Genomic DNA, 121896 nt, shown 5'->3' on the forward strand with positions numbered 1-121896 from the left:
CCAATATGAAAAATAACTACTAACACAAAGCTGCACCAATGGGAAAGAGGTAGCACATCTGTCCTAGTAAAGATGAACTTCCAGAAGGAGATTAGTTCACTGGGAAAAACAAGGGTCAACATAGTAAAATGATTTATCTTTGTTATCACGTTTATTAGGGTGAGCAGGAAAGAGGGATTGCACTTTAAGAGCACAATGAGAAAGTAAACATTTGGAAAGGTTTCTTCTTAAAGTGAATGTTTTCAGAAAAGTCCTTTAAAATGTGTTTCAGTTTCTTTTCTCTTAGTTTATCTGGAAAAGAGTGATGTGTGACTATTTAAATAATCTTAAATTAGCCTTGAGATAATTTATACGTATTACTTGTTTTTGTGCTGTTACTTATACTCCTAGGCAGGACTGGGGCACCATTGTATATATACATCATATAATACAGATAAATTATGTCCTCTGCTCCAAGGATCACACAGACTAAGGTTTCTGTCCTGGAAATTGCTGACTGAGGCAAATACTCTTACATATGTTGGTAATGATTTCAAGGGGGTCCTCCAGAGCCAAGGCTCAAGAGACCTTCCAGAAGAACAGGTCTTGGACAATTAGTATTGTAAACATTGGTCTTATTTTTTCTGCATAAATGGATTGAGCATCATTGACTTAATTGATACTACTCAGATGTGCAGTGGTGTGCAGCTCTTTGCTTCTGAGCTTTCTAACTTTCTTTTCCATTAAAAATAAATAAATGATGCCCTGAAACACCAAACAAGAGTCCATTCCCATTAGTCTAGCTGACTGCAGCTTAGATTTTTCCCTTCTGTGTTATAATTTGATATTTCTTAAATATTTTTTTTTTTAGGGGGCTGGGAACATATATACATATATACATAACATGTTAAACAGCTTTAAGGATGCTTCATTCTACTATTTCATCCTGAACCAGTCATGTTGTGACTCTTCTTCTGATCTGATTGGCAAGTGAATCAATAGGAAGTTTTCTATTAAGATCATTTGGCTTCAGATCAGATGCTGCCACTGAAAGCCATCATATAGGCAGCCTGGTCTTTGTGATATCTACCATAATGGCACAGTGTGGTCCCAGTCCTGCAGTCTTACTCTGGGAAAATCCCTGTTGACTTCAATGAGAGCTCTCCTTAACTAAAGATTTCACAATCAGGTAATGAGAAGCAATGAGCATACGCTGCCCTCTCTATTAAATCCTGTAGTCAGACTACTTCTGATAGGCTTCTATAAAGTGATTTTTCTATGGCAATCTGTGCTTGCAACAGCACCTGTTCTGTTAGTCTCTCAAGTCTTCACTTAACAAAACAGCTTGACACCGCGGGTGAAGGATTCTGAAATGTTTTAATTAACTAGCTTGAGCACCATTTGATTTATATCTCCCTGGATGTTTCAGAAATTCTAAACTGCTTGGTTCCATGACTGCCATCAAACAAGATTTGGATGTATGAAATAGGCTTCTACGAGAGGAAAAGATGCTGAATTTACAGTAGCCTGATAGAAACCTTCCAATATAAACAGTGTGTTTACACATCTCATTATCATGGAGAGATGTGACTGTCAATATTTCTCAGGTTGCAAGAATAGTTCTAGAAATCATGGGCCAAATCTTATTGCTCTGATTTAGTCAAAACTCCTATTGATTTCAGGACTTTTGGTTCGGGGCTCATCTTGACTTTTAGAGAATGAAATAAGAGATCAATGGGAAGAGCAAAAAACCCCACTTGGTGGGTTTTCATCTGTTCATTTTTCAGGTTATACAAGAATATGCATTTCAGCGGGCTGACATTGTACAGAGGCAATCAGAGCTCTCAATCATAAAAGAACCTCTCGGCCGTACAATGAAATAATTACTGAAATGTTCTGGCTGTGTTAGCATAGCTCAGTAGGTCAATGCTCTACACCTACTGCTGCACAAACAAGGATCAAAGAACGGCAATAAACACAGCACCAAGAATCCTCCCGAGACAGCCCACGCCACGGGCTGCCGCACCCTGCCCGGCTGGGCCCTGCAGAACGGCAGAGCTGGAGATAAGGGCTCATGGTCTGAAGGCAAAGAAATAGGTTCCTCTCCAAGGGCTCAAAATGAACCTGGGTTTAGCAGGAGTGTAATCTAGCAGGGGTAGGTATTAACTTGGAGAAGACTGGTTTATTTGCATGCGTTAGTCTCAGAGGCTTATAGGATCTGACACCAGGCTTCTGAAAAAATGCGAAAAGTAGACGTGCAAGGAGGAAGATCCATCAGATGTCTGTCACAGCCAGTGGGAACTTTTTTTTACTCCTGCCAAACAGTGAAAATATACTTTCAGTAAAAACATAAAGGCTAAAATTCCCCTGTAGTAACTTGGCCCCACAATCTGAAATATCACAATACTATAAATGGATGAAGTTTAACAATCTTACTGTTACAATAGCAAAGCCATGGTATACATTTGTGGAATCCAGGACCCAGTCATGATGTAGTCTATATGGAATGAGTTGTACATGCTCTACACAGAGTAAGGAATAGCAGTTAGCTATAAATCTTTAATAATCAGTAAAGTACTCCTGGAGGGGGAAGTTGGTTGGGTTTTTTTCTTTTTTAATCTGGGCTTACAGTCCAGGTATCTTTGCAGGATTATGTATATTACTGTTCTGAAGTCTTCATTTGTAGGGTTTTTTCCCCCCTCACATTAAGCACAGTAAGCTAAATTAAGTGTTCTGTGCCCCATTGTGTCTTTTCATAGTTTCTGAACAGAAGCCAATTTAAATAGTTAAAATCCATTTACGGGTAGTGTTCCTCACAAACACTGCACCACTGAGACTATTTGTCTTTCTGAACTTGTGCTAGTGCTCACTGCATTAGCAGTTTAATCAGATTTGTTAATGAATAATGTTTCGCTTGCAAAGTATATCTTACTTGTGCTAAGCTCTTAATTGCGGAGTTGCCACAAGCCCTGGATAAAAAGGCAGCACGCACTGAAGAAGCCGAGGAATCCGGATCACAGCTGTGTTCCTGCTCCCCCTCACTCCTTGGTGTAATTCCCACTGGCTGGGTACCAAACCCGCTGTGGCCGTCAGGCTTAGCTGAGCTTTGCTGGGTGCTCTGAGTAGGGGAGGCCCATTGCTGGTCCTTGGTGGGGCTGGGGGTGCCAGGGGCAAAAAAGGTCATTTTTCTGGTGTGGGGTTTTTCTGTGGTGGTAGTGGTGGTGTTTGTTGTTTTGGTTTGTTTTTTAGTGACTTGAAACAGGAGGAAGTACAGGGATGTTATCTCCTGAAAAGAACAACTCAGGCCAGTAGAGTAGTTCCTATATAGCTGACTACTGATTGTTTTTTTCCCTACTGGTACCTTTGCTCTAGCCTTGGAGTTTTATTTTTCTCTTTAGTCTAGCATTATTTAAAAAATTAACCAAAAAATTGAAGTTCATTGTAGGTCTTCAGTTAATGTATTCAGTCTTGAGCCATTTTAGCCAGCTATTTCTTAATGCCTGGTCCGTATTTTCATCTTGAAGTTCCCTTCATGTCTTTTTCTTGAGTGGATTTAATTTATTAGTCAAATACCTTTAGAATTTGGTATCACAGTTCTACAAACTGGGCAGTCGTTTCTACTAAAGTACAAGGTAACTTGTACATTCTGACTAACGATAAATCACAGTACTGTGTTTGAAACTAGTCACTTAATTGCAACATAGAACAGTGGGACAGAAGTAGGAAGTGAAGTTTCATTTCTCTTTGAAGCTGAACACTCCATTTCTTGTTTTCTTATGTTTTCATTTTCATGTTCCTTTGAAATACAGTGATTATATTAAAACACTGGTTTGAACTATGTCATAGAAAACTCTGTGCCAAATTTTTTTAAGGCCTGGAAGTACATATAAACATAAGTTTGTTCACATCATATCTGGTTTTGTGAGGTTTTTGGAATACAAACTAGAATACTGAATCAGAGTTAGGCACTTCTTTAACGACATAATGAAATCTAGAATCTATCAAACAGGAAATCAGTCCTGGATCCAAGCATTAGAAATCCGTTCCTTCCTCAATCTGGTTGGCAAAACGCTTCTTTGATGTTTTTAATATATCCATTTTCCTCCACCGTGTTTTGGTTGTTTGTTTTGTTTGTTTTCTTTTTTTTCTTTTTTGTCTTTCTTTTTTTTCCCCAGGGAAGACCAGTATGCTCTCAGGTTGAATTGCCTGAAAGTGCCTTCCTTAAGCCATCTTTTTCAATACTGTGAAACCTAGCTTTTGTTGAGTCATTTTGAAATCTGTCTGACTTCAAAGAAACAGGAGAGACCTGCCTCACTGGGGTGGTTTCACAGGCTGTGTCTGCTCTGTGCCTTTGCTCCTGGGCTTTGACCCAGCAACCCGTGGGCTGTGCTCACACCCAGGCATGGCTGGGAACTGCCAAAAGCAGCCGTGGCCAGCAAGCTGAGCTTGGCATTCACTGTCCCTTCCCTCAGGTGACACCTCAAGAGGCTCAGCTGTACACAGAGGTGAAGCAGTGTGTATGTGGGGCACCACTCACTAAGCCACCATGGGTCTCTGTCACCAGGGCCTTTCCCTCTCAGCCCCTTCCCTCTCCCTGTTGCTCTGTTCTCCCCCAGCAGCGGAGCTGGTGGCTCCCGGCCACTGAGCACATTGTGGAAGGCAGCAGCTGATGGTCCTCTGCTTCCCAAATGTGACTGGAAACTGCCTGCACACATCTTCATGGAATTCTGCACAATTCTTCACAGAAAGGGTTGTGAAGAACAGAAACAGGCTGTCCAGGGCAGTGGTAGAGTCCCCATCCCTGGAGGTCATTAAAAGGTGCATAGATGAGGTTCTTAGGGACGTGGTTTAGTGTTAGATTATGGTTGGACTCTATGATCTTGAGGGTCTCTTGCAACTGGAATAATTCTATTTTTCCTCCAGCTGGCTCGGCAGGCAGTGGTCTCAGGTGAAGGGGGTGCTGACAGCTGGGACTCCTGGCGGTAGTACAGGGTTCTCGTCCGGCCTGGCTCTGTATTGCATCTTCCCCTCCGCCTGCATTCACTCACTTGCTCCTGCCCTTTCCCAGCTGATACTGGGAATTGCCCAGCTTAAGTGGTGCTAATTCAGGAGTACAGTGCTGGCATGCTAGCCTGGGCCTGTGAAACTCTCCTGAGATTTTTCCTCTCTAAAATAAATAAATAAATAAATAAATAAATAAATAAAATAAAGTACTTTAGGGTCTCCTACAATGGGTCTGAATTAGTGGCACAGCAGCAATGTGGCACTGTGGTGACATGGCTGCTCTTCACAGGCAGGGCTGGAGCTCAGGGCCCTCCTCCCACGAGGCTCCACCACCAAGCCCCATGTCCACTGGCAGGGGCCACCGCTGGCATGTCCCCACGGCAGAGGTGACGAGCAGCACTTGATTGTGCAATCGGGCTCTGGCCACAGCGGGCAGCTTGGGCTGACACTTTAACAATGTGCTCAGTGAGTGAGGCCGGGCACGGGGCCAGCTCGGAGCAGGGTCAAATGCATGCTAAGGACGTCACCGTTACTGACTGCTCCTCTACTAGCCCTCAGTTCCTTCCTGGTTTTATTTATTCCTTGTGGTGAGCACCAGCTGAATGCTCTGTTTTATCCCCAGCAGGACAGGGCACACCCAGTGAGGAGAAGCAGAAAGTTCATCGTGGCTCCAGCCAAGCTGGGAGTCTCTGTGGGGTTACTGCCAGCAGTAGCTAGTGGGGCGCATTTGACGGGGAAATATGACGAGTAAAACTTATATAAGGAGGCAGTGCCAAACCTGTAAGCTCTATCCAAAGCAGAGCTAGGTAAAACTGCTGTTTATTGGATTACATAAGCCGCTATGGCCCCTTTTTCCTAGTGCGAAGGCACAAAGAAACCAGATTGTGACTGGAAAACAGATCTTGTACATTTGTTGCTCCAGTCCTGTATTTCAGTGGTCAAAAGGATGGAAACTGTTGAAATTAATGTACCTGTGAGTGTGATTACTTTTGTTGTTTGTGCTTCTCTGATGCTGTGTATGGGTGGCACACTCCAGCATCTCCCATTGATTTTGAAGTGAACTTCCTTCTGCTCTGAGATTCCTATGGAAGTTTATCTGGCCACTCTTTCTAATCGCTGTAAGGCTTTTATTTAGCACCCATCGCTGTGTCAAATTCTTTTTATCTTCTCCCTTCCAAATACACTTTATCCTTGGGAGGCTGTTGAGCACGCCCACCCCAAGAAGTGTGGCAACTTGTCCTTCAGGTGATTCCTCTGCAGCCCCCGTGGCAGAGAAAAATATTTCAAAATGTTGATAGAATGGCATCATTTTTCTGCAAGCTTCCCACATAAATCCACTAGACTTGGAGGAAGTAATTGTTCTATCTTTGGCTCAAGATAACTTCTGACAACATGTTATGTTTTATAAATACTCAAGAGGCAGGTTTTTCAGGAGAGAAGGCACACTACCTGTTATTAAGCACATAAGCAGTCAGCTTTATGTAATTTTACGATGGTGTTTAGAAACTTCCGAAGTTTTACTTCGCTAGAACCAGGATTTTATCTTTTTGCTAGACAGGGAACACTCTCAGCAGGTCAGTATGATTATCAGCATAGTCACATCCACACACCAAAATTACATTATTTGATTTCTTAGTCATGTTCCTGCTTGCAATTAGAGATCTCATCCCTAATATTCCTTGGATAGCTCCAGTCTCTTTTTATGTACAGTCCTATTTCTTTTCTGGACAGGGTACTGAAATATGACAAGGTACTAAACCATAGTGCCAGGGTCTAAAGTACATATGAACAGCAGAGTAGCTCATCAGCACAGCAACTAGTACTACAGCCAAGAGTCTGTGTACAGATTACATTTTTGTGTGGACTGAACTATGCTATAAACAAGAGAGGAAAAAAATCCCCAGTCAATGAGAATACTGTTACATAAATAAAGTAATATTTATTTCTTTGTCCTATGAAAATATTGTGACTAAAACATCGAGGGAGATCAAAGAGGCAAAAAGCTTTAAATAAAACAGTAATAATTGGTGAGTCCAGCTTCTCTCTTATAAACTGGTCAAATGGGACAGAGCAAAACAAGTTCTTAAGCCCTTCAGTAATCACAATTGAAATAACCAGCTGCAGAGCACATGAGGGGAGGCTATTCTTAGCCATGTCCTAACTAACATAGACAAGTTGGCTAAAGATGTAGATATAGCTGAACGCATGGAAATATCTGAGGAAAAACTGATTTTTAGAATACTTTAGGAAATGCGCAAATTAGAGCTGACAGAACAGTAATATGTAAAATAACAAATGTAAGACAAAAGGTGCATAAGGGAATTCTCAATTTTAATCATAACAAAGCCAAAATCCATGCAAAGTATTGAAAGATGTTTTTCTTTCAAGCTATGGATTTTTCCCTTCCTTTTTCTGGCATGTTGTTCCCAGTCAGAAGAATGGGAGCCTCTTCTTCATCTACCTGCAATGCTGGGTATTGCTTGCACGAGACTTTACTGATGACTAAAGTTGTTCAAACTTCATGCTCACAAACATAACGTATTTTTTTTTTCAACCCACGTGTAACGGGTAGAACAAGATATTGAGACCTTACTAGTACTCAAGAAAAGACAATTAAATGCTCAGAAACAGGTCATGAGCTTATCTATGGTGATATTAACTAGGATAAAAATCTTAAGAGATTTAAATGCTTATGATTCACAGTGTATGCAAGTACTGACTGATGAGACTGAAGGAAATATTTCCCTTCAGGGCAAAACCAGATTATTTTTCTATAATCAGCCATTACAGACACACTTTCTCTGGTCCACGATAGCAGACAACAGGGACAGTGAGTGTGATCCAGGACTGCAGTTTCCACCTTCCTGCAAGGTGAAGTCTGTGGCCAACAATCCCTGTTCTCTCAGAGACATGCCTAGTGCTGATGTAGAGTCTATTTCTGGGTTTCATCAGGCAACATGGGGTTTTCCACTGATTTATTTTTCCACATTTTAAACTCCTATCCAGGTAACATTGTTGGAAACTTCCAGATTTACCAAGTAGATGGATTGTTGATCTGATGTTATGCCCAATTAGCCAGTGTCTGGTGTGAACAAGGAGTGTTTGCAAACACGTGTTGCTATTATGCAGAATGTAAGTCCTCAGTTAACCTGAAAAGAGAAAAATATATTGGTTGTATTGAGAAATTACTTGGTGTGATCTACTTAGGGCAGTCTTGCTTCTGTAATCATCACCTGCCTTACTTCAAGCCCAGCAGAAGCTGCAGGTGGTATTGGCAGGAAAGCAGGTGTGACATTTGAACAAATGGTCCTGTAGATCAGCAATGAAACCTGTCGTCTCCTGCCACAAAAGAGAGGGGTCCTGTCAGGCTTCTGCTTCTGTGCCATGAAACTAATGTATGGACACATTTGTAAGAAAATGTAGGGTTGTCTGCTATAAGCAAGTGGCAGAGGATCAGCAGCTGGGGTGGGTGCTCACATCTTGCACAGCCAAGGAGCAGCTTCCTGTGCTGATTGAAACAGCTCAACATCCATAGCAGTGACATGAGCTGTAACAAGTCTCCTGTACCATGAAGGCATTAAAAGTTGAAATCAACTCCCTTTTCTGTTGACAGATCTTTATGATCCTCTCACTGGAAACACTGAAGTCTGTAGTTAAACCAGAAATATGTTTAAGAAGTACACTTTTGTCTGTATTTTCCTTGGCTAGAGGCTGAAGTGAGTACAGTGTACAAATGTGGTGCAATAAAAGAGCCTTCAAGAAAGAAAAGAGCATGAGATGTGTACGTTATAGATGTAAATATCACTAGCAGAGCTGTGCTGCAGAATAAATTGAAAGGTTTATAATGGGTTTCTGTCAAGAGGTTGCATAATGGTTAAAAAGGCGATACATGGTTCAAATTCACAGTTCAAGTCTAGAAATGGCAGCAGATGGAAAAGTATTGACTTATACTAGTGACTGTAGTAAAATAAAGGAAATAATTGAGCTACTACAGCTAGTTTCATGCTGAAAACAGTTTTCACGTTCCAGTTGCTTGCTGCTACTGGGTGTCAGAATGACTGACAATCAAGGAGATATGCCTGTGTTTCAACCACTGATTTGCATCTCTGAGCTTTGAGGGCCAAATAATTTAATTTTAATAGCTATCAACACTGAGCTTTAATGACATTACTCTGTATTCAGATAGTGCTACTGGAATCAGGATTTTGTCTAAATAGGAAACAAAACAAACAAATATGTATTTCTACCAGATTCTCTCTAGTAGCACAGTTCTACTCAGCACTGGAGAATAAGGAAGATGTCAAAGACATAACTACAACCTTCTTTATGCTGATTAGTCTGTACCAACTGACCCTGGCGGACAAAAAAATGATCATGAGGTCACTCCAGTCTACACTACTGGAATGGAGTTTACACGAAATGGAGAATCACTAGAGCAAAGCATCCCAAATAGCCCTTTTTTCCTGGCTGGCATGTCCTGCCATTTTCCACCAGCCCATCTGCCCCAGTAACTGACAATGCAAAGCAACAAAGATGACTGGGATTTCTGGGGGGACCTAGGCTTCTTCCTAAAGGAGTACTAGTATTGGCTGCTGCAAGAGCAGATGGGACTTGTAGGAACCCCAAGCTCCATCTGTTCTCTATTGACTTGATGAGCCCAAGATCCAGGGCACAGCTGAATGCCAGGTCCAGCCCAGCACTGTCAGCTGGAGGTGAAGAACAAGTGGGTCAGAGCAGCAAGATCAGAAAACAGAAAGCAAAATCTTTCTCTAGAAAATGGCAGAAAACACTTTTCACCACTGTTGAAATATACCTGTAGTAGAACCAAAAGTCTAACAAGGCCACCTTCTAAATATGACTGTCCTTTGAGCAGCCTTATTTTACCTTCTAAGTTGCCTACGGTTGTGGCTGCACTGAACAAATCAGCCGACTGCAGCGTACAACCTTTTACTTAGTGGGTGGAGCTGGCACAGCAGCATTTGTAACCTCAGAAGCTTGAATAACCCAGTTTCTAAAATCATCGTACTCGCCAGCCAATGCAGAGAACATATAATTAGAGCAGCCTTGACTATTTCTGTTGAAACAGCTCTTGCAGCTTCTTGTTCATTTTGATAGCAGGAATGTTGCTGCTTCTGCACTAATTGCCCTAACAATCTTCCAAGGGCTCAATCCTGCAGTTAGTACATACAGTTCCTGCTGAGCATGCTGCTCTTAAAACTAAGGGACTGTCAGCCCTGGCAAGAATAGGGAGCAGTGCTGGCTGCTGTTCTGCAAGTTTTTCTTGCATAAGAGGTAGAAATGGCATTATCGCTTGTTACTGATACACTTCTTTGCTGCAATCTGCTCAGATAAACGTGTTTGCTTCCATCAGGATCTTCACAGCTAAATTCTATCAATGTTCAGCTGTGACTTTCAGAAGCAATCTTTCTCTACTGCAAAAAAAATAAGCCCCATTGGGTAAATGACAACATCTAAGATGACATCCCTTTGCTGATTAACCCACTACTTCATATGGGTAGAAGATACTACAGCTACCTTAACTGTCCCATTACTTTTGATATGTCTGCCATTCTCCAGGATGGGAAAGTTTATGCCTTATTTTGGCTGTGAGGCTCAGTTACCACCTGATATTTCCACTTCTGGAGCACCAGGGTACGGTTTGCCTCTCCAAGGCTTAAATTCCTAGAACTGCTCAGCCTCAGATGAGGACACATTTACCAGTGACCTTGTTTTCTCAGCTGTGTCATCTTGCCATGGTAATCTCAAACTATAGCTGTGCATGCACAGAAGACAAAATCAGCTGTGTATCCTGAAATGCCCAGAGTCATCCGAACTTCCCACACCAAAGGCAACACTTCCCTTTGGAGCCTCAGCTGATATTGCTGGGGTCAGGCTAATGCATTAGCAAGCCAGGATCTTTCCCACCTGACATAGGTTAGAGTGGTGTATCTGAAATACTTTAACACAAATTTATCAGTCACTGCATCTGGGGAATTTGCCTGATATGTTGCAATCATCTGGATATGTTAACAGAGTTTCAATAGACTTGCGTCAAAACCATTTTGCCATCATCTTGACATAGTAATGTAGTCTCCGGTGACTGCAGTGACATTATTTTGCCATCATCTTGATATCATCTATTACAGCATTGTGGTCCCCATGCTCTGGCATTGCTGAATGCTTTGCCTCATTATATTATTTTCATAAGCTCGCTCCGAAATAAGTGCAAAATATCTGTGGTTTTAATAGCAAGTTATGTGCATAGGGGGAGTTTCCCAAAATCAGAAAAGATATTTCAGGTATACTGATCTGCTATTTTAAGAACACTCCAGATTTTTAACATTTTTCCTTTAAATGACCAAAATGTTTAATTCATACAAAACTGCCAGAAAAACGTTCACTTAGGAGGTAAATGATGTTTTACTCAGAGTTTGGCAGGAGTACTGAAAACTGGTTCCAAATTATGCTTTGTTCAATTCTCCATCATTAAAAGCAACATAAGCTTACTTAATCTTTTGGGGGTGTATACACTGGAGGAAGCACTACTTATTGCAGCTTAAAATAGGCACAGTATTCTTATGTTTGTGATCTAATGACTCCTATGTTTGGGGTCCAGCTGATTTTGAATAAGCTCAGTCCTTGACTATATCATTTTAAGTCTTGATTGCAAACTTATCCTAGATATCTTCACAGGCACAGATAATTCCAGAAGTGGATAGTCTTGTTGACTTGTCTTGGATAGGGAAAAGCTAGTGTGTGCTTAGCCTGGCCAGGTTTAAAGCCATCTTAAACTCCGCCATTTTTTATGGTTCAGACAAACAGCTTCTTCAATGATGTTATTCATGTGAGTATGAAGTATGCACATGAGTACTTGGAGAATCCTAGAGAGCAAGGGACAGATGTAAAGATTCCCACTGACTTTAATGGCTTTAAAATGGCTTCAGTTGCTTTACATCAGGCCCTCAGAGAGCTTCTCCTTGTTAGTATTTGTAGAAAAAGTAAGAAATGTTAAGCTTGGTGCATCAGTCAGTGCACAACTGTAAGCCTCTGGTGATCTTGTCAGTACTGGAGTTTGAAACTTAAGTATGGAAAATGTTGTCTGTGGTATTTCAGCTCTCCATAAACACCAGAAATGAGGAGGTACAACACTGGCATAACTGACACAGGACCTGATGCTAAATAGCAGTTCGTATTTTGCAGCCTTTATGTAAATTGCTGTAGGGTCCCTGTTTTTTAACACCCCGCCTTGGTGTTCTCATGTCTCTATTCCACTGGTCTCTTCTTCACCATTTTATTTAACCACATTTTCTAAAGAAAGCAGCAGTTAAAAATAGATTTCCAGTGAAGGCATTAATCCTTTTCTTCATGCCTTAATAGGAGGCCATCAGATTATAAACATGGAGTTGGAAGAAAAAAAAAAATCATTTGGTTGTTTCTTAATCAGGGAGAAAAATAGCTGGGCTTTCTTATTTTTGCTATTGATGTTACCTTTTCCAAACAGAGCAGGAGTCGTAAACTTTCAGCTTCTGAAGTATGTTGTCTCACATCCCAGTACTGATCTTTGCAGTATTGTCTCTTGGTTGGCTGCCCTTTCATTTCTCTTCAATTACAGCTCCCTCAAAAGCTGTATACAAAAACATGCAAAAGAATAACACAGGCCATTATTCTAGGCTTTCAGTGGTGATAGACTCCACTATAGCAGACATTCAAATAATGACTGAACTATCACTTCCCTCAGAAGCTGTTCTAACTAAAAACCACCAGCAAAATTCCTGGAGTTAGTTAATGTTTAATTGCGACAACTTATAGGACGATATGGAATCACTTTTTGTCCAAAACCAGAATTACCTCATGGTTCTGTTAGCTATATTACGTTTTCATTAGTCCAGAAATGAGACTGAAATCAGGCCATTCATACACTGACATCTGCTGAGCTTGCAGATGAATAAAACTTTGTGCTTCTCCCGTACATTCAGTGGGTTGGCAAACAATTATTTTCTGTTCCTATTTTGTTCATACAAAGCCACCAAATCTTGGTGCAAATACATGCAATAGTAAATCTCCCATTGTCTCTAACCAGAGCCACGTCTGGGTCCATCTATATGCGAGTTGTGTAAGTCTGTCCTGGAAAAAGCTGCCCAGTAACACTGTTAGTATGCCAGCAGTCATAAATGTGGTCTATTTTGTGGGGCATGCTGGAAAACTACTTGTGCTAGGGAAAAAGTTACTGACAGAAGCAGCCGTGATCCCCAGGATGAGAAAGTGGGCATGTCCAATACCAATTCCTTTGTCCGTAGAATGAGCAGCTGATCTTCATAATGCAGCCAAGGGAAGTCTGAATCACTATCAGGCGAGCAGGCGAGTAGCTGCTGCTATAAGTTGAGTGGGAAGTAAAAGAGAATGGGGAGCAGGTCACTGGGACTCTGCTCTTCTATAGGGAACAAGAGGGGAGTCAGATAAAATGAAAATAGGGTCAGTGTCAAAATGAGGAAGCTTAATGAAGAGGCAGCAGCACTGGAGTGAGCAGGGGCAGGAGAAAGGGGGACAGAAGATCACAAGAGATAATGGAATTGTGGGGGAAAGTAACAAAGTCAAAAAGGTCAAGTGTTGTCTTCTAATTCTCTGGGTTTTTTTGGCACAGAGAAATTACTTCTGGACAAGAATCTGTGCAATACTTTGGCAGTTGTGCTGGTAGGAGGTGAGAGGGTTTCACTGATCCTCAGTGAGATGGGGGGACCCAGGGGAAAGGGACACGGCTGTTGGAGGGGAGAGAGGCTTTGTGTGAGGGGCACTTCTTACATTTCAGTGTAGGTGAATAACAGTAAAGTTCCATGGTGGGAACAGGCAGATAGAGTCCCTTTCCCCCAGAGGCAGGGAATGGTTTTTGTGAGCCCATGTGCTGAAGCTGGTGAGATGAGATGTGTGAGGAACAGCTCAGCATGAAGGAAAAAGGGGCTTTTGCTTTGAGCCCCCAAGCTGACGCACAGTGCAGAGGGGTTAAAATACTTCTGCCAGGGTCTGCTTGCATCCTTCATTTCAAAACAATGAATATAGTTATTCCTAATTTATTGTAGGATTCTCAGAACTGGCAGATCACCAGCGTTGTTTTCTCTCTCCTTGGATTAACCCAGCCAGCTCTCTCTCTGTTTCCCTGAGCTGCTGCTGCCAGTGTTGTTGTTTTGAATCCTGCAGCACCAGCTAAGTCAATCAATCACCACAATCAGTGCTGGCATTCAGACACAAAATAACACGAAAAAAACCCCACTCTGTAAACCAGCGAAGGGCTGGGTGGCACTGTGAAAGCAAGAGCCCACACATCCCACCAGTGGCTGCATCAGCTCCTGGTTCCCTGCTGTGGGTATGTGTGTGCATGCATGTGTTGCATCTTTTCTCTTTCCCGTTACAAGTTTGTGAAACTTGGCCTGATATGCTAGAAAAATCATCTACTGAAACAACAAAATATTTAATGTATCCTCTTTATGCCTTAAATCCAGTTCAGGCTAGAGCAGAATCACGGAAGGATTTGTGATTAAATAATTAGTTTAACATAACATTTTTTATTAGCATGTAACTAAGTGTCATGAATTGAATGAAAAGCATTGTGTAACCGAACACACCTCCTTCACAACTGCCACCCTAAGAAATATATCAGTGCTTGTACAGGGGGGGAATGTAAGAATTCTTGTACACTTTTCATTTGCCAACAGACAAGCTCTGCCTTCTTCCAATCCCCCCCAATTTTTTTATTATTGTTACAGCAATATCAGCTCATGCTGTGTAAGCGATACATTAACTTTCTCATTATTTTTTGTACTGTGGCTTCAATGGGCAGAGATAGAGTAAGGCTTATCTGAGACTTCTGTGGGTGGTAGGAATATAAAGATTTTTGTGACTGAAAAGATGCTCAAGGTTCTAGAGACAATTTTAATGGAAAGATATTCAATGACTGTATTGTTCATCATGTTCTACATGTTGGCTAGGTTGAGGTTTAAATGCATTTATCACAGGGATAAATTGTTGGCTAGTGGCCAATGATGCAATGTCTTCACTTTGCCTGAGAGTTACCTACAGATCATGCAGATGTTCCCAAGCAGGGCAGGAGGTGTCACGGGTACAACACGATCTGCTACGTGAGACTGTAACTTGGGCTTCAGCATTTCTGGGTTCTAACAACAGTGATACCTTCTGTTTCTCTCTGAAGTTAATTCTTAGCTAGAACATGGCATGCAGGTTACATTTTCTCCAAGCAGTTAGGTGATCTCTGGAAATGTGGAGCAGAACTGTGCATTGAGTAAAGCCCTTCTAGCTTTTAGAAGCATGTCCAGGCTGAGCTCACTGCCATGGGCCCAAGCAGTAGGAGCTAAAAACTTGGACAAGCCGTGCTGCAACTGAGCAGGGAAAAGGCTGCCAGTGTAGCCCCCAGTTCAATAAAGCATTGAGATGTCTGTTCAAGTACAGAAGTGCCTGCAGGAGGGATTGCCTCTCTGCTTGGGGCGAGGGACCTGCCCAGCTGAGGCTGCGACACTGCGAGAGGGCTGGGACAGGATTGCTGTGGCATTGTGCCACACCAGCATCCAGGCGAGGCTTCCATTTCACCAGAGTGAATTATCCTTTCAAATTGAGGGGAAAAAAAATAGACTTAGTAAAGTGAAGTGGATTTTGAGAGGTCATCCAAGTCCACCTGCAACTTCAAAAGCACCATTTCTGATAAGTGTAAGTCTTGCACACTTCTGCAAACTCCCAAGCAGGTGGGCTCTGGAGCCTCCCCAGGAGATCTTTTCCAGTGCTTAACTAGCTATATTATTACCAAGTGTTTCCTAATGTTTGATCTAAATTTCCTGTTCTCCTGTTTAACCCAATACTCCTTTCGACAGCGGATAAGGAAGACTACTTACTCCTTTCCTCTTCATGTGCACATATATTTCATAGTAGTCCTTCTCAGCCTTTTCTGCAGGCTGTGAGCACATTCTTTCCAGTCCTCCTTGTTTCCTAGACCTCTGGCTGCACTCAGTGCTCTCTGCTAGATCTTCTCTGTTTTGTATCTTTTATATTTTTGAAGCTGAAATGTGTTGCCCCAAACTGGATACGCTGCTCCAGCTGTCAAAATCATGCTGTATTCTAAGCAAACATCCTCAGACTAGCCTGCAATCTCCTGTGCGGCCCTTCTCAGTTTTACCACATGCAGAAAGTAAGTCACTCTGTTCTAACAAACAAGACTGCAGTGCAAGTATTTCACATAAGCAAATCCAGGGCAGATGCCTGTAGAAATGTACTTAACAACATCCTTCCAGTTTGACAGAGAATTTTGTAGGTGGAGGGAGACCATATTTTTCCTAGCTCACTTAAGAGCTTGAGGAGGCTGATACTGGAAAGCTTTAATAAAGTTGAGATTTATCTACTGCTTCTCCCCTGTTCCCACTGAAGGAAATTAAATTGGTTTAACAAATCTGTGTTTTTCACAAAGCCATGCTAGCTGTTACTCATCTCCTTGTTATTTCCTGAGTGGTTACAAATAATTTGATTGTTTCCGTATTTTTCCAAAAACTGACCTTCACTCACTGCTCTTTAACTCCCCGTTACAATCTTTTCCCTCACTGTAAGGAAACACACTATGTGCCATTTTTTCTGTCTTCTGGATATTCACCCATTTTACATAAACTCTCACAGATTAATCACTAATGGCTCTGAGATTGCTTCGGACAGTCCAGTAGGATACCTTAGGATGAATTGTATCTGACCCAGCCAACTTGAAAGATCTAATTTATCTATGTAATGTTCAGTCTGTTCTTTCCTTGTTTTCACTTGTGTTTCTACCCCTTTGTCACTCGTGCTGTTTCTTGCGTGATCTCATTTGACCTTTTTAGTGAAGATTGCAGCTCAAAAGCTTTAAGCACTCAAGCTCTTCAGCATCACCTGTCAATAACTTTTCTGTCTTGTTCAATAGCAGGCCAACACTTCTTTTTTCCATTTTTCTCTTAATATGAAATACGTTTGCAGCATATTTTCTTGTTATCCTTTCTGCACCAATGTGTTCCCTGTTATTACTTTACCTTCCTGATTCGGGCCCTGCGTTCCTTCTCTTTCATCCTGGTCTTCAGCAATCTGACCTAGGTTCAACTTCCAGTGTTTCAAGTCAGCAAGGACTTCATTATTTAGTTCAGGTAGTTTCTTACAACACCTCTAATGGTTTTGCTGCTTTGGGATAATTTGCAGTCATGCCCTTAATGGAATTATTTTAAGGAACTGTCAACTACTCTGAGCTTGTTCCCCATGAGACATTACTTGTCAGTTTTCTGAGTTTATTTAAGCTGGCTTTCTTCAAGTCTGTTTTTTGTAATTTGCTGTTCCCTTCCAGGAGCAGTGAGTTTTCTCATTCCATGATAACTACTGCCCAAACTGCCTCCTAGTTTCATATTTCTAAACCTGTTTCTCCTGACTCTTAGAACCAAGAGTTGGGAGCCTTCTCCAGCCTTGGTAGCAAGACACTGGCAGCATGGACTTTGTGTCCTGTGAGACCCTATTTCCCAGCAGTCATCTCTGTTAGCTCTCTGACATCGGCCTCCATCATCCTCAAGCGCAGTGCACTGGATGTATGATTCACCTTGTCCTCCAAAAGAAGCAGCTGCATCTGTCTGTTTTTCGTGGCTTTACTCTAGACACCACACACAACCCCAACGTGACAGAATCTGCATTGATTCACCCTGTTATGATCTAGGGATTTTCAAATGGTTTATCTCTTTCTACATTTTACAGTGTGGAGTGAGTGTATCTATGGATGGCACTTCATCCCTCTTCTCCCTGAACAAACTGTACTGTTTATATTAATATTCTAGTCATGTGAATTATCCCAACAAGTTTCTCGTGCCAATTAATTCATAATTTTGAGCACGTATTAAAACTTCCAAGTCCTCCTGTTTATTCCCTGTATTTCTTGCATAGGTTCTTGTGATTACTTTTGGTGATCACACCCAGCATATAGCAGGAATAACTCTGTGAAGTCAGCAGGTCATGTTTCGCTGTCGTTTACGTGACTTCCAATACAAGTTATTCTAATGGTTGACAAAGTTATTTCAGATTTACTTACATTATAGTGAAGGAAGAATTTGGCCCATTGAAATGAATTCTGTGTTGAATAGGCCCAGGCCAAGAGGATTAAGCCTGTTTCTCTAATTGCTAGATGTGTTATACTGTATGTAATCAGTGTAGTGGCAATAAAATACGATTGCCACACCCAGACTCTTTCATCACCAAGCTTTTTGGATGCTATAATTGTCCTTCTCTTGTTACTGTGCTTGCATTAATAAGGTGCAGGGTTTTACATAATTGGGAAAATTTTTTAAATAGACCTCTAGCTGAGGTCTGCATGCAAGCAGACTGTACCATGTAGTTTGTGCTGCAGCAGAACATGAGGTAGAAGAAGTCAGCTTTTGAGGTTTTATTACTTTTTGCTTTGTGATGACTGGCTTCGAGCCCACACATTTCTTGAATACACAATAGGGAGTTGGGCAAGACTGCAGAAATAAATTTTATTAACACACAATCACTGCAGCACCAGACAGAATAATCTCCTTTAGTCTCCTCTAGCTGGCAGAGTCCTCTTTGTACCAGGTCAAGTCAATTAGCAGTATAATGTACAACAGGTTTTATTCAAAAAGGGTTTAATTAAAGTTTTGTTACAAATCTCATACAAACTAACAATCTGTCTTTTAGGGATATGTATTATCTAGAAATTGATTTTAACTTAAATACTAATTTATAGACTGTCCCCTTTAATAAGTATAATTCCTTGGAAGATATTAAGGTCTTCCTGCCCCAAATAAAGTCAGGTCCTGATTCAGCAAAACACGTAATTACTAAGGACTTCGCTGGGGCTCCTCATGCACTAAAAGCTGGAGGTGTGCATCAGCACTTTGCTGAGTTTGGGCCTTACAGTATAACCGTGGCCCTGATACACACACTGTTCAATTCAGCCATGTCTCTACTGAGAAGGATGTTTAAAAGAATTAGTTATGTCTTTCAAAGGTCTCATATAGGCCGGTAAAGATGGCAACATACCCTTCTCCCAGATACAGATGATTTTTCACTAGTCCTGGCATCTTCTCAGTTCTTACATCTAAATACAATTATTTACCTATGTATATATTTTTTTTAAAAAATATTGACCCCACTAATCCCTTTTTTTTCTCTCTGCAAGAAAGCAAAGGCAGCCTCCCCATCTTCTGATCATAACCACATTAACTTAAATGGAGCTATGTCAATTCATGCCAACTGAGCATTGCACCCCAAAAGTTTAAGTAGACTTTCTTAATGAAAACAAGCTATGTTATTCTACTGATTGCTAACTACAAACTTTCACTTTATACTAAGTCCTGTAGAATAATAATCCCCACAAAATCTGAAGAATATATCACGTTTCAGAATAACTCATAATTCATCTTTGCATGCAACCCTTTTTTTATTCACAAGCTATATAAGGTAGACTAAGAAATGGGTGGATAGAAAGGATTTCTGTGTAGAAATATCCCAGATGTTTTTCTGGCTCTTTCCTGGGCAGTGTGGTTGTATTACATCAAAACCTCTGGCTAATTAATTTGCTTAATGGCTGGGGAGGCAGGCAAACTGGGTTCTGCAACCAGCCTTGGAGATATCACAGAACCTGCTGCATGTTTCTAGCAAGTGGAGGAGCCAGGACCGATGGACCCTGCTGGGGCAGCCCCAATGGGCAGCGCTGGGACAGACCCAGCAGCAACAGCTGGAGACACTGAGAAGTCTTAGAAGGCATCTGTCTTCTCTTCACAGCATATCTGGGAAAGTTATGCCTTTTGTTGAGATGTTTATTACCAAAGCAAAGCCCCCTCATTTTTTACTTTTTAAATCTTTGAGACACGTGGAACAGCGGGCCAGAATTTGCTTTGATTAATCTCCAACCTGGTTTTACTGTGTTCTCCCCTGTGGTATAAATCTAGACTGCAGCTGGTAGGGGGTTGTATGCTTAAAAAAAAAAAGTCTCAGCACCAAAACATTAAAAGTAGCAAGCTTGTGTTGCCTATTTCTAAGTCTGAATGGTCTGAAAATGAAAATACAATTCAAATACTACTTTTTCTGCCACCTTCTGCCTGAGCCCAGCAGAGATGAGGCAGGGAAGGCAGGTATGTATCTGAATTGTGTGACAAAAGAATAAAATGGGGGGCAAGCAGAGGGAGAAGAAACAGGTGAATTCAGAACACCTGTAGAAAGGAATAGAGAAAAACATTAATAGAGAAGTAAACTCTGACAACTACTGTCACAGATCCCCTGATTTCAATGAGGCCTCTGACGCTGTGAGCTGCTCAGGCTATTTCGGCTTGGTGGCCTTACTTGTTTCAGCGTAGCTGTTGGGTGGGGATGCCTGGCCCTAATATACATCATAGGCTGCCTGCTAGCTAGAAGAACAGGCTTGCTCATTTAAAATTGAATCAGGCTTTGAGCTTATGTTTGCAACAGAGAAACATAAGAAATTAAATAGTTTGTAAAAAAAAAAAAAAAAATCTTTAGTAATCTGATCAATTCTCAAACCAAACTCTTCAGGATTTGTCCAGGATTAATGTCCAGTCTTCTTGCAAGTTAAATGCATGCTAGCCATAGCGTATTTTATAAAACCCACAAGTGCCTACGGTTTGTTCTGCGAGCCCTGGCACACAACAGGGTGTAGTTCTGCTGGAATAACCATCAGACTCAGGTGTGCTGGAAGGAACAAGGCACAGCCTGTGCTCCTAACACAGCTTATGAAGCTGAGGGAGGCCTGACCCGCGCAATTAAACAGAAATATTTTCACTGATTGGATGTCTCGTTGGCCAGTCAAGAAGCATGGGGTATTTTTACTTGCCATTTTACAAGTATAAGTCTTGTGTGTGACCATGTTGTTCACCATATAGGGGATTAAGGGAGAGACGAGTATTTCAAGACTTGAGTACTATTTCCCTGGGTCTGTGCATACGCACGCAGAGGTGTGCACTAGGTGTGGTGAAATGGCTGTGGTGGAGTGTGTGCAAACAAGTGGGAGCCCTGAGGAAAGGTCGAGGCTGGTGGGCTGGGGCAGCGAGAGGCCGGGTATCAGGGCTGAGCTGCTGCTGGAGCTGCCCTCTGATGCTGCAAGATGCTGAACGCCAGCCAGTGCCAGGTGACTAAGCTTTCAGGTTCACGATTCACTTTTAAGGTCCCTCAGTCTTCACAAAGACACTTGCAGGTTTGAAGGTGCATTTTTAAAAGTGCAGTTGGGTTTGGGGCCAAACTGGTCAGTATTTTAAGAGTTCAAGCCCTGAACTGTAAAGCAGACTAAACCCAGGCTTCCACGTGCAAGATCCTAACATGTTAGGCCACTCTTTCATCCACCCTTTCCTTCCCTTCCCTCCAGAAACAGTCTCACCCAATTTACAGTACTGTAATGGAAAATAGGAACCAGAACACACTTGGGCCTCCTTTACCAATTTTTTTCATATCCAAATAGGTTCCACAGAGCTTCTCAGCAAGTGATTTTGCTTCTCTCAAAGTACCCATGTGAGGTAAAATAAAAACAGCATTAATCCTAAAAGACAAAGTACAGGAGAAGAAAGAATTTCAGTGAGAATTAAAATATCTGCAAATGAATTTAGCTAGCATCCACCATCCTTTTAACATTTGGAGTGATCTTCCTCTGGAAAAAAATAAATTAAGGTCAACACACAAACTTCCTCTGCTTCCTGGAATTCTTACATATTTTCACTATGATAACATGATTTGTGTGTGTGTAAATGCAAGGGGAGAGGCAGCCGAAAGCTGGCGGAGAGCCCCCTCCCCCTCCGGTCCTGGGAGAATGCCTGAAGCATGAGCTCAGCTGTTCAGGCTCCATGCATGGTGTCATACACTTCCACAAGCAAATTCACAGTGACATTAAGAAAAGAAGATCTGAGGCCCTGGTCTCGAAAGTGTTCACAGTGTCCACAAGTCAGCTCCTACATAAAGGGCTGTTTATTTGTTGAATTATCAAATTGTTACTCATGGAGGGGGTTGAAAATATCTGAGCGGTCTCAGGGTTTTCTTTGATACGTTCACAAAATGTGTTTTCTTCTATGCTAGTGTTCTCTGACAAAACCCGAGGTCTTTGCATTTCTGTTTCTCCCCATCCTCCCTCATGTATAAATACCCTTGAAAAAAAAGGTAGCTCACAATTAACCATTAATTAAGTCCTTTATAGGTTTAAAATAAATAGTTGATGAAAGCTTAAGAAGAGGAGCTCAGCACAAAACGTGTCTGTACAACATGGTGTGCTTCTGAGAAACAGAATTTAAATGATTTGCATATGGCCACCTAAATATTTAATGGTTTTGCAGTTTAGGAAAGCAGGCTTAAAACTATGCTGTGCAGTCTATGATCTTATCTGGCTCTGCTAGCTATGTTGGGTCAAACGTGTTGTTATTTTTAGGGCCTGATCCTGGAATTTCAGAAGGCGTCCGAGCACTCGGCACTGTTTTAAACTGAGGCTCGTCTTTGGTGTTTTATCTTTGCGCAGCTGAGGCTGGTACTGGTCATGTTTCTAAAGCTGCTAGACTGTTTGAGGCTCGTTAAGCCAAAACCTGACAATGTCATTCCCTTCACAAAGAAGTTTCACATTAACGTCCTATCCGTTCTCAGGCTGTCTTACAGCCCCTTCTTTCTTTCCCCCGTCCCCATCCCCCAGCCGTGGCCCACTATGTGCGTGCTCCCAAACTCAGCTAAGCATTTCGTGAGTGTGCAGGGCTGAATGCACATTCACAGGAAACAAAACCGTGAGATACTTTCAAAAATGCAGACACACAAAACACTTCTAGACAGCTACAGGCAGGTGCAGGGTTTACACTTCAGATGACTGTCCAGTTTAAAAGCGCGGGACGGAGGCATTCTGATCAGACTGCTCTTGAAGGCCACAGTAAAATATTAACTGAACTGAAAAGTTAAATAAAAAGAAGCAGCTCTTCCCAGTGGAATTGTAGCATTCTCTCCTCTTCACATTCTTTTGAGCTCATTCATTCCTTTGAGCTGCAATAACAAGTCAGCTATTTGTATATGGTGAGACTTGTAATGGAGAAGAGAGAAAAATTTGCTCACAAGCAAAACCCTGTCTTGTTGCACTTTTTGCAGTGATCGCTACATTTCTTGCTCAGCCACAGACTTTTTCCCAATTCCAATTCTAGGCAGACTTTTTGGCACCTTAACTTTTTTGGCACAGACACCTGGTCCCTGTGATTTAGCGATCAGGTCTCCCATCACAAACACGCATCCAAATAACCAGCATTTTTAGACACCTCACTCCAAGTACTCCTTCAACTAAATGCTGAGGCCAAGGAGGCCAATAGCCCTCAGGAATTTTAATATCATGCAGAGTCAGGTTTTACTGGCCCAAAATTTTCCCAGTTACTCAAAATTCCTGTTGACACCAAAGGGAGCTGCAGGTGCTTGAAAACCTCTCAGATATATGGGTCACTTCATTCATCATACAGCTGCAGCCTTGTCTGGACAGGAAGACAGTAATCTTTAAAGAGCAACACTTCACAACCATTAAGCAACTAATATTTTATGCGTTTGTATCAGTTTGCTCTGAAGCCAACCTTGGCAAGTGTCTGGGGGTTTCTCTTGAGACTCATTTTATCAGTTTATACTGCTGCTCTGTTTAAGGTGTTTAAGGGTTGTTTCCCTGATCCTTCTTCATTAGAGGTAATTGAATAGGTTAGAAGCCAAATCATTGTTTGGCTGAGTCTTCCAGTCAACAACCTTCTGATTGACTAATCACTCACAAGATACAGATGCACAGAAAGATAAGTTTATCACAATTTTCTAGCACTCAGAACACCTTCAAAGTGCTTGGCAGGCCACTAATTATGTTTTTATAAACAGCTGTGGATTCAGATCTTGCCAAAATGCAATAAGATTCCTGTAGCCCATAATTTCAATTTCTCTACAACTTCACTAGTGATTTGGGCAACAACATTCTTTTCACAGGCTCCTCCATTGGGGAAAAAAATTCCCTCTGGTTGCTTTGCAAGGAGATTCTGTGCAACCCCAGGTGCCAGCCCCTTCCTGCAGGCTTCTAAGCAGCTCCGTGTTCTTTCTGTGCTAAGAAATTTCCTTTCACCACCCCCAGTGAGACAGTTTACCTTCTGCCTGAGGCAGAGCTGCAGCTCAGCCATGCCAATTATAAAAGATGCCTCCCAAACGTGTATTCCTGGTTTCCAGAGTGACTCTGAGGTGCTACCACGCCTATCTTTAGAGTGACTTAAAGTTACCAAGAGGCAATGTGGTCACAGCGAATCACATACCATGGTGATGAGCATAACATGCATTGCTAACTAGATGGTCAGGGACACTCGAATTCTCAACCCAGAACTAAAAGGAAATATCTCTTTTTTTTTTTTTTCTGTATACTAAAACTATGTGAGTGAATTGCTGTTCGGCTCTCCTTGCATGGCACACCTTGCTTCCCTCATATGCATTACACCCAAAGTTGTGCTTACCTGTTTGCCCCACTCGTCAGACTGCATGGGCAGTCCTGGCTTGGGGCGGAGGTACCCAGAGGATCAGTTGACCAAGCTGGATGGTCAGGTTCAAACAGCTGTCAAACAGGCATCATCAACACTGAAGATGTGAACTATCATATTCAAAGACAGAAAAACTTTCTGGAGAGCAATGAGGTAACTGAAAATTGTACCCACTGTGTTTCTGTCACAGCTTAGCTGGCATCACCTCTGTAGCAGAGGTGACCCCAACTGAGAAGACTGCTCTTAGCTCCATGCTGCTCCATTTCTTTGTCATCGACTTCAATTCTGCTGTCTTGAAAATGCTTTCTTATAGCCCCTACAGAAACTATGATACATATTCATACTAACATCTTACTAAAAGCCTTCAAAACAGAGTGAACCCTGGTGAATTTTTAATGTGTGATCACATTCATTCTAGGACTGTCGACTCTCCAAAAGCCTCAGAATCATTGCACCAGAAATTGTATCAAGATAAGTGTTCAGAGGGCAAGGCAGCTAGAGCAGAGGGGCATGACAGCTGCAGACAGGGAAGGGAATACAATAATTTGGCTAGCAGGCTAGGGTTAGGGTCACCTGTGCTATAGGTATTTCAGATCCATCCAATTAACAATGTTAATTAGCAGTGGTTCTTTTTTTCCTGGAATAATCATAGCCGTTCTTCCCTGTCTAATAATGGAAGAATGGCCACCAGCTTCAAATGTGATTTTTAAGGACTGATTAAGGAATATTTGTTCAACTTGGAGAACAATTAAATCCTACATATATGTTAATACATCCTCAGTAAAACAGAATAGCTTTTTGTTGTTCTCTTCTGTCTGGAACGTGAGCAATTTATATTCCGCTGCTGCATCTAATTAGTGGATCTGATCCTTAAATTGAAGCAGTAGAGACTTGTGATTTTTAAGTCCAACATTTCCAGTCTCTATCATTGATAAAAAGTCTTCATCAAAGACTCAAGACGTGGAGTATTATGATATTTAAATGCCAAAGTCAGACACAGCCAGAAAATAAAGGTGCGATCTTAAGCAGTTGCATGGCTGTCTGCTGGTTCAGATTCACAACATGGAGCGAAGGTAAACTGCATTCAACATAGATATGTGGGAAGAACTTGGCCTTGTATAGCTCCCTCCTTGGTACTAGCCAAGATAAAAATACATCAGTATTACCAGCATCTAGGAAACTAGCATATGGTGCTACTGCAGAATGTAATACTAATATGTTTTAGAAAACCATTAGTTTTTTCTTTTTGTGCAGTTTCTCATTAATCTAGATGCCATTCATTCTCTGCCTGCATTTTTCCCACATTTTTCTCATGAAAAGAGAGGATATGTTTGAATTAATTTAATTGCCAAATGTTTTGTTCAAATAGCTGTGGCAGAAATAACTTTTGGTAGTCAGGTTAAATAGCCCCCTTCACTGCAGCAGTTAACACTCATTGTTGCTGTCAGCCCCTCTGCATTGATTCAGGATCCCGCTGCTGTGAGTACTGAAGTGGCTTGGGAAGTTGCAGCACTTCCTTTTCTCCCTCTTTCTCTCTACTTTCTTTTTTTTCCTGCAAGAGCAAGAAGATCTCACCGTAATCTGGGGATAAATTGCTTTCAAAGACTTTAGGAAGAGCTAGAGTGCTCAAAAGGAATTTGGAGGTTAATTTGCAAACCAGCTGAAAATTGTCTTTGACTGAGCAGGCCTGATTCTTCACTGATGTAAATCACATGCTTCCACGGGGCTATGTTGTCTATGTGAGGTAGACATCAGTCAGGTGACATCCCCTACAACTGGAAGACATCTGGTCACTTTTTCCGTCCTCCCGTGCCAACATGCGCCTTCCCCCCATTTAACAGGTAACCTGCAGCTGATGCTGCTCCAAACAGCAGCGGGTACCCAGGAGCTGTGGAGCAGAGTGGGGTAATGCCTGTCACATTTCTGGCAGGGGAAAGGCCTCCCTTGTCCCAGCCATGGCAGCCACTGCAGAAGACAGGGAGGAAAGCAGGTTCACGTACCTCTCACAGTCCTTACCTGCAAAGGTTAGACTGGCTGGTCATTTGAGGGCCGTGCCCTTTTCTACCGTTCCTGAAATAGTCTGTTCTGCACTGTACAAAACAAGTGAGGGTGAAGTGACAAGACAAAAGAAAATGCAATGCTGTTGATTCTGTCATTTCTGCCACTGCTGTCAGCCCTGAAGGTTTTGTATTTTAGTAAACAGAGAACTCATAATGACGTGCAAGTGACTTGAGAAAAGTGATGGTAAAACAGAGATTTATTTTTTGGAGAAAAACATGGAAACAAAAACATGCTCTGAACACTGAGATGGGTACACACCAAAGTGAGCATGCTGCAGAATTGTCAGCATCTTTCACCAAATCCCACAAATGTTGTTGAACTTTCATAGGCAGCTCATGGCTGAACCATAAAGGTCCAAGACCGCGTGGACTCTTCTGTTGGTCTGTAAAGTCCACTGTCAGTGGGCGGCAGCCTGGTGCTGAGCCCACGGTACGGTGCAGCATGTCCCAGCAGCAGCAGTGTTCAGCAAACAGGTCAGGGCAGACCTGTCCCCACTCAGGAGCGTGTCACTTGGGGAAGGGAAGGCAGCAGAGTGAGTAGCTGGGGTTAGAGGTGTTAGCACAGCAGAAGGACCAAGAGAATGCCTTGAGGAGTGGTAGGACCAAACAAAAAGAACATTGTGCAGGAATGTGTTGGGTGACCAGAAGCAGAAGATGGGCAGGAGAACAGCAGGACCTAGGGGGACAGGCTGAGAAGACACACATGCCCGAACTCCCAAGAGCTCACAGGGTTATTCTCCTTTGTTTCTAGTCTATACAAGTGCTGGCAATTCAACTCCCTTGGCCCTAATGAACAAAGAGTTACTATCCCCACCATCCTTTTGCACTTGCATGTTGTGTAACTTGCTTGTGACAGATCTGTACCTAAAAGCAGTGAAATTTGAACTGTTTCTTGAGCTGTATGAGGTCTAAGGCTGTACCTGTCTTGTAATTTAAAGATGTTCTGTGAAATCTTTCGAGTAGTTTCCTTTTGGGGAGGAGAGAGGGTGGTGCAATTCCTAGGATAGTGGCTTCTTCTTAGTTTTAGTAACAAAATGTAAGATTTTGAATGGATGTCATAGTTGTGCAAGTCATGCTGATATTGTATTGAACATAGAAATGTATCTTAGTCGCTGGTATTTGTTCCTGCACTGAAGGGAAGCAGAGCTTTATTTTTTGGCTCAAGAAATCTGACACTACTTGAGACAGCACACATTTTTATACAAGACTGCAGCTGCTAGCAAATGGATGCATTTTTATATGACAGGATATGCTCAGTAGCCCTGGGAAACCAAGATCTGAAATCAATAATTTCTAGTAAATCACAAACTGACATTGGCAACATCCTAGTCTGGCTGAATATCTGTATCATCACAGACACTCTAATAAACAGAACATACGATGTTTCATGCATTGGTTTTGCATTTTCTTGACAACTACATAAGAGTATAATTTCTATGCTTGATCTAAAGGATTTCTGACAAAGAGAAGAGGGTAACATTTGTTTCTGTGGGCTTTACGGTTTTAAATCTCAGGGCCAATTCTGCCATCAGGTAGTTTATGAATATTCATGTAAATTGTTTTGATTTGAAGAATATGTAACTTTGCCATGTATCTGGCATGGAAAGTGTAGTTTGACAGTCATGAAATGGAGAATGCTTTGAAAAATTGTGTCAGCACTAGCAAAGAGAGGACAACTCTAAGAACGAAGGGGAAAATAAAGGAAGAAAGGTATGTGTTTCCTGAGGGAAGTAAAATTATGTGATCCTGTCTTAAAAACAACGAATATAGAACCATTTTTGCAGGGTTAGATATGTAAAGCAATTTGGAATCTTCTGTATCAGGTATGGGCCAGAATCTGCCTTTCTGTTGACTTCTAGAGCAGTTGGGGCAGGTTCGTATGTTCCTGATCATTGCATGTATGTATGACCTGTATGATCCAGCAACAAGAAAACAGCAAAACTGCAATTACTACTAAGCCTTTTTTGCATTATTATGTATTCTGAGTGGTGACTTACTTGCAGTCAGGTACAGGAGCCAAATAAGAGTGGTATTGCCCAGGCCTGTTGTTAAACTGGAAATTGGGCAAGTGATACCTGTCACTCTTTGCTCCTGATCTGATACCCTTTCCATGGGCTGGAAGCTGCTTTTCTGGCCACTTGGCTGCTGGAGCTCTGCAGTGACTGACAAATGTGAGAATGCAACATTTGGAGAAAAGGCATCTCCTGGGTAGTGACAGGCATTGCAAAGACAGGCACACTTAACTGTCACCTGTGTGTTTGCACATGCACTTTGGGCTGAGCGTATGATGCTTTTGTGCTTGGATGTAACCAAAGGTGTAGATGACGGTGCAGCAGCACCAACCCTGCCACCCCACACCTTGGCAGGACAGGCCAGCAGCAGAGTCAATCAAGAGGGAAGACGCATTATGCACAAGCCAGAACTGGAGAAATGCCACTGATTAGCAAACCTTTTCAGTGTAGTTTTGCTAACAATACAGCTATTAAATGTGATATTATGTTCACTTGTATCCTCTTTTATATTTTAATAGAAAAATCTTATTAGTTGCAAGACAATCAGAATTGATATAACTGTAGGTCCTGTACAAAGGCAGTTAAACATGTTGGTCATAATTCAGCCTTTCTATAAAATGTTTTGGCCTTGATGAAGGTGCATCAGGTATTTTATATTCTTCTAGCACTGCTATCTTGCCTCAGTCATGGTGGATATCTGCCCTCAGAGCACTTTGCAACTGTGCATGGCCCGATTGCCAGTAGAAATAAATAGAGGTAAAATATTACAAGGCTAAATCCTGCGGGCTAGATTTCACTCAAATCAAAATGAAAAGCCTGGATGAGATCAACAGACTTTTGTTCACATGAAAAGATTTCAAGTGGTGGTTTTGAGTTTGGGAGGTCAGTAGGGTTGGGATTTTGCCTCACGCAAGCCAGACCTGGCCACACCAGTGCCGATGGGGCAGGTGTGTATGTGCTGACCTAAGCACTCGAGTAATCCCTTCAATTTCTGAGAGTCATACATAATGTTAAGCATGTGCTTAAGTGTATTTCTGACCTATGCAAATAATTGATTTCTGTATTTAAAATAGAAGTTCAAAGTAGATCAATTTGGAATGAGCATTTGGCAACCAAGCAGATATTAATCACATTATTTTAACCTATACTTTGGTAGAAGATACACACTTTATGCTATGTATCTTTCTATGAAAATCTGAAGAAATTACTAGCAGTGTTGTCATCTCTTAGCTCCTAAACACAGACATTCACGTTAGAGCTGCGTCTGTTTTTCTGTACAAAAGACAAAATCAGCATTCACTTTGATTTATAGGATATTCTAAACTAGTTCACATACTCACTGAAATGTTAGCATGTCAGTCTGTCCTTTGATAATTTTACCTATACACTCTTCCATGGACACTCATGTAACTAATGAGCTACTGAAGGAAAAGTTGGTCAGCTGTGTTCTTCTTTCCCATCCAAATCAATGAAGGCCAGGCTGAAACCCTTTAGTTAGCTGCTCACAAACAAAAGGTTTTTTCCTTGAAGCTTCCTATTTTCCTGAAAATAATGTTTCTTTAAAAGCTTAGAATTGATACATTAAGAATCATACATATTTTTCTACATGACTAATTTCTTAATGTAGCAAGTATTGCTGAGGAAATTAAAATTGTTTATTGATGTAATTTGTCTGTTTTCAGGTATTTCCCATATACTTTTTACTAGGGAAAAAAAAAAAGACATCAATTAAATACATTCAGAAATTACCTGAGATGCTGTTTAAATCAACATATGATGTTACTGGTATAATGGGTTTCAGAAATGAATTTAAATTTTTCATGCATTAGAAATCTCAGCCTCAATGTATTGTAGTGCACTATGGGACAAGTACACAAAGGACACGAGTCCTCCCAGTTCTGAGCCAGTTACAAATGATCTGTCCTGAGGAAGAAACTTGCTGAGAAACTTGCACTGCCACATGTGATTTGTTCTGCAATTCTTCAGTTAACGCTTCTTTTCTGTCTTCTGAAGCATCAGCTATTGCCCATGGTCAGAGACAAAACACCAGATTAGCTAGATCACTGATCTAACCTAGTTTAAGAAATGCAATACTGACCAGTCAAACCTGAGGTTCATCAGGCCAAATATCTATGCCTTGAAATGTCTGCTACTAGACCCTTAGGAAAGAACCTGCTTTGTACTCAAGGCATGGACAGAGAGTCCTTCCTCCTCTCACCTCACCTGCCAGGTTCCAGCATTTAGTGGTTCAGAACCAGAGGTCACATGCAGACCTTTGTGTTAAATAACCGCTGATGAATTTTCCCTCCATAAGTACTTCTGATCCCTTTTGAACCCATTTATTCTAAAATGTCCATCCATGGTAACGATCTCTACAGTTAATTAAGTACTCTGTGAAAATGGATGTCAGTGATATCCAGAAGAAAAACACGGGTTAGGTGCACCTTTGATCTGATGGGAATTCTTGTGTTCTTATTCATATTACACTGACTTGTGATTATGCCACAGTTGTTTTCATTCCTTGAAAGCAAACACAGTTGGATTTGCGTGGGTTTTCTGTAATTTTCTGTCAGAGGAATAATTTGATATTTTTTATATTCTTCCTTATCACCCTGCTTCTGTTCAGCCTAATAATTATCATCACTGTGGGGTGGAGTTACCCACATCCCAGTTTACACATCGTTCCTCTGAATATTGCACCTCATTCTCACATGCTGAGGGTTTGTGTTTGGGGTAGAATTGGAACAAACTCTTCTTTTAGCTTATGAAGACTTGTGTATATGTGTTGCAGTTTGTGTGATTCTACTCCCCAGGAACTTAACTTTGCATTTTAGTTTCCAATAAACATACACTCAAATTGTATTTCAGCCAAAACCATTGATTTTACCTGATTTCAGGTCAAAAACATGCAAGTAACAAGCATCACCTGATTTCCATCCATCTGATTCTGGGTCACTGGCAAATTTATTAATCTTTCAGTGAATTTGTGGTGAATCCTTGCACTGCTCAGTTGCTCCTTCCCTTCAGTGTACAAGACGTGCTGTGGACCAGCCCTTGTGTGCTCGGACTTATCTTGTCCTTACTGATGTCAGGAACACTCAGAGGCCAGATGGGAGTCAGGCACGGTTCTTCTGGGAGAACAGAGTCCTCTGGCATTAAAGTTACCTGAATGCTCCGTTTTTAGCATGTTTATTTCACATCAACTGGAAAGATGCAAATCTTTTCTCTAGCTCTTGGCCATCTCATATTGGCAGTGCCTGTTGCTCACACAACTCCTCAAGATCAGCTCCAGGTGCATGATCCTTTCACTTGGTGAACATAACATTGATCAGCTATTTAGCACATTGCAGCTTTCCAACTAACAGCTCTACTGCTTTTTTGAAAACTGGGGAGTACAGGACAAGCATTGGTCCTCTCTGTTGGTTTTTCTTGCTGTTTGGTTGTTCGTTTATTTGTTGTCTTTCAGAAAATATACTGTTCAGTTCACTTCTTTTATTAGTTTGTAATTATTTAGATATAAATTCTCAGCTCTCAGGCTCTGGCTTTTGAATAAGACGTCTCTATTTGAGGTACTAGGATACACTCTGGTAAGCTTTTGCCTGTGTCCATAACAAGAGCCTTGATGGCTATCAAATTTCCTCTTTTCTGAAGAAGCTCACAGCTCACCTTTTCAAAATTAGACAGGAACACAATAATAAGATAGTTTGCAATTTGTTTAGGGTAGGCCTAACCTGGGAAGAAAAAATGCTGCCCTAAAGAAGCCAGTGAAAGTTTTGTCATTGATTTTGGCAGCCACGGATCCCACCAGGTCAGCTGTAGTAAATATGCCTAAACAAAGGGCTCATAATTTAATCACCAAAGACCAGAACTGCATCCTGAAATCCCCTGTTTAGCCGCTGCCTATTGCTGAAAATGAGTGATTGCTGTAAGGCTGTTAACTTTTTGTTAAATGCTCACACTGCTTCGAATTAGGCTTCTGTGTACACCCAAACCTGTCCTTGTTGTGACACTGTTGAGCATGCCAGCACTTACCTTACAGCACCGCCTGACCAGTCCAGAGCACCACACTTGGCACTGGGCTGCCAGGGTGGAAACCAGACCTTCACACCTTCTGCAGTGTCTCAGTTGTCTCAATTTGCTTTCCATCTGAGCGTATCCCACCTTACAGAAGAGAACACAAACCACCATCTGGAAAGTAGATCTGCTTAACAACTCAAGACAACAGCATCATTCCTGCCGCAGGTGCAGGCAGGACTCATGTACACCCTACTCACATAATTTTCCTTCTGGGGAAGCACTTTGGTGCAGTTTTATGAAGTACACATAGCAAATTACGGTCCTTACAACTTTTGCCACTTGTCAGGAACTTCAGATGTCTGGAAGAGTCATGAATGACAGGATTTGTCCAAAACTTCTGGACAAATGACTAGTGTGCACTGTAGGGGCTGCATAGAAAAACTCTGATGGACCTGTCATGCATCCATCTTCTGATTGTGGTGATGTCAGTAGGTTCAGTATATCTACAGAATGCAGGAATCCCTGTGTGTCCCACACATTTCATACATGCATATTTTAGTCAAAAAAACTCCAGGCAGATAGACGGGAGCCCTTACACACCCGCCGATACCTTCAGGGGAAGGTTCCAGACATTGCATACTGGGCAGACAGCAGCACCTCCTTGCAGGTGGAGCTTAATTCATGCATGATGAACGTGTGTCTCCACTGAGCTTGCTCATTTTAGGTGACTCCTCCTCAGCATGTTGGCTTTTTTAAATGCCATGCTGGTGCCCTGATGCTGTGTTTGAGCCCTGGCACCCCAGGCAGGGTTAAAGATTTGATCTGGGCAGCTTAACAAATGCAAACATTGGGTGTTGATATACCTCCTTTTAGACGCAGAAAATTTGAGATCCAGCCCTTGAAGTCTGTAGAATTCAGGGTGCTTACACCCAGACAAGTGTATTATTTTTGTGCTTCTATTTCAGTAGACAAAATACATTGATGTAATTTCAAATAATATAGAAGGCAAAATCACCAGAAAAGCAAATCAATAAACTTCCAAACAATCCAAAAAGAAGTTATACAAATGCTGCTCAGAGGAGTGGGCCTGTAGTTACAGCAGTCACAGGAAAGCTAGAGGCTTCAGGAAAGGTGAAAACAAACTTTTCTTTGTTGATGAACTGATATTTCTGATATTTATTAACTTGGGGTACAAAGATGGGTTTGGTCTATAAGTTGTGAGTTGAAGACGATTGCTGTATGGAAAACTTGCAAGAAAGTGAGGCCAGATTCTGGGTCCACTTGTATGTATTTGGCTACAGTAATTGAGTTGTATTCAAATAACTTTCTTCCTAATTTTATAGAGCATAATTTACTAATATTACTATTACTTTTTAAAGTTAGACATTTTACTAGAAATCATACTAAATCTTCCACATCTCATCCATTGAGTCAGTGTACCGGGACAGGGCTTCTAGTATCTCCAGCCTATCAGGACAGGAGTGACAATCATACCGATTTAGCAATGAAATGAAATTATACCGGCAATTATTTTGGAACAAATGTGCTCTCCTGGCTGCCTGCAACTTGTTCTTCTCAGTCCTTTCTGCACGAGGTCTGAACAGGTTCTCAGCTTTCAGCTGATGGTCTGTCAAAATTAATATTCAGAGATTGCAGCTTGTAACAAGCACGTTTATATTAATATGAGAAGTGTGTGGTTTTATGGGAGCTCTCTATTCAGAATTGTATCTGTCTGCAAAAATACATGTGCATAGCACAAAGGGGGAAAACGAAACACCACCACTGTTTCCTTCTTGGTAACCTGGGTTCACCTGTGTGAGAGGAATTTAACCCTTTCATAAGTGTTTTTTATCACTGCTGAATATCCTAATGGCATAAAGAGAGAGGAGACTACCCTTTTTAAGAATAACTCAAACCTTTACAATTCATGCCTCGGGCTGTCTTTTCAGTGATTTGTACACTTTGATTTGGAAGAAAAAATATCCATTATTGCTTGTATATTTCTGAGCTATGCTACTTCTATACTTAATGAACTTGAAGCTCTACGAAGAAGGTGGTAAACATGCTAAGGAGCTTTTTGCGTAGGCTGTCAGTAGGCTGCATGATTTTCACCTTCATGCACAAGGGGAAAAAAGAGGAAGAAAATAAAAAAAAACATCCTTAGATCTGTGAGGTTTCCAGTTTCTAAAGAGAAGAAAGCGTTACTTCGCCTTTAAGCCTGGAGCCGTGAGTGTGTGTGTGAGTGTGTGTGTGTCTCCTCCTCTTTGAGTGACACAGCACTTAGATATGCCTATCAGTAACTTAAACCCCACAAACTCCACCTTCTAAGTGAGGAAGCTGTGGGTTGATGGAAATGTAGTGAGCAGATTGAGACAGACAGTGAATCATTAGCAAACTGCAACGCCAGGATGAACTTGTCTGGAACCTAAAAGGAGAAAACAGCCTCAGAGTCCTTGGCGGTGCTGGGTTTTGCTAAATACAGCCAAAGTGGATCTAAAAGCCGGCTGATCCCCAGGCCAAGATGCTGCTGGTTTCCCAGCGGGTAGAAGCACCACGCATGGAGCCACATATTCCAGTAAGTAGTATTTGAAATCGATATGAACTGGGAAAGTAGCAGTTGATTTTAAAGGACTTTAAACACCCTCGGAATAGTCGCTCTCCCAGACTCGGCGCGGCTGCAGCCGGAGCCGCTCTCAGCCGGGGTTGTAAAGTTTGCAGACGCGGTTCAGGAAAGTGCCCACCTTGTGCTGGCTTTACCCGGCTGGTTTGTGTTCGTGGGGGCTGCGCCGGGGCTGTGAAAGAGAAGGAACCAGAAACTTGGGGTAAAGACTTCGCCCTCCTTTTTGGTGAGAGCTGATGGCTCCGGGGAGCAGAGGGAGGCTGTCGCTTGCGGCGGGAGGGAGGGAAGGGGGTCCGCGGGCTTGAAAACGCTAGCGAACAAGGTGCTCCCCTGGGCGGCAGCGGGGTGGCCGGTGCGTGGCGGCGGAGGGGCGGGCTGAGCGGGGCGCCGCGTCCCGGGATAGCCGCGGGCGGGCGGGGGCAGCCACACCGGCGAGCCCCGGCCGCGGCAGGGGACGCTCTGTAGGCTTTCATGTCATTTCGTGTGTGCCGACGCGCTGGGGTGCCAGGAGAGGAGAGGGGATGCTGCCGGTCTCGGCCGGGGTGAAACGCCGGCGGCCAGGGGAGAGCGGGCTTGGGGAAGTGCCGGTGCGCCCAGCTCTGCAAGCTCGCAGTATCCGTGCGTAAACACAGCCGGGCTCGCCCACCCTAGCGCTGGGGAATTTTCATTTAAACTTAGATCAAACAGGCAGGGAAGGATAAACCCATCATCGCAGGGGAACTCCTCCGGGAAAGGTGTCACACGTAGATAGGCTAGTGTTGGTCTGTATTATTCTTTTAATAACTCCTGGCATTTGTGTTGGCAGCGGCGTGCCTGGTTATTTTGGGACTCCAAAGCGCACGTTATATAGGAAGGATTTTGAACAAAAGGCTCCGCCGAGCCCAGAAAAAGCCCTCGGTTATTCCTGAAAAGAGTGTGAAGCCCAACACGCAGCCTCCTTTTTGGCGAGGTTGCGTGTGCGTGTGTGCGCGTTTCTCGAAACGGGAATAGCCCAAAAGTGAGGGAGATGGCGCAAACGCGGCGTGTTTGCCGCTCTCTCCGAGACTATACATGTATTTGAAATAAAATGCATGCTGACTCACGATTTAAACTGTTTTGGTTTCTCATCCTGTGATTAAGATCGGGGTTTAGAGCAATTGCGGGGTAAACAAGGCGCTCGCTGACTCGGTCCCACTTCTCCTTCTAAGGCAGGGGCTGCCCCTCTCCCCCAGTCAATAGGCGATCCCTCCTCCCGGTCCCTCCTCCGCCGCCTTCCCCGGCCTGTTGCTCGGCCCTGGGGAGCGCCGGGACGGAGGGCACCGCGGCTTTTGTTCGGGTCTGGCTGGAGGGGGGTTGTCACCAGGGTGACTCGGAGGGTTCCTGGGGAGAACGGCCGTTTCTTGGAAGAAAACGGGCTTTGGTTTCATTTCACACCGCTCCCCCCTCCCACCCCAGAAACAATAAATTTAAAGCCTGCTTTTGTTTTCCCCGGTGCTCCCGGCAGGGCGGCGGGGGGAGGCGGCGGAGCCCGGAGCGGGGGCCGGGAGGCGCCGCGGAGCCGCGGCCGCTGTCCGACGCGACCAGCTGGGCAGTGTCCCCGGTGCGGCGTGCGGACGCGTGATGGCCTCGCCTCTTCCCGTCGGAAGGGGACGAGCCTTCTGCCGCGGGCGCCGCACGAAGAGCCTGCCTGCTCCTCCGCCACCGGGGGGGACCCCGCAGTTCCTCCCCCGACCCGCCAGCGGGGAGATTAACTGCGTCTGGCCCCTTCCCGAACCGGGGGCGGAGGCGCCGGGCTCCCCCCCTCCCGCCGCCACTCCGGCCACCTCCCGCTGCCGTGCGGCCGCCCCGGCTTTGGGAGCGGGGGGGTGGAAGCGCCAGGAGAGGTGAAATACTCCCCCTGTTATATAACGTGAGTGTTTCCCTGGCTAGCGCTGTAATCCCCGGGTAATGCCTAATGCCCGTGCCCTGGGGGTTGGGGGGGCAGAGGGGGGCTGCCCCTCCCGGTGTTCCCCCTCTGGGCCGAGCTGATGGGGAAATAAAGCTGCTGATGCGCGAGATGGCCCATATGGTGCCTCCAGGAGAGAAGGAGCCGGAACGGCCTTGAACCTGCCGGACCTGGCAGCTGGTTGCTGCCCCCGCTCCGGGCTCGCCCCCCCCGGCTTGGCGGGCGCACGGGCATCCCCCGGATAAGCGGGGGCCCCGCCCCGTGCGGTGGTGGCGGCTTTTCCCCGCCACCCCCATACCCGGCTACCCACCGGGACGTGTTTCTGTGTGTTACTGTGCGAGCAGCTGACTGCCAGAATAACACCGAGGGTGGGAGGCACTAATGGTGCGGGGGGGTTGGAGGAGGGGCAGGGGTTCGGGGGACACACGCTCCGGGGGGAGCACCTCCCGCGCTCGGGCTCTGCCTGCCTGCGGCCGCGCTCGCCGGGTTCCGGCAGGAGGGAGCAGTTGGAGGGAGTTAACACGCGAGCACCTAAAAAAGCAGCAATCTAGTTCTGGCACTGACCATTTTCAGTTCTCTCTCCCTGCCATATGTTTGGAAGGGGAAAAAAAAGGCAATTTGGGAAAGATGCTCTCAGCTAAAGGGAGGAGGTGGGCTGAGGGAGCGAGATAGGAGGAAATTCCATGTTAGGAAAGCATTAGCAAGGGGTAACTTCTAATGTTTTCCTGCCACTGACGTTGACAGTGACACACATGTGTGGGTTGAAATTGGAACGTCACTGAGTTTTTAAACTCAACCAGGAAATAGTCTGTTGCTCAGGGATAAAAAACAAATACTATATATTGTGAGGCAGGTAACATGCAGTTAACAGCTCCTTTCAAGGCAGTCGAAAGCTGTTTAATGTTTAGAATTGAGCTACTCAAATTTAATTTAGCTTTTTATTTTCAGAGGGTTGGTGTGGTGATTTGTTTGTTTGGTTTTTGTTTGTTTGTTTTGTTTTTTTTTTAAGTTGAGGTTTTTCATCTCTATTTTTAATCCTTTTAACTAATACTTCAGAATCAGAAAAGCAAATATTGACAGGGCTTCACTTTTAGTCTCTTGTAACTAAGTAGTTCAAACTTGCAAAGTCTTGGACTTTTTAAAGCTAAGGTAGTTGTTAAAGGGTTTTGAGGGGCACTAGTTATTGCCAGAGGCAGTTATATTTTAAAAAATTCTTTTGTATGGCTTCCTGTTACACAGGTAGAATTGTTCTATAAATACAATGTGTTTGGTTTTGGTTTTTTTACTGATCTTGTTACAAACGTTACAATGTGGTAGCATTCAGAGATTTAAAATGGGATTAGGGATCTATTGTGCTAGATGCTTTCTGAACATACAGGAAATTTACCGCCAGAGTTTGTGATCCAAGGTGTCAGTCTGACACTCTTGCCATTGCTTAAATGGTTACTAACCTGCCTGGATGCAGTGGTAGGACAGGGATCGACTTAGCAACTGGCTTCATGGGAGAAACGAAAGTTAGGAAGGCAGAAGGTAACACAAGGGCAAGAATAACAGCAAGTAAAATCCCCGAGTCGTCCTGTAGGTTAAGTACAGTGCAACTCACTGGTTCCCAGTCATTTAATCAATAAATGTTCTATGTTACTTGCTACTCTGATGAAAGTCGCCTTAAAATAACTTTTATGAGCATGTAACCATTGGAAAGTGAAGTAAATCTTGCAGAAGCTGTGACACATGGATTTATCCAAACTGGGGGACGGAGTAGTAGAAGGTTGTCTGAGCTCCTTAAACAGGGAGAAAGGCAAAATCCCCAGGTTTTCATTGTTCCCTCATTCTGTCTCTTTCTCAGTGTCAGCATTTTTCAACATTTAGGTGAAGGTGACTGTAAGTTACAATTCATTAGTAATTGGTATGGTCTCCAAATAAAGATAGCTATATCAGTTTAAATGATGCTGGCACCTCTCCAAGGATCCCTCTATATCTGACACATTTGCCACTCACTTCTTCAAGGAACAATTCGTATTCTACATTGTTATTTTTTTCTCTATGGGAAGAGCAGTAGTGTAACTCCTTACGAAGGCTATCTACCTCATGTTGAAGTTTGACTTGCTGTCTTCAAACAAACAAACAAAAAACTGAGAGAGAGAATTTTGAACTGAAGGAAGCAGAAGACACACCAAGGCTTTGCATTGAACTGTTTTATATCAATATTGATTTTTAAAGGGGGTTTGTGTTATATAGAGGGAGCTTTTATCCCCCTGAGCTCTTTGGCAATTATCTTTCTGCCATAAATGTTGATACGCACATAATGGATGTAACTAAAAAATCTCCTTATCCCAGCAGAAAAGGCTGACTGTTTGTTGGAGCAGAGAGAATGCTGAGAGTGTGAATAGACAAACCCATATGTCGCTGGTGAGAGAGATAAATGATGGACGAACAGGAGCTGGTTACTATGGATCAGCACAATAAACCAATTCCCATCATACACCTCTCTTAATAATATACCAGTTTCAATGCCATTGACGGGTAACCTAGGTAGCACCAGTCAACTGTAAGTTTTTCAACTGTTCTTTTATACATCTCAAAGAACAGTTGGGACTGTTCTAATTTTTTCAGATGTTGAGTGCTAAAATTATGCAGAACTTCCTTCCTTGCCAGTAATTTTGAAGGGGAACTTCAGAGCATTGCTGTGAAATGCCAAATGTGCACAATACTGTTGTGTGCTTATAGTAAGTTTTGTTTTGTTTTGGTTAACCTGTAAAAGGGATACACTCAAAAAGCAAATGCTTAACAAATATGTGAAGAAACCTTTAGGCGTTTAGTGCTACTCTCATTAGTGTTGTTTCAGATGGGACCAGATATTGGAAGATACCGGAGTATTGTTTTAAGTGAAAATAACAAAATAACAACGCTGTGTTTAAAAGAAAAAACAGCCCTGCAGAATAGGCAGTGATCAATAACACAGTTTTGACTTTCTGTAACCCATTTTAGGGCTTCCAGCAGCTGAAGGAAAACTTTGCAAAGCAGTCTGTACTTGCACCACCATCTCCTTCCAGTGTTCTTTATTATTACTGCTAGTGTTTTGTGCAGAAAACTGAAGTCTTTGTCAGTTAAAGGTTTCACTTTATGTCCTTCTCTTCTGCTGGATATTTTTCATTGCAGTTGCTATGAACCAGCCTGTTAGCTCTGTGCAAAATGAAAGTATATCTCAGGTTGACAGCGTAAGCAGGGTTCATGGTTCCTGGGATATGATTCCATCATTTTCGAAGTCACCAGTTGCTCTACCAGAAAGTGATGCAACCAGAGAGGGATAACTAGCAAATGCAAATGAGCTATGAAGAGTCTTTATTCCTCTAAGGAAGCTTCCTCACTAATAATAATTTTCTTTTTCTAAATGGAAGAAAGTGTAAGTCATTACTTTCCTTCAGGAGAAAAATATTTATTTTGTACAGCACCTACTTGCAAAGTTATAGTAGCTCTTTTTAGAGCTGTTTACTTTGGTGTGTGTCTCAGATGAGCTTAAGGGTGTTTGTAGGCCAGGCTGCAGGACAGCACAGCAGTCTTTCTCCTTTCAGGGGCCAAATCTAGCAGTCCTTTTTCATTTTATAGGGGATGAGACTCAGATTTGATAGGGAAAGGGGGTGGTTATGTGGTCCCAAACTGCTCCCTTTCACCTCTTGGAGGAAATTAAATGGAAATGTAGCTGAGTGAAGGATTTTGTCTCCACTGGCTGGATTTTAGCAGCCCCTTTGCTCCTGTGCAGGAAGAGTTGTGCCCAAAGGCTCGAGCAGGGAGAAGAACCCTGGGTTTCCTTCCTCCCCTCCCTCCCAGCTGGCTGGACTGGCCGGGGGACGCAGGCTGTGCCCATGGGGCCAGTGAAGGGCCAGGGGGGCCACGTGTGGAGATGCAGTGGGTGCAGGATTTTGTATGGCCCTTTACTCCGAGTGCTGCCTCATCGCAGCAATGAACCCTTGGTAAGTGCTGACCCAAGGAAAGGGCTGCTGCTCTTGGGCTGATGCCACACTGACCAAAATTGCTCTTTGGCAATTGGTGACCAGGCTGAGGAGAGGGAAAAGTAGAATTCATCATTGTACAAAGAGAGACATCGTATTGTGACTTGTTGAAATCTGCTCTGCTTTCCCCTGCAAGGGACTTGGCAGTTTTATTGATAACGAAGTGTTACATAAGTACCCCATCAGGCATGTCCTAATTTGTTAATAATTGATGATCTGGGTAGCACAGAAATACCAGTGGTGTTAATGCACTCCCACACTAATCTGCAATCTCTGCAAGCCCCATGTTTTGCTTTGAATTTAATTGGAATATAAGCATTCTTTCTTTTATTTTCCTTTTGACTTTACCTGGTGATTCAACCACAGCTGCCTGTTGTGCTTCCCTGTTCAGGCAGGGACAGCTGGGGGCTCAGCCTGGCGCAGACATGATATAGATTACCTCTGCAGGGGAGGGTGTTAACTACGTTATTGTTTCACCCCATGTCAGGCGATCTACTGAGTGGCATCAGTTTGAGCCCAGGGGGAAGCCAGTTTTTTGCACCTTCCACCTTTGGAGGTGAAGTGTAAGTCCCATGGGATGGATGCGCTGGTGCCTCTGCAATTCCTGCACCAGGATTTGTCAGTACAGAGAAGCCAGGGTGCTTTTTGCACAGCACAGAGCAAGCACCCTTCCATTTCTTCCCTTCTCATAACAGGCTGTATTTGCAGCTACTGGCTACTTTTGTCGTGCCACAGCTAGAGTGATCGGAAAAAATATTTACGTCTGTTGACACGCACAAAAAAGAAATACTTGATATCATCACCGTGATCTGCCTCTTTTGTCTTGCATTGTTTTTCTTTTGCATTTCTGTGGAAGTTTCTTTTTCTCTAGAATTTAGTACCTCAGGATTCCGAGCAGGTTCAGGAGTTATATCTACCTGAGACATACCTATTTATTGTTTTCAGAATAACACAGCACATTTACTCTGTTGTGGGCACTGAAACCCATTACCTGCATTAAAATCAGAAGCAGCAAGGTAACTTTCTAGTTATGTTGTGAAATATAATGCCATTGTTTGCTTTTATTAACGTCTCGAGGTTGATTATACGGTGGTAAGAAGCCTGTTCTGCTGTGCAAAAGCCTGTCTTTAATTTCAAGTGGTTGATCCTGATCAGGCAGTTAGAGCGGCTGCAGCAACAATTGCTTGGAGCTCGAAATCACATTTGTCACAAGATCTGCCCGGTAGTACTGGCTGCTTGAAGTCTTACTCCGACTTTTCAGAGTTACCCTTTGGTTGGATTGCAGTGGTGGGGGACTTGCCAATCTTTCCTGTTCTTTGTGCCTGATTCTGAAAGACTGGCAAGCTTTATGCTGTGTTTTCTGAAGAGGGCCCAGCTTTACGAAGCTGCCTGTCTGTCAGGGATTAATTTAACCTCTAATTACTACATTTTCTTCACAGTTTGCTGCACATGAGCGTGTTATAACAAAAGCACAAAGAAGAATGTCATTTTATTTAGCCACTACTCTGAAATTAATTTAGGGGGTATAGAGTCAGATCTGACACACTTGGTGTTAAAATAATTGTACTGGCATTAGAATTAAAGTACATAATCTTGTTGTTTCTAATGATACAACAGTACTAGTGTAAATAGTGTTGTTAGCTCGTTAGTCATTGCCACAGTAATAGGAATGATACCTAGAAATATTCAAATAAGAATGGCAGCAAAAGTTTCCCCAAAATAATTAATGGTTTCCCCAAAAGAGTGCATGGTTTCTGCTTGATTGCCAACCACCATTTGGTTTTAAGATTACATGTCTAAGAGTTGTTTGTTGTTTTTTCTAAAAGGGTCTTCCAAATTGCAATAAACAAACATTTTCGATGGCTTGGGTTCCTTCCAGCCCGGATAATGATTTTTTTTTGTTTTTTTTTTTTAAACATGCAGCATCTTGGGAACAGTACAAAAGGCCATATGTCCTCTTCTGCCTGCCCACACTGACATCAGTGATGCAGCAGTTCATTGAGAGTAGCGGGTAGACTTGAAGGAAGGGAGTGAGGGAGTGAGTCTGTTTCTGTTATGAGACATAGGGTCGCTTTCTTCTTTTACATTTCTGTGCTCTGTAATATTTACAACAAAGGTGTGTTTTGTTTTGTTTTTTTCCTCTGGGAAGTTTTGGATTGGGAAATGCAGCCTATCTCCAGTTTAAGTAAATGCAGTTAAAAGCACTACTGTTGTTACATGATAAATTCACAGTAGCTGCCTCTGCGTCCTGCCCCGCGTCCGTCACCTCTGAGCAGGCTTGTTGAAATGACTTTGAAAGGGTAATTTCTCACATAGAGTTTGGTCTGCAGAATTATTGGTTATGATACTAACGATTTATTTCTAGTGGAAACAGAAGGTTGATTGCATATTTTTGCGTCATGCCTTCAAGTTATAAAGCATGGGCCAAGCTCAGTAATTCTCCTTCAGTAGAAACTGTAACTGCATTTGATGGGAAACTTTCCCCAAAGATTCCCCAAGGTCAGATAGGACACAGTTACAGAGTCAAATCTGGTAGCCTCTTTCGCAAAAGGAGAATTAATGTAGCATCGTTATCCAGGCTTGTGACAACAGTGACACAGGATTGCCAAAATGACTAATGGAAGGAGATGGATGATTGATTCTCTTTGTAGTAGTGGATCAGGTTACTCCTCTGAATTCTTTCTCCATTTCTCTCAATTCCCAAACTGCAACCAGTTATTGTGATTATTTACTCTAATAACTTCCAATCTACAAGTAAATTGAACATAAATTAAGATCAACTGATGTAAGGGATGGGATGGTTCACTGAGCTGACAATAAGGTATGGAGACACTTCTGCTGATCAGTCGTTACATGGGATGGCTGTTTTCTGTCTGTGTGGAGGGGGCTGGAGGCCCCTGCTCTTTTTTTTGTGGATATGAGTTTTCACATAACAAATTGGAGATTTCCTAAGGTAGAATCCAACCCCAAATAATGCCTGCTTGCCTGCTCCAGTTTTAAAACTGTCAGACTTTTTTGTTTTTTCCAGAGGGTTTGAATACCCGTACCCCACAGGCCTCCAGACATGGAGGCAATTTTTGGAGTAAAAAGTTCCCAGATTCTTACTTGTCCATTGTAAAATGGGAATAGTAGTGCTTTACTTTAAGGGATGTTTAGTGTGAAAGTTAACTAGTTAAATATTTTGGAAATCATAAGTGCTTGTTACTACCTGATGTCTTTAGGGACTTTTCACATAGTTGGAAATTACATTAAAAATAAAGTCAGGTGCATCTTACTGTAACAGCATCTCAGTGTGAATGCTAGTTGATTTCTTTGCTCTGGCTATAATGCCAATGCAAGTGGATATTTTTCCCCCCGACATCACATCATAGTATCTTACTTTTGCTGGAACTTCAGAATTTGATATAGGGGAAAAGAAAATATTTAAAGAAAATAAAATGGCATCTACTCTCAGGCATGTATTTTAATGTTTCATTCTCAGCCACAGATGTTCACAGGTTAAGTTCTGGGCAAGGGCAAACAAATGGATATTTTACAAAGACATTTGTCACACACAGTTCCACTCACACACGGGAAGCTTTTCCCCCATACATTAGCATGTAGCGTTTAGTATGTAAACATTTTCATTAGTTTAAGGATAATTATGCAACACTCATTTCTTGTGGTTATTGGAATGGATACTGGTTTAATTTCATTTTGTTTTGACTAGTTACTTTAAATCTTACTAGAATTCTCACAGTTCTAAATCTATATACAGAAATAATTTCTGAATTCATCCAGTATCTCAGTAACCCAGTAGATAATGCTGATGGGCAGGTACTTCTAAGGACTTCACTTTTCCTGTTCCTTTAACTTATTTTCTTAATTAACTGTGTTGATTTAAAGTCACACAAACTGAAAAAAAACCCCAAGTATATACAATCCTGCAGTCAGAAGTACAGGCAAAAGGTTTTGATCTCTGACTGTCAAATGGTGACTCATTAAAAAGAAATTTTCGTTCCTCCCTTTTCAAAGAGTTACTTACTACCATGCAGTAAAATATCTAGTTTTGATGCTACTGCATTGAAATGCCTGACATTGTTGGTATATTAACTCCAAACTCTATAAGATCATTTGATTACAGGCTCCATGAGGTTTTGTTTTGTTGTTTTTCTCTATAAAACAAACAAACAAACAAGTTGGGTGATTTTCTTCAAGCTTTACCCTGCCTGTTTGAGTATAGTCTAAAATGAAACATGTTTGGATTTTAATAACAGAGGACCCTTTCCATACTTTAAGCAGTGGATCATTCAATATACTTTTAAGTACACAGTAGCATGCAAGCACTAATTTGTTTATAATTGTGCATTGGTAACATTAGACAAGGAGATTGGAATTTGTCTAAATAAAAATTCTCTTTGTCTTCCACATCAAGGGTTGTGTGTAAGCATTTTCTAATATGGTATTGCATAAAGCTGAAAATTGTACTGAAGAGACACAGTCAAGATCCAACCAAAGGCATGCCCCTTTTCTCAATTTCCATATTAATCTTGACTCTTTGAGCCATCTCCTTTGTTTTCCTGTTCTTACCTATTCTACACATTTGATGAAGGGCACAAAGGTGTGTTTGAATCCTCCATCTCATCTCCTCTCCCTGTTTATGGATTGGTTGGTTTGAACTTTACATAGTGTTGAAAGGATGTTTTCTTGTTTGCAGCAGCACTTGTATTTGACTTGAAGCAGAAGGAAAGTGTGTTCGGGCTTTTCACTCTTTATGAGAAGTGAATCTTGGTCCCTGATCCCAGAAGGTAGATCAGCCTTAATTTCAAGTGAAAGTGCTGCATCTTCAAATAACTTCCCATGTCAGTTAGAGTTCAATATTCTTGAATTCCAGAAATACAGATGAATTAAATCTAAAGTTTAGGGCAAGTGTGAAGGATGTAAGAGAAAATGTAGATGTTTCTTCTGATGCCTCCTTCCCCTTCAGGGCTCTTACAGCCTGTCAGCTGTAATCGAGTGATTTGATTGCTTTGTAGTGTTACGCTAAAAGAATAAATCTCAGTGTCTTGGGAATGGGGAACCAATGCAACAATCAAAACCAAACAAGTTAATAAATGTGAAGCATTTCTGCATGGTGCTGCTCCAGAAGTGCTACTTCCAGAAATGCTTGGGGGCATCTGTGGACCAGTCAATTAGTGTAAGTATGTTCACTGTACACACCACTACTAATTGGATGCTGGGGGGGCACTCTGTGTTTTGAAGAAGTGTGTGTCTTCTGTTGGTTCTAAATTATGGAAGTCTTGAGTGTCGCAGGATGAACTGTTTGTTGCTCACCTCCTTGCTTCCTGGTCACTCTAACATACCTGGAAAAAGCTTGACTTGGGCAGACATGATTGTCCTTTCTTTAAAATCAATCTGGCTCTACACATCTCCTACAAATTCTTTTTTTTCCTCTTGACAGCTCTTCTCTCCCCTCACCCAAGCCCCCAAAAATCTGGCCAGATATAGATCATTTGAATGACTGCCCACTGAGACAGTTTGAAATCCAAATTAGACACTTGGACTGTTTTCTGATGCCCATGTACGTACAGTCTGGAGTCATTTGTAAGGACAACACACATAGAAGTGGTGCAAGATAGAGCAGCAGTGTGGTATTCTGTTGTGTAAGAAAACCCCTTCTACTTGCCTGCATGGAACTGATTTTGGATGTTGGTGCTCATGCAGACAAGGCGTGAGTTAATTACTTGAAGTCTTATGCCAGCCTCTAGCTTGAATTTTATCATATCTAAGAACAGCAGCAATGGTGAACTACCAGACAAATGACTGATTCTCACTCTCCATGAGTCCTCCCTTTGGAGCATCTATAGTGGTATCTACATGTCTTATTTCAGGAGTTAGAATGGTGACCCACTTTGCAGCCTTCAGCTAGTCCAGCAAACATCCCTTCTTTGGCATTTGCACCGTGAGCAGAATAGGCCTTCGTAAAGGGCTGTGGAAAACTTATCATCGAATGGTTTGCCATCTACTACCCAAAACATAGTGAAGCAAACTGTTACACTTTGTGTGGAGCTTAGGGCTTGATTAACTTAAATTATCCTCCTGTTGTACATGTTTGTGATGCCGAGGGAATTAGGCAGCATATATTTTCAAGAAATACACGTTCATTATTAAGAAGGTTAAGCAATAACATCCAGTGGTCATTTCCTTTTGGAGCATAGCTCTGTCTCTGTAGTGTAATTTGTTTGTTTATGCATACCGCTAAATCCTGGAGAGGAGGTGGACCAGCTCTGCCGGCGTGAGCTGAGCTGCTCTGCGGCACTGGCTGGCCTGGCTGCACTGGCTGGTGCTGCCCGAGCCACTGATGGAGAGACAGAGACCTCGGGTGTAGAGATGAAGCGGTCCAAAGTACGAGGAGGCAATGGTAGGGGAGAGAGAGTGGGATGGGCTGGGACCGAAGGGAGGGCAAAGCCAAGGAGACAGAGGGAGAGCTGAGGAGGTCAGGCAGGTATCTGGGAGGAGGGTGGAGGCACAGCAGGTCCAGGTCCACCTCGGCAGGGCTGAGATCCCTCACGCGCCTGGTCCACCAGGTCCGGAATCTCCTGTTGCTTCCACTCAAGCAGTGTTTCCTCTGTGCAGACTCAGTCTGTGTTCCTTCAACACTAACTCACAGACAGTGCTTTTCTTTATCTCTGTTGTCTTTTTTAAGTTTGCATCTCTTGGGGTTTCTTTTCCTTGTACTCCTGCTTTCATAGTTCTGTTGTGATGGCTCTGCTGGAGGAATTGGACTCGCTTAGCGGCAGTGAAGAGATGCTCCAGGGACCCAACCTGGTGTCACCTCTGGAGGCATGCAGAGCTGTGGCAGGGAGCAGGCACAGTGCTGGGGCTGCACACCTTTCCTTGTCCTGTGATCACAGGCACATGTTGGTTTGGTCTATGTTGTTTGTTTGAAGCACTTTCCTTTGGGTGAGTGCAGTGCTTGGGCAGTCCAGCTGCGGAACAGCTGACCAAGCTTAAAACTGCTGTTTGATGTGTGACTGCAGGACCTGCCGGTTGGCTTTGAACCGGTGCTGAGACTGGGACAGAAGTGAAGGCATGTCTGCACCACTGTTCTTGTTGTGTAAATGCACTGGTTCGGGCAGAAATAGTGAAGACTACTTTCACCCAGCTAGCCTGCTGGTTACTGTCAGCAGGACAGCTGTGGTTGCATGAGCTAAGTTTGAGCTGCAGCAGGTACTTTAGACATTAAGTGAATAACCTGGCACTTGACCCACACGGAACAGCAGCAGTGCCCGGAGCATTATCTCTCTCCTTCCCCGGGCCAGCCCTGCGGGCACGTCTATGTGAGGTCAGTGTGCCTCACCATGCCCGGGAAGCTGGTGCAGAAAATCAGCTAAGCTGCTAAAGAGCCATCTTCCCAAATCCCCTTTAACAGAAATTTGGGATCTTAGGGTGGCCTTGGATTCTGTAAACCTCAGATGGTAATGTTCTCTTTTACAGCTGTCTGGGAAGCATTGTAGCTTCTCAAAAGTAAGGAGATATAATTCAGTGTTTATAAAGGCAGATGAGAAAGTAAAAGATTCTTTCATTCTCTCTGAGAGCTTCTTCACGCATAGAAAGAATGAGTCACTCAGCATTTTGTTATTGAATAGGAGCTGATTTACAAGTGTGTATGCCCTGAGATGGATGTTGGTGGGTGAACTCCTGTAGCTCCCTCCATGACCATGCTGTAAATGGCTGCAGCCAGTTTGATGTAATTCATTCTGTGGCACTGTGCTGTCTTTTGAAATGGAAGCATCGTCCTTCTTAAGATCTTCTGAAGTCTAGAAGGCCAATTAACATAGGAATTCTTGATTAGCTTTAATTCACCCCTACTACTCCACAAAGGCATCATTCTTGAATTGCACGAAGAAAGACTCTTCAAACACAGATCCAAATCAGCATACTGGAGATCCTATTGGTAGGTGTGGTGACTACGATTAATACTTACTTGATGTCTTTCATCTTTCAAGTACTTTACACAGAACAAGTATTTCATCTTCACAAAAGATGTATGAGTTAGGTCAAATAAGTTTTACTGTCTCTGCTTTGTTAATAAAGGCAGGGAAACTGAAGCAAAGAGATTAAAGTAATTTGCTCATGGTTACAAAGAAGGCCAGCACTGAAATGGTATAATTTCTGGTTTCTGTTTCTGTGTCCAGACTAATGTCTCTTCTTTGTAAGAAGAAGCAGTAAGACAAAATTGCGAGTAAGAACATCAGCAGATGTTGCAGCTACACCTGTGGCACTCATGCTGATGACCTGCAGAGCGATGCACTGTTCTCCCTCAGCACTGCAGTCTCTCATCCACCCTTATGGAGGCATCACCACAGATGGCTGCTTGAGTTGCAAAGCATCCATGGGTCTTTTCTTAGGCTGATAGAATGGCTCAGTTTAGTCACTGGTCTGCTGGACCATTGGAGACATGAGTATGTGTAGAGATTTCTGGAGTTAAAGGAGTTTCTGCTGGAATGAATGTGACGAGGTGCATACATGATCTTATTCAACTCAGTGATTCTTGACATGTTCCCTTGGAGATGCCCTAGAAAGTGCTTAAATTATATTGTTGAATTTTGAGCATTCAAGTGGTCTCATTAATATGGAAAAATTGTTTGTTTACCTTTGGCTTGCATAGGGCAACTCACAGAGCTTGATTTAAGTGTATGCTCCAGTGCATTGCTGTGTCGGGGCCCCACTGAACAGCAAAGGCTGTGTTGCCCTGAACTGCAGACTGGCAGACAAGTTGTTGAGGGCCCAAAGGTAGGTTTTGGTTTAAAGAGCTTCCTATCAAGATGAGTCAGTGGACAAAGCTTAACATCTGAGAAAGTTCTTATCTGAGAAGGCATCTGACATTTTGAAAGAGAAACCTCCTTTGTGGGTGCGTGTGAGTTTTGTGCACCCTCTATCAGATGGTACAGCTGGTTGACTGTAATGGAAATCCTCACCTGGGGTGGCATAACAATCGTGTTTTAGTTCCTCCAGTCCCACCGTATTGGAGGAGGAGGAGATGCTTTTGCCTGAAACTGACGGCAGCTGTAGAAGACACTTCATTTTGTCTAGATTTGACTGTAAATTCAGTCTCCTGTTTCATGTGGAGTAACGATTTTTATGCTGCAGTGAAGAATCACTCAGCCAGAGAAGGGAGACAGGAGAGCAGAGCAATGCAGCCCTGCTCTCCTTGTAAGGCCACAGTTCAAAATGTTTAATTAGTTGTTTCGAAACGGTGGCTCTTCTCCTTTGAGGAAGGAATGATGTATCAGCAAAAGCTGACCAAATTGATGTAGCAAATCAATTCTATGGTAATCCGTTTATTTAAACTTTGGTACTTAATTTTATAAGCTCTTCTCAAGTGTTCCTGTGCTCCTGTTCATTAGCCAGTATTCTTTTATGCTATCGCTTGGAGGTTTGTGCTGCAGATAGCAAAATGGCCAGGACATGCCACTCGAAACTGCCTCTAAATGTAATTCAAGCAGGTCTGCAATAATACTGCTAAAATAAGAGCTATTTAGCAGCATTATTAATGGGCAAAGAGTTCAGGCAGGATTATGAAAAAGTAAATTTTTATTAAGAGTGGAGGAGCTAGAAGAATGGACTGATTGCCCTGAGTCCTCTGGGCCCTCGAGCAATCAATTTCCCTTTCTAGTATTCAGTTACTTGCTAATTGTATTGATTTTTATCAAATATGTGTACAAATCAATTTTATATTTTAGTGCTGTTAAAAGCTTCCGTCCTTCCTCACAGGCAGTGCTGCTCTGATCATTCTCATTGTCTTCCTTTATTTTAATGCTTTTATCCTAATGTATATTTTTGTTAAGACATGCATGTTTTTCTTTACGACATTTAAGCGGGTGGGGATTTTACCTGGATGCTCAGGGTTGGAGTAAACAGGCGTCACTCGAACAAAACCTCTGAGAGCACTGTGGAACTGTCTGCTTAAAGTAAAAATTGCAGGAAAGGGATGTGTTGTGTCATAAAATGGGTGGGTGCGAGTGGCCATGTAGTGTGGCCCCCTGAAGAGCAGGAAGCACTGCTAGCGCAGGAGACAGATTGTGTTGCAGAAAGATTGTAACTAGAAACAAAGAAAGGGACAAGTGCTGAACATGACAGACTCATTGAATAAACATGAAAATGAAGTTGGGGTGGCAAAAATTAAACTCCTGAAATAATGCAAGCTGTTTAATCGGTGCAGGCTCCATCGTTTCTAAAAAACGTGTCACTCAGGTGCTTCAAGTAAAGTGGATGCTGGAGACATCACTACTAAACAAAGTGAATGTATTGAGCTCTGAACAAAATAAAACAACATTCTCTATTTGTGTTTGTTTATGCCCATGGCGGTTTAAATTGTTCCTGTCAAACTTCCCTATTTTCTGAGATAGCGCACTCTCACGCTCGCTTTTTAATGTACGCTGCGCAGTTTGGAGTTGAGGAAAATCTTTCTTGCTGTGTGTGTAAGCCTGAGAAATTGGTTCTTGTAACTGAAATGTTTGGGGTATGTACAGCACTGCCAGAGATGGTGGGAGACACTTTGAACTTTTCATGGTGTGAGCAGTAGTCAAGAGAACAAGGAGGGTTAGGGCTCTGCTTTTCCACTTGCCTCTGACTTAGTATTACACTACAGAGTTTATGACACTGTGTTTTCTGCTCTCTTTGCCAAGGCGCTTAAAAAATAATAATTAAAAAAAAAAGAAAAATATACTCTTATCCTTTTCTTAGGGAGGGAAAAGTTGCCTTAGCAAGTGTCCAGGTATATCCACATATCCAGTAAAAAATACACTTTTCATTAAAAAACTTGTACAGTGGTAGAAACATAAAGCACCTTATATTTTACATCAATCTCTTTGGTCTTTTTGTTTTTGTTCTCCTCCCTGCTTCTGCTAATGTTTCTTCATTACACAGCAATCCCAGCTGGGAAAGCCAGCAGAAACCACAGATTTTTCAGCCTCTTTTGTCTGCCAGCCGCTGCTCCCAAAGGCAGAGGTGCTATGGCATGGGCAGACGTACCCCAGCCCTCCCGTCAGTTCAAGTGGCACATAGGGACCTGGGGAGCAGCACATCGGGAGCCCCCAGCCAACAGCGCAGTCAGAAGTGGGTGTCTTTGTGCCCCGTAACGCGGTTTGCTGGGCTCCTTAGCTGCCACCGTGGCTTTTCTTGCTACAGGGTACCTGATATTTTCAGATCCAGGTAGGCACCTCGACTGTAATCATCAGTGTAATGTTTTAGAAGCTGGTTAGGAGAAACCAGTCGTATTCCCGTTTGTGCACAGTGAGGTTCCTCGCTGCATTCCCAGCTGGAGCAAAGGGGGACATATCCTGTTCCCGAGAGTAGCTGCCCCATGAAGCTCCAGGTTCCGCACCCCCCGGAGCCCCTGTCCCTGGGGAAGAGCCTCTGCCGGCCCTGCCTCTGGCGCGGCCTCATCTTGCAAACCCCGAGCGCATTTTTTTGTCGTTAGGTTTATACAACACCTCTTGTACGCGAAATCACCAACTGGATAAGCTGTATGAGAGGTCATTATAACACAGAGAAGATAAATGTACCGGTTCTGCTGGAGGCTGTCCTCAGGCTGTTTGTTATGTGTCTCTAACACTGTCACTACATCACACACTTCCTCGATCTCTGTATTACCCTACAAGCCTGTCTAATGGGATCCTCTGTTGCTGATTCCAGCTTACCCTGACCTACTTCTTTCTTGTGTCCCAGCAAGCTGTCAGGAGCTATCAGAGCACTGGGAGCTGAAATAAACACTCACTGAGGGGAAAAGCAAGGCTGTCTCTAGTGAATTTAATTAGCTTTGTTTAACTGGCTTGTTTGCTTTGTAAATCACATCATTTTTAGTCAAATTTAAGGGATAAAAAAAAAATCTGTAATTAAAATCAAATGATGCACAACCTTATTAGAAGTCAAGGGGTTTAGAAGTTCAGTACAAGAAGTCATTTAGTTTGTAACACATTTGCTGTGCTCTGAATATTTTAGAGGATTGAAGGATGAATTTGAGATGCTTTTTGGTTTTGGAGTCTTTCTTCAGATGGGGGGAGGGACTTATTGAGTCAATATCTTTACTTCTCCTTGAATTTGAGAAAAAAAATATATATTTTTTTAAATTAAGACTTGAGTCTTTTCATCAGTATTGCAAGCTTGCTGGATAAAATTTTTGAATCCCAATAAAGATTCTTACTGTTTCTTTCTGCCCTGTGGCCTAAGCATCAATATATTATCCATAGTTTGAATCTCTGCTATTGTGTGAGGCCATGGTTTAAATCATGGCTTCCCTTTGCACTTCTGTTGTATTTTTGAGCATTAGAAGAGAAGTTGTAATTTTGGATCTGCCAGACAAATGAAGCACTGACACTACAAGTCATCACTGGGTTGAATTTGAAAGTGCTTATAGTGTTTTTATCAGACAGTACGTTATGTCTTTCAGGTGCTTTACTGTATTTCAGTGTGGTGCATATTTCTTTTAACAATTGATGTGCTTGCTCTTGTCAGCATAGGGTCTAATCCTCTTGCTGTTGAAAATGATAAAAGCCCTATGAATTCCTAATACGTCTTATCAAAATCTGGCTAAAATATAAAACATCTGACCCCAGCTTCTGATTCTTCAACAGAAATATGTTTCTTCCTTGCACCATTCATGCATATTGACAGAGCCTTCTGAGTACATGGCTTATAGATATATACTTGTCCTTATGCTGAGCTGCAGCATGAATCGAAAAGGCTTAAAGGACCACTGAGAAAGAAAAGGGTATGGATGAACTTGCAGTGTGCAAAAGGTAAAATTCAAGATAAAATGACTACCTGAGAGTATAAGAGGAATTCAAAATCTGTTTCATGAGGCTGCAGTACTTCTTCCAGTCCTTTGAAAACGATGTAAAATTGGCCAACCTGTAGTACTGCGCTAAAAGTTACTCATGGTAATAATTTCATTGAGGAGTATAATGAGTGGCCTGATTGCTCAATGACTTCTAAGCAACTCACTAACTTACTGATCACTGTGAGATTTCAAAGACGGAAAAGAGAAATATACTTCTCTTAGTAGTAATTTTGGAGGTGTTGGAGGGCGTGAGGCAGGAAGCTCTGTGGCGTGCCAGGGGTGGAAGACATATGGAAGTCTTACCAAAAGAAACACGTTGGGAGACTTCAGTGGTTTGGCAAAATTGAACCAAAACAAGAATTGCCAGGTGAGTGGGGTAAACAAGCACTAAGCTGTTGAAGCCAAGTAAACTAGGTTTGCTGAGTTACAGCGGTGGGGAGTGAGGCAAGGAAAGCTGAGACATCTCAGTTGAAGAATTTACGTATCTTCAATGACTCCACTGAATGGAGATCAGAAAAATGGAAGTATTATAACTTCGGAAATTAGGCTTGCATTCTGCTGCTTTACTGGATCCTGTCTCTCCTTTGTGGATTGAGGTTTTCAGCATTTTTGGTGTCTGCAGCTGAGATGTGTAGGGTGGGAGGAATACAAGTGCTTCTCCTGGGTCATGGCTCCAGAAAAAGTGGGTGAGACGGATACTGTGGAGCTTTTATCATAGGCATGGAAGCTGACGTGTTTTATAATCTGATCCAGCATGAATAACAAGAAAAATGTTATGGTCTTAATACCCTAGCAGGAAGGTGAGTGGGGGAGCAGTGAGGTATTGGGGAGGCTAAAGCCAGATGCTCATTTGCCCCCGTTAGCTGCTGAGTGCAGCTCGCTGCAGCTGGGGACGGGCTGTGAGGACAAGGAGACTTTGGCGCTGTGGGTAAGTGGGAATTTAGTGTGTTTAGCAACAAACATGTGATTAATAGATGTGTGCCTGTCATCTCTGCGATTGCACCACAGTCCCTCCATTCATCTCCCCGGCTGCTGGGGGAGGGGAGCAGGACAGCAGCTCCGTGCTGGGAGGGCACATGTGCTCTGGGTGCAAAGCAAGGATCAGTCCCGGCGCCTCCCTGTGCGTTCCCAAAAGTGCCTGGCGTGTTTTGGGCACCGCTGTAATCTGAATAATAAACACTTAATTCCGAGCTCCTCGTATTTGGCTGAGGTTGTTCTGTTAAATGATGCTTTGCTTAGAGGACACAGAAAGGGGCAAATGTTCGGTAAGACTTGAGTCGTTTAACTTAAATCAACCTCCTCCTACCCACTATTGACATATCAAGAGAACCAATGAGGCATGTTTAATTACACATGCACAGAGTTTACAATTAGTCTGCGCACAGATTTTTTTTTCCTTCTGACACAGCAAGGAAAGATTTGATCCTGCAAGAGCTCTTATTAGCTGTAATATGAGCAGAGCTGGTGTTTGGGTTTTGAGTCTTTTGTTTTGTTTTGTTGTCGATTTTTTTTCCCCTTTTTAAATGTAAGTGGAATGTTTTTTCTTCTAGGTCAAATGATTTAATCTGATGCTCTAATGTTACATGGTTTAGCAATCCTTCTGCTCTCCTTCTGCTCATAATAAGTGACAAAAGTACGGCTTCTTGCTTGATAAATGGGTTAACAGTATTCACAAGGCAGGTAATAGAAATCCATATTAATAGGTGGAAATTGGCTCTTGATGCCAGACAGGAGAGTCTAATGAAACTATTATTGTTTTAGCTTCCAGCTCCTTTGGAAGGTGAAAGCTAAATGCCTGTATTACATTCTTATTACCTATTTATCACATCGTATAGCTGAGTGGATGTTTATTAAATTACATTCATGTTTAATGCCTGTTTGTATACTTTTCACTGGATGTGTTCTCAAAGGAAATTTTCTGGAAGCGTTTCAGAAATGCACAACTATTTTCCCATTCTCTTTTTATAAAGTAAAACCATTGTTGCCAACTGTCAATATACAATTGGCTTGGAAATTAAATTGTTTCCTGCTAAGCTGTAAGAACCAGCTAAACCTATTCTATTTAATTTAAGAAATAAATATTTAAAAATCTGAAAAACACACGGTGTTCTTGGGTAGTGTTGATTCTATTCTAGTCTTTGAAAATACCCAAGATCCCAAGAGTTGGGCTTACCTAGTTTCAGCTTTAATTTAGCGTTAAATTGCTTCATCGGGGATTTTATGTATGACCTTCTGTATATTTGTGATTCTGTTGAGAATATTTTAAATAGTACTGAATACCATCAAAGATAAAAAATTAGGAGCCTGTTTATTAATATACCTACTTATGGAGCTTCTTCAGTTTTGCATTCTTTTTTTCTCCTTAAGCAGCACTTTCAATTCATTCCATCTAGGTTAAAAAAAAAAAAAAAAAAAAAAGGAAAAAAAGAAGACAAACAAAACCCACCAAACCCAGCACAGGCCAAATATTCCCACGTAGCTTTGACCTGGAGAGTGCTGGGATCTCAAGGGCTTTCTGCAGGTTCTGGTACATTAAAAAGAAGGGAAGTTGGACTTGAATTTTCTGCCACCTATATTAGCTACAGCTCATCCTCCTCATCAGAGCACTGTGCCCACGCAGTGTGGGGTGACGGGGTTTGGTCACAGTGTGAGTCAGGTGAGGGCTGTGGCTGGTGGCCAAGGGCTCCTGGCTGCACTTCCACCTCATCCGGCGGAGCCCCCCACTGCCTTCCCTGGCCAGCATCCTGCCTGGCACCTGTGTCCTGCCCTCACAAACCAGACCAGAGGGATGCCCGGCTCTTCTGAAGTTGTGTTTGTTGGGCTTGGGCTGCCGATGCCCGTGGTTGGAAATCCGCGCCAGTTTATTTAAGCAATCCCGAACAGGAGGTTTCGGTCCCGCTCTCACACTAAGAAATACTTGTAACGTGTAGAAATCTGAAGTGTGTATTCTTTCACTTCACCAAGTTATTAACAGATGCCTCAGAAACACCTGGGGCTTGGTGCAGGTGACTGCAGAGCCCCAGCAGCTGTGTGGGCACCCTGACCGTAGAGGAAAGCTGCCCGAGTGCCGGCACCATGCAGGGCTCCTGCCTATGAAATCCTGCTTGGAGGGTCAGGCTGTGAGATCAGGACTCAAATGAGAAATACAAAGGGGTTTTTTTAATCAAAAGCTTTGATAGCTCTTGTCTGCTTGAAGTTTAAATTCACTGGAATATTGTATTGATCCATCAGTGTAATCTGTTAAATACTGCAATTTGAACCATGCTTACTTGCTTATGTTAATAATAAATAAATAAATCAGAGCTGATACAGGCATTTCAGCTCTCTGCTGTGCAAATAATAATGCAAACACTCTTGCTTCTGTAATGAGCAGGTTAATCACTTGATCACTTTTACTAAATTTTGCTGCCACTGCCCTTTAAAGAGCTAATCTTTGTCATTAGATGGTCCTAAAAATGCGTAGTGAACATACTTTCAAGTTAGACTGAAAAAAATCCTGTGTAAAGGAATGTCATGTTATGCTCTACTTAGAACTGATTTACATTATTAATTTAAAAGAACAATTCAAAACACCATTGTAATCGTGCTACCATTTTTTTTCAAATGATGGGACAATAAATCAGTCTCCTGGAGTATGTGAAGCATATGAGAAAGTAGTATTTTGAACAAATTTTAGCAGACTTATTAGGTTTTGAAATTTCAGCTGTCTGACATCAGCAAATACTATATATATATATATATTTATATACTAAGAAAAGTTCATATGTGTGTGTATATATACACAGAGAAACTCCATCTCTTAAGCATTTTAGATGACATGGGAATAAACTCTTTAAACTGTTATTCTTTCAGTTTTAATAATCTTAAGTTCCTTTTCAGTACTTCCACCTCTGCTTTACCTTCGTGTTCACTCTGTTTGATAAAAGACTCTGTGGACTAATTAGTTTGATTTCTGCTTATGGCTGGTCTCTAATAGCGTTCATTCTTTTGGCTTCACAGATCTTGACCAATGCTTCAGTATGTTTGCTCTAACCACTGCAGGGAATGATTGTTCTCTTTTCTGTACCCCAGCAAAACACATTGCAGCACTTTACTGGTTCCCCATTTTGCAACACCTTCAATATACGGGTTGGTTTGAGTTAAAACACTTAGAGTACTTTCTTGAATCATAGTGATAGAAATGTTTTTTATGTAGTGTAACAGTACAACAGAATTTGTATCATTGGAAGTCATCTGAAAGACTTCCATAATACCGCTTGTATTTTCTGACCTGCCTTGATTTCTTTTCCTATTCCAGACATCTGTAATTGACTGTGTTATTTTTTTTTCTTTAGAGAAGTTCTTTAAGGTGAGACTGTGCCAATTGGTTTTTGGGCAAGTCTTTAACAAGATCTTCTATTTTCTAAAGCTATTATCTTACTCTCCAGCAGTTTGTGCATATTTGAGTTATGTGAGTTTGGATTCTGCCCTTGGCAGTCAACACGAAGCGCTCAGCATGAGGTAGAGATCTTGTAGATCCTACGCGTACCAGGAGAGCAGTTCATGGGACTGCAAACAACAGCAAAATCACTTAGAGGTTTAATATGTTTGGATAGGGAATGCCCAAGAAAATGTATTTCTGAGCCCCGTGGTGTTTGTTAAGTCACACTGACGCAAACCGAGGGCCCGAGGAAAAGTTCAGTAACAGCAGAGCCCGATGGTGCAGAGAGTGAGGGAGGAACTTGTCCATGGAGCATTTCTGTGGAGAGAGTTTGTCGGCTGTTTATTGATTGCGCAGGTCATTGGTGAAAGGTCAACAGCTCTGCTGCGTCGGCAGATAAAGATAGAGGAATGGCATGTTGAGGTCACATTGGAAAGGAATTCAGTCACGCTAAAGAAAGAACATTTTTAAACCTTTATTTACTCAAAAAGGGTTGTGAGGTATTGAGCTTGCATGTTTACAATCCTTCAGTGTAAGATTTAAAACCTTATTCTCAGCTTTTTCTAGGATTTTTCCCCTTCGTTTTACAATCTATTTTTAGAGTAGAGCAATTTTTAGCTTATCACTGTAATTCATGTGCATGCTTTTGTTTCTTGCAAAACATTAGGTGGATATTTCTCTGTGCAAAGAAAGGCTGGTCATTTTTCTGAACTACCAAATTTTGAAGAAATTGTGCTCTGATTAATTTAATTTTTTTTCCTCAAAGTGCCTATAGAGTGCTGAGCACTGTTTATGCAGCTTCTTTCTATTGTGTTTTGCTTTTACCCTATTTGAAGGTAAATATTGCACATTAGAGCTGAGATGTAACCCATCCAAAAGGTAAACTGTTTATGTTCAGGACAGAATTTAAATCAGGAGGACTCGGATCTTGTCTGAACAAGGTAGTTAGACTGATTATCAGCTGGTGTATGCTGTGGTTTAGACAGCCTGGGTAAAACCACTCCTCTTCATTTTATTTACCTCCATTAGGAACCAATTTAAATGAAAGCTATAACAGGCCATTATTATACTTTAGAAAAAGTGTTCTTATATAAACAGCCTAAATTCACACTTTAAACACATGCAGATTTGTTGTGCAGGGAAGGTGTAAATAAATGGCTAGCTGTTTTCTGGAGTTGGGACCTAAAACGCATTCCAATAAGCATGGTATTTTCTCTAATACAAAGTCCTGGCCTAGACCTTCCCTGTCACCAAATTCCACTTAATCCCTGGAAATGGTGCAGTCTCTTCAGTACCAGGAACTACACCCAGACATGAGGATAACCTTTTGTGTCCCTTGGCAGTCCCTTGGTAAAGTGGGTGGCAAAGAACATACTTGTTTCCTTTGTCAGGTTTGGCATAAAGGCAATGTGAGAATACGATTTGCCCTTACAGAAGATGTGTGAATAGGTTCGTATGTTGGAGACAGGGTGGCTTTGACTGATGGTTTTAATATTGCCATTTATTCTGGGCTTCTAAACTCTAAAATTACATTTTCAAAAAAATCTGTCTTTTTTTCTCTAGTGACTCAACCCCCCTAAGTTTATGATCAAGGTAGTTTTTTAATATTTTAATATTAAAACTAATAAATCCTGCCTGTTAGATCTTCCAAGAGAGTTCAAGTAGTTTACTCCCCCCACAGCTCTGCCTTGATGAAAAGTGCTATGTAAAGATAAACGCTTTCTTCCATGCCTTTCCATGTAGACACTCAGAACTGCTCTAGACAAGATGCTAAGGGGGTCATCCAGGCACTGGGCATGTCCCCACCAGCATCCTTGTGCAGCCTCTGCATCAGCACTCCCTGCCCGGGCTTCTGCTTGCTCAACTTTATAGGTTGATATTTTCGAGTGCAGTCAGTTACCTTCTGTTCCTCACAGGGAGCACAGTCAAAAATAAATGTTTCACCTGCATTTTGCAATCACCTTATCTCTGCTCTTCCCCAGCAGCCCGTGTGTGTGTGGGTGGAAGATGATGGTGTTCTTCCAGGCTCTGCCCATGGAGCAGTGTCCACCGGCAGCTAATGTGCGCTGCTCTGACACGGTTGTAGCAGCACAGAGCAGCAGAGAAGCTGCTCCAGCTGTTGGTGTAAGACAGCTGTGCTGGGGGCTGGATTTTGGGTGAAATTTTGATAATATGGGGAGGAAAACTCTTCAGATGGTAAGACTGATGTGATGCTCAGTGCAAGATTTATTTAGTGTTATTGATGTGTGCCAATACTATGATTCCTCACAGGTCTTTTGAATACTGGAGGAAAAGGATAAGAGGTATATATTATGTTAGATCAATAGCAACTGTAATAAAGAAAAAAGTAAAACTAAATATGACTAAACTGGATTTTAGTTTAATTTATTAAGAGAAAAGGAGTGTAGAGGATGCAAGGGATACACTGCTACTTGCCTGTAGTTGCTGAATCACATCCTGCTCTGTCCAGAAGTAACTACATGTTGGCATCTAAATGCTGTTGAGTCACCTTTGCAGTATGAACTGGTGATTTACATTCATGCATAAGAAAAGTTTATTCATTCAATAATTTAAAAAACAACATTTAAAACACAACAAAACCAACCAGCTAACCAAAAAAGACACTGCCCCAGAAGAAGTATCTCTAGAAAGGGTTAAGATTTCCATTGGCAACAGGCAAGGAAAACTTTGTGAGGAACCTGCCCCATGTAGCTGCTCGGAGAAGGTGGGGAGATGGCAAATCCAGGGCTGGCAGCGCTGGCAGGGACACATGCAGGAGGCGGGCGCTGGACGTGCAGGAGCTGCAGTTCCCTCCATGTTCATTACTGCCTGGTCCCAAAACCTGCAGCAGAGCCTGGGGAGTGAGCAGACTCCCACAACTACCAGCGGACTAACTTGACAGCACCATGCCCAGAGCACCATGACGGTGTTTTCTGGTGTGTGTGCCCTCCTCTTGCAGAGAATCAGGCCTTTGTCTGAACAACTCCTTTCTCCTTTTCTTTCTGAAGTTTTCAGTTAGCGACTTAGGAAGGCGGGGGGTGGGAGGGGTGCAGCCTGCAAAGATGAAGCAGCTCATGAAAAGAAAGCTGCTGAATGGGCAAATTGTTTTATCTGGATGGGTTTTGTGTTACTGAGTCTGTGTTGCAGGGAAGGTACAGTAGAAACAGTGTTCTGGCTCATGTGCTCCTGCCCCAGCCATGAGATCGCCCTTTCTCCTGCTGCTTCTGATGCTCAAAAGCTCTGAGCGTGTGTTATCTTTTTCCTCCTCCCCCTTAAGAAATCCATTCTCCGCTGATGGCATTTCTATTTAGTAATGGCCATGTTTACACACTGTAAAAAATATGAACTAGTCTCAAGGATTCTGCAGCTTTGCACGCCCCCACAAATTGGTATGTCCTGTGGCGGCTGACTCCAAAAAGGTCCTGTGTTTCCAACCTCGTTTGCTTAACAGTCTGGAAAGAAAACTGCAAAGTTGAGGATAAATCATCTGCATGAGGTTTAGAAGGAAATTTGAAAGCCCAGGAGCGGTGATCCCGACTTGCTCTGGCTTTGGGTCAATCTTCTCTTGCTTCTCTCTTCTTCCTTTAGAAAAGCTTTAGGAGTAGCTGAAGCTCTGGTCGGCTGGTGGTCATTTTTGTAGCCCGTCTAATCCCAGGCTCCAACGCGAGCTGTGTTGATAGTCTTTGAAACGGAGAGATGGTTGCCTCTGTATTGTTAAAGGTCATCAGGCATTTTGTGCTGTGAAAGCAAAAGGAATGCATAAAATTTTTTAAAAAGAAAAAAATTATGGTAAATTTAGTGCCTCAGCTTCAATGCTGCAGGAAGGGACAGAAAGGTGGGATGTGTGTGTCCAGACAACAACAACAAATTCCTGATTTAATGAGTCCTGTTGATTTAGGGCCCTTGAAAAGAGAATTCCTCATCTGATGTGACTGGGTTTTTCTCCCATCCTGAACTTTATCAGTGAGACACTGAAATCCTCATCAGCGGTGGGGGAGAGGAATGGAGCTGCTGGATTCTTATGTGCTGGAATCGACTTTAAGAAGAAGGGAGGCTTTAGGGCTGCTAAAAGTTTTCTGGCTTCTCATCCCAAAACAAAGCACTAAGGCATCCCCCACACTCAAAGGTAGAAAAACAGTGAGCAGGACTCTCCGTAAACACAATGGCTCTATCTTGCTCTGTTATGCCACAAAGGAGTGGCTTGCTTAATCTCCGAAATTAATAGAGCAGAGAGGAAACGGCTCTTAAAGAGATGTGTGTCTGCTTCCTTCCTGTGCCGAGCGCGGGGAGCCTGGGGCCGTGAGGTAATGTCATTTCACATAACTAGAGGGCTCTTCTTATAAAGGACAATTACAGTAAGTGTAGCGAGTCTGGAATTTTTGACTTTTCAGTATTTCTTTTCTTGCTAGAGTGGTGAGGATTTCTTTTTAAAACCTGACATGTTATTTTGATGAAAGCTGACGCTGTGAGAGTTTGTCCCACATTTGTTTTTCAAGAGGTTTGCTTTTTTCTTTTCTTTATTTTTTGTCTGTATCTTGTTTCGTGACATCAGAGAGAAACCAGCCTGCTGCTCTGTTCCCTGCCATGCTTAGTACAATAATCTAAATGCATTTTGAGCTGTTGTCCTAGGAGAATGTCAGTTCAACCAGAATTAACGGAGTGTATTCTAGTAGAACAGTTCCTTTTTCACACTGTGTTGGCCCTTTATAGCAGTGTGTTACTCTTGGTGTGAAGCCAAATCAACTGATAAGCAATGGACTAGGTTTTCCTTCATGTGGTCAAGGCTGCTCACATCCATCTAAACATTTTTAGCTTTAGGAGAAAGACCTAGCACTTAAAAAACTAAACCCCACCTATTGTCGCTTCAGGGTGGGAGAAGAGAAAAATAATTCTTTGCCAAGAAGCCTTCAGGATTTTTTAATTGCTTCAGGGAGAAAGATGGGAAGACCAGGAAGAGATTCCGTATGGACTGGGGCTCCTGGGTACCATGCTGCCTCCAGCCAATTTGACTTGGGAACAGGGGGAGGATGCTCGGCATGTTTCAGGAGCCAACTTTCATTGGACAGATAAAGCTTTGCTCTGCTTTCATTCCTCAGCTTTTAAAAATAATGTGTGATACTGCACCGTCAAAATATCCCTCCAACACTTCATTTTAAACCACTGGCTAAAACAATATAACATAATCCAGCCATGTTGTGTATCTTGTGCATTTATTAAAAAGAAAGGATGCATGAAACATTTGTTTTCTGAGTCACAATAAGGGGGAATCTGTAATAGAATGACTATCTGTAAAATGCAGGACAGTTCGTTCCCTACTAGCAGCATGATGTATTTTACAAATGAACAATAGTAGGTTGCTTTGCAGAAAATGTGTTTGATATAAAGATTATCAGTGCTACCACCCCTCTTCCCTCATCTGTTATTGGACTCTCCACAGCAAAACTGCAGAGCTCCAAGTGCTTCTTCAGCTTTCATTCAGCTGCATGATTTGTAATGACTGTGGTGAGCTGGGGAAAGGAGGAAGTTTAAATTTGGGCAGTTGTGCATCTATCCATAGTTAACGAGGCATCTAATTTCTCGGCAAATTCAATACAGCTTTAACACAGTGCTGCCTGTAGCTTCAAATATGCTGTAATATTTTTCAGTTTTTTTCTGTACCTTTGCTGCTATCTGTATGTGTTAAGCACCATCTATTTTGGATATTATTTATCTGGAAGATGAGATAAAGAGCTGGCTTTGTATCAGTGCTGCTCGCTAACGGCCAGGGAGACTCAGCAGCCTTTTGGCTGCCTGACTCCACGCTGCCCGTGTGTGCTCCTCCAGATACTGAAAAGGGCCAGTATTCAGTGGAGATTGTATCGCTGCAGTGTCCTTTTCCTCTTGATGTGTTTTCAGGAGCAACAAGTAGCTATGTCTGTCTGTCTGTCTGAACCACCACTTTAACACCCTGCACCAGATCTCCCTTCCAAGCCTCGATAAAGCTTAGCTTCAGAGTTACTGTTAAGCTCTTGGGGGCAGGGAGCATCTTTTCTTCTGTTTTTGGGCAGGTATCTCACACCAACAGTTGTGACCCCATCTGTCTGGCAAGGAATTACTGTGATTCACGTAATACTGACTAAGAACGGACGGCAGCACAACACAAGGTGGGATGGCTGCAGTTTAAAATAGAAGATGGCATAATGAAGTTCTTAGGCTAAATGCCAATGTAAAATTAGCATTTAACCTCTCTGTTAGTATTTGCCTGTTAATTGGGTGCCACTGTCTGTATTGGCATAGTTCGTAGAGATCGTTACAGCAATATTAACATGAGTGAAATACATTGTATAAAATTATCATATCTATCAAAGTTTTCTCCTGCTGGGGGCTTAAATCATCCAGCCCACAGCTGAGAATGGTATTATTTTACTTGTTCTATTATAGACATCCAGACACATATGCAGCCCTCAGACTTACAAGAATGTGTCTGCAAAGTGAAATAATAAGCATATACTAGACAGTCCACAGGATTATAAGGCTATTTAAATGAGAAGAAAAAGTTGAGGGCAGACATGAGAAAGGAGGGAATTACATGGCTTGTAATGATACCTTCTTTGACCTTCCAGCTAGGACTTCTCAAACCAGATCAGGGCACTGGGATTTCTCTTCTTAAAGTCTTTTTTTTAACTAAATCTTAATGCAGTGCCTTTCATGAATTTTTATGTCAAGTTTCACCAGCTTGCAAAATGTTTCAGCTTCTGGCTCTTCTCTCTAGAAAGATGTGGCCTCAAACTGCTGTTGTTGGGTTTCCCTCTGTGGCCAGCGTCCCGTGAGGGTCTGAGGTCCAGTGTGTGCCAGGCTGCCTTTTCCTTACAAAACGTGATGCCTCCCGTTCCCATACAGTCGCTGTCTCTCCGTGGGGGCCCCTGTGATGTGGGGACCCCTCGGCTGGCCTGCGGTAGCTCTGCCCATTCCTCTTCCCCAGCTCCATCTCTCCCACCCTCACACCCAGCACGGAGTTAGAGGGAGGCTGGGCTAGATGCAGGCTCAGGGCTCCTGTGCCGTACACCACAGCAGTACCAGAAGGCAGGCAATTTGCATTTTAATAACTCCCTCATTATGTATTTGTCTGATCTTGTCAATATTTTGCATTTTTTTAAATTTTGCTGACTGAAGATGTTGTGGACTATCAACTCGATAATTAGATTGCCTGATTTTAAACACCTCAGTTATAAATCAGAACAGCCCATTTCTATAGCCCGGTGCTTTGGCTGAAAAGCAGCTGTCCTAGATGTGGAAGGCAAAAGATTTGAGGAAAGCATTGCGTGCAGATTTACTGTTGTTAGGAGTTCCTTGATGAACATACTTAAAATGTGGGGGATTGATGCTTCTTCAGAAATAAAATTTACAGAAATTAAATATTTATCACAGGATGTAGCATCACCTTACCTGCCAAGTGAGTGTGGTTCTTCCCCCACCAAGTAGGATTGCCACAGACTTCACCTTCAGTTAATTCCACCTGTCTAATGAGATATTTTGTTTGTTTGTTTCACCTAAAGCTGGAGCTAATGGCAAAAACATAAAATGCAAATTGCACCTTCAGGGCTCCTTTTGAATCGCACAGCACAGCTTGCACTGCAGTTGATGGGAGGTCTATCTTGATTGTCGTATAAAGCTTTGGAATTACACATGTTCGTGTTAGAACATGTTAGAACACAATAGATATTATCCTGTATATAGAATATTGGAAAGATAGATTTCAGAGAGGAAAAGACCAAGTTTACTTTTATTTTAAAAAAACATTACTGAGATAACCAAACAGAAATGTGTTTGGTGCATGAGACAGTGGAGAGCCTGGACAAGATCTGCTCTTGTCACTGGAATGTGGCAAAATGGGTCCTGGGAGAACATCTGCACAAAGGAGCACCCAGAAACAAGAGAGCACAGAAACAGTCAAGTTTTGCTTCTTTAAACTTGTATCAGGAACCAAGGAAAAGTTGTGTGCAAATGTGTTAGGGAGGCAAAGAAGCATTAGAGGTTACATGATTTCTCTTACTGTGAAGAGCTTTTTGTTCAGCATGGGAAGACAGCAGTTCTTCGTGGGGTTGTTTGCTGTTCTCATGTGACTATTTCATGGTTCAGCTTGTTAATGGACCAGATTTCCATTAGAAGTATTTAGTTGTTGGACAGCCATGTGCTTCAGAAACCAGGAACAGATTATGTGCTGGTAAAGGCTGCCTTCTCATATGGAGATAAACATAAACACGTTTTTAAGGGGTAACAAAAATTCTTCCTTGTTCTTGGGTTACCCTTAGAGTTAAGCACACACCACTAGCAAGCAAAGGAAATGTGCTTGAGGTTAATTCTCCTTCTCTCCCATTCAATCCATGACCCTCTACACATTTTCAACATTGTCAGCCTCTTTCAGAAACCCAAAACTAACATGTGGCAATGAGGGATTCAGACCATGGCAATGTGAGAGCTGTCTAGGAGTCCCCTTTAGGCATCATCAGGTGGGCAGTCCTGATGAGCTGGTGATTTTCAGAGGGGCTGAGGAGGAGCTGCAGGAGGTACCCACCCATGGGCAGCGTCTCCTCGTGCGCAACCCCTTGGTGGACAAACATGGTGACGCGGCAGCTGATGGGCTCGTGCTGCAGCTCATGCAGGGAATCGCATTTTCTTCACTGGGCTGAGGAATCAGACCGTGCACTATTGCCACCAGTGCAGATGGCTTGCAGGCAGCACCGTAAGCTCCTTCCCCACAGTTGGGCTTCATGACCCACAGCAGAAACACTGTATTGTAAATGAACAAAGTTTATTTTCAGGGAGTTACTCATATTGAGACTTCTGACTTAGTGTCTCTCTAGTTACAGAACAAATTAGTCTTGCAAAAATCAGGAAATGCTGTGTAAAGGAACACAAAGTGTGCTGCTGGAGAATAAACTTCCTTAAATCAAAACTCTGCCCAAATGTTACCCCGTTTCTCCCATGTGTTTTTGGTATTTTGGGTGTCTTATTGTGTACTAACACAAAGTACTTCAAATTGGGTTCGGTATTGTGAGTTAATTCTTAACTGATCATGACCAAATATAATATAGACTTGATTTTTCAAAAATGATCAGCAGTACAAGCACGATCTGGAAGATACTGGATGATTAGTTAAGACCTATAGATTCTCCAATGATATACTAAGGCTTGTTTTCTTGACAGTAAATAAAAACTACAAAAAGGTAAGACAACTTGTAAAAGTAAGAAACGAATCCAGGAAGAAGGAGATTTTTTTTTAATTGGAGAACTGATAAATTGTAGTGCATTTTGCCTTTAAAGATACACTTTAAATTTATATTTTCCTGTTTATATATAATAAATGGGGAAAATTATATTTCAGTTCAAGGTACTTAAGAGGAAAATCAGTAGTTTTATTAGAGAAATACATGCTGTACTTGATTCTACTTTCTTATTCCTTATGCTGTCATTTACTCCTGGATAAAGTGAATATAAAATGCTGTTAGGTTAGAAAAGTGCTGTTTTACATCCATTGTCCAAATGATTGCACAAAGAAGGAGGGTGAAAGACTAGGTCTCCATCGGTTTTCTGCCTTGGATTTTTTAATGGAAGCAAAATTAAGATGACTGTAGAAAAGAGAGGGAGAAATATAACAGCTGAAATTTCCTAACTCATGTGCTTAATCATAATACACCCTTTTTGGGCTTCATCAGCTCTCCTGTCTGTACAGAGCTCCAGGAATAACAGTTCTTTAACAGTTTTTATACTGGTACAAGGAGTAAAAAATAGGTTGAGTTTTTAAATGTTTGTTGGTCTTACAAAATTCAGGCAGTTAAAAATGCGTGGTTTAGTTTAGATTTGAGTACAAATAGGTATGAAACAGGGTGTCAGCCTTCTTCATTTAAAAAAAAAAGGCAATATGTTTGGCTTTTTATTTGGTTTTGGCTCCATACCTGACTCAAATGTTTGTGTTAGAAAAGCTGCACTAAAAAGTGCAAGGTCAGGTCTTGATGTGCTGCTCAGTTCTGGCAAGGAGGGAAGGGGAAGAATTGCTGTGATACGCAAAGTTGACGTTTCCTGCCCATTTCCTATGTCATGTCTGGCAAATCTAGTGACTGTAGCACAGGAAACCAGGCAGAGTTTCTTTGCAGTCCCCACAAGCTACTTCAATAGGAAATAGGTTTGTTCTGAAGAACTGGAGCTCTCTTCTTCCAAAGCAACCGCAGTGGTGGGATGAGGTGTACTGGTCTGGGTATGTGTCATGCCATGGTGTGGTACCAATGGTGCTGGTGGGTGCTATGAGGGACTGTACTGAAAATTTGGTTCAGAAGAGATGTTGGCTCTCTGTTAGGAACTTGGGAATAGGAGGCTCATGAAATGCATATCAATGCTTGTGATGCGTGCTGGAGACACTGTCAAGGACCAAAGCTGGGCTGGCAGCAGCTTTGCATTGTGGTAAGGATGGAGGTGAGGGGTTGCAGCCATGGCAAGCACTTGGTGGTGCTCAAGTTAGTCCATTTGAAGAAGTTGCATCCCCTTCTACAAAGCAGCATCTGACAGCCTCTGTGCCAATATGAAATAAACTGGTTACCCTCAACCACTTTTTAGTGGTTAACCTGTCTCAATCTCCATTGCATTTGCAGTCAGTCAGTGCTTCTCAGCTGGCATTCAGCAACTTCCACCTGAGGGGCTGTCAATTCATAATACAGGGGACAGTCATCTCTCCCGTGTCCAAGCTGTTCCTGTTCACCAGGACTGAATAAGCTAAAGGGAGTTTCTCTTGGTGCAGTTCAACTTGAGATTGGGCACAATGCACACAATGTCCTGCCGAGGTCCTTGCATGGCCCAGCATGGTGAGTTGCATTAACACCATGCTCACCTGTGCTAATTAGTCCCAGAGCTAGCTCAATGGCAGCATTGGCTTTGGGATGTCTAAGCCCCAGCGAAGCAATATAGTCTTAAGTGATGAAGTGACCTCCAGCAGCTCCGCTGAAATGAAGTGAACTACACCTCTTTGGGCTAGGCTTACACTGGTGCTCCTTCAGTTCCCTCAACACCCTGAAACTTGAAGGTGGACGCAACACTGTGTTTAGTGACAGATCAGAGCACTTCCAGCAAATCCAAACTTTTGTCGCCAGTTTGCAAGGTCCTTGCAGCTCCCCAGTAACACTCCGTAGTGCCATTCGACATGACAGTCGTTTCCTGATCGTTACAGCAGTTATATCCTCACTAGACCTGTGTAACCGTAACCGAAAGCAGAAGTTCCTCCCATTCTTTCAGAAAAAAATGAAGAGCTACTCACCCTCCAGCTCTGTTTTAGGAGATGTCGTAGTTCTTTCAGGTTTGCAAAGCTTGGTGCGAATGGTCGTGTGTGACCCGCCTGGGCAGTGACTCACCATCGGCTGCTGTTGGGTTCCTCCAGCCTCTTCTCCTCGCAGGTGGACAGGGCTTCCCTACACACACACCTGCTGACGGCTGCAGCTCTCTGAGGAGGAATGCCCATATTCTTGGAAATCACGGGATTCAGTGACAGCTGTGATAAGCTAATACAGAAGACAACTTTAACCTTCACTTTCCAAGACTGGGAGATAGGCATGTTCTTGGGCTTGAAAACTTTTAGGGGAAGTAGTGTAATTCTTGTGGGTAAACTGAAATGTCATAACTAAAAGGCAACAACAGGGTTTTTTCACCCTAAACTAGGTACATACAGTTTAAGTGTTCTGACCTTTCAAGAATGTGTTTGCTCAACTCCAGACATCATGTCTGTATTAGAAAATGTAAGGGTAATTTACAGTTGATGTTTGAAAGTATGCAGTGAGTTTTCCTGTAATATCATTGTTACTTGGTAAAGGCCAAGTCTTACAACCCACAGTTTTCAGTTGAGGAGCCCCTAGTAGGATGAAGATCATACCCCAGGATGTCAGCCTCTCATGCTGGGTGGAGGGGAAGCCTCTATTCATTTAAAAATTAAGTCCTGTAAGAAAGGGCTCAGAAAAAAACAAAGTACCTGTGTTTCTTTTATTTTTCCTTCTTTTCTCCTTAACCTAATGCTCATGTTAAATAACGTGAACACTTTGAATGAATAACTGTGATATTCTCGATTGAACACGTGCTATGCTTAAAAGGAAAAAATAACTCTGACCAAGAAAACCCGCAGATGTGTATTGTAGACCTAGAGCACGGCACGGGCTGCTGCCTGGCTGCTGCCTCCTGTGTACCTCAGCCTTGCCCTGGTGCTGCCATGGGGCCAAGGGACACCCTCCTGGCTCTGGTGCTGTTTCCCCACTTCTCACACCTCCCAGATGTATGGTCATAACTGTGGTGGGATAGAGCTAATGAACACAGCTTGTTTGGAAAATCACATTATAATTTAAAGAATTTTAATAACAGAGTGTTTGATAGCATGTAGTAATGGGAGATAAGATTAGGGTAAATGGGGAAATGAGGTGCCCATTTTTGAAGCACTCACAAGGTCTAAGGTTTTCTAAGGATTTTCAGGTTGTCTTGTCCCCTTGAAATTAAATTGGAGCCAAGTGTCTAGGCTCATCTGCAAACCTTAGCTAAGTCGGTTAATGAAAAAAAAATTCCTTTAGATAACTCTCTTCCTTTCACCATTAACAGGGTATATGGGATTCCATCAGTACTTCCTCTGTAAATCAAGATATCAGAGGCTTTTGTCTCCCAATGCAGCTCTAGCTTGGTGTGGAAAGCATTTCAGATTTGAAGCTTCAAAGGTCAATCATCTGATTAATACTGCCATTCCCACAATGAGTTCTTTCTCTCTCGGTGGTAAACCTGTAGTTGTGAAACACCTTACACAGATGACTCTAAAATCATTTCCTGTGCACTCAGACTTGACCCAGATGCCAGGGTCGTGTGTTGGAACTGGTGGTGCTGCAGCCATTTTCAAAAGTTCCTCTAGGGAATGAAGGAACAAGCCCAGGGCCCTGTCCCAGCCATCCACGGGGCTGCTGTGAGATAGTCCCACTACAGTCAGCAGAAAGTTTCAAGCTCTTTTTTTCCCCTGTGTAGTACATCTCCTTCCTAGAGTTTTACAAAGAGACCCTGACCACGTAAAGTATTCCCAAAGCGAGCAGCGTGCTTCATTCTGTGTACTCAAAACTACCTCCTCTGTTATGACAGATAACTGCAGTCTGGCTACAAAATCTGTAATAGGGATTGGTAACCCTCCAGGATGATACTTGGCACTCAAGAGCTAACACATGTTTTTGTTACATGAGCATGAGTCTAATAAAATGGCTCACTGGTTTAAGATGCCCCTTTGTAAAAACAAGACGCAGTTGGATTTAGAAATTGTGATGATTTGGCAAGTTCAATTATTAACTTCTCTTGCAGGGCTAAGCTTTGACCAGAAATTTGCCATGAACTCATGGGCACATCCTGCTTGGAAGCAACATGCAGAAATCCTTCACTGTTCTCCTTGATTTATCTGCACTGTGCAAACTCAGAGTGTAAAGCTGTATTTTCCCCAGACGAAGCCACGACAACCTCCCTCCCCACTCCAGAGCAGAATGTTCTAATGTTTTAATACTTTGCTGTAGTTCTGCTCTGCTCAAGACACTGCACTAAGGAAAGTTCAGCGGGTCCTGAACTGGCGTGTTGTACAATCTGCTTTTACCATGTTTTGGGAGAAAAATTGAATGTGGTGAAGAGCCCGAGCTATGTTAGCTATGCAGTGTCCTGTGGGATTGTTTGTGAACACAGCAGCTAAAGATAGAAGCGCACCACAGAGATGCTAAAAATACTGTCCAACTCTACGGTGGTTGTTTAGCAGTTGGAGCGCTATAGTTGGCCTTACACAGACAAAGGGAAGATGCAGTTTTGCAATTTGAATATGCAAATGAAATCCTGATCTTGCAAATGTGCAATCATCTGCTCAAATCTAAAAAGACCACTTGTATTCCTGAAGTTAGGCATTGGCAAGATTAAGAGTTTAATCAGTCAAATACAGTGTCATCAGAAGTTAGTGTGATTGCATGGCAATGTGGAGACCTTACTTCAAAAAAGAACAAAAAAAATCATGTTGTGTGATTAAGATCAGATTTTTACATTCCACATGTTGATACTTGGAACTGTGTTGACTGATAAATCACTTCTTATTAACACAGTAGGTTGCAAACAGTTTCTTCTTTACATTTATATGCATGATTTAGTAAACAGTATTTTAATATCAGTGGGAACACATGCTATGCTTCATAGATTTCAACTGTGTGACCTTTAAAGGCAGAACAAGGCTTAGAAATTAGAGTTTACATAAAGCTGGGAAGTGTAGAAAGCTTGAAAGGCTGTGTAACTCACTTCTGCAGCAAGAACACCATTTTCTACAACATTGTTTGCACAAGTCAGCATTTATGATGGCAGTTTGCAGTGATGAATGTGTGATTAACATTGCTTCTAGGACAGAGGGGAACCAGTATCTGTAGCAAGTTGAGAGGTTCTCCAGTTAAAAACTGAGTAACTTAAGCATTGCATTTTCTGCTGGAGATAATTTCTGCAAGTCCTGTATATTTTTAATTCACTCCTTTAGTTAATAATAATGAAAGAGCAAAGAGTGAAATCCCATCCCTGCTGAAGTCAGTGTCCCAAAATATTTATTTCATTGAGGCCAGGATTTCAACAGCTTTATATGGGATGAGGGCTTCAGGGGTGGGGTGATAGTCTGTGTTTGGTTTGGGGTTTTTAGTACCATTGTTTTGCAGAATGCCTTTAAAGGTCCCTGGGAAAGTAGCAGATACTGTTCAAAGGGACTCTGTCATAGGAACCAGAGCTCCATGCTGGTCCACTCATCTTGCTGGTCCAGGAGGAAGGAAGCCTACAAATAATGTGTTGCCAATGAACCATGTTCCTCTTCCAGTTAATGCATGCTGAGAATAGCGGAGTTGCTGTGAGGGTAAAGATGAAAGTGGTAGGATAAAATGAAGTAGTCAGAAACAAATTAAATATTCACTACCAGACTCTTCTGCTTTACATATCTGCACTGGCTGTATAAAGACTTCTCTCCACGCCCAGGTTCAGTGAGAGACCCACTAGATTCATGATCTTTTTACTCTAAGTACAGGTTGTTTTTATGGTTCTGTATTAATCAATATCCCTTTTATTGTTTCATTTTTTGAAAGGCAGAGGAACATCCAGGAGGCTAACAAAGGCTGAATGTGCAGGCGAGGAGCCGTTCGGGACATTTCCTTCCCTTGCCCATTTGCTCCATGCCTTAGAGCTGTGCTCCAGTTTCTGCTGCCACTTAGGACAAATTTCAGATTGCTCTTTTAAATGTTTTGTCCCCCACAAAGCCTCGTGAAGAGCTCTGGGTGCACTAAAGCATTGCTTTCCATGCTGAAGGTGAGCAGAAGGCCGCTCCACAGTCAGATAGAAAGTCCCATGGCATTTGCGTTCAGGGCGACCACACCACTGAGGTTGGAGCTGTTGTTCTTTAGGGGAGTAAGTGTAAGTAATTCAGCTGTTGAAAGAAAAATGCCTTTTTTTCATACTGAAATCCCATTGTTTCTTACTGCTCTGAGAATCTGAGAGCTTTCTGGCCCCGGGTTTGACCTAATTGAAGGCTTTGCTTCCGGGCTGTTAATTCCCCAACCATACCTTTTGACAAAATGGAGCCTGTATTTTGATAAAACCGCAGGAATAAATCTTCTGGGATTTTAAAAAATAATGCAATATGTAGCAACAAAAATGTGTCAGGGTTTTATCTGGTTATCTAGTAAATGGTAAACCTACCTCATAATTTAGGAACATATACAGCCTGTTTCTTATTCTCAGTTCCTTTTAACTTTTGGTCATAGCATAACTGTGATGGTGTTAGGGGCTGAAAAAGAAGAGAGAAAAGTATCTTTCAAATCCCAGTAGACTCAAGTAGCAAAAGCATCACTTTTTGCTCAGTGGAGAGGATCTGCGATTCTCCAGCCTAGCTATTGCCGTGAGAAATTAATGTAGTCTACAAAATTACTGTGAAGTGTTCCATAGGACTTTGAAATTAATGGACTATAAAAAAAAGATATAAAACAATACTGCTGGTATTAAAACTGAGGTAAGATGAGGTAATACTGATGGAAAGGCATTGAGTCTAAGATTGATCTTGATTTAAAGCCAGATACGAAAGAACAGCTCTTGTACTACAGCTTAAAAACCAAGAGGCAGAGAACTTGTTCTGTCTTCAGCTGTCTAGTTAATATCACTTGTCATTAAATGGAATGTGGAAGTTACAGCCAAACAATATGCGTGACGTGATTGCTGTAAGTCTTCAGATGACTAATTAAGAGGCATCTGTACAGAGATCTCCTGCTAGCAGTACAACACAGGAGCAAGCAGTAGTCCTGTTCCTCCAGAGCCGTTTGTCAACAGCAATTTTGCCCTGGAAAGATTTCCATTTTAACAGTGCTGTTAATACTGAAAGCAGATGAATTACTAAGGAACGACAAGATGGGAAGGCTCTGAGCATTTGTTTTGATAGGGCAGATCTCTGTTGGTGCCTTTTAAATGAGATTGGTAATTCTGTCTGACCTGAAAAGGAGCAAAGCTACTGGTTCAATTATTTTGTTATTTTCTTTTCTCTACAATGAATGTTACTTGGTCTCTTGCATATGGCTGGCTTGTGCAAAATGGCAAAATAGGTATATTCTTGGCTATGTTTTTTTTTCTCCTTGGAAGTGATCCCACATTGATATCTTCACACAGACATTAGTGATGTTGCTTGTAATTTTACACAAAGGTAATCAGAAAAGCCTTGTTCACAAACTTGCTGCTCTGTAGCCTAAAGGGGTTCCAGTTTAAAGCAGGATGCACATCAGATATATTTCTGTCATTATAAATGTAACTGCATTCACACAAATTGGTATAAGGAAATAATAATTGTAGTATTTATTTCCCTTTAATTTTTGGTTAAGATTTCAGGAAAAAAGCTAATACCTTAGGCTCTTGGTAGTCTAGGTTGAACTTCCTGTTAGTTTCTGTGGTTTAAGCTTATTGTAACATCGCATCTTTCTGGTTTTGTTTAGTCATGATGTTTTGGATTTTCGTGCTTGCCAGCAGGACTATGCAGTTCTGAGTATCTGCAGCCAGGATTGCTTCCTGTGCTGCACGGTGACTCGGGGAAGAAGGCCTCGTAGAAAAAAAGAAAGTGCCAGGTTGGCAGTCACCATTAAAAAAGTTCACATATATTCAACCATCAAAGCAGGTCAGCCCAGGTCCAGGTGACACGTACAGGCATGGGCGCACCTGCCCTGTTAGTTCCTCCCAACAGGGAGCGTTCCCACCATTTTAGGGGAAAGCACACACCTTGCTTTCTTCTTTCACTTGTAAGGCAGCTTGAGGTTCCTGGTTTACTGAGGGAATAAGTGGAGATCACAATGAGTGGTGACAGTCATGGGGCAAAGGATCACAGCACACTCCCATCAAGTGAACTGGTGTGTGCTGTACCGATGGGAGATCAGATCCTACACACGTAGCAGCTGTGTTTAGGAGGCGTTTTACATGTGCGTAGCCTAAGTAGCAACTTCCAGCCTATGTTAATATGCTTGTTTTAAGGGCGGCAGATTTCATATTGCCACTGTAGTTTATAAATTGGGAGAAACTGTAGTTTCACGTAGAAATAATCTACACAATGCATGCAAACTAGCTAATAGCCGCTGTCCTTTCATGGTCAAAATGACTGCTGACATCCCTGATTTCTCTTCCTACATCCTCCCTTCCAGTTGCCTGTTTCCATGAGTGTGATGAATAGAAGGAAATCCACCCTGTGAATTTTCCCTGGTCACAATCCTTTCTCCACTACCACACCTCATGACGAACAGATCTGCCAGCTTTCCAGCCTGCAAATACCTAACAGACCCCAAAGCAGACTTTACTCTGGTGCTCCTTGACGGAGGAGTTTGAGTATTGCTATTTTTAAGCATAGGGAAACATGGGATCTCTTTCCTGACAATGTGAAATGACAACTTTATGTCCGCCCATGCTAATAATGCTTGAAATCAGAAGGGTCAAACAGCCTAAAGCAGTAGGAAGAATGTGATTTTAGCTTATGTTTAATCTTAGTATGGAGAAAGTGAATGGTGGTTTTAATTGCTTGAGTCTCCTTGAGTTCTCCTTGAGATGTGACAATGATAAAGCATAGTTTATGTTCCTTGTAGTCATGGAGTGCTTTGGCTACTCACTGGTACTGGTCAGCAGGAGGCATTTTTTCTTGGATTCAGATATATCACGTGAGTTTCTGTTACCAAACTGCAGCCAGCATGCACAAATGGAAACTTGCAGATGTGCTAAATGCACTTCATGCAGTGCCAGGTCCTGCTGTAGCTAAATGGGATCTTTGCCCGTGAGCATTTGGGTTTTGTTGCTCATGTGCAAGCCAGCCTGCTACTGAAAGCAGCACGTCTGATAGCTTAAGCAGGGCTGCAAGTAAATGCTGCCATTTAAAAGGTAATTTTATATCACATACACTTTCCAGCCTTCAAACACATAGTTGAATTCTGAACTTTTTTTCATTAACTATCCTCAAAGATCAGTAGGTCACTAAAATCTATCTGGAGTGTGGAGCAGAAACCTTTCCACATTGTGTATTTAAGGCACAGGAAAAAAAAAAAATCATGAAGTTTTCTTGTTTTATATGGAAAATTGCCAGTTTCATTTTCTCAGTACATGACTGTTTTTGTCAGAACAGATAGAAACATTTTGGGCTGATGGGCAGATAGCTCTCACTGAAGCTTGTTGAAGCCACAGAGACTGAAGTCTTGATCATTGAATGCTGTGAACAGTTTGCCTCTGGCAAATACATACTTCCAGTTTTGGCAGTGTCTAGTGTTTGGAAGAGACAGAGAGTGAGAGTTTCTCTGGTCAGCTCAGTTGAGCAAATCTTAAGACTCAGGTTCTATATTTGCAGAGGGAAAAAAATGGTTTGCAGCATACCTTGAAAATTTACTGGAAAAAAGATGTCTACTCATCTCAGGCTGCTATGTTGCTCAGCCCCTGCACCGAAAATTAAACATGCTGTCTCTGACAAAACAATTCACATATGCCAGATCTTAGCAGCCTATTAGTGACCTGGATCCCAGGTTTCTGAGGCACCCAAGTCTTCCTCTGAAATGCTTTATGCAAAGCTGCCACAACACTAGCAAATCTCGGTATCCATCATGGGACTGAAATTTTCCCCACTCACCCCATCTCCTTTTTACCATAATTTCTCTCTTTTCTTCAATCAAGCAAGCCAACAGCTGGGATTTCCCAAAAGCTACAAGGTTCTTGAGGTTCCCAGTGAAAGAAGGTTATCTGACTCCTATTCTGGATATCCCAGTCATGGATCCGTAGATTTCACACTGTTAAATCAAGAGAGTCTACAGCAATGGTGGTGCCTGCTGGCAAAAGAGAATGCGGCACAGACGTTGCAGACATTGGTTCAAAATGGCAGCGGCCCATCGGGCTCAGTTCTCACTTGAAGAAGCTGCGTAGGTGTGGGAATCGCTGCTGTAGGTTGGATCTCTCAATGGCAGTGAGTGGGGTGGGGTGGTTGCAGATCAATGATCAGCTCCCCGCGGTTGCTGTAAATCAAGGCTTGAATCTCTGACAGGCTGCAGAAGCCAGGAAGAGGCACAGAAATACCTTGTGTAACGTTTTTTTCTCTCTCTCATTTCTGCATTACGTTGACCTAAATAGGAATCTATGGTTAGAGCGGGCTTATTTCTGGCAGAAGGGGGATCATTTCAAGGCTGGAAAAATGAGGCGAGTGGCGCTGGCTCTTTCCTCCCAGAGACCGCGCAGGCGAAGGAGCAAGTGACGGATGGAGAGTTAACAGGGACTGGCAGCAGGGCTGTGGGGCAGCCTGGCTCACGTGGAGAGATGGAGTGGCGACTGAGGACAGCTGATGTCCTAAAGACAAGGAGGGAGGCTGAGTGGCAGCGAGGCAGGGAGCCAGTCCAGAGGTGCCTGTTTGGTTGATTATTAAAATCCAATGGAACCACCACAGTGTATATTTATTAACAATTTGATCTCTCCACTCCAGTTTTTACCACTTCTAGCCTTCCTTTCTCCCTTTGTTGAGAAATAGTAAATCACTCAAGGTCAGCACCACCTCCTCAGTTTGGAAAGTGCCTGACGCCAAAAGTCACCCAAGCGGGCACTTTCTGAGAGCTCAGTCTAGGAGAAGGTGCAACTGAGGACTAGTTTCGCTCGCCGAATCTGCCTTTTCTTCCTTGCAGAAGAGAAGCCTGCAGAGTGCTCTGCCCACACATAGGGAATAAGTTCTGTGCAAAGAGGTAGCGTGTGACAAATTAGATGTTTGTAACCACAACTGTATAGCTTCCTTGGACAGAGCTGGGTAAACAATTATTATTTATTCTTGTTACGCTGCCATTGTGAGCTAGCAGCATTACTCATTTGTAACTTGGGTCCTTCCCAGGAAGACAGCTCGTTGGTTTTGAGAGGGTAGTAGTGCTGGGGTCATGGCACTCTCACTTCTAAAAGCAAACCTGAGATAATGGAGAAGTCATAATCAGATATTCAGAGTGCCTGCCTTTGTTTCCCAGGTATTCCCAAACAGAAGTTAGCCTGTGCATGCTAATGCATTTTAATGAATTTTGACAAGGTCGCAAGATTGTTGCTTGTCTGCTTTGTCCTTGCTTGCACATATGAATGAAGCTTTCCCATCCTTAGCTGTAGACAGTTCCAGCTGGTTTAAGTGTGTGTGTGTTTATGAGTTACTAAAATCTTTCGATTTGCTTCTCAGTTATCCATTTGAAACAGTGCTTCCCAATATAGTAATCAGCAGAGAAAGAGGGAGAACAGATTTTGTTGATTTTGTCAAATAGCATAAGCCCTCTCAAAGAGGAGAAAGAGTTGGAATAAACCAGGTCCTTCCTGGGGAATCCAGGGCCAGATGAAGGAAGCGGGCAGTAAAAATGTTTTTAGTAAGGGAAGGGTCTAGAAAAGGATAGATAGGCTTTAAAGAGTTGGTCTTGAGACATCTGAGAGTACCAGATGAATTATCTGCAACAAGCAGCTTCTTGAATTAGGAAGGTCAGAAGCTCCTGGTCCTAAAAGTTATGGTGCCTTGGTGATGATCTCCTGCCACCATTGTTGTTAGGACATCTGAGCCAGCCAGTGTCCCGATGATATGACACTGCCTTACTGTCCCCTGCACTGGTCAGGGTTGCCCCAGTTGCACATTGGTGGAGAGCAGTCGCTGGGAGCCGGGGGGGGTAACACTGGCTCCTGATAGACAGACCAGCACAGTGTCCTGCGTGGGAGGAACAACCACGTGTGCATCAGTGGGGAACACTGAAGCAAACTTCTCAGCTAGCCCATCCAGCCCGAGAAGGGATTTCTGCATGTAGTTCATACTTAAGAGCCTGGTAAAATACTGTAGTGTATTTTTTCATTTGTGATGTGCTTGAAGCAGAGGTCTGATGATACCCAGGTGTCCCTTCTAACCAAAATTATTCTATGATTTGTTTAGCTGCTTTAAGGACAGTATCTTTCAAATCTGGGGCTGTAGTCAAATCTATCTTAAGCAAAAGCAATGCTACTAAATTATGTGGAGTTATACCTGCCTGCACTGGGGGAAACTGGTCTTCTGGATTTTATGATTCTTGTGCAAATATTCACCTGGGAAACAGGAGTCTTGCTTTTCAAGAGAACGTGACACCCAGCTAATTTCACTGCCTCTCTTACAGCCAGGCTTCTCACAAGGGCTAAGCAACAGCATCCTATTTAAAAATCCTGTCCCAGTTTTGGAATGCCTATGCCATCTGAAAGTTATGGCCTTATTTTATCTGTTTATATCTGGTAACAGTCTTGGGGAAATGGAGTTTTGTTTTCCCATCACATTTACTCCCCAACACAACAGTTAAAAAAACCATTTTTCAAAGTATTCAAAAGCCCAAATTTTTCCCCAGTAACTCAGAGCATAGGAATGTCCTATGGCAAAAGAAGCCCTGGCAAGGACACGCATGCCAGCATGTCAGCTGGCCAAGTGTGGGAGATCCCCCACCACTTCCTGCCTGATGGTTCCCAGGGTACAATTGGGAACACACAGTGTTTATTTTGGATGCGTGAAGCCCCTGTAAAGCTTCTCTATACATGCCTGAGTTTAAATATACGTAGTTATGCTCTACCAACATGTTTCAGCCTACACAGGGCAACATCTGTTGGAACATGCAACTCTGGCTTAGTTTTAGCAAAGAAAATGAAGGAAAACAATTTCGTCCATCATTAGACCAACACTTGGAAGAAGCTTTAGGCCTTGTTCTGCTCCTTAAAGCTACGCAAATGTTGGCCTCATCAATCCAGAGGAATAATCAAATCCCTGGTGCTTCAGCTGTTTTAGCTGTGATGTGAATTCGTTCTCTTGCAGGGCAGTGCTTCAAACCACACATCGCGCCACTGACCGGGGGGCTATCGGGTAACCCGTGCATGGTGTGACTCAGAGCGACTGTCCCCGTTTGGCACCAGTTCTCACTTGCCGGTGGTTTTTGAGTGCAACCCATGTTAAAGCAATGCAACTGGGGGTCACGGGAGAGAAGCACTGATTGCTCTAGGAAGGGATAACTCAGAGGGAAAGGGGAAGGCACCCATGTAAAAAGGTCTCTTTGCCATAATGCCACTGAAAACTGCTGCGCCTGTTGACGGAGGGTAGGTGAAATCCTCCTAAAACCTGATCAGCAGGTCTCTGTAGCACGCACACCTGCTTTTCCATCCATCATGCTGACCATGTACAATTAACTTGTATCCTCTCACTTTTCCAAATGTCTGTGCAAGCTGGATACTTGCATGGCAATGCCTGATACTAGTCCTAAACTGCATCTCTAGCCTAACCAACTGTAGGCACAAATCTGCAATCTTCTCTCTGCCCACCAATTTAGAAATAAGTGATGAGTAAGCACTCAGTGAGCCAGCTGAGTGAGCCACTGGGCAGCTCTCCTGTGTTCCCGGATCAGAACAGCGCATGTTTGGGGTCGATTGCCTGAAGACAGGTTGAATTTAGGGGTGGACATGGGCCGTTAGCACAGTGGCCTTCACATGCCCATTGCAGAAGAAGCTGCAGGAGGTGTTTCCACCTTGTGCTCTGCACCTTCTGCACACCTTAAAGTAATCGTCTTCTGACACTGTTGTCTGAGAGCACCAAAGTTGCTGGCTGTTGCATAGTGACTCTCAGGCAAAACTATGATGTGCTTAATAAGTAGTGTAAAGTTTAGAAGTTAGTCATACCTCTCAGAGCCCTAGAGTGGATCTGGTTACACGAGGGTTGGGTGGTGGGGCTTTTCTGGTGATATTGGCTGTTATTAGATGTTATTTTTTTTGTCGTACTAGATGACTGGCAGCACTTGCCAGTGTAGGCCAGGGCTGGGAGAGGCTTTACTGCGAGCCACCTTAGACGAGCAGTGATTTCTTATGGTTTTGCCATTGCTGCCTAGATACTTCTCTAAATGCTGCCTCCCTCTATTGATAAACAAGGACATACTGCTTATTTCCCTTAACTTGAAGCAGCAGTGTTAATGTCTGATTAATCCTATGACATACAGGTCATGCTTGTTAAAATTGAAAGCCACAGATGATTATATTTTGAAGAGATTGCCGTATCATGCTGAATTAGTGTTAGAAGCGTTGTTTTCTATTTCACTTTCTTTATATGTATAAGGCAGGTCTTTTTCCCTAAGATTTGTGGATTTACAACTTTACCATTTCTTGTAGATCAAGATATTTACATAATTGTGTTTTGAAAACATTTATGTTTTTATGAATGATTTGCAATCCTTCAAAAGAATAAACCCCATACTGCCCTAGACTTAGAAGAATAAACAAGAATTAAGAGGTTTAGCTGTTATTTGCTGGTTTCTGAAATCTAAAACATCTGTGATTAGGAAGCTTGAAAGTCTGTTTAGATAGATAGCTGAGAATTTGTTTTGTTCTGGTTTGTTTAGAAAGTATGCCAGTTATTTCAGATGTTCTGCCTATAAGGAATGTAAAACAATTTATTTGTCTCAGGTCTGAATTTAATCTGAGTCACTGGTAGAAAGTCACTAAATTCAGTCCAGGGTTTCATCCAGATCTGGCATTTTGTAGACCTAAAAAATGTTACCATAAAAATGTTGGCATGTGTGTCATTCAGGGAGTATAATGTCTTAATTGAAATGGTACCAGAAACTATTTAAAAAACTTCTATTACAGTTCACATGACAGACTGTATTTTACATCTGTTTTAAGGCCAACATGTGAGATTTAGCCTTTGACTGTAACTCTCTTGAGTTCAGTGAAGTTGCACACACTTAAATCCTGATTGAATTTGTCTCACATGATTTGTTTTTTAATTGTACGATTTAATTTTCTTTATCTGCAATCCAGTGTTACAGTACGGAGATTCAGAGCATCTTAGAATAAGATGGATAATGGATCTTTTCTTCTTTTTTATTTTCCCAGTTACAGGGATCCATTAAAAGAAAACTGGAAGATGATAGCTCTCCTGCCTCCGGTGGCATGCCTGATGTCATTTTCCCAAATGACAGTAAAAGACTTTGTCTTGATGATGTGAACCTTGCCATGGGCCAAGGTGCCAATTCCAGTGTGGCATGTCCAGAAATACAAAGTTCTCCATTCTCCACCAGTCACAGCTCTTCTTCCCTGGGTGTCACAGGTCATTCAGTGCTCCTTGAAAATAATCACATGAATGGTGGTGGCATTGGTTCCCCATTTTCAGTGCCACCCAACACGGAAATAAATCAGAAGGCATCAATAGGAGGGCAAAACAATAACATCGTCCACTATGATGAGAAAGGAAACAGCTTACAGTCTGTGGACCAGGAGCTGCAAGATCTGTTGGAAGAGCTGACAAAAATGCCTGATCCTTCACCCAGTGACCTGGATCTGGAAAAGATTTTGTGCAGCAAGGCTGAAGAGCCACTTGGGCTGAGTCATTCTCAACCAAGCATAAGCACTCCTCCAAAGTCCTCCCCACAGACTTCCCACTTGGAGAACCATGTTGCTAACAAGGATTTTTCTCCAGGCTGCAATCCAGCCAGTGGAGGATCTCCTCAGATGAGGCCATCGTCTGCTGGAGCTAACTTCCAGGTTCCTCCCTCAAACAAACCTGCTGCATCACCCATCTCTACAGCCGCTCAGGGCAAGAACCAGCCACCACCTATGCTTCCAGTCCCCTTACCCAACATTCCCGGCTCCAACTGGCATGCTCAGCAGCTAAAGCAGCTGGCAGCTAGCAAGCAGGTGTCTACTACTAAGCAACCAGTGCAGGCTTCTAGCTGGCCAGCTATGTCTCCTCCTGGTCTCTCTCCGCCTTACAGGACTGGATCGTCCCCACACCACCAACCTTTCAGTCCTCAAAATGTTATGGTGTCTGGCATGCCTGCTAATAATTTACCAGGAAACAACATTCAAAGTCCTCAAAACACTCTGCTTTCAAGCATGACTTCCAGCAGCACCCCATCCAATGGCCCCTCTCCTCCTTATGGGTCTGAGAAGCTTTCCAGTCCAGCTCTGAACCAACAGCCCTTCAGCCCACAGAGCTCCATGCTGCCCACCCTGACAGCAGCCAGCTTACCAGCCAACAACATTAAAAGTCCACAGAGCAACTTGGTTGGCAGCATGGCCTCCACAAATACTGGACCTTCTCCACCATACAGACCAGAAAAGCTGTCAAGCCCAGCTCTGCATCAGCAGCCCTTCAGTCCTCAAGGTACATTAATCTCCAACATCACTCCAAACAGCAACCCCACAAGTATGCAGAGCTCGCTTTTTAAATCAATGACTACAAACCAGTCCAAAAATATGAACATAATTATGCAACAGCCATCCAGTAGCTTACAGCCAGGTCTGGTGAATGAGAGCCCTGTTAGCCAAGACCAGTTTTCTTTCAATAACACCAAACCACTGTCTCACTTTGCCTCAGAGTCAGCTACTCAAAAGATGTCACCTCTGTCAGCAGGCCAAGGGCAGCAGTCCCTCATGCACTATCTCCAGCAGCAGCAGTCCCCAGCCCCGCAGCCGGCCCAGCAGCCCAGCAACAGCCAGTTTCTCCAGCAGCAGTTTCGGCAGCTGATGCAGCCCCATCGGATGCAGAGACACGTGCAGCCTGCCACCTTGCCGTCTCAAAGCAGACAGGTGAGAACGTCTCTTCTGTCTTATAAAGGCTTATGTGAAAATATTGAGTCATTTCTTTTCTTATATTTTACTTTCTTTGTGTTTCAGTTGCAATGTTGCTAAAGTTCTGGGGTGTGCACGGTGTGTACACGGACAAGGCAGTAACATCCTGGTGTTAGCAGAAGTAACTTTATTTCTTCACTTGAAATGTACTTTAATTCCATCATCCATTGTCTCTTCTAGCCCTGTGGAGAACTTTATGCTATTACACAAAGCATGTCTCATATCACTAAAAGAAATGATTTTTATGTGTATAGGTGGTATTCTTATTTAACTTCTATTGTAATCTGTAGAGATGTTCCCATTGTCTTTTTAGTGGGAATATACTTTTTTTCTTAGCGCCCTTCAGAAAATTCATGTCTGTGTTATGCTTCTGAGGCTAGGAAAGAACAGGGTGGGGGCGGGGGAGAAGTGAAGTTAAAGTATGACTCCTTCATGGACAGCAGGTCAAACAGTACAGCTGCTGAATAGCAAAGAGGCAGACTTGAAATACCTGTTACCAGTATTTGCCAGAAGCAATGCCCTGCTTTGGATGACAGCCATTCCCCACCCTTTGTTGATCTGAGATACCAGCGGAGCTGGTAAATGCAAAAATGCAGCTGGCAGGAGTGAGACACAACCCTGATTTCTCTCCAACAACCCTCTCCTTGAGACTGAGGGAGAGGTGTGAAGCACTATTTGCTACTACCCCAGAGAGGAGAGATTTACTGTGAACGGGGACTTCAGAGCTAGGAAGGGCTTGGGGACTCAGTCTGAGAGCAGCCTGGGTGTGAGGAATAACTATTTCTTACTAAGAAAAATAGGGGCAAACATTGAGCACCACCACCAATACCAAGTAGCTCATTAGGCTGAACCAACACTTTAGAAGGAGAATCCTTCCAGCTGCGGAGCTGTGCACACAGGCACTACATCAGCTGCTGTGAAGGACTGAAGCACTTCTCACCCAGCTGATCTCTGGAGCTCTGCTAGGATCTGCTTGAGAGCATGGTGCTCAGCTGGGGAATGCACTCCACAACCTGGGTTTCTTTGTTCTTCTTCCCTGCTAAGTGACTCGTTTTCCTAGAGGTGGATTTCCTCCATGTAGATGACTTCGTGTAACCTTGTCCTATGATAGCAAAATAAGGGGATAGTTACTAAATGTCAGCTTCTTGTGGTAAATCAATGAGGTGCATTTCCACTGTACCACTTTAGGATCAATTCTTTTCCAAGTTGTGCACGTTCAGTACTCCCTTGCTTCAATAAAGCAGCTTAAAGCAGACAGCTGGGAAGGACCGGTGAGTTGCTTAATTCGCTTATCCAAACATATGACGTAATGATACGGCATATATAGTTCATTTTAAAGGGTTATCAGTATAAGACCCCAAATTCAACAAAGACCTGAAGCAATTATGTTGCTATAAGCATGTGAGGACCCTGTTTGTGTTCAGTCAGACCCAGTTTACACACAAAGTAGAGGGTCCTGCTGGCTTGGGAGCTAGGGGTATGGGTGGACATGCGATTGAAAGTGAGTAGGTTGCTGCAGCTTCATGAATTACTGCCCATCATGTGTTTTACTCTGGAGGCAGTGTGGGTGAAGAATACATTCATGGTGTTTTACTGCATCTCGGATGATGGCTGGTAAGTTAACTGCAGTAACGTAATTACTTTTGATCGTATGTCCATAACCTTTGAGCATATTTTTTTTCTGGCTCCCTTGCTGGGTGTGTGGAATTGCCTCGTCCCTGTTGGATTCCTGAGGTTTCCTGTGCCCTAGTTTTCCCTGCTTTGCATGTTTGTCTTACACCCTTGAACCCCCTACTTCATTGATTAGCCAAAAAAAAAAGGGGGGGAGGGAGGCAGGGGTTAGAAAAAATCCTGCAGTGAGTCTCTTTAACTGGCCAAAATAACCCCTCCTTCAGCAGCTTTCCTAGTGCCCTCTGCTGCATTTTTAGCTGATTCTCACCATCAGAGAGAGAGTTGTTATAATTTGGCAGCTATCAGTAAAGATCAAGGACAGTTAAAACAATGATTACAGGTGATGAGCATTTTACATTTTCAGACTAGTTAGGTAAGCTTATGGTGCCTCCCTCATTTTACAAGTAAGACTTATTACAATAATTATACACCAGATGACAGCGCTTCAGTTTTACAATCTGTTGAGCTGCCAAAGAAAGATGGTAGATGTTCAGGAGTGGAATGTTTTGTTAGGTTTTGATAACTTAACTGCAAATCCCATAGAAGAAAATGGATCCTGAGTGCTGAATTGGAAGAAAAATCACATGGAAAAAATATTCTAGGTATTCTGCAATAGATTTCTTATTTACATTGAGACATTGATACTGAAATTTTGGACCCAACCTGCTGTGTACCAGTTTTACTCCATTATAATGAAGTAGCTCCAGTGACTGTTGGTTTTGATTTCCAGCAGTGTACTTGGAGCTGAATTTGAGCTTTGCAGAATCTCAGTGCCAATTCTCTCCTGAGGCAAGTGATGAATAGGACTTTTCAAGCATAGAGCAGTTGTTTCATTAAAAGACAAAATGTTAAAGATTCAGAAGACACAGGAGACAACTTCTGCATCTCCAAAAATTAGTAACCTTAGTGGAAAATTGCATTTTTTAGCATTGCCCACAGAAATTTGCTCAAAAAAACAAAACAAAACCAAAACAAAACAAACAGCATTCCCTGGAATGCTGTTCAGTGTCTAAAAGTCATCCCCTTACTCTGTGTGTGTGTTTTAAATGTGACTAAAATTTATAAAAAGAAGGCATAGTACTCTCTTCTTTTGAGCAAGAGGTGCAGCTTTGTACAGAAAAAGAATGTGGATGGTGGCCAATTGGAAGGAGAACAATAAACCATGAAATTTGATCCTTGTAGCAGGCAGAGCAACATGGGCAAGAGAGCAGCGGCTGGGACATGGACCCAGGGTGAGCTTTTTGCTGTTGTTTAAATGCGTATTAAAGCAAAGACTCCGCATTCCAAAAGCTGGGTTACTGGTGGTGCCTCACAGCTCTACCGGTTTTGTACTTAATGATAGTATCTCTTAAGTGTAATCAGTCTGCATCCCAGATCCTGTATTGCCTGGACAACTGGTAAATCTGATAAGGGCTAATCTTTTCCCATCTGAAGCACTATGTCTTTATTGTTGAGCATTGACGGATATTGATTGAGGCACTGACAGTTTGCATTGTGCGCTATTGCAAAGCCTGGTGGTGCTAACATCGCTCTTGTGGATATGTGCAGATTTTCATTTTACTCATGTAGGACTGATACTTGCTGAGTGATATTATACTCAAAGGTCTGAGCTCATAAATCCGTGATATAAAGTTGGTAGTAAATGCCAGAGAGTCAAATATAGTCTCCAAAACTATCACTTGTTGTTTTCTGGGCTGAAGTTTAGCCACTTGACTTTATTGGCTGTTCCCGGGTGCATGAAAAGCTGCATTTGCCCAGGCAGGTTGAATAGTTCGGCATCTCCCTGATTTTCCTGTCTAAATACAGTTCGTACTTGCAGATCTCCTATTCTGGCACATCAGATATATTGGGCCAAATTCTGCCTCCAGCAATGCTGCTACAACATCACCACCTCCAGAAGAGCTCTGCTTGTACTCTCGCCAATACAAGAACAAACACAGATCTTTGTGAACAGAAAGGAGGGTTCCCCGAAAGGCAGAAAAAGGAGACGGTGATCTTTGCAGGTTAAGTCAGGCTGGAATAAAAGAAACCCTTTGGATGGCCATTGCTTTTCCAAGCCCAGGTGCGCCCGAGTTAAAATTTGAGAGTCTCGGGGCAGAGGGCAGTATTGCCCCCTGCTCCGGGTGTAAAATGTTGAAAACCAAAACACAACTTAAAAGGTTGTTTTGTTGGGGGGGTGCAGCTAATAAATAGCCATTGTTTGGGTGGGACACACTGTGCATTTCTGAGCTCCGCTTGCGCTGTAGGAACCAAATGTGCTATTCTTAGAGCTCCCCGCATTCCTGCTGACATCCAGATAGTTGTGTACTGGATTGTCAGTGAAGGATATATTTGTTTCAGCTCCATTGCCAAAAATGATGGTAGAGGAAAAATGATAGGAGAAGAGACAGAGAGAAAAATAATTACATTTGCAGTAAAGACGGCCATATTTTACTAAGTATGGACTGCATATGAGATAGTGAAGAACATGCTGAAGACTAAAAAAACCTTTGAAAAAGACTTAGCAGTTTTTCTTTAACTGTGGTAAAAGCAGCAATACAGTATCTGAGTTGGCAGCGTAAATTATAGGTTGCAGAGAAACACCAAAACCCCTGAGCTAGATTAAATACACTGGGGGGGGAATTAAACAAAAAATCTTGTTTCTGAGCATGAGTTCTCTAAATATAGAAACAAAACTGAAGAGGAAACGCACTGTTATAAAGAGCAAACTGACCCAGAGCTTAGATGCCAAAGGTTAAATAAATATAATGGAATACAAAATACAGCTTTTATTAACATAAACAGAAATGTTAATACCATTGATCGATTCCTCAGTGTTCTACGTTATGTGAAGTTATTTCTGCCTATGACAAGTCAGCGCACTGGGACTGTTAGGTGAGGCTGTTCTGACTGAGCAGCACTTGATGTTTATAAGCTCTGCTGCAGGTTGATGAAGAGTTTGGAAAAGCAGAGAACGCAGCACCTGAGTACATACGGTCCTCTTGTAAGCACAGGGAAAAAACATGTTTTATCTGGGATCTCCAAGATGTCACAAGGAGTCTTCTGAACACATTAAAAAACTACAGTATCATGTATAAGACCAAAAGTACTGTCCAGATTTCATCTGCAGTTTCACTCCCCCCTCCTTTTTTTTATTAAGTGTCAAACTTACCTTTAAAACCATTTTTAATGAAGTTCCAGTGGTATTTCCCCCCTCATTTTCTTCTTTTTTTTCCCTTTTCCCTTTCCTTTCCTCTCCTCTCTTATTTCTCTTCTTTCTCTTTTCTTTCTCTTCTATTTTCTTTCTCTTTTTCTCTTTTTCTTTCTCTTTTTCTTTCTCTTTTTCTTTCTCTTTTTCTTTCTCTTTTCTTTCACTTTTTCTCTTTCTCCTTTTCTTTCTCTTTTCTTTCTTCTTTCTCCTTTCCTTTCCTTTCTTTTTCCCTTTATTTTTCTTTCCCCCCCCTTATTTTCCTTTCTTTCCTTTTCTCTGGAAAAAGTTTTAAAAATACTACTTTTTTTTTTTCTTTTACTGATACTGTGGAGAAGCAAAACAAGATTTGATTTCACAGGGCAATGGTAGCACAATACCAAAGCAAAGCTTTTGAAGGAGTGGAGAGCTTTTGAAGGCAAAGCAACAAACCCTTCAGCTAATGAAGTGCCTTTGAATAGGTGAAAGAAGGAAACTGGTGATGCATCTGGATTACAGAAAGCAATAAGGCTGAGCTTGGAGTTTGACCTCTCCACAGATATAAAAACATCTTCCTGAATGGTCATTTCTGAATTTATATTTACGCATGAACTTGCAAGTGAGTTGATTTTTTTTTCCCCCAAACTTGGATATTCTCCCCTCTCCTCTTTCAAGAGAGTCTGAAATGAACTTGACTGAACTTTTCGGATTGCCATCTCCTCCCTTCCTCTCTCTCCCCGGGAAATAAATAATGTGAGATAAGTTTTGGAAAAGTAGGGAGTAAGCTTGTGGAAAGAAATGGGATGTTTGCCCTCAACATGCCAGCCGCAATACAACATTTTCAGAAATGCAGTGATCAAGATAAAAAACTTGGTTCACGTGGGATCTTCTTAGCCCATTGCTGTTTCACAGTGTTTTTTAAGCTGCATGTGTTGTCTTCTTCTGTTAGATTACAGGTATTTCAAAGCATTTCCCTGTTGTCATGGAGCTCTTGTAGCCATGTCTTAACCTTCCCAGTTCTTTGGCATGTATTTTAAGATGTTTACAGGCATTGATATTTCTAGCAGCTCTGCCTAATGCATCATTCCTTCCAGTTTAGCTTTCTGTTGTGCTGAAAGCACTTTTGGACACCACAGAGCACATCATTAGGGGAAGCCATCTGCAGAGGAGATGATTGTAAATAGACCAAATATTTCTGAAAAACACGTAGGAAGCATCCTTCCCCACCCTCACCATCACCATCCTTTTGGATCTGAAATTAATGTGGACACTACACCAAAGCTGCAGCACTTTCCTCAGTCCAGCTGGGTCTTTCCTTTAGTTATGACCTGTTTAATAAAATGGAAGGTGTTCTACCAGAAATTTAGCCCTTAGGATATAGACAACCCTATGGGAACCTCACGCTGGACAATTAAAATCCACTTGGAAAGAAAAAAGAGACGCTGGAGGTACTAGAATACAAACACCAGCGAGGGCTGCTGGGAGGGTTCAAGAAAGGCTTTGGCTCCATTACCTGCCGGAGGGTGAAGCGACGTGTGTGTGTGGGTTGATGTGGTGCTGTCCAGGGCTTTGGTGGAGAAAGACAAGAGGAAGCAGTATTCATGTGCTGTGAACACCTAGATGAAATGTGACTTATCACAGAGAAATCAGGGCAAGGTGCTGGATTTCAGCCTGACCGGCTGCTGTTGCCGAGGTTCCCCATGCCCAGGACACGGGCTGTGTCCCCCGGGGTGAGCGGAGCCGAGTCTGCTGTCGCACCAAGCGTCTGCATCAGCTCCAAAAACCCCCTCGCTTTTGTGGTTTTGAGCTTTAAGCAACAGACAGTTGTTTCCTTCTGCTTTGCAGTCATGGCTGGTAGAGAACCTCTTCTCTCAGAGGCGTAAGGAGAGTGGTGGTGTAACGCTAAAAAGTGCCTCATTTGTTGGATGTCAAACCACATTCTGACACCCATTTGTACCAAAACCACTCTGATCTGGCCAGCCTAGGTGGGCAGTTTCTCTTGGATTTTCTAGGCAGCTTGGTAGTAGTATTCACAAGTTTTCCTAGGCTAAACATCAGCTCAATCAGGCCCTAAAATCCATATACTGAAATTTAAAATTATGAGCAGTTGAGCAAAAGATTTGGAACATATTGTTTTTCTCAACTGTGCACTTAGATGATATGAAGATACAAACATCCTAGGAATCCAGGGAAAAACTCGGGGACCTTCTCACTATTTGGCTTCATAACAAATGCCACAACTTCCTTCTGTGTATCCTTCTTGCAAATAACAATATGAATAGTGGTTAGCGATGGGTAAGACACACTGCTTGCATCCTCACTTACCAGTCAGCGCACCTATAGTTCTTATATTGAGAAAGTGTGTTCATGCTGATGAACAGCAATTAGGAAATGGTTTCCATGGCCCTGTTGTACACCCAACTTGTTTCATTTGTTGTAAATTCCCATTAAGATCAGAACTTCTCAATTCCATTTCTTCCCGCATGTGTGGAAGATAGGTTTGTTTGTTGCCTGTATTTTCTGTATCTTTCTTAGTAAATGGCAGTTTGGGGAGCTTATTTTGAATTAAAGCAGCCTGGCTTTCAGAAAATGTGCTCATTTCCCTAAAACCTTACCCGTCTTACTATCTCAAATTTGATGCCTAAATTAATAACTAATTTTAGTACTTTTTGCAGTGATACTGTGAGAGCATTGTTTGTACCCTTGATTTTTGGGGCGGTTTCTACCTAGAGTTGTCTTGCAGTAGTCTAAAATGACGTCTGTATTCCACAAGGCAGAAACACTTACAGAACCAAAGTTTAATTTAACAATTAGAATAAAAAAGCAACCAAATAAATAAGAGAGTCCCTCAGATGTTGTTAAACGCTGTGCCTGGCGCCGACCGGCGGTTCGGCGGGGTGGGGTGCCGGAGCAGCCGACTTTGTCCTTCTGCTCCCCTGTCATTTCTGCCTCGCTGCAGTAAATGCTGCACACAAAATAAAAGTACAAACATGTTTTGTTTCAGATGCAATACCTAGAAATAACTTTCCTGGTAAAATGAACTCAGTGTCTTTTTTTTTTTCTTTTTCTCTGGGCATTTTGGAGAAATTTCAGTGTGTGGGTGGGGGAAAACAAAGCCGTGGCTGTAAACAGGAACTGATATTGTCTCTGCGCCTGAATGGGGAGAGAAACTGAACTGGCCTCAGTGGTTCTCTTGTACATCTGCGAGTCTGGAAACACTGGGATGATTCACAGTTTGCTGATTAATACAGGAGCAAGCAAAATGGTGTGAATTAACGGCCATTACAGCGCTGCACTGGATGGCAAATATCCCCCTGGAACAAATGATGTTTCGCGAAGATTGCTTAGAGGGAGAGGTAATGGGTCTTAAATACAAATTAGAAGCAGTCCCATCAAAGCTGTTAACATTAAGCTTTGAAAGCCAAACGCTATTACGAGCTGTCTTCAAACTCTGTACGTTTAGGAAGCGTATCAGTCTGCTGTGTTGGCTCTGTAATATTCCTGTCTCGAGCACTTTGGACTATTTCAAACAGCCAGCATTAATAATTGATAAAAATCCACAATCAGAATGTAGCAGCTCTTCTTAGGACTTTGAAGGCTCATCACTCTACTATATGCACGCTTTAAAGTTAAATTTTTATAGCATATTTAAAGGCAAATATTACAATTATCAATATGTAATTCTTAAATCACTACTGCTAACAAAAAGTAATCCTATATTACAATTTAACTCTTTGCATATGGGAATGTTAAAATAAGAAGACATGAAATACATTACTTTAGCTTAAGTAATATTCTCTATATAACCAGCAAAATTACTTAATATTTCTCATTGAAGCAGTGAAAACACAGTAACCTCAGATCAGTGCCAGACAGATGCAGATGTGGACAAGCTGTGCCAAGCTATTTTTCCCCATTACAGAGTTGATAAGAGACCCACAAGGAGGGTGAACCTTTTAATGTAGACAAAATAGTATCGTATCTCTGTTCAAGACATTACATTAACAGCTTAATTTTGTAAAGATTCACACACACCTACATTTATACAGTGGGAGGTCATTCCAGGACAACTAGAGGATTATTTCTGATGCAGAGTGAATCATGTATGTATATAGCCTTTGTATGCTCAAGAAAGAGCAAAGGTGGAGGAGGAGGATGCAGCAAAGGGCACAGTAATCATTGGCAATGGCATATTAGTGCTACGACAAAAAAAGAGAGAATTGGAAGCTTTGATGCACTTGTTCCTACCTTAGCTCAAGCTTACGTTTGAATTATTCTGGCTTTTCTGTTGTTGTTTTGTGTTTGTTTGTTTGTTTTCATGGAGGTTAGTACCAGCATTTTGTAAACGTGCCAAACTTTGAAGAAGTTTATGTTTTAATCAGTCCAGTGATTATTTGCAGTCCTCTGGTGTTTGTTTTGTCCAGTCATGAATTGCAGAAGCAGAATTCGCCCCTTGCAGGAAGAAAAGCTGCCCCCTCTTCTTGAGCACAGCAATAACAAAAGCCAATGACGAAAAAAACCCACAACTTTCTCCCTCTCTCCTTTTTTTTGTTTTGTTTTTTGTTTTTGGTCATTGCAGGCTGCTATTGTTAATGTGTTTCTTCCCCTTCCAGAAAGATGAGGACGTACCGTCCTGGGATATCAGTAGTATGTACCCCTGTCATAAACAAACCCATTTCTCTCAGTGCTTCAATACTTAGGGCTTTTGAAAGCTTCTCTTTGCATAATGAAAGTGTTTAATATTTCCTTTGCTCTCTGGCATTATTAAGTACGAACTATTATTGTACTGGATTGAAGGGTAGTTTACAGGGCACTTGTATTTGGATAGTCTGTTTTCTTTTACCATTGCTCTGAAGGGCGTGTTTAAGCAATGAATGAACGATCGTATGGGCATTTATTTTTTTGCTTTCGTACAGCCCCCTTTTCTCCTCCTTTCCAGCTCAGTCAGCACACTTTCTGCAGCGGCATTATATTTTTCTACGTGGAAATGTGCCGTTTAGCAGAATAGACGCATAATGAGGATGAGATACTTTTTTCTCCTTTCCCTCTTCTCCCAAGAGATACCCTGTGACTTCCTCTATTAGTCCATTAATCGCCGTAACTCAAAATTCAGCCTGATCAAAGGAGCAGAACGAGGTTGAAAAGTGCAGATTCTGGCAATTGACTTGACTGTTTAGATTCCCCGCTGAGCTCATTTAGAGCTGGAATTAAGCTATTCCTGCTGTATTTTTTGTCCTTGCCTCGGCGATGGGGAGCGCTGAGGCAGTTGCGCAGCCCAGACCCTGCACCGAGAGCAGCCGCCGGGAGCTAAAGAGCTGCACCTCCCCGTGCCAGGAGAAAGCTGAGTAATCTTGTCTTAGTTTGATAAGAAGGTCTATGGTTAGATTGCATTGGGTATTCAACTGCAGAAAAAGTGGAGAACCTGCTAACTGAAGGTGCCGGAGTAAATCTTGATGATTCTGTGTTTTTTAATGTAAGCATCAGGTTTCCGTCTCTTGCAGCTCTCTTTGCCAAGGTTGGGGGGTGTGTGTGTGTGTGTTATGAGTGGGAAGGGAAGAATTGCAAAAAAAAAGAAAGAAAAAAGGAAATTTGCAAACAACATGCAGTTTTTTGTAAAAGTTTTCTTTACCGTGTAATGACTCACTTAAGGAATACAGTTGTTTTTAACGCATATTTATACATGCAGTAAGAAACTGTTGCTGTTTTCCCTCATTAATAGTTTTGTTAGTTCTGGTTTGCTTAAGGCAAAAATGCAGACTGCCCATACCTGTGTTGTTGGCTGCAGATTAACATCTGATTTTGCAATCCTTACACATCTCAAATTCCTGTTGATGGAACTGGGAGTTACAAGTTCTCCAGGAATATGTTGGACTCTTGATGTCATTATTTCTGATTCTATAATTCCCCGAAGTGCGCTAATATTTCTCAAACAGAGGTAGACTCATTTGATGTGTAAGTTCCTATCTCATCAAAGTGAATTATTGTTACTGAAATGGAAACAGCATTTTATTATCAGAAAATATTATGTATTTAGTGGCTTGAGAGTGCTTAAGGTCAGCAGGAACAGAGAAATGCTGATAACATCACCATAGACTGTGTGATGGTCCTGAAATGTGAGTAAATCTTAAACTGAAAAAAAGTTTTGCTAGACATATTGGTATTTTCCCGTAGTTTAAGGCATTGTCTAAAATCCCCAACATTCATTTATGTTGTATTTTACTTTTTTTTTTTTTTAAGTAACCATTTAATAAGAACTTTTTTTTGTTTTTATTATGAAAAAATATTGGCAGTGAGGGTGGTAAGGGACAAATCCATTTTGTGGCCAGTTCAGAGTATGAGCTTTTTGCTATATAGGTGGCATATATCTATGTCTTCACATTTGAATTTTAAAAATAACTTTGACCTGGTATCAGGGACCCTATCTGGAATAAGATCAGAAAGGAACTTCTGCCTTGGGTGTGCTGCTCCATTCTAGATTGACACAATACGCAAAAACAACTGTTTACAGAGGTTTCCTCAAATTTCATAGTTTATAAACCATTTCCCAGTATGGTGAGCTAAAACCTTGCTCTCTCTGTGATTTCTTATTTTTGCTACTTATGATAATAATGTTGAGGCTTTTCATAAGATGAAATGCTGTCTCTCTGCATTTAAAATACACATTTTTGCCTATTTCTGTCTTGATTAACATAGAGGGAGGGGCTCTACCTGCTGACTCAATTACTGTCAATCTTAACCAAAAGTACCGTTGAATTGTACTCTATTTCTATTCCTTTAACAGAGCCTGTTTTCTCCTTCTGACAGGGCGCTAAAAGGCTTTTACTGCTGCACTAATGTTTTCCAAAGAAAAAGCAGAACAAGAACCACCTTAGACATGCTGGAAGGAGTCCTGTGCCATGGATTATAAACTGAAACAGTTGGCCAGAATAAGGAATTAAAGTAATCCCTGATATTAGGAACATGAAAATGAGATGACCTTCTGTATGTGCCCTGTGCGAGTTTCTAGCACAGTTGCACTATAGGCTCTCCTGTATAGCTGTTCCTCCATACCCTTACTGTGCAGAAAACAAAAGACCAGCCATTCAGCTGGGAAACTGGAACACATGCTTGCAAATATTACAGACTTTAAATGCATTGTATTTTTAACAGTAGTTCGTGATTGGAATGACAGGAAGGAAATGAGCAGAAAACATCCTATTCTATCTCTATATAAAATCTTGCTTGTGAAAGATACAGTTACCACAATAATGATCGGACGCTAATTGATTCATTGTGCTGGGAGACAAGTGCTGAGCCGAGGAGCCAGTGGGGTCATTTTCATGCTCCCACTCCACTTAGGTTGTTTGCTGAGGAAGGGCAGGAGAGGGTTATAAAGCTGCTGCCACTACATTCAGCGCATGTTTTTCTCAGAAAAGAAGAGACAGCGCCAGCCAAGATCTCTTTCCTTTGGAAATTGTGGCTGGGAAGGGCCCCTTTGGCTCAGCAGACAAAGTGGGCAGTCAGACAGCCCCTTTCCTGAGTCCCAGGCAGGCACCAGACGGCTGAAGGAAGAGAGGCACCAGGCTGAATTAGATTGCCTCCTGCTTTGGACAGTAAGGCAGAGAGGCAGGCTTAATTGCTTTGCAGCTGTTCATTTTTTCCCCTTCTCCCTCCCCTGCCCTCCTCGCCCTCCTCCCAGCTGACCCCAGCAGCAGCCGCAGCCCCAAGGAAACCTCCCCACTTGGGGAGAGGTATCAAAGGCTTCTGGACTTTATCAACCTTTATCTCAAATCCAGCAGCAAATGGGCAGAGAAAGGAAAGTGTTAAGGGAAAAAAAAGCCTCTTCAGCTGTAACCTAGTAATTTGTTGCTTTTTTTCTGGGTTAGTTTGTACCCCCGGTTCTGAAGGCTGCTGGTGGCAAGGGGTAGGCTGGGACAGGGCAGCGACAGGCAGACACTTCGGGTGGCATCCTTTTGGGAGGGGCAGCTGGGTGTCATCGCTGGCAGGTCCTGACATCCTGTTCCAGTGGACAAACCCGGAGAGCTTTGAGCCAGCCCCCTGAGATGTGGCACTCCCCACAGCAGGATGTACCAGACATTTGAGATTTCCTCTCCGGAGCTGCAGTGCTCGTTACAGAGATCTCCCAGGCTGCTGCCTGACAGTGTGAATGTCACTGGGGTTGATTTGGTGGTGCTCTCACCTGCATAAGAGCCTCAACACTGAGATGTTACTGATCTGACTATTAAAGGAAAAGCTTTTTTGAACCTTGGAGAACTTGCAAGGGTCTGCAGCCCTCAAAAACTGGCTCAGGCCAGACTTGGAGATTTGCATGTGTCTCATAATCCCAAACTGTCTGAACCTCATGTTTGTTCAGGAAACAGAGTTTGTTTTCTTAATTGTTCTCACTCCACTCCCGGCTTTAAAAATTTAAAAATGTGTTTCCGTGCTGTAGCAATGAGCCTGCAGTCAGCTTTCAGCACACCTGTTTTGCAGAGAGGAGCTTTGCTCATCCGCTGCTCAGCCAGCCTGCCTGGCTCTGTTCACCTCCAGCAGCAATGTCAAGCTAACCCAATTTTGCAGCTGGTATCAAGTGCCAGAGGCAAGCTCTGTAGATGTCTCTTTAATTCCTGCACTTGTAGAATTTAGTATATATTTTCCCTCCAGTTCTACTGACTCACACAGTACTTGGGGGAGGGGGCAGGGGGAGAACAAAAAGGCTATAACCCAGGTCTAATTTACTCATCTGGTAAAGCCAGTCGTCAGTGAGCCTTGCCCCTCTCTGTCCACAGAGATAGTCCCTCTCGAGAGCCTGTTTGGCCTCCCAGTTATAATTATGGCATCCATAGTTTTGTACTTGACTGTCCTCCTAGGTCCTCTGCCAGAGTGTCGTGTCTGGGTGGTAGCATTAAAATGTGAAATGCCCGATGAGCCGACATACAAGGCAGGGCATGTATCCCCGTGTTGTTCGGGAGCATGGGCTGTCATGGCACGCTAATCTCTTTATATAGGACATATTTGCTCCTTATTTTTTATGATATCCTTATAACAGCAAAATCCAGAGCTTGAGGTGGGCACCAATACAGGTTTTTGACAGGTTTCTTTTAAGGCACAAAGCTGTAATGAGGATCTTCGCTCAGAGCCGCTGGAGTGATGGAGGGTGTCATTCCTGGAAAGGTAGCACAGCTACCAGATGCTTTGGTGGTCAGAGGGATTTGTGTCTGTAAGGAATGGATTTAGAAATGAGGTACAGTAGCATGTAAGTGAATATTTTTTTTTAATCTAATCTGTTCAACATGCAGTCTACAATAGCTATGCCAGTTAGATTTGAATTAAAACCAGCTCCACAAGGTACAAAGAATCTCGAGCCTCATTGCTGGAACCGGAAATCCATTGTGGCGTCCTGATTAGTGCTGGTGAAATCGGAAACCTTTCTCGGGGCAGATAGCAATCTCACAAATGAAAATATAACCTGTTAATCCTGAATTTTAACAAGGGTGGTTATGCAACTCCAGGCCAAATCCAGGTTGCGTCCTATCTGTGTGCCCCTTGGTCAGAAAGGATTTGCTGACAGGGAAGGTGGGATTGCACCCCTGCAGTACCCTCTCCCAAAAGCACCCCTGCTTTATGCCAGGTCGGTGGCCAGATGCAGGAGCAGGGGTGCAGGGGGGTGGGGCTCAGTGCAGAAATTGGGGTTCACATGTTGGGACCTTTGAAGCTCTTGGCTGAAGTATCTTAAGACAAGGCCTCTGTTTAATGTTCCTCCCCACGCCAGTCACTGCTGCCAAAGGAGGGGTGGTCTGGCTGGGGCCATCCGAGCTTTTGCAGTCCCATAATAGTCCCTATAATTGTGGGTAACAGTAGGTTCTGGGTTTTTTTTTCCTATGTTAATAACAAGTTCCAGGATATAAATAACTCTGCAATTAAAACAAAACACCTAACGATTTACCATTTGACACCTATGCAGTCTGCCGGAGCCATGCCTGCACAAGGTATTTTTTTTCCTGCCCTGAATATTTTATAACTGTTTAAAGAGTATATGGATGCTCCAGTCATTAAGAAATGCCAAGCAAGGTATATTGTGGCACTAGAGAACAGAGAACATACAGCTGTGCCTGTGCTGAGGCCGTAGAGAGCTCTTCTTTCAGAGGCACAGCGATGGTTTGTTTGACTGCTTTCGTGTATTGACCTTTGTTTTTTAAGAAAAACACAAACAATCAGAATTGCTTTATTGTAGAATCCATTAACTCCTTCAGGATCTTTGTGGTGTCTGTTGATAAGAGCAGTGCACGTGTGGCCGTGTTCCACAGCCTGTGAAACACTTCTGCGCTCTACTGCATTCGGATGTTTGCAGGTGGATGCTGCATGTCCCTTGCTTTGTGAATTTGGAAGAGCCAGTCTGTATGTAAAAACAGGTGGAAATAGGCCTGGGGATTCTAGTCACACTGTCCAAGGAGACAGGGGCTGTGGGGAGAGAGGAATTCACCTCTGCTTTCAGTCAGGAGGCACAGAGCGCCGCCTCTCATTTCCAAGACTGGCTGTGACGTGTTTGATGTGGAGCCTGCTAATGGGAGTTGCTTAAATATACAAGCATGCCTAAAAATGTAAAAATAAAAGCAGTGCTATTTTAAGACTGTAGAATCAGTGATTATAAATAGCCCAAGTAGTGTGTTACTCCTAGCTGGGTGTGTCGGTCCTAAAACATCACCACAACTGTCACTTCCCTTTGAAGCAGTTTGTCGGCTAATGACTGTGGCAGCGGAGCCTCCCCTGCATTTCTACGTCCTCTCGATAAGCACAGGTCAATGATAAGATGCTTTCCAGGCTGATGTGGCCATCACACAAGCCCTTGCTTTGCCGAGTTGGGCCAGTGAGCACACGTGAATGGAAAGGTGGGTGCACGCTGGCAGGGTTCGGTGATGGGAAGTGGTGTCAGCAGGGTGACAATGAAGCTCACTCTGCTGAGCACAAGCCGTGGAGCCAGGGCTGCTGAACCCTGGACAAAAGGCAAAATAGTTCCTTAGTTAAGCACTGGCTTGGAACTTGTGAGATGTGGGTTTCGTGCTCTCCATTGTCAGCCTTCCTCTGCAACCACTTGGGATTCATCCTCCTGCTCCCGTCATTTAGGCTCCTCCTGTGGCCCATGAAGAAAAGGTCTTTGGAGGATAATTTCACCTCACCCTAAATTGCACCTCTGAGATGTGATGGATGGTCTGCAGTGAGGGAAGCCTGGACAACACGCTTAGGCTTGGCCCTTGTCTGCTGGGGGTACCTTTATTCTCCGTCTTCAGAAGGAGCAGCAGCTCTGGTGATCCAATACACAAAAGTCTGTGAAGTTGAAAATAATTTAGGTACCTTAAATAGCTGACTTCTTCCTCAGAAAACATTTTTTGTTTCTGTCTGGTTTTCCAGTGCAGTGGCTGGAAAGCAGTACCTTTGCTGGTGTTCTGTCACCTCACTACCATGGGCAAGGGGCTGTGGGACAAACTCTTCTCTGGTGGCTGTTTCCAAGAGGAATTCTGGCTGACTCCTGCACCAAGTAATGATACATTTATTTGCACTATATGGAGCCAGGAGATGTCTTTGGGTGATAAGGATCTGGAGACTAGTAAACAAAAGAGGGCAATGTTGGAACTCCAACTAAGAAGGCTTGTTTGGGTCTAAAGAAAACAACTATAAAAACCAGATAGTAATGCTGTTCAGAAAGGTCTGCAGCAGTGTATCTCAGGACAAGGTACAAATGTTTCTGCCAAGCCCTTACATGGGTAGGATGCCAAAATCTGGGTTATTCTTAAAGGGATCTCTAAGCAGCCTGTACCCAGAAGGTGAAGAAAAAGGAACTTGTTGGCCACTCCTCCTTTTCACAATAGAGAGAAATGGGCCAAGAAGCTTTCTTGGTGTAGTTGAGTCTTCCCCAGAAAGGCTGAGCTTATTTCGTGTTCTCTCAGTGGAGGAAAGCTTGCAAACAGGCTGTGTCTAGCATCTCTAAAAGAATCAAAACACCCTGGTATCTGAAGGTTTCCAAGAGTTCATACTGAATTCTTCCTCTGTGGCCTGATCATAACACAGAGGAGCTGTGTCCCAACGTGGTTCTCCCATAGCACAGAACAAACACTTGTATTTTATGGTGATAGAGAAGATTATTTCCATCAAGAAATGAATGGGGACGACAGCAGTGACAAATGAAGATCTTACGGGTTCAAAACTGGTAAGCTGACTGTTTTGTTTTCAAGCTTGGATGTCTTGAACTAACCACCTAGAAACAGTACTTAGGTCAATCTGCTGACTCTGGTGGGCACCCGTGTTCTCAGCACTGCTGACAATCAGGGCGCTTCTAGGAAGTTGTCTGGACGTGGATATGAAAAGTTACAAAAAAGTGCCAGCTCAAAAATTAAAGCCTTCCTCTGAAAGTGAAGTTGTTCCTTCAGTCTGAAAATCAGGACTTCTGTTGCTCGCTGTGGTCAGAGCTGCTACTAAAGGGCAACTGAGGACTCCTGGTCCTCCTTGTCTTTTTTCTTTTACGCTCCTTGTCTTTTTTGTGCTCCTCGTCTTTTTTCTTTTACACTGAACTCTTAATTATGCTTGCATTTTACTGCAGTTTAGCAGGGAGTGCAGTGCAGAGCCCTAGATCCCTCGGGTAGAGTGAGTGCCCAGATCTCTGCCCTGGCCCTGGGGTGTGCTCACAGGCGGATCTGTGGCGCTGGAGGATGCACACACACACACACACACACACACACACACACACACGAGTTACGCTATGAAGAAGCTCAGTTTGCTTTTTACTCCCCCCTCCCCTCTTCTTCTTTTGTATAATTATTGCAAAACAGGCACAAATGAGTGTGTCACTTTAAACCATGAAACCACTTAGTCCGTAAAGACAGATTTGGCGTCTTTGTGCTGGCAGTGGCAGGGCAGTGCAGCGCTCCATAGTGATCCCACTGTTCTCCCTCTGCCCCGCACCCCGCCGCCACTCCCCACCCCCTCCGAGATTTGCTCCGTGTTTGCCTGCCTCTGTTTTTGTGGTTGGTAACCAGCAAAAGAATGGAATGGATTTAATGATTTGTTGGCTGCGGTGCCGGCGTGATTAAGTCAATAAAGCTGCAAGCTGAAAACAGACAGTGTAGTTACAGTATATGACTTTAACCTTGTTAATGCATGTTTATGTCCTCCTGCCCACTGTATAGCTGTATGTTGCATAAAGAAGATCTGACCAATCTTTAACCCATTAAATAATTCATAAAGTGAGAGCAGACATCAGCTACTTGCGGAGCGGATCAGTAACCATGGGGTCAGCAATAACTTTGGCTCCCTGGACCATATCCAGCATGTTTAAACTCTGGTGATGTCACCAGCCAGGCTTCTAACCTTAATCATTTGGATGGGAACAAAGGGAAGTTAACTGTTGACATGCAGTGTCTCTGTAGAAGAAACACTTATGAGTGCTCTGCAACATCTCTGCCTCACTGGGAACATGGACTAGCTCCAGCCTCCTCGCTTCTTTTACACGATTCCCTCTCTCCTTACAGCAGAAGTGTGGCTGTACAAATGTTCAAAGGCACACATTTCTTCAACTTCCATTATCTTAAGTGGCAGAGGCACCAAAATCCTATAGAACTTCAGGGGAATGTTGGCTGATTTGAGAAGATGGTATCTGGAGGCACTTGGGCATTTTTTTCATTGTGGATAAATTTTGAATGAAAAGTATCTCTGGCCATGCCAATGACAGAGAAGGACATATAATGGGGATGGAAGGAGGCAGAAGCCAGGGATGTGGGAAAAGCTGTGGAGGGAAGCAGGGCTGTTCTCACTGCAGTAAAAGCTCTCACAAGAAAATATCAAGCAGGACTTGCAGGAAGATTGTAGGATTCTCACCCGTAAATACCTCAGACAACCTCTTCTTTTTGTACCAGCACACAGCCCTCTTCACACAGCTCCTAGCTGGGCACTGAGGGATTTCCCTGCTGCGGCGATGTCCGTAGTTGTTGCAGCAGCTTCTTTCACTGGCAAAGAAGGGGCGAGTCATGGGATCACGGGGCGTGTGGCTGCGACAGGCTGCGCTCCGCTGGTCCGTGCAGCCAGGTTAGAGGCCCCAGGGGACCATTACAACTTGGTGTAGTTTAGTGCTCCTCTGAGATGCAACCAGCTGGGGCCAGACCCGGAGGAGAAATGCAGAGAGGACACGACAGAATCTCGTATGTGGAGTGAAGCAGAAAAAGCCCTTCCACCTCTCACTGGTGAGCAGCATGGAGCGCAGTTCTGCTGCAGGTCTGTGGGGTCATCACCCAAGGACATGGGAGAGGCACCATTTCAGGAGGCTGAAGAAATAACCCCATGCTGCCTGGGAACTGCTGCCTCCTGTTCAGGCAGTAACTTTAATTCCTTTTACGGTGAAACTGAGACAGAGGGAGAAATGAAGTGACCTGTCCATAGTCACCTGAAGAAACTATGTATGATGGAACTAGAAACTGAACCTGGTCATTCAAGCCCCAGTCCATATGGCCAGCTTTTAGCCTGTGACTCAGTCATGAAGCAAACTCAACATTCAGGATCGTCTCCTTTAGAGGTAGCTTGGGAGTTCACCTTTAATGATCCCATTTGCTACATCTCCTTCTGACAAATTGTGTGCTCACAGTCTTATGAGCTGACCCTCCACTGTGTGTGCAACGGGACACTCGCTTGTGCGAGTAAACTTGTCAGAGGCTCATGTGCCAGTCTGCATGGTGTGTATCCAGGTGTGCTTGCAAGCACATCTCTATGATGTGCCCATCTTCACGTCTAGGGCTATTTGGCCTATTAAAGGCACACAGGTGACTCTCACACAATTATTTGTGAGGCAGACAGCTGTGTACCGCAGAGCATATCCCAGAATGCACCACATCAGCCCAGGAGTGAATTTTCCAGATGCAAAAAAATACATCTCCTTGAGCTGGAGATGGGAGCTTGGACCCTCAGTCTGCTGTTGCCAGCATCTGCAGCCAGATACCAGGAGGAAAAGTGACTCGCAGAGCTAGAGCTGATTATCACTCAGTTATTCCCTGTTGCTTTATGGGTGTGCTAATGAAGACTCTCAATTTATACCCTGTGCTTTTTTGGTTGTTGTTGTTGGTTGGTTAGTTTGGTTTTGCCATAATCCAGAGCACAGTCTCTGCTTCAGAGAAGGTGCTCTGAAATTTATAGCAAGTCACGTGTGGTCTGAGTAGAAATTCCATGTTCCGTTTTCTTAGTTTTTAGCTTGGAATGTTGTGTGATGTGCCTGAAAATATTTCCTTGCCAGTCTATTGATTTCGATGAATGAACCCACATATACCTAGTGATGTTTTATTATCGCTCACCCACCATAGGGTATGTAGCAGCTGGTAATTTTTGTGCATTGACTGAATTTTTTTTTCTGCTTGATGGAAAACAGAGTCGCTCCAAGCATATGCTAATGCTGAATGGGGGGGTCCCAACTTCTGACCCATAGCTAATATCCTGCAAGTCACATGAAGCTACCAAGGATTCTTGAGCTGGAGTTCGAAATGCCTATGTTATCAGCAAATAAACACCATTAATTGCTTCTAATATGTCATGTAGTGGTTAAATGACAAGATCCTTATTAATATGCGTATATATCAGCCTTTTCAGTGTGTGTGAGGGGGAGTATGAAGTGGTTAAATTATTTAAAATTAGTGGGTAATATTTACAGGAAGGCATAAAGAACTGTCAGTTGAGGAAAGCAGCATTTTATGTTCTTGTCCCGGATGACCTTGCTCCAAGGACAAATCAGAGCTTGATGAAATGAAGCTGCAGATGGCTAGTGATCTCAACTCTGTAATAATGAAATGACACAGGAAAAAAAATGAGACATCTACAGTTTGTAAATACAATCTGAATGGAAGGGGAGAAAAGGAATTTTTAAGGGGAGATTGAGTTGACTTGGTTACAGCAGTTCAGCTCCGGGTGTTTTAATAATAATTTCCATTAAAAAAAATAATGGAATTGCTCCTTGTTCCACATGCTCAAGGTCACCTTAATACATTTTGCTTTTTTAACATGTCAATATCTTGGTTTTAAAAATTTGATCATGAGGGCTACCTAGTCACAGCCTACTTTGTATTCATTATTTTAGCATATTATTTATCACTGCATTTTGTTTTGTATGTCATGACGGTAATTTTTGGCATCTGGGTAGTTGATCTGCTACAACCATTTTAGGTGTTTGAATAGTTTCATCTGTTAGGGAAGAGTAAGATTGTAAGAGGTTTAATACTGAAAAAGTGATGTGATACTTTGTGCCAGAGCACTCTTTGTTTGTGCGCTTACATGAGAAATCAGGAGTATATACTGTTGGGTTTTGCATGTGAGCAGGTTTTCATGCAAAGGGCTTCTCAGAAGCGATTCGGCAGCCAACTGCTATTGAAAGTCAACAGGACTTGGGCATCTGCCTCTACAGATTGAACCTTTGCATGAAAAGGAAAAAGAAATTCATGGAAATACTAACTTAGAGAAATCAAGGGATTCTCAAGCCTCTGTGATCCAGACCACCTCACTGCTGTTCGCTGAGCTTTTTGGAAATGGGCAGGTAGAGAACTGATTTCTTCCATTAGCTCAGGTTTTCCCGACTTTCACTTTGTTAGGGTGAAATCTTCACCTTTTTTTGATCAGATCTTTTCTGTTCTCCCTAATACATAAATCTACTAGGCAGTTATTGCATTTCTCTGTAGCAGCTTTTGCTGTGTGCTGAGCTAACACAGCTCCTTTTGAATCTCATTGACACCTCTGAAAGCACGCCTTGACATAACACAAGGATTACTTGAGTCAAACCACTTTATAGATATGAGATGTTGTAGTTTGTCATCACAGCTAATGCAACCTTGTAGAGATGGGCAGAAGGACTACCGGCCAAAATTGGGTGAGATAAATACAGTTTTAGATTATCTCATTGAATTTATAGGCAAGCTGCCCTCCATGGGAACAAGAGCATGGTGTCAAGGGTTGGAGAATCATGATAGCTGTACAAGCCAAATATAAATATTTTGTTCTTCGCAGAGAATTCAATTTTTGGTCTTGACAATATGTTATATAGACAGGTACAAAACACCCACCTCTGCATCTTTGGGTGTATACACATAGAAACAATATCAGACCCAGTTTATGCAGTGCAGTGGTACAAAGACTTCCGGGGATGAGCCCAGCCCCATAGCATTGCTGTCAGGTGGAGGAGAAGTGTGATAATGCTGCAGGTACCACAGTCCCATTGCCATCAGGGTCTGGCAGACCCTCCGTGAGTTTCCAGTCCTGCCGAAAGGTTTGCCTTTCACTCAGGATGGTGGAGCAAAGCTGTTGGCTGGGTTGCCTGCACCCATGGCCTGGCAGTTCATCGGGGCCAAAGGATCTATTTGCAGGGGAACTGCTGTTGCTGGAGTCTTGATTGTGCCTCCTTACAAGCACCGCAGTCCCTGGGCAGGTGTGTGTCTGTGATACACCAGCTCTCCTGTCCGTGTTCTGCCTCGGGGTCTTGGCTGCTCCCAAAGCAGTTTCCCATGCTCTAACAACATGGTGCCGCTAACAGCGTCACAGCTTGATTTCAACTTGCCTGCTAAGGGATGCATTTTCATCTAAGGGAAAAAAAATCACTGTTGAAATAATTCATTCTGGATTTTCTGTCTTTCTGTTTCTCTGATTATTCCTGCTCTTCAACAGCATGTTTTCATGGATGAAACCAGCTCTGAAAATATTGGTAGTGTTTTTGCACAAAAGCTTTAACTAATATAATTTTTTTTTTAAGAGTGGAAATAGACTCAGTTTCCATCTTATTAAAATCATGGGTGGATTTTTAAAAGCACTTTGGGTACTTTGATAGGATTTTGTTTTGAACGGCAGGTAATATAAAAGCAGCTATAGGGAAATGAGTGTTTCATCTGTTTTGCTTGAAGGGAGGAGACCCTGATAAAATTGCTAGCCAGGTGTGCTGATCTTGTCATTGCTCCTAGCAAAGAAGGGGGACTACCTTTGAAGGAAGCTGCGCATGCTTGTACCGTATGAAAAGAAAGAGAGTGGTTTTTAAAAACAAAGCCATGTGTTCATGGATCACTTACAGTGTTCAAACAAAGCCTTTTCCTGACTGACAGCCACCAAGATAAGCTCAGAAACTTGAGTCTGTTATTATTTCATATGCTTGTATATCAAGTAAATGGGTGAAAGGCAGGTAAAAAAGGATCCACTGACCTGCACAGTTTGTTTTATCAATGTTCATACATTCTGTTAAAACAAACAAGCAAACAAACAAAAAGCTTTGTAGCATTTCTGAACTGAAAGGGTGTTTTATCTTGAAGAGCATCTCTGAATTGTGAGCAGAATTGAGGAGAGAAAAAAGACAGAAAACTTCCAAAGAGCAAATGGAGAGTTTTGTTAAAAGCAAGTAGCACACGTAGCCCCTGACTTCAGCATGAAGCAAATGAAGATGGCATCTCACAGCCACCAAACTCTTTAGTGGGCTGACACGATCATTCTGCCTAACCATGACCCTGGATTTTGTTTGCTTCGTTTGTATGCATTGACCAAGCAGGTTGACCATCTTAGTCTCTACTTGGATTAACAGCTGTGGAGGCAATGATCATCCTTTGTCGAGGTGGTGTCAATGTTTTCTATGGGGTTGCACAAGGTTATTACACACCAAGAATCTACATGTGGCTTTTCTGTAGATCTAAACATGAAAGTTTTTACATGCAGTTATATGGTTGAGCCAACTTTAATAGTATTAGTGTTTTAATTGCTTAGTCTGTAGGATTTATAGAGTGTTTGTGACTACAAGTCTTAGTCCTGGACATCAGATTGAAGTGCTGCCCAGGCATGAAAGCCCCACCATGGCGATGCAGCACACCTGCTAGTCAGGGACGAGGCACTGGCGGGCAGGCAGGAGACAGGGAAGTGCAGAGGCATTAGTTTGAAACTAGTATTTGCATTTCCTCAGCTGAGGACAGAACTCCCCATACGTAACAGATGTTCTTAAAATACAGAACAAAACTTGATTAATGAAGCTTCACCCCACCCCTAGAGAACAGCTGTCCCTGCCGTGAATACGGATCCACCTGAAGTCCCTGGCCGAGCAGCCGGGGCCTCGGAGCGGATCAGCACAGGCTCTTGTCAAGTCCTGTAGCCATGGTTTTCCTTTCTGTTTTTGTTTGTTTGGTCTGTTTTTTTCTGTGTGATGTCTCAGTAAATACTTCAAGCTGAGTTTTCTTTGGTTAACAATGAAACAAACAAACAAACAAAAACAACTGGTGGAAAAAGCAGGTTGTCCCTTTCTCGTATTTACAGCTGAATCTACCCTGAGCGACCCACTTCCTTTGGTCTTTTACGCTGAGGTGCTGTGGCTCGTGTCAACAACTACTCGGTTTTAAGCTCTATAATTACTGGATTCAGCTGGATGCCCCATTGAAAGCAGAGGGAATATTTTTCAAATCAGCAATGTCTTTTGAAATGGAAGAAACTTTTTAAATGTAGGTACTACAGGCATTTTTAATTAGGTGTGTTTCTATTCTTCCACTGCTGCTAATGCTTTCAGTTAGGAAGTGCAGTTCTTCCCTGATTCTGCAAACATCTACCGAAATTCGCAGAGCTGCCTGTCTCTCTCTCAGTAACCTTGCTGTGACCTGGTTATCTGTTAGAACCGCAAAGAATTCTGTCTCTAATTAGTCCATCTGTTAACTATTGAAATTCATGGCTTAGTTTTATTGTCTGGGTCTGTAACATAATGGTGAATGGTCTCACCTGGCAGCTTATTTCTTGTAAAGCAAATGTGCCTTTCCAAGAGCCATTTTGGTGCAGATAACTGTCTTTTCAGCATTGGACAAATGACTCTGTCTAGCAGCCTGCAGTCCCCTTCATGCCCTCACTGAAATAAATTGTACATCTCCAATAGCTCTGGGCTTAAGTCAATACAATTTAACATGTACATTTCTTTGTTATATTCTTTGGAGTTACACTGTAAGAGCAGATGGGAAAGTTTAATAATGATAAATGAGTTTAGTGTTTTCACATAGTCCTGAAAAAACAATGAATGTTCTTTATTAAAGATTAGAGGGATTTTAACATATTTGCCAAAGAGTGATTAAAGCTCTAGCTCAGATCCTTAGAAAGTCTTGCTTTTAAATTCTTTTTGGACTGTTTGTTAATGAGGATTCAGAGGAATTAGGGGCCATAAATTTCTTCATTCTCGCTTAAGTGAAGCCACAAAGTGATTACTGGATATATAAATAAGTGCCAAGGACTGGAGTTTATCAAGCGCGTTCACACAGAACAATGTATCTCTGTGCTTATTTACTGCCGTTGTGCGTCTTGTACATAATCACATGATGGGGCTGGGCAGGTTGAGCTCATCAGTGGGTTTTTAGAAGGATGTAGATTCATAAATATACGTGGTAGATCTCAGTGGGACTGTTTGCACTCTTCGCATTAAGCGTGTGCCCGAGTGTTGTGCTGGCCCAGACCCAGGCTGGCTGCAGCTGGACGCAGGGATCTGCAGATGCGTTTGCCCACCCTGGGCAGCCTGTGCACAGGCTGGGTGGCTGGGAGGGACTGGTTTCACTGGGCTGTGCAGCGGCTTTTACAATTACAGCCAGTGGTGGAATACTGACACAAACAGGGTACATTCCTGCAAACCTGGAACCTGATTCTTTTCTCCAAGTCAGAGCAGTGAGGCTTGCCCCAGTGCCTTTTGAACAGAAATTGCCACACTGGAAAGCCCAGGGAGAGCTGCAGGAGCTCCAGATCTGCTGTGCCACAGTTCGCCTAGCAACAGAAATACATGCTCTCCAGTTCTAGGTCCGCACAGCGTGCCATTTGGCTAGAGGTTCAGCCCATTTGATACTGCTATATGAATTTGAGGGGGGAATGGCAAAAAAACCCGTCATACCTACATGCGCTTTTTTTTTCTTAAAAAACTGAAGAATAAGAATCCCCTGTAGCCATCTGTACCCTCCAGTGTAGCTGGCAGCTGGCTCAGCTGCACGGCACTTTGGCTGTGAATATCCACTTCCATCATTCCTGACTTTGAGACTCAAAGCCTTTTCCCTTTGGTGTCTTCCTGGATTTTAAAATGCGATAGTCTGAACTATAGACAAGTTAAGATTATGGCTTGTTTGGCATTCCCTTATTATGGGAAGGAAAGTGATTTTTCTTCAGGAGTGATGAAAAGGAAAAATGTTTAAAGTTCATTAACCTTTGGTACAGATAGCAGTGTCCTTTAGACTACACCAGAGCTATTCTTAGTCCTGACGTTTAGGTGGTTATTTTTTATTGTAAGGAAATACAGTAGTTCCCACTAGTGGTGAAAAGAGAGAACTTTTTCCTTTTTCTTTTCTTTTTTCTTTTTTTTCGCTTAACCTAAATGTGAACTGTAGAACGCAAAATTTTTAATTCATTTCTTGTCTTCCCATCTATGCTATTTTGTCCTAATTTCCCCAAAAGCAAAATTTATATCTGTAGATTGTTTCTTTACTGGCTAATTAAGTGTTATACAACTTTGCTCTGAAAAACTCAGCAACCCATTCTGTGTATTTGCAAATGAACTTCGCTGATTGTCATTATTGCTATAGGGTGCCTGCAGAAAGTCCCATATAATTAAGCTGTTGTACTGCCACAGCACAAGAACTGCAATTAATAATGTGATTTACACTTCTGTAACATTAATAATATGGAAAAATCAACATTATCTTCTTGATGATGCTTAGGAGAAATTAGAATGAGGTGGACATGATTAGGAAAAGAGACTTTAATGTTATGACTTGTTAATGCAATAGCCCTGAGCAAGACATCAGAATGATTGTCCTTGCACTAAACTCATTTGCTTCAGTAAGCACAGACCCTCTGCACGCAACAAGACAAGTTTGGAGGAAATTGGATAGATGGCAGGGATTTTGGTGGTATGAACATTTCAGTGTCTTTCCTGTGCAGAGTACACAAACTGAATCTCTGCACTTTCAAATATTCCCCTAGAGGCAATCTGCATTATTCAAAGCTTAACTGTAGCTGCAGAATCATGTCTGACATGAAAGCAGAGTGCTAGCTTTACGTGAACTTTCATATTTACATCTGCAGTAAATCATATTTACTTTTTTCCTACCCTCCCTCTTTTTCTGTGGGAGACAAGGAGTAAAATAGGTAGGAGGGAAGGAGGAGGAGGAGACATGTCCAGCAGAATTGTAAGCAAAGCACCAGTAATAAAGTCTAGTCATATGAGACTGCCCATGAATTGGAATGATAATGAGAGCAGTGATGAGCTGCAGGTTTGTGTCTTTTAGTAAATTATCTAGCAGGCATTTACATTTCATCAATTGTGCTTCTGCATAATAGACCAAAGTGCTACAACAAAAGGAGGCACCATAAAAATTAGTCATTTCGGTGACCTTCCTGGTAATCGCTCTTACAAAGAATATCTTGGAAGGAGTTGGGTGATTCCTCATGGTGAAACTGCTGTGGAAAGGTGCCCCAGGCCCGAGAAGCTTGCCTGGTGACAAATGCCTTCCAAGGCTTTCTTCTGGCAACTCTGAAACATGGCTTGTATCCTGTTTTCTCCTTCTGAGCATGCTTCTAATTGTCAGATGTCAAAAGGCAACAACCATTTTCTTCTTGCTTATCTCCTGATAACATTGATTCTCAAACAAAGGATGTGGGCTTCCATTCTGAAAACAAAGGAAGCATGGCCCAGCTAAGGATACTGGATATAATATACATACTTCTCCCTGCCAATAATAACAAAGCATCATAAATAATGTAGAAGCTGGATGTGAAAATGGAGAAAGGGGAATACACTAGTACTGCTGGTCCTGGGTACAGCACTTACTTGTCCTCAGTGAGGCCCTGACTTCCACTTCATTTTTCTCTTGTATTTCCCTGACAGCCTGCCAGCTCTTAAGATGTTTAGCCTTCAGTATTTTTTTTAATTATTTTTCCCTTTTGGGTTGTGTCTTCATCATGTTCTTGTGATTTTTTTTTCTCTTCTCCCCACAATGCTCTTTCTTTGAAGGCAAATCTTCAGCTCGTGAAAGTCAACTCAGATCTTTCACTGAGGACTTACAGCAAGGCCAGTTTGCACCAGCCAGGAATCAGGCCCACGGCATTACTGACTTGTGCCCTGCCGTGACCTGACCGGCATTTTATACGTTCTCCTCTCCTTTCACAATTAGCTCTTCTCATTTGTCCAATCATGGAAACCACAAGAACCACTTCAATCCCAGGCGCACATCTTCCCCATCTTTCCAGGTCCCTAGTCTGATGGCACCTTTTTCCCGCTTCTGCCTTTAGATAGCTGTTTTCTTTTACTGTAGGTTTCTCCTTTATATCAAATTGCCAAATCCTACCCTGATACAACTTTTCTTTCCTTATGTGTCTCAGTGTAGCAGTGGAGAACTGGTGGGAAATGTGACACTTTACTCACATCCCTTCTGCCACCCAGACAGCCATGTGACTCCAGTAATGGTGGTGAATCAGTCCTGTAGCCTTGGGCTAGTCACAAATAATTTTGAATTAACCTTTTGCTTCTCTCACTTCTTCTTGTGCTGATCCTCAGAAATCAGAGTAGTCCCCTGCCCCTCGCTATCCTCACTGTGATGTGTCAGTCCATGTGAATGCACAAGGTGTTTTGGCCTTGGGGACAGCCAAAGACTTGAGAGAGGACATCAAGAGGATAAGGGCTTGTGTTGTTATCTCCCTGATGAGATTAATTTTCTTTTTTCATCTTTCTTGGCAGGATCAAAACGCTGGAATGGTTGCCAGACTTCAGGAGCCGGGCTCCATCCCAAGCGGAGGCTCTGTGACGGCACCAGCCACAGTGAATGGGTACACGATGAGGAACCATTTACTGAAGCAGCAAATAATGAAACGACAGCTGATGCAGGTAGGATGCCGAGTGCCTCTGTGGGTTCCTGTGCTGTCCGCCTCACTGGGAAGGACAGGACTAACTGGAATGGGGAAATCACCAGTCAGCAAACACTAAGGAGTCACCCTGGAATTGCTGGCTTGAGTCAGACTGGGGCTGAGGTGGTGAGTCCAGGATGTCATACCCAAGGCAGGCCGTGGTCAAGTGCTGCTCAGCATGTCCAAGTGCAGATCTGCCCACTCGCATGCAAGGGAAGGATTCAGTCACCTCCATATCACTGCTGTCATCCTTGGTCAGCCACAGTGTTGGGAGGGAAAATGTAGAGAAAGGAGGCTTGGAGACTGAGTCAGCTCTAGGAGAGATGTTCTCCATGCTTGCCTTTCTCTCTGGTTCCCTGGGGATTTACCAGATCACATGTTAGACTCCAGTTTGTCCTGGAATATGCTGGTCTCTCTAGCAACAGAAGTCCACGTATGAGGTTTATAACATGCTGTACAAAGGAGCAGGGATGGAGGAATCCCACAGATGAGTTGGGTGATGCAGCATTGAACATGTGCCCCTGACTTTCTAAGTGTGCTGCTGGATTCAGGTCAAGGAGACTCATTTCTTTGGATGGGAAATGAGATGAGAAGTAGCTCAGAAAAACCTTCAACCAAGTACTGTCCTGCTCATTGATCAGATTCCCTTTCAAAATCAACTCTGCCTCCTTGTCACAAATTGGCTTCAAGCTTCTCTGTGCTGCTCTAATACAGCAGGACTTCAGCCAGGCCTCAGCTTCCACCATCCGTGGAGAGTTCCCCAGGTCACAGCTGCTGTTCACAGCAAGGGTAGAGTGTGGTGACAAGTTCTGGGGTTAAATGGTGGGAGATGCAAATCATGTCACTTGGAGAAAGCCAGCAATGCCTTGCTCAGGGGGCGTCTGCTGAGGATCCCTGGCTTGTTCTGGCTCACTGCTTTGTTCTGGTTAGAAGTGGCAACCAGCACAAAAGGTGGTGGTACAAATGAGCAGAGCCATCCTTCAGGCAGGGTAATGGTCACCAGCAGTCTCCTGTTTGGCAATGTGTCCCTGCAATGCTGCTGCAGATTCTGTTCACTAATACACTTTTGGGCACCTTTTGTCCCCGGATCTGGTACTTCAGAGAACACGTCCACGTGGTCAGCACGAGAAGCACTGTGGAGACATCAGGATTCCTGCAGCTTCTGGCTGTGCTGCACTTCACTCGTAAGCTGGTGAACACAAGGGTCTCCATGTTCATCCAGGCCTTAGACTGCCTGTACAGCATCTGCTGAAGGCTGCACTTTCTTGTGCTGGGCTGTTGTCAGGACACCTCTGCAAGAAGGGGCATGGGAACAATTAAGATCCAGTCTGAAGTGAACTGTCTGGGCTGAGTCTTGTCAGAGGTGTGTGTTACAGGAGAAATTGTTAATGATGACAGTGGCTACACCTCAAGTGTCTGCAAGAGACTGCAGCTTGACTGTTATGCCCCTTGTTTTCCAGGAAAAGCAGAAACAAAACATGCTGGGAGTAGCATCTGAGCAGAGGAGTTTGTTTGCAGCTCAGCAATTGAATCAGTTCCAAGGTAAGGAGAGAAGTGGCATGCTCTGAAAAGCCTCGAGGAGCCAGGGTCTGGGTTCTGATTAAAAGAGGCTGCTTAACGGTTCTCTGCGCTGAAATAAAAGCATATAACATTTTCTCATATATCATGAGATTCACCCATTTCCTTATCACTCCAGTAATAACTATTACAAAGAACACAGAGGAGAGGCTCATGTAATGAAAGGGGAAGACGGAGCAGCAGCCTTTCAAGGCTCTGCCATGTTTCCAGGGTGTGCGTGTGCTGATGGGTTAACGTGTCTCTTTGTACGCAGCTGTGCCGCAGCCCCTTGCCGCTGACTGCAGCCAGGTGATGCCGGCTCCTCCGCCCAACCACCGCATGCTGCCATCGAACCCAGCCATGCTCCAGAGCTCCTTGGGCTCTGGCATGGCCCCAGCCACCGCCAGCCAGAGCAGCGGGACCGTGGTGATGATTCCACACAACCCTGGCAAGCAGCAGGAGATTTTTCCACCTAATTCTGACTTTAACATCCCGCTGCGGCCAAGCCAGAACTCACTGGGCATGAACTCAGGGTGCCAAACAGTACACAGCCACTCTGCTGTGCGGCCAGGGATGCAGATGGCAGGCTTCAGTTCTGGTTCCTTAGTGAATCACTCTGCAACTCAGCAGCACTTCAGGCAGCCGAGTATGCCAAGAATCCCCAACGTCTACCCCAACTCATCTGCCCAGATGTGGACGCCGACCGCTGTGCCAAGAATGCCAAATCAAAGCCAAATGGATGCCAGCATGCAGCAGTTCTCCGGTAACGCTCTCTTCTCCAAGCAGAGCGTGAGGCCAAGCGCACCGGGTCAGCAGTTCTCCCAGCAGCCTGTCGTGCCGCCTAATCAGATCGCTCCCGGCGTCCAGGTCAGACAGATGCAAAAACTGAGCATGGGGCAGTCTGGCCAGGGCTTGAGCTCAATGAGTAATCAGAACTTGAGACACAATTTAACCAGAGGACCGTTGCCAGCTATGAATGTTATGAAATCAATGCCACAAGGAGTGTCCGGTTTTAACCAGCTCAATCCTGCCTCGGGCCTTGGCCCGCCCAGCTACCCGGCCGCCGGCCAGCCGCCCGATGCCTTCCCCAGGATGAGCGCGGCGGCCGAGCTGCCGCAGTATGACTTTGTGTCCCAGCACAGCGGCTCCGTCATGCCCACCAACTGCAGCGACACCGACTTCCTCGACTCTCTCATGAAAAACAGCAGCAGCAACGACGAGGAGTGGTTGAACAATCTGACAATGATAGATGACATTTTGGGACAGCACGCTCAAAGCTCCGGGCATGTTTAGCTCGGAGAGAAGCAGTCTCATTGTATAAAACATACGTGTGACTTTCAAAAAGCAGCAGACAACCCACAAAAGCCGCTGCCTCTTTCAATACAGAATGAAGAGACTCAGCCAATTCTTTGCCTGCATCAAAGTTTAATATTGGCAGTTTTTCAGATGACTGTATATATTTGAATATTTTGTAAATTATGTTTTCCTAAACCTTAAATGTAGAAGTATTTATACTTCTTTGCTGGACTGTTTGTAAATAAATCTATAGCATAACTTTTGGTTTTATTATAGTGATTTCATTATACCTTGTTATAAATATGCAAATAATATTGTTAGTTTCAGTAATACTGTGTATTACAGCATAAACTACTTATGTTTTTGACATAACTTAACACATGAACTAGGGGTGTCATTGCAACCAGACTAAGCAGAAATCAGATGTGGCATCTGTTCTCCCATATGAAGAGAAAAGATGGAAAAGTTGCATTAAAAAAAAATCCATAAAAAGAGCTGCTGATTCCCTTGTGGCTCAGTCTTGCAGCCCGATTCTGGTATGGAGGTCCCATCTGGGCTCCTGGTGCATTCAGAGATCTGCCCACAGAGATCCATTTGCAATATCTCGGGCAAGTTCTCAATTTGATACACTCCAGTAGGTCGATTTGACACTGACAATGTGTCGTCCATTGTCCTGCAGCGAGTGTGTGCTGGTGGTGTTACAGCTGCTGCCCGGCACGTGCCTGGGCATCGCGGGCGGGCGAGCTCTGCGCTGTACGAACTGGGTGATGCTGGAGCGGAGGCGCTGGGCAGCCCCTGCCAAACCTCCCTGCCGACCGTGCCCTTCCGTGAAAAGGCAGCTCTGGCTTGCACACCTCTGCCATGTATATTTGTAGTGTACAGGTGATTTGTTCCTGGTTTTAAGGCTTTTCAGAATTTCTGTTTTCATGTGAGACTTTTTTTCAGGGGAAAAGTCTATAAACATTAATAGTTAATTTTTGATGTTTTTCTGTCAGCTACTGTTGTCCTATGTATATTTAAGAGTCTGTTTATAAAAGATTCACTGTACTGTAAACTTCTTAAAATGTTCATACTTTGTGTAATCATATTTTAATAGTCACGTCATACTTCGCAATACATTTGTAATATAACGTCAGCTTCAAGCACAGAATGTTTTTTTCTTCATACCATAATAAACTGCCAGGGGAAAATTGCATATACTTCATGTGCTCATTTCTCAGCTACGGCATTTCATACCTGCAGATATTTGAATTAATTTGATTTGTCCAGGATGCTACAACGTCAATTTAATAACGTGTACAAATGCTTGTGTGCTGTTAGTAGAAGAAATGGGCTAGGCAAGGAATTGAAGCAGGCTTTAATTTTATTTTAAGATGGCATTTCTTAGGCTTACTTTCCTTTTCCAGTCTAATTATAAGTGAAGGTGAAATTAATCTCTGTTGGGTTTTATTTTACATGGCACCACATTTATTTAGGTTACAGTTCTTGTTTCTAAAAGCTGGTATCAGTTGTTCCATCAGAACGTAAAGCCGTGAGGAGGGCTGGGGGGCTGAGGTGCAGTCCCACCTTGCTCATTCAGTGCTGTCTGTCAGGGCAGTGGTGGGTGCTGCTTGTCACTCCTTTGACACAGAAATCGTCTGGCAGGAGAGCTGGTACCTGCCCTGGGGGAGGCGAGGCAGGGAGGAGGGGTAGGAAGAAACAGGAAAATTTTAGCAGTCTTAAATAAATGCACAAACAGAATCTGTAGCTAGAACTGCCTGGTGTAAACAGCACCAAACACTGCCCCAGCTTCTTAGGGCTGGTGGAGAAGTCGTGTCGGTGCTGCTCTTTGTCCTGGCCACACTGTGGGCATGGCAAGCCTGAGGACATCTCCTGAGGAGATCTCCTTCAAAGTGGTCCATGCTGGAGAGGAGCATTGACAAGGTTGTCCTCACCCTGGAGTGGGTCCTTCAAGAAGCCTTTTCTCTGGAGCTGGATGGCAGAAAACAGCTCTCAAAGTCAAAAATGAGACGGGACAGTCAGGGTTTAGAGCAGTCGAGTACAAGCTCTGCTGCTGGTGCTCAGGTAGGGAGGAGACCCCTCCTAAGCACAACCACCCCAGACTTTGTCAGAGATCCCTGTGGCTTCATGATGGCAAAGGCAGGTCCTTGCCATGCAAGAGACTCCAAGAGAACTGGCTCCCAACTGGCTTGATCTTAAGAACGGCACGTACTTGCGTGAAAGCAGGGCAAGGAGGAAAGGAGCCAGTTTTTCCAGCAACGGAAATCAGCCCCACCAAACAATTGCCCAAATCAGGCTGCAAAACTCAGCAAGTGTCTGAATGAGACAGAAACACCGACTCACCTCCGGACAGCAGAGAATGGGAGAAATACCTCTGAGTACATCTGTGGTGAGGACAAAGGTGAGTTTGTTTGGCCATGAAAACTGGCACCGTTTCAGCAGCTTTTCTGTCGTGAGTGGTGTCCTGGCAGGGAGCAGCGCTGGCTGTGGCTGGGGCTTTGCTGCTTCACGGAGCTGCGGGTCTGACCACAGGTCTGGGAGCCGGCAGCGCTGGAGCCCCGCCGGGTTACAGCATGGCAGTCACACATTGCAGACAAGGCTGCTGCCCACACACTCTTCTTTAGGATATTAATAAGCGTCATAAGGTGCCCTCTTTTCGTTCTTTGTTTTGTGTCAATGTACCTCTCAGCTTTTCAGTTCTGCAGAATTTGGGTTACAGACACTGCAGGGGGGTGTCTTCAAAACCCAACTGTTTCCCACGGATTTTATGGTAAATGGTTTATTATGTACCCAATTGTTTTCACTCTGGGTTTTTTTTTGTCTAGTTTTTGAGTTGGTAGAGCTTTTCACCTCTCTGTATCCCAGTTGCTCATGTCTTGAGAGGGAATGATGATCCTTCCTTGCCACAGAGCTGCTGTCAGGAGCCAGGACTGTATCACACTTGGAAGAAGAACAGGGCCAAGTATTATCTTGTTCTCTCTGGTTGTGCTTGTAACTGCTAATTCTTAAACGTATCTTTTGGGGGGTTAGCAGATAACTGCTATGACTGGTGCTCTGTTTGGCTTTCAGCCCGGGAGCTGCTGCCTCTCCCCCGGTTCAGCAGGTGGCTTGTGCTGGAGCAGAAAGCGCAGGGATGTGCAGGGTGAAGGTGTGATCACTGTGGGGTAACATTTCAGCAACTGCAGCACTAGCACTCAAGTTCTGGTTGGTGTCAGGCTGTAACAGGTAATGTCTCTATCACAAGAAATTGTCTATTTTATTCTGCAAAAAATAACCTTTGTATGTGCTTTGCCTTCCCCTTTTCTACCTGTTTAAAGTGTGAAAATACCTGAAGTCTGATCCTACCTTTCCTTTCACAGTCTGTATCACTAAGGCGAATAGTTACAACTGGTGAGGGAGTAAGACTAAATACATCTGTACAGTTCTCCCATTGCATTTACTGGACTAGCAGATCACACCACAAGGTATAGATAGACTTACGCCATGAGCCAAATTCTGCTGCCTCACAGGCAGTGTAAACGTGGGGTAGGTCTGAAGGCAGCAGTGTAGCACGGGACCTACACAAGCATAAGTAAGAGCAGCATCTGGTGCTGTGGAGTGCAAAATGAATTTGGATTTCTAAAATAGTTACAAGGAACCAAGTGTCTGACAGCACTTGCTGTTGAAAGCTATCATTTATTTCCCAAGCAAGTTACGTCACCAGACTGCCCTCATAATTACGGCCATGAAAACAGAGGTAAGGCAGTAAGCTTTTCCTCTTAGATTCTAAAATAACATCAAATGCCTATAAAGGCCAGAATTTCCAAAGAAAGACCTGAGCTCACAAAAAGCCTGTCTGTCTGAAAGGTTAGTAGCATAGGTAAGTCAGACTTATTACGGAAAAATTCTCCTTGTGGACTAAAGCAACACATTTTTGACAAAGGCAACACAGAAAAACCACACTCATTCCTATCAGAGAGCATGCAGGCAGCACCTAGGAATAGATGTCGTGGAAACCTGGATCAGACAATTTTCCCAGGAGGCTGAGCCCTGACTTATGCAGAACTTGAGCTCTGCTGCTCAGTGGCTCTCCAGGATTGATTACATGTCTTGGTTAAGAAGCTTTCAACAAAGGAAGCTGCACTGATGTTGAAGTGTAAGGTCAAGTTCTCCTCTTGTGTAGGATGTTGTAAATCAGGAGCTATTCCACTGCCTGCAGCAGGGTAACCCCTGATTTACTCCAGTCTGGGAGCCAGAGCGAGCACCTGGCAGGAGGCTGGCACTTGCCTCCTGGTCCTGCCCTACTCGCCCCGTGCTGCGGGAGAGGTACCACAGATGTGCCGGGTGGTCCCAGGAGAGGACCTGCTCCGAGCTGGCACCTGTCTGCAGGGCAGGCAAGGGCGAGGGAAGGTGTGAGGGCGAGCGGCCGGCTGCTGCGCCAGCTCTGCCTCCTCTCCTGCCACACGTCTGCAGTGACGGGCAGGTGGCACGTGCTCCTGGGGCCACAGTTAGCCCTGGCACATCTGCCCAGACGTCTATTCAGGCTGAGCTCAGGTTTTGGTGCATAATGCCAAATTACTGCCTGTTTCACCTTCTATTCCCTGCTGTATATATAGCAATTTTTTTTTTTTTTTTTTAAAGCCAAGAGTCTGGAGGAGAGTGGTGTGTTTTAAATACCAATAAGGGTCTCTCCTGGGCAAGCTAAAATACAAGTACTTGTTGGCAGCTGCAGGAGTTACTGAGAACTTAAGACTTTGGCTGGTCAAGAGGCCTCCAGTGTACAATCCTGCATAAAACCGGGGAAAGACACCTTATTAAAGCAGCAGGCTGAAAACAGTAGAGGTGTAGTTAAGCACAGACATTTTCTTTGCTCCCTCCCAGCTCACTCGATGGTTTTGTAGCACTGTGCAAAATAAATATGCTGTTTTATACATGTCTTAATCCATTTCCCCTTACGTGGCAGGCCTGAGACTTTGCTTTTATCCCCGCTCTGCCCGAAGCAGCCGTTCGCCCAACAAGGGCTCGTGCTGTCTGCACTGGGCAGTGTGTGTTGGTGTTGGACAGCCATGACCATGCACGTGGTGGGGACATGGAGCTCCGTTTCTTTGCTTTCCTGAGCTCAGGATGTAGAGATGGTGGAAATTTGTTTTGTTTTTCTCAAGGTTTGCGTGACAGTGGTGGGGGTTGCGTCATGGGGATGTGTCACTGCTACAGCAATGCTTTGTCCCCACAGCCCAAAAGGCCCTTTGCTGCGTGGCTGAACCCTGCTGCTGGTCTCACATGTATCAGAGACAGAAACCACTGAGAAGCTCTGGACTTAGGTGCATCACATGGTTTTTGTCCTTATGAAGGTTTATGATGCTGCAATTTAATGTCCGAGATTTAAACAATTTGGTTGGATAAGAAAAAAGAAATGTCATTTGAAGCTCAAAGTCAGATTTATATCAAAAAAGGACACTTTAATTATTCTGATGTTGTCTTAAACCCTTTTCAAGGAGTGAAAGGACCCGAGTGCTGACCATGCTTGGTTCCACATCCTGGATCTGTTTGATGTATGGCTGAGACAGACAAGACCTGGGGCAGTGGCAGGAGGTGGGGAGACTGGTCTATTTTCACTCCCTGAGGGGAAACCAGCCTGAAGCTATAAAGTTGTGAAATCTCTTTTTTCTTTGCTAGTATAGAGCTGTGCTTGACTCCATCCAGCTGCAGAAACATGCTTTGTTTCAAGTTTACAGACTATTCCTTGTTAGTTCTGCTGGCTTTGTATGGCAGCCAGGGAAACAGAATTACCTCGCAGACCAGGA

At 43.1% G+C, this 121896-nt stretch overlaps 1 protein-coding gene across 2 annotated transcripts; it reads left to right on the plus strand.

The window, feature by feature from the left end:
* Window positions 1-34895: 34895 nt before the first annotated feature.
* On the plus strand, window positions 34896-117308 carry MAMLD1 (mastermind like domain containing 1). 2 transcript variants are annotated; one of them, XM_065846832.2, is made up of 5 exons: window positions 34896-35176; window positions 82813-84507; window positions 113094-113240; window positions 114721-114802; window positions 115092-117308. In XM_065846832.2, the coding sequence occupies exons 1-5, from the start codon at window positions 35123-35125 to the stop codon at window positions 116108-116110; spliced, it is 2997 nt and encodes a 998-aa protein (XP_065702904.1). In that variant the 5' UTR covers window positions 34896-35122; the 3' UTR covers window positions 116111-117308. The 2 variants fall into 2 exon arrangements, with proteins under 2 accessions (XP_065702904.1, XP_071669586.1); XM_071813485.1 differs by lacking the exon at window positions 34896-35176 and adding an exon at window positions 36901-37109.
* The last annotated feature ends 4588 nt before the right edge of the window (window positions 117309-121896 follow it).

This window comes from Patagioenas fasciata, chromosome 11 (genome assembly GCF_037038585.1).
Source record: "Patagioenas fasciata isolate bPatFas1 chromosome 11, bPatFas1.hap1, whole genome shotgun sequence".
Lineage (NCBI taxonomy): Eukaryota > Metazoa > Chordata > Aves > Columbiformes > Columbidae > Patagioenas > Patagioenas fasciata.

What these genes read in the sequence shown, in the direction of transcription:
- MAMLD1 (XM_065846832.2), top strand. Translation starts at nt 35,123, where the DNA reads ATGCTGCTGGTTTCCCAGCGGGTAGAAGCACCACGCATGGAGCCACAT. An exon ending in TGCCGTCTCAAAGCAGACAG is followed by an intron (nt 84,508 to 113,093) that starts GTGAGAACGTCT and finishes CTTTCTTGGCAG; the next exon opens with GATCAAAACGCTGGAATGGT. An exon ending in TGAAACGACAGCTGATGCAG is followed by an intron (nt 113,241 to 114,720) that starts GTAGGATGCCGA and finishes CTTGTTTTCCAG; the next exon opens with GAAAAGCAGAAACAAAACAT.